The 144,179-nt window shown below is 39.9% G+C and overlaps 3 protein-coding genes across 5 annotated transcripts; 2 read left to right on the forward strand and 1 right to left on the reverse strand.

Annotated features, from left to right (window-relative positions):
- Positions 1 to 1,882: 1,882 nt before the first annotated feature.
- Positions 1,883 to 18,306, reverse strand: LOC117963078 (sushi domain-containing protein 2-like). 3 transcript variants are annotated; one of them, XM_058994122.1, is made up of 15 exons: positions 17,804 to 18,306; positions 16,069 to 16,273; positions 15,423 to 15,574; positions 15,092 to 15,244; positions 14,620 to 14,794; positions 13,911 to 14,112; positions 13,698 to 13,783; positions 13,319 to 13,587; positions 12,719 to 12,862; positions 12,069 to 12,227; positions 11,639 to 11,887; positions 11,286 to 11,558; positions 10,840 to 11,016; positions 6,556 to 6,646; positions 1,883 to 4,472 (listed from the first exon to the last, which is right to left on the reverse strand). In XM_058994122.1, the coding sequence occupies exons 1-15, from the start codon at positions 17,880 to 17,882 to the stop codon at positions 4,349 to 4,351; spliced, it is 2,538 nt and encodes an 845-aa protein (XP_058850105.1). In that variant the 5' UTR covers positions 17,883 to 18,306; the 3' UTR covers positions 1,883 to 4,348. The 3 variants fall into 3 exon arrangements, with proteins under 3 accessions (XP_058850105.1, XP_058850104.1, XP_058850106.1); XM_058994121.1 differs by having other exon boundaries at positions 15,092 to 15,259; XM_058994123.1 differs by lacking the exon at positions 6,556 to 6,646 and having other exon boundaries at positions 15,092 to 15,259.
- Positions 18,307 to 18,314: 8 nt separating this feature from the next.
- On the forward strand, positions 18,315 to 22,996 carry LOC117426235 (retinol dehydrogenase 14-like). The gene is made up of 4 exons (XM_034043629.3): positions 18,315 to 18,685; positions 19,566 to 19,808; positions 20,450 to 20,752; positions 21,041 to 22,996. Exons 1-4 carry the CDS (start codon positions 18,565 to 18,567, stop codon positions 21,298 to 21,300), a joined length of 927 nt encoding a protein of 308 aa, XP_033899520.3. The 5' UTR covers positions 18,315 to 18,564; the 3' UTR covers positions 21,301 to 22,996.
- Positions 22,997 to 58,490: 35,494 nt separating this feature from the next.
- Positions 58,491 to 107,891, forward strand: LOC117427614 (polypeptide N-acetylgalactosaminyltransferase 9-like). Its single transcript, XM_058994124.1, has 11 exons — positions 58,491 to 59,562; positions 67,000 to 67,180; positions 75,511 to 75,677; positions 77,863 to 78,037; positions 83,414 to 83,611; positions 87,385 to 87,502; positions 98,601 to 98,786; positions 100,305 to 100,442; positions 100,668 to 100,763; positions 105,455 to 105,622; positions 106,909 to 107,891. Exons 1-11 carry the CDS (start codon positions 59,322 to 59,324, stop codon positions 107,053 to 107,055), a joined length of 1,815 nt encoding a protein of 604 aa, XP_058850107.1. The 5' UTR covers positions 58,491 to 59,321; the 3' UTR covers positions 107,056 to 107,891.
- The last annotated feature ends 36,288 nt before the right edge of the window (positions 107,892 to 144,179 follow it).

Consider the following 144,179-nt stretch of genomic DNA (forward strand, 5'->3'; position numbering starts at 1 on the left):
CCAATGTTGTGGTCCAGACAGACTGGTGTCCCATAGAATTTCCAGTTCTTGACCTCACAAAGAAAATGCATTCCGGGAAATGTTCTCTAAATGATGGTATTCCATCCCCATTGGATTCTTCTCCCACGCCCCTCCTTCTAGTTTCCATGAAGACTACACGTTATACTGCTACAGTAGTTATCTGGATAGCACAAACATGGATGGATATTAATGATATACTGCAAGTGTAGAAAAACAGCTTATTGTTTCCCTCTGTGGCAGTTTGCAAAATAACTGTGTAATGCATTGCAGACATTGAGAAAGGATAAGGTAAATAAAAAGAAGACATAGCGCCGTGCATTCATCCAGCTGCAGGGAGGGATAAGGCAATATCTGGGTTAATGTTCCAAACGCATGGAAAAAGAGAAGAAAAAAAAACACAACTGTAGTTTTGTTCTGGTAGTGGACGGATGAATACCATACAAGTGTGACACTGTTCTCCCAGTTACTGGAAACAACATTCTTAGCAAGGTATTGCTTTAGAGAGAGCAGCTGGGAATGAGGGTTGCATTTATTTATTTGAATTTTATTGTTTTCTTTGAAATACCGAGCAATATGCAACTCGTGTTAAAATGCATCCCATTCCAAGACAAAAATAAAAAAGGAATATATCCCTATAGAATACTACCTTGCACCCTATTATAGTGTATCCACATAGACTCACACACTGTACACTCCTCTCATGACTGAAGGACTATATGCTTGGACAATTGTATGGCTGTTTTCAAAGCCTTTTAATAATAATAATGATAATAATGCTGCAACCTTTCAGTTACTCAAAACTGGAATTTCATAAAGCCATCAACACAGTATTAAACATCTCTACAGGTTTTATTGATATTGTAAATACTGATCAGGTTAGAAAACATTTTGCAAACACCATTCATTGACAGCTGCATTCAAACTTCTTCAGGTTTCAAAACTATTTGAATGAGCGTGTTTGAAATGAGAAGGGGCTGAACATGAATGCCAGGTAAAGCCAGCTTCACATGCCAGTGTGTCCTGTATGTATCATGAATGACAGGTAAAGCCAGCTTCTCATGCCAGTGTGTCCTGTATGTATCATGAATGACAGGTAAAGACAGCTTCACATGCCAGTGTGTCCTGTATGTATCATTAATGACAGGTAAAGACAGCTTCACATGCCAGTGTGTTCTGTATGTATCATGAATGACAGGTAAAGCCAGCTTCTCATGCCAGTGTGTCCTGTATGTATCATGAATGACAGGTAAATCCAGCTTCACATGGCAGTGTGTTCTGTATGTATCATGAATGACAGGTAAAGCCAGCTTCTCATGCCAGTGTGTCCTGTATGTATCATGAATGACAGGTAAAGACAGCTTCACATGCCAGTGTGTCCTGTATGTATCATTAATGACAGGTAAATCCAGCTTCACATGGCAGTGTGTTCTGTATGTATCATGAATGACAGGTAAAGCCAGCTTCTCATGCCAGTGTGTCCTGTATGTATCATGAATGACAGGTAAATCCAGCTTCACATGGCAGTGTGTTCTGTATGTATCATTAATGACAGGTAAAGCCAGCTTCTCATGCCAGTGTGTCCTGTATGTATCATGAATGACAGGTAAATCCAGCTTCACATGGCAGTGTGTTCTGTATGTATCATTAATGACAGGTAAAGACAGCTTCACATGCCAGTGTGTCCTGTATGTATCATGAATGACAGGTAAAGACAGCTTCACATGGCAGTGTGTTCTGTATGTATCATGAATGACAGGTAAAGACAGCTTCACATGCCAGTGTGTCCTGTATGTATCATGAATGACAGGTAAAGACAGCTTCACATGGCAGTGTGTTCTGTATGTATCATGCTTCGCTGCTTCTTATTAAGATATTTGCACACTATTCCTTATATCCATGTGCATAAAAAAGTTTAAAAAGTTCACAAAAAAGTTAAAGGCGGCAGTATTTATGAAAGCTGCCAGTTAGATCTTTAAAAAGATTTATTTGTACGGCTTCAAACAAAAGTGATTTCATTAGAAACAGCCTCATACTTCCACAATAAATCACCACTCATCACCCCATCTATTTATAAGAAACAACGAGTGACATGCAGTTAATGCCTCCTGTTGTTCACACGACTGGATTGATTCAGAATCCTCCTTTCACTTGCAGGGATTGGAGCAAGGGCCCTCAACCAGGTGGGTGTTCTGGATAGAGCAACCTAAATACGGTTTGTGTTATTTTAACATACAATGAACCAAAACACAATTACGAGCAATTAACCCATTTTCTCCAAACAGCTTCCAAATGGAAACAGGAGATGTGTGCAGCTGTATAATAGCAACGATCCATCAAGAGCCATTCATATTGTACCAGCTGCTGTGCTGTACTTTAAATCAACATTGATGTACAGCTTGCACACAGGCATCGTGATTAAGTTTCGTTGACATGTGAGGTTTCACATTGTGTCATACATGGACAATACCATTATTACAATTTCAGTCAAGTTCATAGTCTGGGCTGCAAATAATTTGACCATAATGTATTGCTTAGGCCAACTAGCCATTATTAGGCAAAGGCTACTACAGTAGTCTCAGCGTACAGGAACACCTCCTAAGAGAACACTTTGCCTAAGGGAACACCCTTGTGGTGTAATGGATTTTTCCCATTGTAAATGCTCCGGCTAAAGGAACAGGAACTTTGCTTAAAAGAACACCTTCTTGGCACCGATAGCGATTCATGCACAATGGATACAGTACGGTTTTGTAAAAAAGCGACTTGTCATAGCGAGAGTGTCTTGAGGGACACTGACTGGTTTATTCAATCTTTCCAGAACCGCTGTCATATCATTGAATTGTTTTGTATTCTGATTTCCACGAGAGCTCCTCATCGCTATAAAATGGCATGTAAACCAACGGCAAAATGCGCCGTTGTTTCTCTTGCTACACAAAGTTGGACATTTTTGGAGCTCTTGAAAAAAACCTGAATCAGGCACAAGTCTCCGAGCAAGTTGGTGTTTCCTGTTCTGGAGAGTTGCTTCTCCATTCTGTTAAATAATGTGCATGTCTTGTATATTGCTGCTGCATTTTATAATGTGTGTAGGGGGGCTGTGTTAATTTAGTTTGACAGTTTATTAAACACACCTGGCAGCTAATTTCATAGTACATGGCAACTGAAGCTTTTTGACCATGTTGTTTTGCTTTAGTTTTATTAATGTTAGCTTGTGTGTTACTTTATTATTAGTTTATTAACATATTATTATTATTATTATTATTATTATTATTATTATTATTTATTTCTTAGCAGACGCCCTTATCCAGGGCGACTTACAATCGTAAGCAAATACATTTCAAGTGTTACAATACAAGTAATATAATAAGAGCAAGAAATGCAATAACTTTTGTTCAAGCAAAGTACAAGTGTGACAAAACACAATTCAATAATACAGCAGATAATAGTGATAGTTACATCAGGATATGATTAAATAGTGATAGTTACATCAGGATATGATTAAATAGTGATAGTTACATCAGGATATGATTAAATACAAAATACTACAGGTTAAACACGTGGCAGATTACAGTATTCTGAAGTACAGGATTAAATGCAGTAAAATAGGGGGCAGGTAAGAGCAAAATAAAGAACATTTAAATGAAGGGTGATAGTGTCCCAGGATACAAACAGAGGAGTTCTACAGGTGCTGTTTGAAGAGGTGAGTCTTAAGGCGGTGCCGGAATGTGGTCAGGGACTGGGCAGTCCTGACATCTGTAGGAAGGTCATTCCACCACTGCGGAGCAAGGGTGGAGAAGGAGCGGGCTCTGGAGGCAGGGGAGAGTAGCGGAGGTAGAGCCAGTCTTCTAGTGCAGGCGGAGCGGAGAGGTCGAGTGGGGGTGTAGGGAGAGATGAGGGTCTGGAGGTAGCTGGGTGCAGTCTGGTCAAGGCATCTGTAGGCTAGTACAAGAGTCTTGAACTGGATGCGAGCGGTGATCGGGAGCCAGTGGAGCGAGCGGGGTAGTGGAGTAGTGGAGTAGCGTGGGTGAAGCGAGGCAGAGAGAACACCAGGCGGGCAGCAGAGTTCTGGATGAGCTGGAGCGGCAACATAAACTTGCCTATTTTGCTTTTACTTATTCAGTTCTTTTCCTATGTTGATGCACGTGCGTCACGACAAGTAATACATATGTATTTATTTATTGATTGATTCATATTGTGTCTGGTGCCTAACTCCATCTTAGAGAACACTTCGGCTATAAGAACACTTTGTTTGCTTCCTGAGGGGTGTTGTCTTAGCCGGAGACTGCTGTATATCATAGACAAAACCAAGTAATTGGGTTTTCTTTGTTTTTCATCAAGGTGTACCGCAGTCTTTCTTCGGACTGCATGGCTGCATGACGAAAGGGGTTTGACTTGATTCATTCAGCCAACTTTGAAAGTAAGCTTCTGGGGTGTATAAACCACTCTCTCTGGGATTCCTAAAAGAAAAAAAAACAAACAAACAGAGAAATAAATAGAAATTCCTCTAATCCCCTTTGCTGAAGAAACAGTATCCCTATCAATGGGAAACCGGCCCAGTCTTTCAGTTAGCAAGTTCTCTCTGTCTCCGGTGTTAGGACAGCAGACAGTTAAGGGGGATGTTTTTATCTGCATGTGTTAATGTAGAATCTATAGCCTCAGTGTGCAGAGCAATTCAAGCCAGGCATGAATCTGCACGCATTCTGGAAAGTCCCTTAGAACCATTATTTTACTGTGCAGTTTGTAGTGTCATGAAAAAGAGACACATTTACTGCTCTTTAGAACAAAATGGCTCCCTTACCCATTAATATTGCCTTTACTAGGGTTTTTTATTTTTTTGCTTTTGTCAACCAAGAAATATAATTTTATATGTATCCCTGGGGTGAAAGGTTGATAAATATATCTCAAATGGATCTCAGGCATTCCAAAACCAATGTAGTTTTAATATAATGATATACAGCAGCCAGACACTGCTCTCACATTCCTATGTTCTATGAACGACAAATAAAGCATTGCTATATTAAAAAAAATAATAATAATCTAATTAAAAAGAAACTGTAATTAGGGGCCCTAGAATACCGATGTTTAATATATATGCATGCTTTTAAATTGGAGACACACAGCACCAATTAAAGGGAACATTTAAACACGGGGACGTTCAGCAACTGTATGTTATATTTCTATATTTCATGTCTATTTTAAGAAGTATAATTGCAGATTGCTTCTAGAGGCCTGTTTTACATGGCATATGAAAAGGACACACGTGCAGGATGAGAGGATTGGGCAGTCTGGTCTCATGGTTAGAGATCCTGCTTTCGAATGCACCTGCAATGCACTGTAATTCTATCTGGGTTTTGGTGGTACACAGTGATGGGCACGTCACACTTAAGGGTAGGTTTGATTGTTTTTTTTCTTCAACCATGGATGCACCGCCAGTCAATCTGGTGTATCTGCACATACAATGCATGTGTCATTTCCACTATGCACTCAGGCATACATGCTGGTCCTATCTAGCATTGTTGCTACATAATACTAGATTGAAACAATACCATTTGTCAACTGCTGTAACCCATGAGGGCTCAGGTGAGTCTGGCTCCCTGTTTGATCTTCAATGCGCTTCCCCAGAGAGACACAATAACACCACACACAGTATAAAGGTAATGCCTTGCTCCCCTGTGGCAGGCAGCAGCAGTGTCTGCTTGTACAGGCAGGTACAGAAACCCAAGAGCTTCACAACACTGCTAGTATTAGGTACCCCAGAGTGATATCATCAGCATACAAAGAGAAACCCAATTTCCACTGGGGGTCTGTTCACCTGATCTGAACACTGAGATGGGTTTAAATACCACCATGATAGATACAAATCAGTGACATGTGTTCCATATCGTTAGAGACAGAGACACACTAAAAAGGACCCACATGCACAGTCTACTGAGTGGAAATAAAACGTCTGAAATCAAGGACTAAAAATCCACTGCAATGGAGCGCTGCATTGTTCACATCATGAGACTAATACAGGTGCTGCTTCTCTTCAGTCAGGTTTTAACCCCAAAGGGAGCCCTCAGGTAAGGTTAGTTTAGTAAAGCAGGGCTGTGCTGTAAAGCCCTCAGTCTGCACTGTACTGGTGTTTCCCAAGCTACTGATACACCTGCAGATTAACAGGATTTAGTCACTAGTTCTGTCAGTTCATCGCTATTGACAAGTGCTAAATACATGTCAAAACCAAAGATGAATACATCATAATGATGTGAATCTTTCAGTAGCAGAGTATTGTGCGATTACCCATAAACCAACTCCAACATTGTACAGCCGCGGCTGCTGTGCTGCACCTGAAACACAGTAAGGGCACATGGTGCAATGACAAGCTGCAGTGCTGCACCTGAAACACAGTAAGGGCACATGGTGCAATGACAAGCTGCAGTGCTGCACCTGAAACACAGTAAGGGCACAAGGTGCAATGACAAGCTGCAGTGCTGCACCTGAAACACAGTAAGGGCACAAGGTGCAATGACAAGCTGCAGTGCGATCGCTGTTCACACTCACCTCTTATTGCTGTGCCGGTAAATCACGAATACCATGGTGATCAGTGTAAGGGCCCCGCCCACACTTCCCAACACGATCCCAAGGATGTTCTCTAGGAAGTGATTGCATGAGAAAGACAAGAGTAAGAAACAGCATTGTGGCTGCAATATCTTCAGAAGGGATGTTCTACCAAAAAGTCATCTAGTTTTTGAGAAAACAAACAAACGTCAGCTAAGCAGTAAACAGGTGCCCCTACAGTGTAGGGATGCAGTCCAGGCACAGCAGTAAAAGGAGACACCTATCCATGTAACCAAACATGCCTTGTCAAAGTTTACTCTGGCCTGCCATTGTAAAACAGTTTGGTGGACACATAGACAAGCATGGCGAGACTATGGGAAATCCATGCGAAAAATGTACTACTTTTACATGGGGTGTGTCAATAACATAGGAGGCTGTGTGGTCCAGTGGTTAAAGAACAGGGCTTGTAACCAGGAGGTCCCCGGTTCAAATCCCACCTCATCCACTGACTCATTGTGTGACCCTGAGCAAGTCACTTAACCTCCTTGTGCTCCGTCTTTCGGGTGAGACATAATTGTATGTGACTCTGCAGCTGATGCATAGTTCACACACCCTAGTCTCTGTAAGTCGCCTTGGATAAAGGCGTCTGCTAAATAAACTAATAATAATAATAATAATGATAATAACATAGAGCAAACCTGTGGAACAATGCTTACTCTATAAAACAGCAGACAGTTAGGACATACACATGCACGCACGCACACTCACGCTTGTCTTCCGTCACCATGCATTATCAACCATTGGCCCACGTTCCAGTTTTTGCATTCAGCAGGGCAGTGTTCCGCTGCTGCTTGAAGGGTTCATTGACCTCTCACTGGCCCTTGTAATTGAAGTGCATTCTCTTATTCCACACTGTGTTTGACACGCCCATGCTGCATTCCTCCTGCAAGCTTCTAATGAAATCCACAGCGTGACACTGCTACTACACAGGCACTCCCCTGCCAAACCAGTGCAGCAGGACCTGATACAAGGGTACTGATGGTCCCTGCATTCTCTCCACATTCAACTCAATGTCATCTCTGTCTGCTATGTTACCTCAATTCAATGTATCGTGTAAATCCATACCTGAAAGGACATATGTTTTTTATGTTATGAAAATCTGTTTCATCTGCATGTCTGTCTTGGTACCTGCACTTCCCTTGTCTCGCACATGATGGCAACACTGTGCATTACCCTAGACAATATTTTAAACTCATCACAGAAACCAGGACCGGGGCACACAGTTGGAAATTAAGTGGTGACAGACTCAGGACGGAGGGCAGGAGATACTTTGTTTTATACAGACAGTGGCGAGAGTATGGATTGGGTTACCAAACCAGGTTGATTCTGAATCATGGCGACGTTTTGGGATCTATGAGCTACTAGGAACCATACAACTACTGACAGACTACTGTTTGTAAATCCTTCGCTCAAAGTCTAGTTTTCAAATCTTTCTGGACACTGCCTGCTCAACAAGGATCTCAAAGGGTTAAACTCGATTTAAAAGGATGCATTGTGGTTTGCATTCCTGTTTACAGGCTCCCTGGCAACGCTCTACAGTGCAGATAGGTCACAGGTCACTGACCTAGCGATGTGTGGAATGTCACGAGATTAGTTGACCTAGACATCAAACAGCAGACCACATTATGAGATGATGATTATTATTATTATTATTATAAAAGTTTAAATGAGGTGTTTAAACCTCAAACACCTGACCATCCAGGTGCTTTCTGTTAATGTCATTAAAAAAGGAAAATCTAAAATGTCAATCAAGACTCATGCCACGGTTTCTTCTATACAATGGGTCACTCCCTCTGTTTTTTTTGAGATAACGGGAGCTGCGATTCCACAAAGAGCTCTCTCTCGCCTCGGTGTGCAGTCTGTCTGTGCAAGTCCTCTCAGGTTGACATATTCATATTTACAGTTGACTCTAAGCCTTGAATTCAGCATGTTTTCTGGGTCCACACTTGACAGCAGGGTGTTGTGGTTTTCAGTGGCCATGCACTTTCTCTCTCTATAGGTCTATGGATTACATAGATCTTTGATGGCTGCAGTGACTATCAAACCTCAACTTGGGACGGGTTGCTCTCATCACAAAAGCCTTGTTTACTCAGAATTCCCAGGATACAGGAAGCTTCACAATCCCACAGGCAACAGGGCTTTTCTACACAAAAGCTGGATGCGAAGCTCAAAGGTATCACATAACCCTTTTAAATGCCTCGAACTTTTGAAGGAGTTTTTGTTGTAACCCGTCTTAACCGCAGTCAGTTTGCTGAAGGTAATTCCCCCAGGATATCACAAAGGCAACATGATTTCCTCCTCAATAAGCTCTTATAGAATATTGACTCTTTTATTTTTTATATATTGTTTTCTAGTTTTTTGGTGTAGTCTCAGTCATACTTTTATGATTTCAGTGTTTGAAATCATAGCTGAAATGATGTAAAGGTTTGGGAGCACTCCTAGATGTTTTCTTGTACGGATGGAGATTTCTTTGGATGTTTGTTTCAATGTAAGCTTGAATTCGCCTTGAAGGAGTAACAGAATTTGCACTGCAGTAACAAACGGTGTATGAGAATAATCATTGCCAGAGCACATTGGTGTGATGTGCTGCGGCAGGCAAACACCCATTGGGCATTGCTGCAATCATCTTAATCACTGACCGAAGAAATTAAACTGGGTGTGACTGCTGATTATGAAGCTGTGATGCTATGAAACTAATATACAGGTTCTGATATATTCTCATGAATCTGAGCCAACCTCGCCTGCTCGTGATACACATGTTCCTGCCTGAAAACATTCAAACTAATTAGACAGCAACAACTTGGGCATCGTAAAACTGAATTAGCATTCACAGACACGCAGAAGAAACATATGCCAACAATAATAAAGGGAATCGTGATTATCTATCTTCAATTGTAGTCATGACAACTAATATGCATTAAGAAGAAGATGGCTAAGGGTAAATTTATATATGTGTCAAACTTTACTTTCCCCAGAATCCCTAATGTACTGTAAGTTCAGAATAGAGGACATTCACTTTAAAAAAACAAACAAACTACAAACAGGCAGCTGGAACTGTACTTGGCAGTGCTTGGTCTCTAAAAACAGCCTGGTGTCTTAGAAGTGAGTTGTTTCTACCCACATTACAAAGACCCTTTAGAAGTCATTGTTCCTACTAATAAAAAGCATCTTTTTCAGGGTATCATGTGGAAAGATTTAACAAACCTTGCATAACTCCCACCACACTCCAGATTCACTTCCTGCGCAACAGGTATTAGAACCCCAAATGAAACACTGTGCACATTAGGTGGGATCCCAATACCTGCTGCACCGGGAGTGATTCTACACGTATCTGTCACCGGATAAAACAGGCCTCCCACAGTTCAATGGGAAAACTAAGTCAATTAAACTAAGCAACAAACAAAAAATGTAATAGGGAATACAAACAAGGACTGCCAATGAGAGTCAAGAAAGAAATGTACTTTAATGTAATCTGTGGAGGCCTGAGCCACTTTCTGCAGGACCTGGTTTGCCTTGGATGCCACCCATCCAAATACACTTCAGGTCCAATCTTAATCTTAATAGACTGCGTGATCTCACAAGAACAGGTTCCAAGGTGGTATGACTCCCAGTACTTAAACAAAAGAATGAACTCGCCGCCCATGTCTCCAACAGAGCAAATCAATGCAATGAAGAGTAAGACATCAGAAATCCAATGCCTTTGAGGACCAGGTCCTTCAGACACAGGAGGCTGAAGCTGACACAGCAGACAGGCAAGCTCTCGGGACTGCACTCAAGCTCGTGGAAACCACAGCACACAGCATGCTCTTATTCACCCAGCTGGATTGCAGAACCCTTTGTGAGCGGATGGATGAGATCTAAATCAGATAAACCACAGCATGCTCTTATTCACCCAGCTGGATTGCAGAACCCTTTGTGAGGGATGGATGAGATTTAAATCAGATAAGGCCTGAAATGCATCCAGTAGATTGATATCAAAAGGAAGTTTCTGGCTGAAAAGTACTAAAATATGATTAAAATACGAGCACTCGTCTGCAGCGCAAAGCAGATGGGGACATGAGCTGCAATCTTGTGCAGTGCGGTGAGCAGCTGGTTGAAACAAGTACAGCTCTTCAGCTCTCCGTTTCCACCCTGTCAAACAGCTCCATCTGCTGGCATAAGAGGTACAGCAGCTTGGCTTCAGTACATGCCATGAGCTACAAAGTCCCTTCACATGCTGAACTATACCTGAGACACATTGGGGGGTGTTGCCCGACCACATGCCAGTGGACAGGCAGGTTTGCTCGGCAGACCCGGTGAGGACGTAGCCTTTGTTGCAGGTAAAGTTCACGATTGATCCAGCCAGGTATGTCGTGCCCTCCTTCTTCCCCTTCGTAGGAGGAGCAAGCCAGCCACAGGACAACACTAAAGAAACAGCAGCCAGTGTAAAACTACAGAGCATGGCATACTTACATTTCTACAAGCATCTTGAAGTTATTCGAAATTCTGTAAATCAGGCATTTTGATATACTGTCCCATGACCCCTCATTTGAAATTATTTTGTAATTAATACCACTTATCCAACAATTGCACTGTTCATTGCCCTATCTTATCTGCAGCTGCCCAGCCTCCCACAGCGCAGTATAATCCGCGCTCCTCTTTCTGAAGGGCCAGACATTCCATCTGCTACTCACCTGGTTCTAGATCCTTTACCAAGGACATGTGGCTCTGGAAGGAGATTTTGGTTGCGTTCCCCATGGCGAGATTCTTCGTGGTCATTGTATCAAACTTGCAGAATGGGTCCTGACCACAGAGTTCAGACATCTCCCCATACAAGGGGTCGTCTGGGTTTTCAATCACAGAATAAACAGGAACAAAGGCAGGGTCGTGCTTTTCGGCATAGAAGTATGTATTCAGCAGGTCAGCGGTGTCGTAGGTGAAGAGGGATGTTTCATTAGAGATAGCCCCTAAACAAAAAAGCATAATTAAAACTACTCTGCAGTATACTGAGGTATACAACGCCCCACTATTCTTTCCAGTTACTTACAGTCTGCCCCAAAAATAAACAGATCCTCCGGGCTGGAATCCCTGAACAGGACACTTCCGTTTTTGAACACGAAATCATCTTGGGGATCGTTGTTCATAGAGCCGAGGAGGCCAGAGGTGTGATTCAGGAACTCCTCCGGGAGCAGAACGCTCACTGTCATCAGCCCTCCCCTCCCTCGCACTTCCACCCCCGCTCCTGACGGGAACATCACCGAGACGTTCCCCCGGACGGAGGAGTAAAGGAACACTCCTGCAGAACCACAATCAGGAGTGAGGGGACTGCAGTTACACAATTAGAAAATCTCTCATCTTAAAATAGACACAGCCACATTTGCTGGAAAATCAAAAGCACAAGCTTCTGTCGACATTTGAGGCTGATCTCATCGAATCTTACCTGATCTTATCTTATCTTTACAGCTGAAATGACGTACCTTTCAGGTCCATCCAGCTCTGCTCAGAGAAGCTGAGAACTTGCTGGTTTCTCAACACCTCCAAATGGTCAGGGAGACGGGTCGTGCGCACCTCTATCACGTCAGAGCCACTCTCTTGCATGGCCACTGCTGACAGCCTGGTGGCCTTGGCTAAACTCCCTGCAAGTTGAAAATATAAGCTTAACATTCCTGACAAGAATCCACTGCTGGGAATCAGAGTACCATTGGAAACGTGTAGAGATGCTACTACAGTTCCATTCAACAGGGATTCATTAGAGGGCACATCTAACACTTGAAGTAAGCAGTTTCTTCACTCTGGGAATACAGTAAGCAGTTTCTTCACTCTGGGAATACAATAAGCAGTTTCTTCACTCTGGGAATACATCTTCAAGGTAAATGACTGTGCAGTGATTTGGGTTTTTTTTGTTTTAAATTAAATGTTGCTTTTTATTTTTTTGGTGACGTTTTAATTTTTGTACTAAAGTTTACCGAAACCAAAAAGAAACTACTGACCTGTTTGGAGTTTCTTTGACTACAGAGTAGAAAAGAATGCTGACCAACTTAGAGAACAAAGCTGAATTCAAACCAAAGACCCCGGAGAATAAAAGTGAATTAGTCTACAATGGCTTCCCGATATAACAGGTACTCACCATTCTCCAATGACACAGGCTCAGTCCTCACTTGAACAGTCAGGGCTTTGTAGGTTGTATTCAGTAGGTAGTACTCGCCTTTCCCATTGAAGGTATAATTAGAGCCATCCAATGTTATGAAATGGGGGTCTCCGAATACCACGCCTGTAAACGGAAAAACACAATAGCACTGGAGATTCAGAAACAGATTCAATAATAATAATAATAATAATTTATTTCTTAGCAGACGCCCTTATCCAGGGCGACTTACAAGATATCACATTATTTTTACATACAATTACCCATTTATACAGTTGGGTTTTTACTGGAGCAATCTAGGTAAAGTACCTTGCTCAAGGGTACAGCAGCAGTGTCCCCACCGGGGATTGAACCCATGACCCTCCGGTCAAGAGTCCAGAGCCCTAACCACTACTCCACACTGCTGCCCAAACAGGATTGTGCACTGCTGTGGATGTGCCGAGACCAGTAGGATTTCAATACCAGTCACTCATTCTGCAATCATTCTTGCTGATCTCACACAACCCCTTACAGCATCAGCTGACAAGCCCTGGATCCGTTATCTGTGTCAAGAGATGACGCCACTTAGATCTACCAGCTCACCGACTTTGGGGGGCCTGTAGGTCCTGCAGTCGCTGGACGGACGGTGGGTGAAGTAGTAGTGACAGTTGTCAGACCAGAGGCAACAGTAGTAGAACGTGATGACGTCGTACAACCAGTGGGACACCCCAGGAACTCGGGGGGGCTTTCTGTACGGAGGGGAACCCCAGTCGTGCCCTCTGTCTGGAGTGCTTCCTCCAATGGAGTCTGCTGTCAATACCTGGGCCCCTGTGTGGTCATAGCAACACTGCTGCCCTGCTCCATACTTAGGACTAGAAACCACAAAAGAAATGCAAAGATGACATTCTGTGCAGTGACACCGGCAATCAATTTACTACAGGGGTAATGCTGCCCTCGGTCAGCCTCCGTTCCTGTGCCTCACCTGGCCTGGATTGCCCTCACGCAGTGCACAGATCCAGGATGGTAAGTACACACGCTTCCCTTCTCAATATCACACCCATAGTCCGTCTGGAATGGAAAACAAGACTTACATTAACTCTACCCAGGTAAAAAGAAGAGCAGAACGCAGAGTACAAATAAAAGCAGAGCCATGTAACCCTATCAGGCTTGATGGGTGTCTCGCAGATGGCCTTACATGAAACCTGCCAGTGTCAGCTCTGGACTGGGCTAGGGTACATGGGCAGTCGGCTATCTCGGACAGGAACTCCGGCAGCTTCTGCTCAGTTTCATGCCAGCTGATGCACTTGTCATACGCCCAGGCGGCCGAGTCATTCCTGAACTTCTCCTCCAGGTGCCAGGCCAGCGCATGTACTCCAGTCCAGAGAGCTACAACATCCCTGAGTAAAACAATCAAACAGTACAGAAAGCAGGTAGAAACAGAAAGCAGTATTATGCAAAGGAGCTGAACCACATCACATGTCACAAGAAGCACCGCGCAGCACCCAAGGCAGAGAGCACCTAGCTGTCTGTTAGCTGGTTGCTAAATAGTTAGAAGCAGAGACTTAGGGTATCAGTTTAAAAGAAGGAGAACAGTGGTCGCCCAACTACCCTGAGCGTCTGCAACTGCAGCTGTGAAACCAAGGACCCCAGTGTCAGGCTTCTTCGAGGAGTGTCAAACATTCAAGCACTGATCAGTACATGTGCGTCTGGAAGGTTGTCAGCAACGCGTAAGAACAACCAGAACATTGCTTTGTATTGGTTTTCAAATTGCCCTGCTAGTGTAGACAAACACGACAGCACCCGGTAGTAAAACAGCACCGCTAGTCATGTTTTTACTTTGAAATCATGAAAATGACGGCTCTTGAAAAGATCCCGAGGCTTACAGCAGAGTGAACATTGCTTACCGGGCCCCCTCGTCCTTCATACTGGGGCTAACTCTTAATGCTCCGATTTCCCAGTCCGAGAAGGATCCATTAGCACAGCTGGGGATGAAGGTAAAGGAGCCATTGTTGGGAACAGCTTTTTCCAGGGAGTATAAAAATCTCAGTTCTGGGTTCCAGGAGTCTGAATAGGCCTCACCTTAGGACAGAAGGAAGCACTCATGTTATTATTCTGGAATTTAGTTAAATCTTGGATAGGCTAAAGCTGATGGCTAATTCCACGCGCGCTACACTTCACTGTGTAAGAACACTTTACAAACTCAATACTCAGTATTTCACAATTCTGTGTTAGGTATAGCAGGAGGCAATGCATTTTAAGTGACATCAGAAGTCTGCACTGTTTGAAAGAAACTCTTGGAGGTTTGTTTGCTTCTCATTCTTGTAGATTCTCGCTCTCACTGTAAATATATGTGCTGCTCAGTTACAGTTAATGTACCTGTTTCTCTGTAACCCCAGAGCTCAACGTTGACAGCCGCAGCTGTCAGTAAGGAGGCGTTCCAGCTCATGGTCAGGGACCCTCCAGTATTGGGTGTCCCATAGTATTGCCACTTTGTTGCATTGTGAAGAGTGATTTTAAATTCGGCACTCACTTTGCTGTGATGGACTAATGAAAGAGAAGAGAGTTAAGAAAAACAGACATGGCTATTGAGTTTATATAACAAAGGAGTACATGTGTGTATATTGACATGTGCCATTTCAATTAAACAATACCTTCAGAAGCAATAATAAAAACAGTAAATAAAATGAATAAATAAATCAATGCATACCTGCGAGCCATGTGCCATGCCGGTTAAATGTTGCTCCATTATCTGTTGACACTTCAAAGGGAATCCAACCACTTTCATACAGTAACGGTGAAACACAATGACCTCTGTTTCCACTATCAACATATCCCTGTGTGTCGATCTCAGAATTAAACCTGACAAAGCAAGTATGTCAGTGCATGTTATCGTATAGTTTCACATCTTTATCTCAGAAAAACATCTTTAATATTGCAAATCTAGTGTTATTACTGTATTTAAAAATACACCGCTGCACCAGTCCTAGCATCTTACAGAGCAGCCAATAGTGTTTAAGTCATGTGACTTTCTAGAGTGAAGGTTTTTAACCCATTCAGTGCCATTGTCCTCATTTCAGGACAGGCTACTTTGTAATTGTTTGGAGCATTGTTAACTGGCATCTACCTGTCATTTTATTTTTCTCTTTAACTATATTGTTGTGATAACTTACTTTAATTGTGTTAAGTCTAAATGTAATGTAATATATCAAATTACATAAATGCAGCTTGTGTTGTAATTTTTTCAAAGAAAGAATAATTTGGTACTTAATGGGTTAAGTCAGCATAATAACATTTTAATAACATTGTCTCCTCATATCTCGGCACCGTCAGTCTACTCTTTACTGTGCACTAACCTGCAGACAAGTTTCGAGGCAGGATCAAAGGTTGTGTTCAAGATGACAAAATGAGCCCCGCCCAGGAGAGTTCCAGAGTGTGGAGAGATCTGCAGGCAGAACTGTCGATAATCTGCACAGCACTCCTTCAGAGACTCGCAGGTAGCCTGGCAAGAGCAATCCCCGGAGCGCTGGCCACAGCGACTTTCACAAGAGCTCTGAGCAGCTGCAAAGGGGTTTCACAATGCACTGAAATCTTAACAGCTCCACTTTATACAAAGCGTTTCTTCTTGTCATATTTGCTGCATGTTTTTTTTTTTTAATATACAGAAAACATTTACAAGCCTACTTGTGTTTCTTTGTGTGTGTAGGTGTTGTATTCAAGTAAACATGTGAGAGGTACAATTCATTTTCAACATAAAGAAAATATTTACAGGCATATCTGTGTTTCTTTGTGTGTAGGGGGTTGTATTTAAATAAACATGTGACAGATGTTAAGTAAACTTGCTGATATGCTATTCTGTTTTATTTCTCTACAGAACAGACCTTTATAATTCAGCAAGGACATACTGTTGTTATCTTATGATAAGAAAAAGCAATAAATCTTCAGGGCTGAAGCACGAGATCCTGTGTCTGGAACACACAGGCCCTCAGTGTGGCTGGCAAACAAGCACCTGACCCTTAAAGCATCTGTACCCAAGATTCATCACTGCCTATCAGCAGCAGCAATGTGAGCATGGTCACCTCTTCCTTCTGTTAAAAGATGTGTTGGCTCTTTGCTTGTTTTTGCAAAATGAATATATTTCAACAACAATGCTACACTTAAACTCCTTTTAGCAAATACAAAAGCCTTCTGCTTTTATCATGAAACTCAAACCACCCGAAGCCTGCACCCATTGGGAAGTCTTGGCATGGAAAGCCTCAACTTGACAGTTCAACGTCACTCAGAATCCATTAACACAGACACCTAGCTTTCTCTTCAGCTCAGAATGTGATGACCTCTTATACATTTCAACAATGTAAATTCAACTTTGTCTTGTGGTGTGTTATAATCAAACTGCCCTCATAAAACGCGATTGAACTGTAACGCAGATTGATCAGATTATCATTGCAGCGGTTTCAAATGTATCCTGGGGAAAGTGCACACACATACAGAGACTGCATGTAGTCTAAATATCTGTAAAATGTGTATTACATCAACATTATAAAAATGCAACCTGCAGGCTCAGTGTGAGGTTAGGAGGCTAGGATTACTGTGGCATGCGACAGACAGAGCACAAGGTGAGTCCACAATGTCAACGAGTCCCACAGGTGCAATCAGTACAGGGTTGCTAGTGGCTCATCCAGGGGAGACACAGAAGGCAATCAGGAAACCTGATACCAGACATTCAACAGGACACACCCACTGCCCCTTACTAGCTCTGCGCATCAACTAGTGTACAAGGTAGATTATTTTGTCAGCTTTAAAAGTTCTGTCTGGTAATATTTAAATGAAAGGTGCTTCAGTTTCTATGCATACCTGAATTGTGTGTGTGTGTGCGTGCGGGTACTTGGTAGTTTGGTGTACAACATAACACAGTTTGACACTTGAGCCTGAGCTGGTCTTGCAGCTGTACAGTTCTGGCTATCTATAGCATGCACAAGTTCACATACAGGTTACTGTCACTGGTTTGCAATATACCACTCGAACAATTTCTAAATAATCATACAGCAAAGCATAGCGACTTCTAATAAATAGACTGAATTATAAACGTACCTGATAGCTGCGAAAACCATACAATTAAGACGATCGTAATCATAGGTGAGAACCTCTCCCAAACCGTCTTCCCGTTCATAGCTACAACGGCAGCAGTATAACAACAACAAAAAACCCCCTCTAGCTGCAATCCAGGTAACTTTCTTATGTTGTATTAGTCAGGAGATCTTAAATCCATTGCTGTATGTAACTAACGTTTCCAATGTAAAGAACAGCCCAGCCCTGCGTCTGGGTTTATCAGCTAAGAATGGCTAATGATTGATGAAATATGATGTGAGATCTGCATTGACCCTGCGAGGATGAAGTGTGGCAATGGTATCAAAGGTCACACTGTGATGAACCAAACATATCACTTTACTTGCATTACTTATGATTGCTAAGCCATGTGGATACAATACTTTATGACATACATGTCATAAAAAATACACTCTAATAACCTTAAAATACTTGTGTGGCTCGTACGCGCTGATGAAATAGATGCATATTATTCTACAGCAGATGTCTCTTAGTTTGTATTCACGTTGTTTTTCTGGTCTCGCGTGCTTATCATTGTCAGTCAGGTCAGATTTATTTTTGCGCGTGCGTACTAGATTGAACTGTGCACAATAGACTTGTTGGTACTTAGTTAAAAAATAATACATTATGTATTGCCGGTGGTGGTAGTTTCATGACAAGTGCAAATCATACGGCTTGCACAATATAGCCTTAGCTTAGTATTCGTTTGAATTACTGTCGCCTGTGTTTAACAGCAGCATTGTGAAATGTATGTTCTGGGCACTGTGGTTGCATCCTTGGTTTGTTTTCTGCTTTTGAAATGGACAAAGAAGAGACGATTCTGCCTCGATACAAAAAGACTACATGGCAAGACAGTACTTATCACAGGTGGGCAACTGTTTTTTTTATTAAAATATATACGGGAAGACCGATTACTTTCAATTGCATGTTGAAAATAGGAGTTTAGGTACACGGGTACAGTGAGAAGGACGTGTCACGTGACGACTGTAAATAATAGTGTATATATTTATTACACAGATAAACGTCATTTCACTAAAGCTATCAAGTAGTTTACAGGGATGCTAAAAAAAAATCACTATGACGACAAGGTTATGTCTATAAGATCTTGACACAACACGATCTGTAGCTACAATATAATACGAGGCCTGCTACCCTTCCAAATGCAGTGCTGTTTGATTGCGTGCTGTGTGTTACTCCTCCTACATCCGGCTTGTTTAGACTAGTACATTGTATTTATCAGTCATGTGATGGAAAGCACAGATTTTAGGTTGACCAGACGTTTGGCGTTTAGCCGGGACTGTCCCGGTTTTCCATCAAAGGACCCGGTGTCCCGTCATTTTGCTCAAAATCTTTCAAAAGTCGCGGTTTTCAGCCACTTCCTGTAGCGGAACACACAATAACTTTTGTCAAAATAACGTAAACAACCGCTAGTTTTAGCTTATGGCACCTGCAGTGAAAACAACATTAAATAAAAATAAAACAAAACAACGCACTATGGTAATCAAGAACATTATTCTTATAAAGTGATTAACACAGTCGTACGTGCTTATTGTAGACTATATTTGAATGGTTTAATTAGTCTTATCAGTTATTTATTTTGTTATATCCCGGTTTTGACCCTACCAGATTTACATAAATCAGTCACCCCGATCCCGATACAGCCAGTATCCCTAACAGCAGTGCATCCCACAGCACTGCCTCACATTTAAATCAGGTGTTTTGTTTTTTTTCTCTTCTCCAACCCCAGGAGGACATTGTGGGATTGGGAAGGAGACCGCGATCGGTCTGGCTGTGAGAGGAGCCCGGGTGATTATTGCCTGTCGAGACGCTGGGAAAGCCGAAGAGGCTGTGAGGGAGATTAGGAGAGCGAGCTGCAGCATGAACGTGCAGCACATGGAGCTGGACCTGGCGAACCTGCAGTCCATCCGAGACTTCAGTGAGGCACTGCTGAAGAGAGAGAAGCGGCTGGATGTGTTGATCAATAACGCTGGTGAGAGACTGGCGCTCAGTGCATTGAATTTCACATCGCCCATAGCTACCATCTTATAGAACGTAGTGTAAGTAAATGAAAGTACAGTTAGGGCTCCGGCCATCTAAGGATGGCATGGCTTTCTGATGACTCTGGATTCCCATAGCTAACTTGGTGTTAAATTCGGAAAGATAGAAAAACAGAGAGAAAACAAAAGCAGCCTCCCTCTGTGAATTCTACATTGAATTGCTGTGTGTGTATGGAAACCTAACGAGTTGAGTAATAGCCTCAGTAAGTTAAAGCTTGATTTTGAGTGTTGCATTCTGAGTATATATTAGCAGTGACTGATCTGTTCAGACACATCACGGCCCATGTTCACAAATCATTGACCTCGGCCCTGATTCTTTCCACCCCTGTCCTTTTCTCAAAAGAAACAAAGCGTTTATGTTACAAAGCTTCCAACAAATGACTGGGTTAGTGGAATCAGGAGCTGCAACATTCACTTGTGTTGCTTCTTGCTAGCTTTGTATCCGTTTGATTTAATTTTGCTTCACAGATAAATGGTGCAAACTTGTTTTGTGAATATAGCCCATATGCTTTAGAGTAAATCTATTGATATGCGCACAGTAGAGACATGCTCTTCCCCCTGTCCCCTCGTCCAGGAATGCCATGTGTCCTGGACTGGACAGACGATGGCTTCAGCATGTGTTTTGGCTTCAACCACCTGGGTCACTTTCTGCTCACCAATCTCCTGTTGGGCCGCTTGAAGGAGTCGGCCCCGAGCCGTGTCATCAGCCTCACCTCCTCTATGTACAAGTACCAGAAACTGGACTTCCAGGACCTGAACTACAACATCGTGCCTTTCTTCACCTACTGCCGCAGCAAGCTGGCCAACATCTACTTCACTCAGGAACTGGCCAGGATGATGGAAGGGAAAGGAGTGACTGCATATTCTGTACACCCAGGTTCGTTTGTTTGTTAATTCCCATGTCCAGATTATAAAAAAAAAGTGTTGTACTTTCCATGACATCGTCATTGCAATGAAATGTATCGTTTTAACAGATGATAGTTCCTACTTCCTTCAAAACAATCTCTCAGTTAAAGAATTAAGATCAGGGAGAAAAAAAACTAATCAGATTTACAAATGTGCAGCCCTTAGAATAAGAATCTTAAAATAGTAACATCCTCTATGCTTAATGCCTGTTGATCAGAAAACATGCTTTTAATTGCAGCTCCTTCCTTTTGAATGGCAGGGTTTGTTCACAGTAACTGGACGTCCCACTTCTCCACAGTGTTCCGCATGCTCCTCTGGTTGGTCATGGTCTTGTTTTCCGTGCCCTGTGAAGCTGCTGCTCAGACTGTCATTCATTGTGCTGTAGCAGATGAAGTCCTACAGCACAACGGAAAGTTTTTTTTCGACTGCCAGCCCGCCAAACTCCACCCCTTCGCGGAGGATGAGGGGGCTGCTAAAAAACTGTGGGAAGCAAGTGAGAGGATGGTAAACCTCACCTGACAGAACCGCGGTTTGATTTGGTGACTGTGATGATTAAAGATTGGAGTTCAAACCACTGAAGTCAATGGGACATGGTCTTAAGTGAATAACTACCTGGGTTTCATTGCCATCAGTGGTTTACACTCACGGGAAACGCACAGGTTGAAACGCTTCATTCTGTTAAACTGCAGTTTAAATTTACTTGAATGTTCCTGTGTTGACGCAGATCAAAGTGAAAATGAATGCACTGGGTTTGCTAAAGCCTGGATGAATGTAGAGGAGTCCCGGCTCAGAGTCTGCATTTCTTATTGATTCTCAGCCTGGATGAATGTAGAGGAGTCCCGGCTCGGAGTCTGCATTTCTTATTGATTCTCAGCCTGGATGAATGTAGAGGAGTCCCGGCTCAGAGTCTGCATTTCTTATTGATTCTCAGCCTGGATGGATGTAGAGGAGTCCCGGCTCGGGGTCTGCATTTCTTATTGATTCTCAGCCTGGATGAATGTAGAGGAGTCCCGGCTCGGAGTCTGCATTTCTTATTGATTCTCAGCCTGGATGAATGTAGAGGAGTCCCGGCTCGGAGTCTGCATTTCTTATTGATTCTCAGCCTGGATGAATGTAGAGGAGTCCCGGCTCGGGGTCTGCATTTCTTATTGATTCTCAGCCTGGATGAATGTAGAGGAGTCCCGGCTCGGGGTCTGCATTTCTTATTGATTCTCAGCCTGGATGAATGTAGAGGAGTCCCGGCTCGGAGTCTGCATTTCTTATTGATTCTCAGCCTGGATGAATGTAGAGGAGTCCCGGCTCAGAGTCTGCATTTCTTATTGATTCTCAGCCTGGATGGATGTAGAGGAGTCCCGGCTCGGAGTCTGCATTTCTTATTGATTCTCAGCCTGGATGAATGTAGAGGAGTCCCGGCTCGGAGTCTGCATTTCTTATTGATTCTCAGCCTGGATGAATGTAGAGGAGTCCCGGCTCGGAGTCTGCATTTCTTATTGATTCTCAGCCTGGATGAATGTAGAGGAGTCCCGGCTCGGAGTCTGCATTTCTTATTGATTCTCAGCCTGGATGAATGTAGAGGAGTCCCGGCTCGGAGTCTGCATTTCTTATCGATTCTCAGGCTGTAAAGTTCTTGTTCTTTACACTAAAATGCAAAGGAACTATTCCAGCCTGTAGCAATACTGTTTAATGTATTTCTGGACTGTTCCTGCTGTATAACAATAGCAGAGTGAGTTCTTGGCGTGGGTACAGTATGATACATTACTGTAGGAGGGGGTCCTGCACCACAGTAAGACATTCTCAGGTTATTTCCAACCCACCAGAATGTACTGTAATTGAATCTATATTGCAGTATGACCTCTGTGCTCTTTATAATAGTGTCCGTGTCTCTTCTCCTATAGTATTCCTTACTTGAATGAGTGGCTGTTCTGCTACAGTATTCCTTGCTTGCAAATCCACAGTGTCTCAGATATAGCACCAACTTTGTATTTTGTTACAGAGAAACTACCAAAAAAGAAATTGCTAACTACAGCTGCAGTGGGATCCATATATAATGTACATTCGAATGCATGTGAAGTGAAAATGTTTTAAAATGCCAGTATATGTTGTGAGTTATGCATTTTTCTCTTTTTATTTTTGTTATTTTATATAATTCTATGTATAAGCGCACACAATATGACTTGTATGAAATAAAAAAATTATTTCTCAGGTTTAAAACTGATATTGTGCGTGGTCTGTTGTATATACAAGTAGAATGTGGGGCTTTAACCTAGTATTAGCAGCAGTTGTTTGTCACATCTATTTATACATACATATCCTTTACACTATTAAGTATGTATTTATTAAATTGGGACTAGAGTATCAAACTTTAAGAGGAACTATGTGTTGAGAGAGAGGATATTCTACCCACTCTACTTTGCTGCAACAGCAATCATTTGTTCATTAACAGCTCTGTCAAGTCAATCCGATCAGTTCAGAGAAAATGCTGAGTGTTTCCATGTCTAGTGCCAGCAGTGTGTGTGACAGATGGTGGTGAGTTGCGAATGAGTCTCCTTGTTCCAGGAGGCACCTGTGGATACCGTCTTGTCTGAATGTTTTCAGTAAACAGATCACGAGGATCACAGAGACAGACTATATGGCCTCAGCTTGTAGCTGAGCCGTAGAGAAAGTGATACCTGGGCGTGCCCACGCTGTATTGAAAAGGGCACTGGCAGCCCTCCAGTTGTGTCTGCAATGATTACTTGGCACAGACTCAGGGCTGTGTCATGTCATTTCACAACATGTTGTCTCAGAGTGTCTTTATGAAGCTTCTCAAGGTTTAAAGTGACTGGTTTTCTCTCCCCTTGTGAAACTGCTGTCTTGTGCTCTATGTAATTTTAAAGCTGTGTTGTTGTCTTCAGCTGCTGAATTCCAGTGCTCTGCTTGGAGTGCTGCTTCCACAACAGTGTTACAAAGTAGCATACTGGGGTGTGTTTGAGTGATCTAAACAGCAGTGGGGTCTAAATACAGCCACTCTTTAACTGGTATGATTTATCAACCCACTTATGAACATGACTACTATAATAAAAATAGAAGGAAACGTGGTCCTTGGAAAATCAGATTATAAATCCAATTTAGGACTGGCCACTGTTTAGATCATCACATGAGACTCCATGGACTTTGTACATGTGCTTGAGTCCTGCACAGCTTCCATTGTACACACTGCTTGAAGCTAGCTTTCAGTTGTAATTAAAGCTTGCCTGAACCATTAACTGAGTCCACTGGGGGGCACTCAAGCACTATGTTGATGTGACTGGAGGATTGAAGCACCCCAGGCTCTATTGTAATGAAAGAATGTGCATGCTGGTTGAGAAGTCGGTGATGTGCAACAGTGTTACCAGCCACAGTCTATATCTCGGAGCAGCTACAATTTTACAGGTCAAGGTTACACAAATGTGATTAAGATCCAAATAATGCACATGAAAGGTCTGATAAAAAGAAGTCATTTAAAACAGTGTGCAGACAAACCACCCGAGCGCCTCGGCTAAAGGGAGAAAGCGTTCCGTCAGGTCTGATACTGAGCCAGGTCCCTATTGAAAGACAGATTGCAGATTCCGTTTGGCCTTGCAGTTTTAGTAAAACAGCGCTGGGCCCTTCCTGGCTTGGGTTCCAAGTCAAAGGAAGATCGGAATAAACAGTGACTCCAGGCTCAGGCTCGTCCCAGTATTTGCTTTTCAATGAGGTTCAGTTTAAACAAGTGACTTCAGCATCCCTACATCACAGTCGTTTGAGGATCCTGTTCATCTGCTCGGGACATAAGAAGCCATGATGTGCGGAAAGTTTCTTCAGGACTTTTTTTTAGTTTTTTTGTACAATTTCAGTATTATAAAAAGGGTGCCAAGGCAAAAAGAAACCTAATATATCTTGTCCACACTTGAGAGATGACTCGGTGGCTAATCTTTAAAATGAACTTCAGATTGGTCACGTCTTTATACAGGTAACCTCCAAAGTCCAAGATTCAGTAATATATTTTTTTTTTTTTGTAGGAAAGGGATTAGCATTCTGGCTTCAGCTAGTTTGAACGGCACTGAAATTAAAGACGTTGGTATGCGTGCAGTTCCGATTGTGTTCTGATACAATGTAACTGCTATAGCTATCTAGTGAAGCAGACTCTCTGCCTCGGCGCCTCTCTGTGGGAATACAGATTAGAATCCTTTTAATCACACTGTATAAACCCAGAAGCTTCCTGGAGATGGATGTAAATCACTCCAAGCATTGTGTTTGATTGATTTTCATCAAATATTTGAGTTGCATGATGGGTTTTTCATTCAGACACAGACCTGCCTGCCAGATAATAGACTAACAACTTCACCTCTCTGGAAATCAATTGTATTACACATCTACGGAAGAAACCAAATTGGATTTCAGTTTATGTTTGCATACTGGGACGCTGTCGCTGCAGCACCACAGCAAATGGTTTGCAATTAAAGCAAGCTCAGTCCTTCCAACTGGCAAACCCTCTAGTGAGATTGTCGTGCTCTGAAATATATATAAGATTGTATGATAGCTGTAAATGGAAAATGCATTATAATTGTTAACAGGTGTGGTGCATTAAAACAGTTGTCATTTGTTTAACGTTACTCAGTACTGATGCCTTACTAAAGGAAATCCATTTATTCTTCCATTTATCTCTAAATGTTCTTTTATATTATATCCTGTCCTTGGGAATCAGTTGGATCTAATGAAAGCAGACAGGTAATACAAGAAATGTAATCTAGTGATAATAAACTAGTCTTGTTGCTGTCTGAGACTCATCAAGGCCACTCGTTTTCAAACTGCATTCCATGATGAGGTCATGCATTCCATGATGAGGTCATGCATTCCATACACGTTGTTTTTTGTTGTTGGTGCTGCTCATAGTTTGATGCTGAGTTGCCTGTTTAATAAGGAAATGGGTTTGGGTTTGGCCTACATTAGAGAAGAAAACAAAATGGACAGAATGTATTGAAATTGGTGCCTGTTAGTGCAAAGAACTGGCTAAAGTAACATTGGAAGCAGAGACTGTTGGGTCCCGTATCCTTGCAAGTGAGTGCTCTCCTGTCTACCCATTGGAAGCAGAGACTGTTGGGTCCCGTATCCTTGCAGGTGAGTGCTCTCCTGTCTACCCATTGGAAGCAGAGACTGTTGGGTCCCGTATCCTTGCAGGTGAGTGCTCTCCTGTCTACCCATTGGAAGCAGAGACTGTTGGGTCCCGTATCCTTGCAAGTGAGTGCTCTCCTGTCTACCCATTGGAAGCAGAGACTGTTGGGTCCCGTATCCTTGCAGGTGAGTGCTCTCCTGTCTACCCATTGGAAGCAGAGACTGTTGGGTCCCGTATCCTTGTAGGTGAGTGCTCTCCTGTCTACCCATTGGAAGCAGAGCCTGTTGGGTCGATTTGATTTAACGTGGGGGTTTTCAAACACATTCTTTTTCAATAAATGCTCGATTTTCACAGGGATTGTTGGAATGAGGATGCTGCAGCCCTTGCTATGATTAAACACCTGGAATTAGTGTGGATGCCACTTCTGAACACCAGAGGGCAGTATTGCACTTGATTCAATGTCAGAGCAAGTCATTTTTGTTAGCAATGAAAATATTGTATTTAAGATTACCTTATGTTCACCTATAATTCGTTTCTCCCTCCAAGCACAGTAAAATAATTAAAACATGTCACTGCTTATGCTTCTGCTCTTAGAAGTGACACAGTTTTTTTCTTCTTCTCTAAAATACATGTTATTACCCAGCATCCCTAGCCGCTTGCCTGCATTGGATGCTGTTGTGCTCTGGATGTCACATTGTTGCGTGCGCGTGTTTGCATTACAGTTCTTCGACTAATCATGGAATATAAAAAGTGGCAGGGAAATGGGATGTTGGAATGCAGCAAACCAACATGGGTACTGTATTGTGTCACGATTATTCACCCATTAAACATTTATTTTACATGCAACACAACTATAAGATTGTTACAGTATACAGACCACACATCTCCCAAGGTAATCGCCCATCTACATCACAGTAGTAGAATATCATTTCCATTTGGATTCCAGCACAATATAGACTTCATAAGAACTGGCAACTATTGGAAAGTTCCTACAGAGCTCTTTGTAGTGTGGCGAGGCTCCCTCTCTGTAAAGCTAATTTCTTAGGCTTATAACCAACACTGATTCTGAAGCAATGAGTTGTATCCAGTGCTAGCTCTCCAGGGGACAGGCTAAACTAAAATAGATTAGGGCTTCTGTATCCCAACAACAAATAAACTGGATACAAGCTAAGCCTCCATGCCTTGGTCGTTATCTACAACGCACCTGGAATGAAGCTCAAATGGAGACATCACAGGCTAGAGTAATAGCCAACAAACAGGTAAGTATAAATCGAGCAGTCAAACACATGTCTGAAAACCGGGGCCCGTTTCATAAAAGTCCTGTGATTGCCATGTAGTTGCGATGAGGTTGCAACATCACAGAGGTCTTCACCGCGTGAGTTTCATAAAGCACTTCACAAGTGCTGTTGCTTGAGATCACTCTTTTACGATAAGTGAAATCAATAACTCTGTAATCAATTTTAAGGTGCAGTGACCAATTAGGTAAATACACAGTGGCGGGGTTACAAACGAAAGCAATTGTTTTAAAAAGAAAGTCAGGAAGAAAAAAAAGTTGCAGATGATCACTGATGCAGTAAACACTGTAGCAAAGAACAGCAGACGAAATAAGAAAGAAATTGATAGATCTAGCGAGCAGGACAAAATTAAAATCTGAGGCTGTGTGGTCCAGTGGTTAAAGACTAGGGGCTTGTAACCAGGAGATATCTGGTTCAAATCCCACCTCAGGGTCATTGTGTGACCCTGAGCAAGTCACTTAACCTCCTTGTGCTCTGTCTTTCAGGTGAGACGTAATTGTGAATGACTCTGCAGCTGATGCATAGTTCACACACCCTAGTCTCTGTAAGTCACCTTGGATAAAGGCGTCTACTAAATTAAAAAAATTGAAATCTATATTGTCACAGTCTCAGATAACGCAATTTAAACACTGGGCCCTGAGGCAGAAAGAAAATATCCCTTTACATTTAAACAAGAATAATTCATAATTCCTATTTGTATATTCTGAAGGTTAGCTTAGTGTAATTAAAGAAGTTACTGTGCATTCTCAGTACAACAGGAGATTCCTGTTTCTATCAGTGTTCATAAGAGACTATCAATTTCAAAGCAGGAATGAGTTGCACCCGAGGGAAACGGATTGAAATCTAAATGCAAACTCCTTGCCCTTTTCAAATTGCAGTAACGTGAATGAATATTAATGAAATCATTTTGCCGCGCTGGAATGTGTTTTTTTCTTCTGATGGCTGTCCAAATAAAATGGGTTCATGGATGTTTGTTTATTTTAAACCAGTCTTTCAGCCTTTTTTTAAAACATTAATACATTCATTTTGTTTAAAAATGCAGTAAACTGTGCTGAATTTCAATTTCAACAGAAGGTGTAACACACTTAGGGTCTGATGTAAGGATACGTGCAAAGGGATTTGCAGCTGCAAAACACCCACACTGCTGCCAAAAACAGTGTGGAGCTAGCGGTCACTAAACACATGAAGTGCATTGTAACTATGCATAACAGCATTGTAATTATGTGTAAGTACACATGCACTTGCTAAGTAACTACTATGTAAATACACAGTCATTAGAGACACGTAGGGAATGGTTAACCTGTAATATCTGCTATCATACAGTGCAAGTGAAATTTACAATCCAAGTACTCCATATGCAGTGATTCAGATAAAGCTGAGACCTTGTGTTTTCTTTTGGAACTGCGTTCATTATGAATTTTCAGCATGTCATTTAATACTCCAAATGTTCCATTCTAATGGCATGTTAAAGATACTGTATTTCCTCGACGTCTTCCCAATATTTTATTTCTTACCTGATTCTGAAGGTGAGTTTCTGAACTGAGGTGGTTCAAGAAATGATCGTCAGAATCATTGTGTCTCCTTTACTGCAGAGCGTGTCCATTTAGGAGGCAGGAGCTGCTTCTACAGCTAGACAGTCTCCTCATTGTTCTGCTACAAGTGCAGTCATCAGCACTCCTGGTGCTAATCAGACTCTGGTGAGATCGCTGTCACAGCACAATGGCACAATCTACCCATACAATGGGTTTTTAATGGAATTCAGATTAACTACTGCTGCAATGGACATCTGAAACAAACCTTCTTCAAAACTTCAATCGAGAAATCAATTTTAGCTGAGAAACAAAATATATGAATAAATTAAATTTTAAAAAAAACTTTTGAAGCCCTTTAATGATTTTCCTCTGCTAATCAATCAGACAGGCATGCTGTCTTTGTGGGTGACAAGCTGTAAAAAAATTACGTCCGATGCAACGAGTTTCGACAGTTTATACAACAAAGACGCAGGGCTGATGAAATGTACACACGGTGACAAGAAAGTAACCAACCTTGTCCAGTAATCCCAAGATCGTTGTGCTGGTATATACATCAGGAGCAGAAGTGCTGTCACAGTCATTCTCGTGATTAACAGGAAAAACATTCTTCTTTTTCTGACTTTAGACAGTATACATTTTAAAAGGGTTTTGCATTTAGTTAGTGGATCTTCAGGGACTCTTTCTTTTTTTGGATTCCACGTGTCAGACTATTCACGTCACATTTAATGACTGGGACTGTCCTGTAAGAGACTTTTACTGTCACATCAAGTGCCTGTTCAGGTAATCAGCCTCAGCATACGTTATTTTGCCATTACGAGCAACCTGTAAGATGCTCTAGACTTCTGCTGCATCAAGCCTGAATGACAGGTGCTAATTCCATTTGATCCAAGAACTTATAAAGTTCCAGCCATTTCTCTGCAACAAAAATATTATTTATGAAAGCCTGTAAGTCCATACAACATGTGCTCCTGCTTTGTGATATTTAAATTGTTTATTTATAATAAATACAGATATATAGATAAGCATATGTTTGAATGATGGGACAGCTGTATTATATTCCAATAATTATTCAACCCCTTGGGACCTGACACATGAAAGACATAAGACTAGGCATTCTAATATCTGTCTGTTGGGAACTGGGTGTGGGATCAGCCTGGACGGTCTCTCTTTCTCACTTGCTAGCTTTCGAGGACTGGTTTCAATGCAGTGTTCATAGAAAAAGCTTTCATGCCTGATTCGGCATAGTTGGAAATTCAGGTTCAGGGTTCAGTTTCGTGCACAAGGTATATAGGAAGCACAGATGGCATTTTAGAAAGTACTACTTTAAAGCAAAAATGATATGTTCCTTTAAAAGTGTAACAAACCCCTTTTGAACAGAGCCTTGTACATTAGTAACAGTTGTAGAACACAAAATGAGTCAGTAAAAGGGTAATATTCATATTTGTACTGGGAGTTCATTCCTGTGGAGTCTCTGTATTCATCACAGAAATATCATTTCGTTTATCCTTTGAGCAACAGATTATTACAACTGAGTGGCATTTATTTAATTAAACGTCCCAAAGCTTTGCTTACGGCTTCTTAATTTCCATTTTTGTTCTTGTAAGGTTATTGAAAGTCGTGCTGTGTTGTCAGGGAAATCATTCTGATGCTGTAATGAAAAAGTTTGCCAAGTGAGCTTTGTGAGAAGAGTTTGTGTACAATCCAATCCTGTAGCATACAATCCAATCCTGGAGGACACAATCCAATCCTGGAGCATACAATCCAATCCTGGAGGACACAATCCAATCCTGGAGGATACAATCCAATCCTGGAGGACACAATCCAATCCTGGAGCATACAATCCAATCCTGGAGCATACAATCCAATCCTGGAGGACACAATCCAATCCTGGAGGACACAATCCAATCCTGGAGCATACAATCCAATCCTGGAGGACACAATCCAATCCTGGAGCATACAATCCAATCCTGGAGCATACAATCCAATCCTGGAGGACACAATCCAATCCTGGAGGACACAATCCAATCCTGGAGCATACCATCCAATCCTGGAGGACACCATCCAATCCTGGAGGACACAATCCAATCCTGGAGGACACAATCCAATCCTGGAGCATACCATCCAATCCTGGAGGACACCATCCAATCCTGGAGGACACAATCCAATCCTGGAGGACACAATCCAATCCTGGAGGACACAATCCAATCCTGGAGCATAAAATCCAATCCTGGATGATACAATCCAATCCTGGAGGACACAATCCAATCCTGGAGAACACCATCCAATCCTGGAGGATACAATCCAATCCTGGAGGACACAATCCAATCCTGGAGCATACAATCCAATCCTGGAGGACACAATCCAATCCTGGAGGATACTTTATATACATTACATCCCAGTCCCCAGTCCCTGTTCACATGCAATTTGTTAGGTGTAAAAAAGACCAAACAAACATTCTAGCACTTTACATTAAGCATCTCTAATTACTGTGTATTTACAGTAATTACTTGGTAAATACTTGTGTACTGACACATCATTATAATGTTATTATGCAGAGTTACAATGTGCTTAATGTGTACATTTGGTTGCATGATATTAACCCAAATCCTAACCCTAGCCCTTTTATTATACAATTGTGTACTTACATATATTGTGCAGAAATATGTACATGTTAAGTACATTATTAACTATGCATAATAACATTGTACTTATGTGTAGTTACACATGCATTTACTAAGTAGCTACTATGTAAATACACAGTAATTAAAGACACAAAAAGGATTGCATTTCAGAAGCAACCTCTAGAAACCACAACTCAGCCAGAGTGTATGAGAATTACATGAAGGGAAAAAAGAGTTCAATATTGAAAGATTGTTTTCAATTACTTTAAGATGAAGGTTTCAGTTTTTATGATTGTTTCCAGACGACTGTAACGAATACTTGTAAACACATTCGATGCAATGGCCTGTAAGATATGATATCAGTTATGGACTGATATTAAAGCAGTGATACATCTGAACACTTACAAAGCGAGGTGATCTTTAGACAAAAGCCAAACATGAACCACTGAGACAATTCAAAACACTTCTTTGTACAGATACGACATTGCTATGAAGACAGGTACTTTGTGGTATTTAGAAGTTAACATTAGATATTTGTGTCCTTGTAAATGAAGCACAAGACTTCATGTTCCCTAAGGCAGTGCAGGGATTAAGAGAAATAGATGTTATGCAGGGATTAAGAGAAATAGTTGTTAACTAAACTACATGAATGAAATGATATGTACTGTAACTAAAATTACATTGATTAATGTATTATACGGATGTTCTTGTGCCCATGAATAATGATGTACCCTACATGGTAATTACTAAATGTTAGTGATATTTCCACGTGTCAGGAATACATTCATCTTAATGGTAACAGAGATTCTGCCTCACATTGCTCTACATGCTGTTGATAAATGTGGTTCTTTGTAAGCTAATGTAACTCGTTTTTAAAGACACTAATTGCTTACAGTTGCTGTAAATTATAAACTTGTACAGAGGCAGAAATCTGGTACAAGTCACTTAAACAAAGAGATGGCTTCTTTTAAAGGGGTAGCTTTGTACATCTTGCCTTAAATATTACGCCAAACAGTCAGCAGTGATGACCACTGCAGTGTAGAAAGCCTACAGGAAATATGAACAGCTAGCATGTAAGTTGTGTTGTAAATTGTACAATAGAGGCATAAATGATTATAATAATACATAAGCACACATCTGTAAAGAAAGGTTCTTATCTCATATGCAAATGGAATTCGTGTATAACAGGAAGCAGACTTGCAAAGCCAGTCACATTATTTAAAACCCAAAACTGATGAGAAAGAAAATATGAACTGGAATATAATTACTTTGAAAATTTATGTTATGCAATTACAGATAATCTGCAGATTAATACAAGCACATCTGTGCATGAAAATGAGGCAAACCAAGTCGATTTTGAAATGGACTTTGAACGTAAATAATTACATTGATAAATTAGCACTGTATACAATGAGAATTGAACTGCTTGATAGCACTAACAACTGCAAAACCATAACTGAGTTCATCAAAATGCGTAAATGCAGCAGCTCATGAAGGTGATCAAAACCATTCATATCATTTGCATTTATAGAGGAGGTTAACAGAGGTCAAATAACTGCAGTCGTTGCAGATTAATGCATGCTATTATTTATTCATTAATATTTCATGTTCTGGTGTTTTACCACACAAGTCATTGTACAATCGTCTGAGGAGTAAATTATAGGGACACCACTTATTATAGTTTCAGGTCTGTGTCTGTTTATCAGCTGTGCACTGTTCAGTGTGTGTAAAAATCATTAGAAATATCAAATAAACAAGAAACATTTACAAGTCAGTCTTTTAAGGGATAGCTACGTTATTATGATCATGAAATCTGTAATCAATTGGCAGGCTTCAATAAGCATGGGGGTGATCAGTTGGACTTCAGGATTGGGTTTTGATGTAGCAGATATAACATGTGAAGTTACAGTGCATTAACATTAGGGTATCAACAGATCATTCCATTAATGGATTTGGACAGAAGAGGTAGAAGATGAGACTCAATGTCATTTTAGGAGTCTTTACATGAGCATTTACAGAGTATATAAGCAAACTACTTTCAGCTCTCTGTTGCATTTCACTACACACAGCATAAGCCACGTCTCCATTAGAGTGGATTAGTTGCAACTACACACACCAAGATTAATGTCTGGAAGCATTGTGCATATTAGGCCTTCTATAGAGACGGCTTAAAATATGCTAATTAGCTTTTTAAATTCAAAATCAGAAGAGAACTAATTAGATTTTGACTACATGGATCGAATAATGAAAACTGAACTATTTATATCATTTTGTCTACATACTGGAAGTCCAAAACCTTCCAAACTGACCGCCATCTTTTTGAGCTTGACCTTACTGGACTTGATTTTGATAGCAGAGGTTTCGCTGTACGTTTATAAACAGCTGTTTTTCTTCCATTGGCTCTGTCTTGACAATAGCATGTGAAGATTAGCTTTTGCTTATCTGTGTGTTATCTTTTTAACTTTTTCTTAGAGTTTAAAACAATATTTGCCAGTCCTCGATGGCAAGGTTAATGCAGTAGTGATGTCTGGTGGAGATGGGTGATTTTCCATTGCGTTTCACCTCTGAAGAGTTGTAGTGTTCCCAGTAAGCTGAGGATCAGCATGTTCAATCTCTGGTAGGGCTGAAAGGATTTCTTATGTTCTTATATTTGCTTGTATTAATCTTTACAAAGCTGTGGCATGTTTGTCTTGCAGTGCTTTTCATTCTGGTAAACAGCGTGGTCCAATATCAGCTGCCAAACACTTTGAGCGGTCTGGACTTAATCTAGTCAGAGCGGGCTGTGTGTTCTGCCTGGTAATGCTGCTTTAATAAAAGCTAGTACAATATAAAGTGTACGTTTCTAAATGATGTACGGCTGTTTGTATCCTGGTTAGCTTCCAAGGTAAGGTAAATCAGTGTCACTGAAGCATAATAAAATACGACTTCCAAAAAAAACAAACATTTGATTTGAATGTGTACAATGCCAATAATTTATTTTATCGTTAGCAAATATTATTAAGCTCTTGTAAATGTATAAATTACAGCCCCAGGAAATGCACAGCATTAATTCAGCCGGCTTCGATTATACAGTTCTCTTGGGGATTAAAATTACACATTCTAATGCCGGTGTACCTGCTTTCCTGAGCATAAATCTAGCGAGGATTAATTATCCTCTAATTCTCCCAGCAAGTGGTGATATACCTGCTAGACAACTGATCGTCTGAGTGAAGCTGCATTATTTATTCTCTCGCTCCCAAGAGAAAGATAGACATACAGAATTTATTTGAAAAAATCAGATTTAATTAGATCTTCAAATTCTTTAGCCTGCAGTTTTATAGCTACACCTCCTGGCACACATTTCACCTATTAATGCTGAAAGTAATATGCAGGACTATAAAATGTTTAGTCCTCAATAGAGATGGGCGGATAGTAAAACACTCTAAATGCTACCCACTGGTATCTCAATAATACCCTGAAATTCCTTCAAACCATGTAGCACTGCCCTTATTATGGCTTCCACTGTTTTGCCTTGAGTCTATTTTATCTACAAACTTAATGGGAAGATGCTAACTTTAAGTAATGCAGTTGAGAAGCGAAGGGGTTCCATATGTAGTTTAATTAGTTATGATCTTACCCATGTTTTATTTCAGCAGTCACGAATTCATGAGATGCACTCCACTGTGTATGAAGCCGTAAGCCGTATCCTTGTTCCAGACCGGATTCACTTGTCATGCATTTACTGTGTTTTGCTCTCTTTGATCCATAAACAAATGCTCATGTCCTCAAATGCCTCTTCTGCATTAAACTCCTCTGTCTTTCTTAAACACCTTGACGTTGTTGTGCTGCTACTTGGGGGAAGCTGGAACGCGGTCTTGTTTTTGGATCATTATCCCTTCGACAGAGCGTGCCTTTCCCAGTCCGAGCTACCTGGTATTGCAGTGCTGCTTGCGGCCATGTGGAGCAAACATGGGATGCCCACCTAGAGAGAACGGAAGACCATCCGAGAGGAGGCTTGCTCAGACAATGATTGCCACAAGACACATCGATCGGTCAGCTGTCTGGGAGTTTTGAAGGCTGTAGTGAAATCTATACACTATAATGGGCGGCCATTCCATTTTAGAGATCCTGAACGTGAATGGAAATCACTTGGTTTCAATGCTTGCTGATGACGTAATGTGTAGGTAGTGTGAACAGGGTGTTAAAGAGGTTCACAATGAAACGGTGCTGTATAAGGAACAGAGGAGCAACCTGGCAAGACTGCTGAGTGCTTCTGCATGTCTGAAGGCGAGATTCATGTTGGGACCCCCCTGATCTAATTAGCTGCTACAGGAATCAATCCAGGCTTTCACCTTCCTCCTTTCCCCCCCTCTGAATAATACACTGACAACACGTGCTGGGAATGTGATTGTTCAGAGAGAAGAAGGGTAAGGCAGTGTAAAAAGTTGGTTGCAAAAGAAAACATGAAGACAAATAGCACTCAAGGTGTTATGGATTCTGTTGAAACTGAGGTCAACACTTTGTCGATATGTGTGGCTGACTGTTGACACACAAACCCTCAGTTTAAATCAGTTCGCTTTGTACACCAAGTCGAATGGATTGATTTTTCAATACACCAAGTCGAATGGATTGATTTTTTTTTCAAAATCAATCTTGGCTCCTTTTCTTCATTAAGAATATTCGAGCATTACAGAACTATCTTCATATGTATGTTGCCTCTCTACTAGCAATAGCTGCAAAGAAAATGTGTTTCTAACATGCAGGAACCGGATCCTCTCAGGTATACGCAGTGCACACATGCAGGAACCGGATCCTCTCAGGTATACGCAGTGCACACGTGCAGGAACCGGATCCTCTCAGGTATACGCAGTGCACACGTGCAGGAACCGGATCCTCTCAGGTATACGCAGTGCACACGTGCAGGAACCGGATCCTCTCAGGTATACGCAGTGCACACGTGCAGGAACCAGATCCTCTCAGGTATACGCAGTGCACACGTGCAGGAACCGGATCCTCTCAGGTATATGCAGTGCACACGTGCAGGAACCGGATCCTCTCAGGTATACACAGTGCACACGTGCAGGAAATGGGTCCTCTCAGGTATACGCAGTGCACACGTGCAGGAAATGGGTCCTCTCAGGTATACGCAGTGCACACGTGCAGGAACCGGATCCTCTCAGGTAGACGCAGTGCACACATGCAGGAACTGGATCCTCTCAGGTATACGCAGTGCACACATGCAGGAAATGGATCTTCTCAGGTATACGCAGTGCACACATGCAGGAACCGGATCCTCTCAGGTAGACGCAGTGCACACATGCAGGAAATTGATCCTCTTCTGACCACAGACCATCTCTGTACCAGGTCAACAGCTACACTTTAATAGCCACAAGCATCTGAAAATGCATTTGCAGACCATCAATACTCACTCAGTGCTCCCAGCTTAATACACTTATTACAATGATACCCCAATGTTTTCTTGGGACTTTTCTGTAAGGTTTTTGCTTTTAGGTTCTGAAAGATTGTCCCTTTGTGCCTTCCATTGGTATAAATTACTTATAGAGTATATACAGATTACACCCCTACAGTACGTGTCTCTTAATTACAATGTAGTAACACAGTAATTACACAGAGGCTTGTCTACCTGAGTCCAAATGCAACTGATCACAGGGTGGAGATTTTCAGCAGTTTATGCATTTACACATGCGGCTGTGTATTTCTTTACAATGTAATTACCAAGTAACCGTGTGTGTAATTGCAGTGTACTGGCTGTGTGTTTAGAGACACTTGTGCTTCTGACATTCATGAGAGCAAGGTTGGTGTAGGTTTGCATGGGTCTCAATATAATATTCCATCCACACACATTGTTTGAGATGTCTCAGGCCTCTAGATAATCTGACTTCTCGCTCACTGTTAGGGGCCATGCTCACTGAGCCGCACTGTCACTCTCCAGCACTCTAATTCAGACAGGCACATCTACCTCTATTTCAGGAGGGGAATAAAGAATGAGGGACAGAGTGCTGATAGAAAAGAGCCCTTTCAGATAGCCAAGGATATAGTGGAACACAGACAGTTTACTGTCTTACACACACGCACACGCACAGCCCTGGTCTAGTTGGCATGAAACCCAATTTCCCAGAATAATCCCTACAGTATATAGCATGATTTATTGTATCGATATCACAGCAGTGCCCTGACATCCCGAGCCTTGCATTGATTTCCCTGGTGCCGTGGCTCAAGAGGATCTCAGGATGCCACCAGGAGTGCTTGTAAATATGTTGCTCAAGTGAGAACTTACTGAAGTATGAAGGTGCTTGGCCTATTCTCTTAGTTGATGGGAGCCTCCCATTCATCACAGTGACAGCTGACCTCGAGGAAGGCGGCTCACAGATTATTTGGAGCTAATAACTTGATCTGGGTGCGGAGCCGAGAAGGACCAATAAGAGGTGAGAGGAATTGCAATGACAGCACGGTAAAGTCCAGTGCAGTATGATTCTCTCTGAACAGATTGAGTGTCTTCCATCATCTGTGATGCTTTACCAGGACAGTCCAGCTTTTCCATTCCCATTTTTACTGTATTTATAACAAATGCAGATTACTCAAACAATCTTGACAAGATCAGTGTGAAGGTATTAAAACAGATCCATGTGAAGGTAATGAAAACAGATCCATGTGAATTAATTAAAATAGATCCATGTGAAGGTAATTAAAACAGATCCATGTGAAGGTAATTAAAACAGATCCATATGAATTAATTAAAACATATCCATGTGAATTAATTAAAACAGATCCATGTGAAGGTAATTAAAACAGAACTGTGTGAATTAATTAAAACAGATCTATGTGAATTAATTAAAACAGATCCATGTGAAGGTAATTAAAACAGATCCATGTGAATTAATTAAAACAGATCCATGTGAAGGTAATGAAAACAGATCCATGTGAAGGTAATTAAAACAGATCCATGTGAAGTTAATTAAAACAGATCCATGTGAATTAATTAAAACAGATTCATGTGAAGGTAATTAAAACAGATCCATGTGAAGGTAATTAAAACAGATCCGTGTGAAGGTAATTAAAACAGATCCGTGTGAAGGTAATTAAAACAGATCCATGTGAATGTAATTAAACTCAGGTTCATTGGACCAAGAAATGGAATGCAAATTTTTCGGTTTCTGTGCGTTAGCTAATTTGTTAGATCTCTTCATTTGGCCAGAGAGAAACTGATTTATTGCCGTGGTTAAAATGAAATTCATCATTTCTGTTTTTTTATAGCATGTGTTCAATGGCAGTCGGGATTTCTATTTGGTTAAACAAAAATGAAATTAAAAAGCAGAATGCTTTTATTTCTCGTTCTAGTGTCACAGCTGGGTGGATATCAATTAGATCCTTACAATGGACTGTAATGAAACCAGGAAATCAGAAACAACGTGATACAAGATATCAAACCCCTCTGATTTATTGCAGCACAGCTAGAATACAAAGACAGGGCTCCCAGCAGTGTGAATTAATGACAGCAACAGCGGTCTGTCTTATTACTGCCATAGCACCCATACCTGATCGAGGGTGGACTTCCTTCCACTGCGTGCTTGAAAGTGGTCCTTGAAAGCTTGAAAGCAGTTCTACAGAACAGCTGAACTCAATCCACTGAAGAAGGCATTGCAGCTGGAAGTCAGGATGTTCCAGAGACTGTGCGCTTCAATTCCCTTCCAGGACTGTAACGAACACATCTCGTTTACACAGCCTGAACAGGGAGAAGAATGGTTCTCCCTTAATAAACAGAGGGGCACCATTTGTTCAAATTGCATGTCTTAGCAGAGAGCTGGTGTAGGGTTCTTCCCCCGTGCCTGGTGAGACTCTGTCATCAAGGCCTCAGGAAGGGCAGCCTGGCAGGCGAGGGGCTTGGAGCTCACATTGTGTGTAATGTCTGTTTTAAAGAAGAGGCTGTGATCTCTGTGCTCAGTTAAACAGCTCCTGATCTCTTCACTCAGTGCTGTAACAGCGGTACAGTCAGTTCAGTTTTACAGCACCCATAAAAAAAAAGAAATCTCTACAGATAAGGTTATGTGACCTTCCACAATATTTAACTGGCCATTAAAGGTTATCCTTCAAGGGTTATTATAGAATAATAATTGAAAGCACATGGCGATGGCTACGGATGAGATTTAACTGTGGATACTGGATGAGGTCTTTTTTTTTTATTTAAGAAGGAGCGTTCTAGAGATTTTCTTTTTTTTAACATAGTGAGAGTGATACAATGTTTTTTTTTTTTTTAGTTGCTGTTTTTAGAAATGTCTCACTATAGTAAACTATGTTCATTTTACAAATTAGGTGGGCACCAAATGATGGGCAATGTAGCATGACTGCTGTTGTAGGTCATAGAGGGTCCAGAAGCTGGCATTGAGATGTAATCGACTTAACATTGGTCACCAGAGATTCCATCATCAGGAAAGCATGCTTTTCTTACATGGAGGACGTCTGTCTTACTGGCTCAGTAAATCCCCGGGAATTCTGCTAGAATCCCATACATTTTTTTTTTTTTGCAGAATCATTTTATGCTGACAGTACGGGGAAATGTTCAGCTTTTTAAAAATAATTTATTTCACCTTTGAAACAGTTTTAAAAGAGCCGAGATGAGATGAGTTAAAAAAAAACTGTCACCTGTCAAAACAGTTCCATGTCAATTTGGGTACCCTGTCAGTTTGGAGTTCGTCAAACCTTCTGAGATTCTGGAGAGCCATCAAGGTCCTGAGTTCTTTATGTAACACACAGCACATGAGCTGGCAGCTGAAATGATTTCTCCAGGCTCCCTGTTGTACCATGAAATGCATGAGCACTAGTCTGCCAGGCTTACAGGACTGACCCTTCACATGATGTTCTCTAAAGTACGCTCCCCACTCTTGAGCACATAGACAGCATTTCCACAAGGAAATAGCTCAGGCTCTCAGAATGTGCCTGAATGTGGGGTAGTTTTGTGATGTGGGTTCATATCCGCAGTATTCATCTCATTTTAACCAGGAGGGTCTTTAATCAATTGTTCTTGTGGACAAAAGGATTTGGAAAGATCCTTAAAACACATGTTTCATGTTTATCCTGTAAGAAAACATCTTTACATGAATATGTTTCTTCACTAACATGTGTATATATGTATATGTATATGTATATGTATGTATCAATATTTATATCCATAGATATATTGATAGATATGTATTCATATGGGGAATACACCCAACCTTGTTCCTATATAAACCTTGTCTATTTTAGATTTTCTTTATGATTTACTGTTGCTAGATTTAGAAAGGAGATTGCTAGTGTAACTCATGCAATATCGAGCTCATCATTAAATGCAGGTAGAGTCTGGAAAGGACAGTGAGCACGAGAGCATTGAAAGGTAATCCCTCGGACCTAAAAACAAACAAACACAAAGTGTCAAAAGAAATCAGGTCCAATCTGGCACCTTATTCATTTCTTAATTAAAGTGATTTCATGTCGGGAATGTTAAGATAATTGTTCAGTAGGATGCAAGGAGGCAATCTGGTAAGGGCTCAATTCACGTAATCCCTTCGCTAAAACAGGAATCTGTTTACCCAATGAAGTCACGACGGCGCTGCAGATTAAATAATGCTCTCGTAAATGAAAAGTCAATAGCACTTACGTGTTCACTTCTAATACCCTAAGTCTAATCACTTGTATAAGTGCCAATTACCTTTAATGAATGGACTGTGTTTACAAGCAAGGCTGTCAAGAAATATTGCATTTAAAATAACATGATATTTGTACCCAGTGGTTTGCACACAGGCCTCAATTACTGTGTGTGAATATACAGTATATTCAACACAAAGATAGTCATGTCTAATGTTCATGTTGCATGAGCTTCACAGGGATTGGATTGCAAACAACAAGGTTATCAAAAAGTGCTTTTCAAGCCTATTTTTAATGTGTTACCTACACATCCTACATGAGGTGGAAGAATTCACAGAACACACATTAGGGTTCAGTTTATCACATTTAGTTTATTTGTTACAGAAAATGTTTTGTGAATAGGGCCACTAAAGGAGACTTATGTAAATAAAATTGTGTTCTTGTTTTCTACTGTGTTAAATACATTTTTAACGAGCAATAATCATGTTTCCGAGGGGCTGTGGGAATAATAATATTTGCTAACTATCCTACAGCTGTGAGTGAATTGAATCAATGAAACTTGTATTTCAGTTACCCATTTGCATATCTGTTTCTCTGGGGAACAGGCAAGGGAGCAGATTCTGTGCCTCCAAATAAAATCACAACAGTATACGCTGTGAGGAAGGAGATGGGGGGCAGTTTACATGTAGTAAAAACCTTTTTTCAGACTCGTTAGTGTACTATACCCAATACTTTTTTTTTGTTAGCCCAAGGGAAACAACACGCATTTGTACAAAGTGATAACAAAAGAGGAGTCTGTTCAGTGCTTAAGTAATATCCTGATCCTCTGACACATATTTAAAAGAGTTTCTTGTCTATCTCAGTCTTGTCTAACTGCACTTTGCCTTGCTTTTTTGTTTGGGCACATTTCAGATGTTTCTTTTTTCACTGCAGCATCCTGCCCTTGCCTGACTCAGGTGCCTTGAGTATTAAAAGCCTAATATTGGTCTCCCTTCCCTGCATCGTCCTGGTTTGGCTTGAGGTCAGTTTTACAGAAGCAGTTCTGGACTGTTTAGTAGTGGAATGCTGGCAGTGTTCCAGGGCAATGTATTTAATGGCACAAACAGAGTGCAGCACATTCAAGTAACTCCTCCAATAAGGCATTTGTAGAACGTGCTAGTGTCAGTCAAGGGAACACATCCCTTCTTGAATAGCTGTAAGGAACAGGTGCCATAATATAAATTACACTCATGTTCCCCTTAAAATCTTTTAGTTGCACTTACAGTACGCTTATAAATCTTGTAGATGGGTCGCCTTTTCACAGAGACATAAATTTAATTTGCAGCAAACTGAGTTAAAAAGGTGTTTTTATTGGCTTGTGAGATGTTCTTTGTTCTCTTTATGAGGCCCCCCGCTGCCAGACGGATTCTGTGTATTTGCACAGAGCTGCCTCTTATCAATTGAAGGTGTGTCAAGCCTTCCACACATAAAACACACAAGGCATACCTGACCATCTGTAAGAGGTGAGTCCTTCAGCGTGTCTAATGACACAGCAGTGAAACAGAATGGGGTAAAGCAATGGGGCTTGGAAACAGAGCACATAATTCCAGCTAACTGAGTGCCTCAGCTTTGTGTTGCTGTGCATTGCAATGATATGCAACACAAGCAGTGTGACTGCTTATTAATACAGTGCCCTATACTGTACAGCTAGACTCATCCCACTATAACATGACACTGTCTGCTGAGTTCTGAGGTCTGGTCCTGACTGACTGCTTATTAATACAGTGCCCTATACTGTACAGCTAGACTCATCCCACTATAACATGACACTATCTGCTGAGTTCTGAGGTCTGGTCCTGATTGACTGCTTATTAATACAGTGCCCTGTACTGTACAGCTGGAGTGAGATTGTTACAAAGACACCAATCTGTGGAAACATATTATTTCCCCCTCAGAAACCAGTTTAAACCCTGTTTAGTTCCTTGTATTGCTTATGTGCAGGAGAGTTATACAAACACAACTCAGAAGCAGTCCATGTCTATAGTCTCCAGACAGCCCTTACATAGCGTGATATTGTTGATGTTATTAAATCATTTCACAGTACATTACTCAATGATACCTCCATCTCACACTTTCACACAGTTCTGAAAGCTTCCGACCTCTTTGTACTAAATAAATAACTCCTCATATTCTGCTTCAAAAAGCGTATTTTATAGAAAAGCAATACCCTGCAGAGATTTTGGAATTTCAAAGCATCAGAGAACAAACATATTTCAAGTTTGTATATTTTTTATATATATAATGTGTGTTTTTTTCATTCATGGCATTGAAAGTATATTTGAAGTACTGGCATGTTTTCTTTCTTAAAGTAAGGGTTTAAAATATCATTGAATTTGAACCTCAATGGCAGTGAAATCTCACTTGAAAGGACTGCTATTTGACAGCCTTTCCCGTGCGTAGTTGATATTGACTCATGTAACCTCATCACCAAAAGGCAAAGTTCCCTTCCATTGAGCTTGTAAGAATCAAACAAACACCAGACTATGCATGCGTTGTATGAAACGCAGAACAATGCTTTGACTTCATCTGTTTAGGATTTGATTTGGTATCTGCCACTTCCCAGCTCCAGTAACTCTTTTCTTACCTCCTTCTTCTATATTTCAGTTTAGTTTCTCTGGCTGCTGGTTATTGATGAACCAGTTGCCATTTGCCTTTAGATTGAACGCTGTAGCCTGTAGTTATATGCATGACTGATACTGCTGCATTGAAACATTATTAAAAAACTGTTTATATTTTCACCAGCAGGTGGAGACCTCAACCCTTTGTAGATAAAAAAAAACATAGAAAAATAAAACACAGTTTTATATTTTGATGGGAATCCTAACCCTGACCCTGACCCTGACCCTGACCCCCCTAACCCTAACCCCAACCCCCCTAACCCTAACACTAACCCTAACCCCAACCCCCCTAACCCTAACCCCAACCCCCCTAACCCTAACTCCCTAACCCTCTAACCCTAACTCTAAAACTAACCCTAACCATCTTCTGATACAACTGTGTACTTACATAAATCGTGCAAAAATATTCACACGTTAGTACATTGACCCTTTGCATAATGACATTGTAATGATGTGTAAGTGCACATGCATTCACGATGTAACTACACTGTAAATACACAGTAATTACAGACACAATGTAATGTGTTACCTTTAAACATGCAATAAGAGATATAGGGTTAAGTTAATCAGGACAGCATTTTTTTAAAGCGAATCTGCAACATGTTAAATATTCTCGATTAAGAGGGCTGCCTGCAAAATGCCTTGTTTCTGCATAGTGATTTACAGCATAATTATTGAGAATTTATATTAATGAATGATAGGCGGGGATTAAGAAACTACATTTATCAAATAATGTGTCTAATCTCTGCAAGCAATTATAAAGTAAACAACAGGGAACTAACAAAAGCAATGTAAAACACTTTGCTCAGGGATTAGGATTTATTCTTCAGGGAAGTGCTGTCTGCAGTTCAGAAATCTCATTACTAAACCAGAGATGTTAAAATAAAGGTCTGTTTGGAAATTGTAATCTTTTTGTTAAGTTCCCTTGGTACCACTGCAGCAACAGAGCTTGTCAGTCTAAATACAATACAATAAAACATCTGTGCAGCAAATATTAGGTTACAGCATCTTATAAAAGGGTTGGTTCTGTGGGGAAGAAAGCGTCTTCAAAAAACACAGCACTTTCCATTTTCCATGATGCTATTTACACAGAAACTGCTTCCACGTGTCTTTAAGTTTAATTTGAACAAAACAGAGGAAAAAACAAGGAAGAATCTATTGGCTTGTGTTAAGTGGAAAGAATACAACTTTCCTCTTACTGTGGTATAAATCTGTGGAAACTGGAGACAAAGTAATTACTATGTAAAGACACAGTAATTAGAGACACTTCATGTAAAGTGGTACCATTAAATGAATCACTGTCACCAAACAATTGACAGAAGCTACTACAATACTGCCCTTGCAATGTCAGTGCTATAATTGACCTATGAAACAAAGTGTATTCAGACTTAAGCAAATACATGTTTGAAAGCACACACACACGCTATTGCTTGCTTGTTGGTAACACATTTGTCATTTACTGACATGTGTTGTTCTTGCGTTAGATGAAGGATGTTTTTCTCAAGGGAAACGTGTGTTCTGGCTGCTGAAAGAAGCTCTGCCTTCTGGCCATGTGAGAGTATGAGAGAGAGAGAGAGAGAGAGAGAGAGAGAGAGAGAGAGAGAGAGAGAGAGAGAGAGAGAGAGAGAGAGAGAGAGCAAAATAACAAAGCTACTGCTTTCACTGGCAACATCAATCTTGTAAACTACCTGTCTGAACCACTGAGACTGGCAAAGATAACTTTTGATTTCAGATATTCACGTTATGGAACTATTGGAGAGATAAAGCATGTGCAGAAATGCATGTGAAAGGAAAACCTGGCAAACTATTAACCACGGTAACCTTGTAAAAGAAAGTAGTTTGTGGTTGGTTGCACCTGAGTGGAGTAACATCTGAATACAGCAGACCCCCGTTAATCCATGCAGATCAGGACCAATTTGAGCCCGAATTAGTAAAAAACACGGATTATCCAAACTGTTTGGGAAATCACTGCGTTATTAATTGAAAACTCGAAAAATGTAATAATACAAATAAAATATAATGTCCCATACAATACGATTTCCGCACTAATAAAGAGTGTGAATACCCGCTTCCTCATAGATCAGGTGATTTCTGCACTAATACATTTTGATAATGTACTGTATTAAAAAACACGGATTGTCGAAACATCGAATTATTGAAACACAGATTAACAGGACTCTACTGTAACTCATTTCTATTGATAATTAGTAAGATAACGAAAGCCAACTGTAGTCACATATGTTCTGACCTTGCTATATTATAAATACCAGGCATGGAGGCGACACAGACAGAGAACCCTCTAATACCTCCAGGATCATCGTGGACCATCAGTGTATCAGTCTGAGGGCTCTTTCCAGGGGTTCAGGTAATCTGATCAATTGCCTATCTCTGTTAATACTAGTGGCACGTATTGTATCTAAACAATAGCGTTCAGTGTAGAATGTAATGTGGGTATTTGGGACTAATTAATGATTAGAATTTGAAACATGGTCTGGTCTCATCCTTATATCATAATTGACTAGTTAATTCTGTTTACCTCAATCCATACATCTGACAATGTAAATGCATCCCTTTGTGAATCATTGCAGACTCATTGCAGCCCATCAATCACATCCAGACAGGATCCAAGTACAGTAATTGAAAGACGTTCAGCATTTCCAGATGAACATTGATCTCCTTGAATACTCATTTCCACAGACCGCAGAAATGAGTTTATATTTCCATCAAACCCAATACTGAGAGTCTGAGGCTTGTTGCAAAGTGGCATTAAGTAAACAGGATTGTGTTTCACACTGTGTATCAGATCCATGAAACATTCCAGTTGAGCTAAAGCACATACCGTACGCTGGCATGGTAACCTTCCCAGGATGGGAAGACATGAGCCATAGCAATCGCTGAAGTATTCATTTCATTGTTGCTTTCACTAGTGTTGGCCACTATATTGTGGATTCAAATGGACCCCTTTGGAGTTCTGCGAACTGCTGCTTCCTATTTATAATATATTATTTTGGCTGGAGTGCAGGATTGCTTTAAATACCACACGATTGCTTTTATTCTTGTCATGTTGTAACCAGCAGTACACTGGAAATACTGCTACACAACATCCCTCGATGGTTACCAATGGAAACTCATTTTCCGAGCCCCTATATACAGTGCACAATGATTTCATTTTTTCCAGTCTAATCAAAGGGTTGTTTTTGAAACACAAACAGGAAGCTGGGATTGTGCCACAGAAGTGCTTGCAGTAAATCAATACAGAACCATGGAGCTTCATTAAATGTACACAGGGAATAATACTTAACAAGAACAGAATCAATCAGTAAGCAGCTGTCATCTTTGACCCAGCTTCCAAATAGAGGCAATCATTTTCTGTGCCCACTGCTTTCTGTTATGTGCCAACACCTTCCACAGAAAGGTTGTTTTTTCATGTGTAGTTTCTGGGTTCTCAGTCAGCACTCACAGACAGAGATGCCTCTGGCTGCTGCTTCTGCTTTCTTTTATGTTTTTCAGATGCAGAAATATACAGGGTGCTGTAAACTCTTGCTATTCTGAACCTGCTGAGGGCTGGAAATGTTCCCAATATTGAATTGTTCAGGGTTTGTAAGGTTAGATTTTTTTAAGGCTTTATCTTTTTAATATTCTTTTTAATATAATTTTAAATATTCTTTCTTATATTCAAATATCAGTTTAATACACAGAGGTCAGTGTAATACAACCACATGGTTAATCTGATCCAGTTTAATACACAGAGGTCAGGGTAATACAACCGCATGGTTAATCTGATCCAGTTTAACACACAGAGGTCAGGGTAATACAACCGCATGGTTAATCTGATCCAGTTTAACACACAGAGGTCAGGGTAATACAACCGCATGGTTAATCTGATCCAGTTTAACACACAGAGGTCAGGGTAATACAACCACGTGGTTAATCTGATCCAGTTTAAAACACAGAGGTCAGGGTAATACAACCGCGTGGCTAATCTGATCCAGTTTAACACACAGAGGTCAGTGTAATACAACCGCATGGTTAATCTGATCCAGTTTAATACACAGAGGTCATGGTAATACAACCGCATGGTTAATCTGATCCAGTTTAACACACAGAGGTCAGGGTAATACAACCGCATGGTTAATCTGACCCAGTTTAACACACAGAGGTCAGGGTAATACAACCGCGTGGTTAATCTGATCCAGTTTAACACACAGAGGTCAGGGTAATACAACCGCATGGTTAATCTGGAAGTTTAAAAGCAGAGGCAATGCTTGTTTGCCTCCTCATTGCCGTCTCAGACTTTCTGATTTTCTTCTGCATTCTTGGTATGGCGTGTCAAACTGAGCAGCACTGCTTGTCTAGTTAAAGTAAAAAAGCCCCTGGTCTATCATGTAAAACTATTAATCTCATTCATCTTTCATAGACATTATAAAAGCTACTGTACTAGTGCTATGTTCAAGTGATACTTTTCCTTCTCTAGTCAGTCCCAGGAGGTAAAACATGCATCTGCAGGGGTCTCAAGAGGAGCATCCTCAGCTAGCTGAAGCAAGGGTTGGCGCGCTCACAGCTAGTGTACTAATTACCAGACTGATTGTGAAAAAAATCTAAAGTGCAGCAATTGTGGTAGCTGGAAAACAGAGGCCAACAGGGAGTGTAGCTCTCAGATTCTCTTCTCGTACAAAAGGGAGTTTGTTTTGACCTGCTATCTTTTGGTAAATGCTGCATCAGTCATCCAAACTCCTATCTCCCTTTTCAGTCTTACAGCATTTAGCCTGACATAAACTATATATATATATACATACACACATTGTGAAATATGCTGATGATTATTATTAACAAGAAATAGAAGTTTATTACATTTAATGACAGATTTCTAATGTAAAGATTTGTCAGGGTATATATCATGTATAAGGTTTCTTATAAGTTATTATTAGTAACATTAATACGGTTCATAACACCCTTTATAACACAGATGCATCCTTAAAGTGTTGCTTGGTTTTTGGAGACTAGACCTGCACTCAACATTGGCCCTAGAGGAGTTAATGTAGAGATCGGGATGCACGTTGCTGTAAACTATGGCTATAGATGGAGACACGAACCATGTCCTGGAAAAATACAGCAGTATCAGTCAAGAATAAATATTTCATGGTTCATCTTTAAATATTAAAATATTGATTCCAGAATGTGCTGGAAAAGGTTCTATAGTCAGATGGCTTGGTTCAAGAAGTTAGGCTGTCAAATTGCTTAGCTGGATTATTTATACCAGCACTGAAATTTAAAGATGTACTTTTCAGACCATAATGAATGTAAGGGTCACCCACCAGTAAACGAATGCCATTTAAGATGGGGTTTTTAGTTTTTTTAAAGGATTGTGATATAATGTTGGTGGTTGAATTTACAATGAATAAAGTGGACATAACAGCCATTACAAAACCAGTGAACTCGTGACAAATAGCCATTCCTCTTAATAAAAGACCGGTCTGCATGAGATTAATGAATGGAACAATTTCAAATGTTAAAGCTGAACATAATAATTAACCCAACAGTGGCATTTGTTATTCAGCATTTAAGGAATCTGGTGCTGTTGTTCATTATTCATTCCTTACAGTTCCTTTCTCTCTGCTCTATCTGGTTGGATAAAAGGCTATTTAAATACAATTAAAGTACAGTTCTGTAAGCGTGTTATTAAAAAGAACTGACGTCTGTACAATTTAACCAAATGACACTCCATTCTACTCTGCAGCCCGTGCATTGCCTCTAAGGAAGCCTGTCTTTACTGTCACTGATCCTGAGATAACAGCACCTCTCAAATAGCACATAGAACAGCCTAATTATAATTCCTACATAGAACTTCAACACAGATCAATAAAAATCTGCTTTTAGAATCACGTAGATAAAAAGGCCCTTTTCTGTTAAAAAAAAAGAGAGAGGTTCAGAGGAACAATTGACTGAAAACTGAAACACAAATATGTTATGCAATGTACTGGAAAGAAAACTCCAGACAAGACTATGAAACCTACACACACTTCCCATGAGTGTGGTACAGCACATTGGACATGCAGTATCCCGGTAGAGAGAATGGATCGTTCCTGTGGGCATCAGAAATATCTGGGAAGCGTAGGCAGTAAATAAAAGGATCGTGTTGTTCTTTTCTTTTAAAGCGCTGCATTGTCATAGTGGAGAGTGTTTGCTCGTGTGTCTCTCGGTTGTGTTCAGTGTAACGCAGTGTATTCTGGGATGTTAGAGCAGGAACTGAAAAATGACAGCTTTCATGACATTGTTAAGTTAATCTGCCTAAGAAAATGTCTGACTTCAAGGCTGACAGTGATAAATAGCCAGATCAATTCAAGTGGATGGAATGAGTTGAGACAGTTAATATGGAAAGCTGGTGAGCAGATTTAGTTTATGTCTTGTGATGGGTTAAGATAACAAGTATTCTTCAATAAGCTATTTAAAAAATGAGTTGAGTTCAAGGTCCTTACAGGGAAATAAAAATAAAATAAAATAAAATAAAAACATGTGTAGGTACCCCTTTGTTTAAGCAGAGGCTCATTTGAAAGATAATCATCTCTTCTGTTTCTAAGACTCACTAGATCATGAAGGCAGACTTTTGGACAGTCAGGGACTCCAATTGCAATAATTATTGGGTAACACTTTACAGTGTGTCTCTAATTACTATGTATTTCCATAGTAGTTATTTAGTAAATAGCTGTGTACTTACATGTAACTACAAAGTTATTATGCACAGTTACAATGTACTTCAAGTGCACATCTTTTTGCACAATCTAACCCTATCTCTTTTCTGATACAATTATATACTTACATACTGTATATCCTGCAAACATATTTCCACATTGAGCCAGCATTGTAATTGTGTGTAAGTACACATGTAGTTACTAAGTAACTACTGTGTAAACACACAGTAATTAGAGACACTTGATGTTAAATGTTACCAATTATTGCAAGAGATGTCATGCATGTAAACACATTTCAGAATCCATATTCTAGTCCTAACATTCACATTCCATTTTAGAATCCCCCTGCCAAACAAACCCAAGCTATCTTTCAAGATAGGGTGGAGGGGAAGCGACTTCCATAGCTCTTCAAACTGTCCCAAAGAACCCCCAAAGAATTGCTTCAGATTCATTCCATGCTTCCCAACTGATACTGGTGCCCCTGAACCCGTGCTCGCACATTGCACAAGAAGACTAAATGAACACTATCTGCATTGATCTGTGAAACATTTTAAATGCTATCCTAGTCTCAAAGGGAAAAGGCAAATACACAAACTAAATGTCATTACACCTTCTGCACCTCCCTCTCGAAGTAAATTCATTTAATGGACTGGCTAAAGTCCTTTGTTGATTTTCCTGTCGCTTCAGTGCATAGTTGAGAGAATGAATGAAAGTTTGTATTTTTAATAGTTTATTTTGCTTTAGAAATTGTATTTGTTTATCAATTCTGACTGCCTGCTATCTCTGTCACTCTACAAAGTGTTATGTTGTAATGTTCTTGCACTGTGGTTCAGTCAGTAATATCTTTTTCTTTCCCCTTCTGTTCCTTGTGCTTCACGCTCTGTTGAGTGGTACTGGGATTGCTTGTCTAGTACATTACATACAGTACAGCCTTGGTTTGAAAAGAAAAAAAAGACCTTGCTGGAAATCAGGCTGATACGTCAATACCATTTTTATGTGAATATGTGTGATTGCAATACTGTGGCATGGCACTTAGTTTTAATATTATAAATCAAGATTCGATTCACTGCCCGTAAACCACAACATGTAAATATAACCTGAATAGCGTGATAGAATGTTGGCCGGTGGAATCTAATTTAAAAAATCAAGCCAGCAAAAACACACTGTATTTATGAAGGATAGATTGAAAACAGAGATCTGTCAAGTGTATACAAATTACTTTCATAAATCTTTTCCAATTAAAATTCACAAGCACATTTTTCAGGGCGGAATTTATTTAGGCAACCAAGCCGACGCTGATTCTGAAAAAGGGAATCATTTCACAAAGGGTTTATTTCTCTGGTTTCCTCAGCGATATCTTCTCAAGCAGCACATTGGAGGACAGCATTGTATCTCATTTCTGTCTAGAAATGTGCCAGTGTCGTGACGTTATCAGAAACTAACAGGTGAAGTTTATATTTGAAAAGGCAATAACTGATTATGCTGTCTTGTCAGGTAGTAAAATGATAGCGCCTGTAAAATCAACAGCAATGTGCAGCTTAAATCACTTTGAGTGCAATTGAAATAAACCCCTTACAATGGCACCGCCTGAGACTGAAATCAAGGTTGCAAATGACAGATATTGAGTGTGCATTCCCTATTGCTCAGAAGTATGGCTAGTTAGATCATGCAGACCTCTAATGGGAAAAAATAAAACAGAACCTGCTACTGGTCTAGTCAACCTTGCCCCAAACCTTACATCCCAAGGTGAAACAATCACTTAACATTGCAGCTGCAGTATGCAACGAATCTGACTGCTCCCTTAAGGAACCTAGTTGTTTGGAGTAATGAGCAGAGTGGCTACTTTTTGAGTCACCCATTAATTGTCTGGTAAACAATTATGCATGTAAAATATGGGCAGTCCTTGCTACAAGTGAAGTAGAAACCAAAATCTTATTAATTTACTATCAATGCTGAATGATTGACAGGGACATCAGTCCTTGCTTTCACTCCTCTTTCCACACTGCTGACTGGCAAGACTGGTGCAAAATTCATTAAGAAATGATTAATAAACTTGATTCTTATTGCATTTCACAGCAGTGTGCATCGCTGCCATTAGTCACTGTTTATAAGTTGAGAAGTTTGCATGTATAATTTGACCATCTAATGCAAGTCGTACGGTGCTACAAGGAATTGAAATGAAGTGTATTTGCATATTAGAGTGTCAGGAGGCTGAGGGAAATATAATTGCATTTGAAGAGCACTGATCATAGTTCTTTTAGCCCCAGTTAGTCTCTTTGAACTCTCTACTCCCTGATCAAGCCCAGGCAGCCTGGAAGTGCTCTGAATGGTGTCCTGAGACTGCTCTGCATTGCTTCTGCTAAGCGACCGATGCTTATTTCACTGGGGCTAACTGTGTTGTTTGTTGGATGTGCATGTTAATATCAAGGTCCTATATTGTAATCATCTTAAGGATTTCGGTTCACGCAGCACAAGCCACCTGGACGGAAATCATTTAGAGAAAGCTGCAAAAGATAATCGAGATGTGCCGTTTGGCTGACAGAAGACTAAGGGTGAGTTTCAATTTAATGAAATAAGGTATAGTGCTATTCAATGAAACTTCAAGAGACTGGGAGGCAACTGGAAAAAAAATGTGTGTTCATATTTTATAAGTCTAATGTGTTTAGACTTAATGTGTTTTTAAGAATGCTATATAATTATTATTACATAAATGGTAGTTATCTCTATATTAAAATCTTACTGACTTCACTCAGATGATACAGCTCTATAGACTAGTCAGACATGTAGGCATATTTTTTTGACAACTTCCTTGAAGAAATAAAAGGCTTTAATCATTTCGGAATGGAATCATGTATAGTGCATGTGAGTGGGTGGACTGGTCACAATTGAGAGCCGGCCCTCATTCTGCATTTAGAATATCTTAAAAGCCAAGTCGATTCCCTGGCGTGAAAGACATCTTTTAATTTGTGAGAGACCAGGGGGAGATTTCCAATTTCTGCTAAGGCAATACAAATTCCTTTTCCTATTCTATCGCCGATCTTGATAAAGGGCAAACAGCTTTATAAATCTTATTTTAGATTTCTTTCTGAATGAAGTGCACATACACATCAAGACACAGAGGTATAGGATGACAAAGAGGCACAAAGCTATTATCCTGGGAAACAAACCTAGAATAATTAGCTGCTGTTAGTTTTACGTGAGACAATTGAAACTGTCCAGATTTAAGGACTCCGTCCCCAAGCCGCCATTAATCAAATAGAGTGGAATTCACTTCAATTGACTTTCCCAACCCTGTGTAAAAAGGGTGCCATTTTGAGAAATGGAGCTGCTCTGCAAACTGAAATTCAAACATGTTCCTCCAAAAACAGATAGAGGGCATTACGGGACATCTGGTCCCTGAAGACACTACAGGTGGATAGTCAAGAAGCACTTGGGAAAGAGAGATGCATATGGATCACAGAGATCAAGGCTTTGATTGTGAAAGAAAGACTTACAGTTCTGCATAGTCCAAATGTCATTTCGTCCACCACTGATGACACTGGGACAGTCGAAAGGTTTGTTATTTCCACTAAATGGCATCAATGTGTAATACATTTGATATTTACAGTACATTGAAAGGGAAGAACAAAATGAGCCTGCCCATAAAGCGTCCCTCCTGTGTTCCCAGCACCACTGTGATTATTGAACCAGTGTGGTAAAAAGCCCCACAGCGATACCTGGGAACTTTCATCTCGTACAGCATTTATTAAACTGCCTCTGCTGTTTGCAGCAAGATCAATTGGGATGCCTATAGGTGTTTAGTACCATTAATCATTAACCGTAATTAATGACAAATAATAATGACTGTCCATTGTCCTCTTTGTCTTTTATTAGTTTCTCTGATGTGATGATTTATTCCTATAGTTAGCACTTTCATTATTTTTCCTAATTACCTGCACCACTTCTCCCATCAAAGTACCGTCCACTTGTAACACATAATTGCTTCTGCCATGAATCCGGTTTTGTCAGTAATGCTCATGCCCTCTCAACAGTTTTCACTCCATTAATATAAACACCTTGTAATTCAGGGTGTTATGTTGCTGTTGATACATTTCCTCATTAATTCTGATTTCATAGCTGGCTTGTTTTTGTGATGTCTATGTCCCCAGTTATTACTCACAGCTTTTCGTAGTTAAACTGCAGCGGTTAACATTCTTTCTGTTTTTGTAGTCTTCTGTTAAAAGCTGTCCCGTTGCTCTTGGTTTCCAGAGCCCACGGCTCAGTGTTTTAAAATGCAAGCTCTGATTTATGGTGGCAGCGTGCAGAGAAATCAAACATTGCATTCTGAAGTCCTGCAGAGCGGAACTCACAAAAGCTACAATTCAACAAGCGCAGACCAAGCTCAAAACCAGCCTGAGTTTCAAAATCAAAAAACTTCTTGTATGTGAGTTGCAGTGTGCAGTGTTCCCCTAATAGGTGCAGCAGATCCATTACGCATCGGTTCAGCTCTGGAGCAGAATATCAAGGGATACACGTTCCAATGGTAAATATTACATACAGTGTGACCCCCGGGGAATTGAACCAAACCATTTTTATGTATTTATTTTTTTCACAGAAAAACAATTTTCTAGTTATGTGCGTCGTAAGGTACAATAAGCTGAAAGCAGGATTCTTCTGTCACTTAAGTTCCTTTTCTATCATGTTTCTGTTTAAATGTTTTTTGGATTTTAAATTGAAAAATCCCAAGCCTAAGTGGTCTCTGCAAATGGGGAGCAAAAACAAAATGAGACAAATGTTGCTTTCATGAAAAGTCGATTTATATATTTTTGGATTTAAAATGGAAAACTCCTTGGTTTAAATCCTCAAAGTGATCATTCCAAATGGGGTGCAAAATACAATCTGACACATTGCTTTGGGGAAGGGGGGTCTTCATGATGCTTCCTCAGAAGACATTGTCAGCCAAATTCCTACTACTGTATTACTAACACAGAGACATGCTCCGGAGACCACTGACACAAACACGCTGAAACACTGGAAACCAGCACATGGGTAATTATACACCTACCAACAAAATAATGTTGTTTTTTGACGTCAGGTCCAAGAACAATGAAAGAGGATGAGAAGTGATGTCAGAGTTCAGTCTATAACAGTGATGACCTGCTGTTGGGGGGGGGGGGGGGTCTATGCTTTGGAAACAAAGACATTTCATGAAGCCTTCATTGTCTTATCTCTTGTGCCTTTCCATTTCAATATATTGAGCTCCGCTCTTTCCTACGACAGCCTAATAACCGTTTCTGATTCTAGATAGTGACAAGCATAATTGGAGGTCACAGGTGCTGCTGACTTGAGGTCATTTTGTATGTTAACAAGATCATTTAACAAGGCTTTCAGGAAAGATGCATGCTGGGAAAAAACAAACAAGTGAGTTATTGCAGATGGAAATGGAAGGATAAGTGGATACATGTGGCACTCAGTTGAGAACACACCAATCATCATGCACACTGTATCACTATCTCAACACATACTCACATTGAGAAAGAGGGTTTTCCTCCTCTGCAATAATTTATAACAAAATGCATGGACTCGCAGTAAAACTAAATATGACCTTAGCTGAGGATGCTGAAATGTGCATTTGGTCATGGAAGTTTTTCAAAAACCACCACAATATTATTTTACAACAGCAACATGTTTTTTATTATTTGTAATCGTCCATAACAGTAAACACACAACCATGACATATTCAGAAGCTTTAAAAAGACAGTTACTGTTTATTTTTAGTACATCTGCTTCGTTTTCGTTACTTTTGCATTGTGTTCTATGCTGTTTGCTGTGGTGTTGTGAGCCTCTTGCCAGGTCGTCATTGTAAATGAGCATTTGTTCTCAATTGACGAATCTGAATAAATAAAGGTTTTAATTGATGGATAATACTCACACGCTTGACCTTTCTTATCAGCTCAACCTTAGAATATGAATTTACATTTGATATTCTAAGTGAATGGGCAAACCAATTCATTTTTTTTTTATTATTGATCTCGCTGCCCTTGGACCTAGTGTTATTTTTCTTCTTTTTTTGTATCCAAGGTTAAGTTAATAGCTTGTGGGTGTAGAAACACATTGGGAAGTCTTCAGGCTAGAAGAAGGTGTGATAATCTAAACAAATCAGATCAGGAATCCAAGGACATTGTTTAATGAAGGGGTAAACTCAAATACCCAACAGGGGAGAGGGCAGTCCTTGCTCTGCCACTGGATAGCTAAGATTACCGAGACAAGAATTGGAATTCTGGTAATCCAAATCAACTCCCTGGGTAACTCACTCGATCCTTTCCTGTAAAACTTTCAACATTTTAGAAGAAGACAGCATGTGTTCTAACCAAACAGTAATTATTAGTCATCATTCATGTAGGATTTGAGTATATTTGATCCTGCTCACATGGAATTGTATTTAAAGTTACAGGTTCAGTAATATTTAATGATATCAATTTTTCAGTAAGTTAATTGATATTAATAGCGTGTGTTATTTGTATGTTTCCAATGACTTCCCCAAATTGAGCCTGGGTCTCCTGGTTTAGGATGTTATCAGAATGCCTTGAGTGAAATATGTCATTGCATTCAGTTTTATTCAACCTCCCATCCTACCAGGAATCCTGTTAGAAGTCTGTCTCTGATAAGAAAGCTGTTTCCAATGTTATTCAAGTCTCCTGATGTCATATCTGCTCCCCAGTGGCATGGTAGTGGAGGCCCAGAGGCAGCCAATGTAATGTTTATCAACAGATGTTTGCATCTCTAAAACCATTGTGGAACAAAAAAACCCAAATCTCTTTCTGGAGGGATGCCATATTAATCCCAGGCAGGTGGAAACACTTTTATAAGTCACTTATGGGGTAATTGAGGTTTTCTTCCATTTCAAGCCATTAGCAATCCTCTGTGGCTCATCACCATCGATGTACATGAGAAAATAACAATCGCTCAAATACTATAGCAATGGTGCCCACTATACCAAGTGAAGCAATTAGTAATCTGTAATGTTGTTGAAGCTGACACACCGGGATCCTTCAAGAAGTTGCTTGATGAGATTCTGGGATCATAAGCTACTAACAATCAAACAAGCAAGATGGGACGAATGGCCTCCTCTCGTTTGTAAACTTTCTTATGTTCTTATGTTCTTATATAACTATAAAATAGGAAGTGACTGAGAAAAAACAGTCAAGAGTGACTGGGTGGAAATATGAAAGAAAGAAACAACACATAACTGGATGTGCATACTGGATTTGAACATGTGTGTCATTGCTTTGTAGCAAGATCTATTTTTGAAGCAAGTGCAAATGCAAAAGGTATATACTTTATTTATAGCATTTGAGTGTATTATTATTATTATTATTATTATTATTATTATTATTATCATTATTATTATTATTATTATGTGTACTATTATGTACTGTCTCTGCATGTAAGTAGTATCTGCATGTAAGTATGATCCAGGTAGTGCACACCATTTTCCAGTATTGTACTGTATATCAATGTATTCCATATAAGGGCTGCGAGAAAATGGCCATCAGTCTACAAACCAAACCATACATCACACGACAACCTCCAGCAAACCTAACTAGACGCAGCTGACCGGCAGTCCATGCAATGCATGTTACCCCTGTCTGCTTAATGAGCATGCGTGCCTGCTGCATTGTGTGGATTGGGTCAGCCTACTGTACCAATAGAGTGTTTAGTACCAGGGGGGAAAGGCGCAGTTATAATGAAGCCCATGCAACTTAGTATTAGCTGATATCAAGTTCAATCAATGTGTCTGCTCTTTGTGCTGTGTACAAAATAAGAATTGTATTATTATTATTATTATTATTATTAGTAGTAGTAGTAGTAGTAGTAGTAGTAGTAGTAGTAGTGAGCGGACATTTAGCAGTAGGTGTACAGTATCTAGTTGTAGTTGTATATCACCGTTAGGATGTTTTCCTATTTAGAATCCCTACGAGCACGGTAAATGGACTCAGAAAAAGGTCCTTGAATATTTATGAATGTGCTTCTGTAAACGTCACTGTGCAGTAGTGCTTTGGATGCTAGTGACTGGAAGAGGCAGAGAGAGAGAGAGAGAGAGAGAGAGAGAGAGAGAGAGAGAGAGAGAGAGAGAGAGAGAGAGAGAGAGAGAGAGAGAGAGAGAGAGAGAGAGAGAGAGAGGGCAGGCAGCGGTTGAAGCGTCATGCAGAAAGCAATCAGCAGCAGCACCAACACATCACAGCATCCAAACACAGACCTGCTTCAACTTTCTGCAAAAATGAACAAACCAACTGCTTCTGTTGACGCCCAGTTGCATACCCTGTGTGCTAGGAGTTAGAGGCAAAAAAAAACACAAAGCAAAAAAAAAAAAAAAAGGATTGTGTTGAAATCGTAAGCAGTTTGCAAAGGATCGTGTGATTAAAACGCCTCTCTGAGCCATAGGACTGACAGTCTTTGATTGCAATGCAACTGATGTTTTTTTTTTAAAAGCTGGATATGAAAACATTTGTGCGTTATTTTTTGCTCCGTGGGTCCAACTGTTCTCTCTGAGATTTGTGCATCGCAATACGGACAGCGGGACCCTTTGTCACAGTGTAAACCCATACTGCGTGCAGGCGAGGGTGTGTTGGCGATACGGAATTTGACATGCTGGGAAAGAAAAGTGTTTCAATAAGCAACCTCATTCACCTTGAAGTTGTGTTTTAATTAGACAACACGCTGTTTTGCTACAGTCGGAGAAATACGATATTTTGATGACACCCTTTTTCACAACCTTTAGCCTTTAAGCGTGCAGCGTGGAACCTCCGGAACGGCGTGGTGCTGAAAGGATAGCGCTCGCTGTGTGCAGACAACCGGACAGGCTGCTGTTGTTGCTTCTCAAGCCTTACCTGGCATAGCAGCTGTACATTAGTTATACATTATTCATCTGAATTGATCGGATTCATCTTCGTTAGTTTGTTTGCGTGTTTGTTTTCTTCCTTCTGCTTCTTAGGCTGTGTACGCCCTTTGGTTGAATGTTTGCCGGGTTTCATGGCGGTGGCACGGAAGATCAAAACTTTGCTGACTGTTAACATTTTGGTTTTCGTGGGGATTATATTGTTTTCGGTGTACTGCAGGATCCAGGACCGCTCAGAGGAGCTCGTTCAGGTCGGAAGGAGCTCCGATCAAAGGATCCGAAGCAGGAACGCCAAGGTCGGCAACTTAGTGGACAAACAGTCCATCCTTCAAAGACTGGAGCACCTGGAGGACGTGGTCTACAACCAACTAAATGGTACGGGATTCAAGATTATTATAATGAAATAGTATCATTTAAATATCGAGGTTAGTTATAACAACGTTAATTATAACAAGCTACTGCACTGTACCAGGCAGACTTGTACACCTTTTGTTTCTCCAGGTTAAGGATTCTGTGGTACTTTGAGGAGACTGGTGTATAAAAAATAGTAATAAAATAAATAAATACAAAAAATGCAAATAATTTAAAGAAATTAAAAAATCTGTAGACTGACACATGTTTCCCGTCAGTGATATTAGTATGCCCATACCAAATCCATGCTTTTGAAATGTGTAGTTTGACACATAAACACATTAAATAACTACAATAAGAGTATGTCTTTGCTACTGTAGTTTTGTGTTAGAGCTCTGGTGGATTCAGGCTGAAGAACATGTTGTGTAGTGTATAGTGCCACACTGTTTAACAAGTATATTTATCTAACTGCACTTACAGTCAAATATTAAGTATAACATATATAAAATGGAATGTAATTTAGTGCCACAGGATCGTGAATGTCTCCAGAATAGAGAGGACCTTGGTTTAACATGCCTACAACTGAGTGCCCCTTCTATACCACTACACCACCACACCACACCCCACTAACAGGGTACTGTACAAGTTTGGTTAGGGCAACATTGACGTTTCATCCTTAGAGGGTGACATTGTGATCAGTCTTGTGTTGGGATGGAGCCAGTCATCATAATGCTTTGCCGTTTCCGTAAAATACATTTACTGGAAAGCTATAAAACTGCTCAAGATCTAGTGATTGAATGAATGTGAACATTACAGATACACTAGGGGAACGATGTGATGATGTGTGCATCCAATCAAATGAGCCTGCGGCTTATCACTGCTGCTCCCATTAAACTGACCCTGAGCTTAATGTAAAACCTTGCTCTCTCTCTCTCTCTCTCCTCTCTCTCTCTCTCTCTCTCTCTCCTCTCTCTCTCTCTCTCTCTCTCTCTCTCTCTCTCTCTCTCTCTCTCTCTCTCCTCTCTCTCTTCTCTCTCTCTCTCTCTCTCTCTCTCTCTCTCCTCTCCTCTCTCTCTCTCTCTCTCTTCTCTCTCTCTCTCTCTCTCTCTCTCTCTCCACCCACTACCCCTGTATATAGATGCTGTCACATGACCATCTGTATGGTTAATCAATGACCTAATTCATGAACTCATTCCTGAACTCATTTCTGAAAGGTGAAAGCTTGATTCATCTGACTGCATGGTTTTTGCACAGTGTTCAAGAACCCTTTGCGAATGCTCAGAGCTCCGTAGAAGATGTTTGCACTGCTGGTCTCTGTTCAGAAATAGCTTTTTCAAAGCTGATCTGGCATGAAACCCTCTTCCATGTGTGTAATAGAGAATCAGAGTATCTGTATAACAGGAACGCTCTGACTTTTTTATTATTGCGTAATGTATCGACTCATAATACCGACGCAGGTTAAAGAAGATGCTTTATGTTCAGTCCTTGACATCCTATGCTTGGCTGGTCCATTCATTTCCTCTCTTTGTCTTCCATATAAATTCACTTAACTGTTTTCTCTGTCAAAGCAGATGGATTCATTTTATCTCTCCTCATAAATTCTCCACTGTATAATGCTAGCTAGATAACCATTGTCACAGCTAGAGTAAATCAGAATTGATGACATTACAATTATGACCAAGTAATGAAACGAACCAGTTATGATACAAGCTTGTGTGTCAACTTACATATATTACCCAGTGCCAGTCAAAGTGTGTGTCAACTCACATATATTACCCAGTGCCAGTCAAAGTGTGTGTCAACTCACATATATTACCCAGTGCCAGTCAAAGTGTGTGTCAACTCACATATATTACCCAGTGCCAGTCAAAGTGTGTGTCAACTCACATATATTACCCAGTGCCAGTCAAAGTGTGTGTCAACTCACATATATTACCCAGTGCCAGTCAAAGTGTGTGTCAACTCACATATATTACCCAGTGCAAAGTCCATTGCTTTTTGCTTCCATGTTGTTACTGACATACTTGCATATTGTACACGACACAAAGGGGTAGATGTACTAAGATGGGAAAATAGGTATTTGGGTGTTCGCCTCAGAAATGCATTCAGCACCAATGGCAACCCACAAGAAAAAGCAGACTGGGAAATGCAGCAACAATTTTGACTGTTTAAAACATGCTTTCAAAAGTTCTTAACAAATTAATGCAATTGTAAGTGTTGCAATTGCCAGCAGCTTTAGTACATCTCATTATAATATTTGAGAACCCTCATTTGCACTATCCCCAACCCTTTTTGTGAATTTATACAAGAACACCCATAATTACATATTCATCTAAGGTTGAACCACAAAGAAAAACTGCTGCCGCAAAGCATTCCCTAAAATGTTGCTAACAGCATTGCGCTTGTTTAGTACATTTCATCCTAGACTTCCGACTCGCTTGCAACTTGTTTGCGACTCTAGCGACAGCTGCAACACTTTAGTACATCTACCCCAGAATCCTTTCTGTTATTCCATTTCATTTGGATTCCAAATTATGCTATCCTGCAATAACAGGACACAGTGCAGTTTGGATAAGCACAAAAATGTCACAAAAGCTCCCATTGATTCACAGCATAGCCTGCTGTCTAACAGCTGATTCAGTTGAAGACACATAAAGGCTGTAACTTGGTGTACTTGGTGACCACCCTTATATTCTTGACAAGGGAAGCATTCAGGGTCTGGGTGAGTGGGACTGGAGGATGCTGTCTTATAAACAGGTTTCAACAGGGTGGTACGCCCGGATCTCCGCTTTCTAAATCGGGACTGCAGACAAAGAAACGCTAGAGACGTTCATTATTAACAGGTGGCTATTAACCAGAATTGAACTGCAGGTGGAGAATCGTTAGCCTGGTGACCTGTTCTCATGGGTTATTGCTCTGCTGAGCAATAAAACCATTCTTTATTAAGCCATTTTACTGCCATGAATGCTATATGGATTGGTCACATTTTAGCCACTAAAGAATTCTTAAGGGAATCATAATTTACCGTTCTTAAACAACAAGATCGCCTTGAGCACATCCGTTTCATAAATATTTATCATCTCAGAGAGTCAGGTTTGCATGCACAGATTTATTCTAGCATTGAACAGCGAGGTATATTCTACAGGGCTCATCTAGAGTACAGCGTGTCCTACAAATAGCGAATGCATCCCTCATTGTATCCCCTCGGGGGAAGCTAGTCTTTTTTAATATTGCCAACACCTTGATAGTTGGATTCTGTACAGAATATGAATGCACAAGCCTTGCTGTTGATAATACAGTGCTGTCACAATCCCAACTTCACAGAGCTCCCTGCATGCAGGAGCTTGTGTTCCTTATCCAATGGTCACACTTGTAAGTAAACTTAACAAGAGTCAGCAATGCAAATTTAATTGCATATGCACTACTTTGTCTTTGTCAAGCAAGTTTGCGATACAGAGTAGTACAGGATGTGAGCAAAGCATTCTAACTTTCTGGATCATATTTCAAAGCAGAGCAGAGCAAAAGCAAAGGCACATCGAGCTCAGGTGTGTTCTGTTGTTTCTGTACTTTTATACTGTAAAATTATTGGATCCAGTTTGTCATTGACTGTGCACTTGCTTCAAGAATATGTCTATGATTATTAAACCTGCTTAGTAATTCTAATTATTACTGGGTTAAGGGTGGGTGGATGAACTACGACTCAGAGCTCTGAACTCAAATCTCAGCTCTAACCAATAAAACTCTGATTAACTGATTCAATCAGAGCCAGGCAGCGGGCACATTGAAAGCAGCAATAAATCCTGTTATCTAATTTGAAGCACCACATAATCCTGCAGTACTGCTTGGCATCACAGAAGGAGCAGGCATGATCACATCATTGCAAGCCTGCACCCTGTGCCTCTTCTTATGTATGATTAAATTCAACGTTTTGTTCTAACCTGAAACACCACATTAGAGAGCATGCAACACCAATGCATTTGAAATAATGACCCGTATGTTTCACATAAAGAAGTACTTACTGTAAAGTGGCAGCAGTCTTTCAAATCCCAACCTGTGTCTTTGTTTCCCCCCTTGATTGTGACTGAGTGTGTTAAACACCCTAAAGAACAGAAGAATGATCTCTATCGCTCAGTTTATTGAAGCTTCAGGAAGTTTTACTGTACATGTTTTAATATCTTTCCCAAATCAATCATAGTTTACAAAGTATAATCATGAGCAGAAGCTCTGTAGAGCAGTGAGCTACGCTAGCATGCCCTTCAGCCTGTGGAAAGCCTGCATGTCTGCTTAGGCTGATACAGAGCCACCTACTGAGGCAGTAACTTTGCAGAACTCAATCATGCACAGTGAGAGGGTCACTCTTCTTGATACAAACTGTGGTGTTTGCCTTCCAGTATCTGGGAGCAATGTGGTATCTATTTTTCACTGTCAGCTGTATGGCTTAGGCCTTACTACTGACGAGGCAATTGAAAGACAAGGGCAGAGGTATAAATGACCTTTTCATAGCTGAGATAGCCCTTCGAGCAGTTACCCCTTGATTGAGAGCTGGAGATCTACCAAAGCTTCGTCAGGGGAAAGAATTTACATTATGGGCAATTGTCAGGCAGTGATTGCCATACTTCATTTGCCATAAAAAAATGATGACGAACAACGTGTGTTCTTGTATTCCTTATTGTAAACCTAGTTAACTGACTGACTTGCCAATAACACCAGTTCTTTCCTATCTAATTAGTGCAGAGCTGTGTTAAAACTAAGTGAACCTCCAGAGGGTAAATTATAGGCAATATATTTCAAAGAACTGAATTGTCTTTAACCATGCAAAAAAGACCAAAGATTGACATTGACAGACTGCAGACTAAAGCTCAATTTTGGAACTATTTTAAATATAAAAAAGGACTATACCTGTATGTTAATTGCTGTACCCAACCATACATCTTTATGATTTTTTTTGACTGTAGAAATTCCTACAAATGTAATGATCAACGCATTTCACTGCCGTTGACATTGCCTGTGGAATGCTTTGACATTCAACTTGTGTGCTCTAACACCGCTGTGTTCATTGAAGCGGGGATGCTCTGCTGGGATACAGCACTGCAGCGAGTCATTGATTTACAGTGTCATGAAGCATCAAGGGAGACACATGGTGCCGTGGTAACGGACCGTGTTGTGGGATTCTGAACCCTGCAGGTCAGATGAGGTAATAAAGCTCTATAGCTGTACAGTGGTTAAGACGCTTTTCAAGCAGGTGGGATCCATGTGACAGATCAATGTGTACAAGAACAGGGAGTCAGATCAATTCATTGTTGGACGAAGTCTCTCTGGTTTGTTTGTTTTTTCAAAAAAAAGCCAAGTGCACCATGTTCGTAAACATTGCACCTCAAAGGCTGTCTAAACTCGTACCATCTAAAGCAAACATTACTCAATCAAACTGTCACACTCAGCTGAGGAGAGCCCTTGTTGTCAAGAGGCAGTTGGTCAGGATAGGGACCGAGTCAAACAACAGCACTTTGCTGGGACGGATGTGCGGTCAAAACCAAGGACTACAGAGCAGAACCCCTCTCCGGGGCCAGGCCAGTGTGCAGGAGTGAGCAGCAGCACTCTGTGATGACACAGATTAATAAAGAGCTGCTGCACTAATGACCTGATTAACAATGAATTGGAGAGTTTGGAAAACGCCCTTCAAATCCAGGAGTTGTTAAGGCCATTGTCTGCTATTGTCTTATGTTAACGGCATTTTTGAAGAGTACAAACTACTCATTTTTATATATATTGTAAAAGACTTGACCCACTCGGGTTCGTTGCCCCTTTAAAAACACGACCCAGGACATTGAAATGGATTTTCTTGCGCGGTTGCGCTATTTTTAATAAACACAAAAATAAAATAAAATACAAAATAAACACCTAGATCCTCTTGGAGCGCTAACTATACAGGTTATTCCCTGACTAACTTGCAGGACGGCTAAGCCGTTTACCTGACACTACAAACACAAACAAACTTCGCAAGTCTCCAGCACTTACTTTTCAATGACTGCTCGGAAGTAGAGCACCTCTCTTCTGCTTCCTTCTACTCAGCAGCCTCGTGCAGCCTGGCTGCACGTCTTAAATACCCTGCACCTGGTTCTAATTTTTAATCACCCCCGGGTGCAGGGGATAATACCTAGCAATACAATTAAACAATACAAAAAGGTGCCATTTTTTCTTCAGGGAGGTTTTTAACCCCCTCCCTGCTGTCTCACACAACCCTCTATCTTACAATATATAAAAATTATAATAATGTCCGTTGGGTCATTTATAAAGACATGCTGTTGATACAGTGTACAACTTACTCTCTAATGTCTTATTAATAAATATATTGGGATCTGAATGAAATCAAAGTTTCTGGGAATGTCATAGATTTACCTACCGCAGTAACTGATTTAGTATCACATCTAGAATCAAAGGTAGCAGTGATTGGTTGATCTCATCTGTTTAGGGATTCATTAATCATGTTTATTTTGCCTCCAGTAAATCTGCTTATCATCTGTTGCTGCTAAATCAACATATTGTGTATTCATTGATGCGTTCATTAATATGCTGAGATATTTATTTCATATGAGTGTTTGATGAGCGAGACTAAAGTAACAGCTCACAATGCATTCAGTCAATAGAAACCTGTCCTCCTCTAACAATCTTGGTACAGTTCGTAATGTTATTCATGCTTTTTAATATATTTAATATCATTGCAATTTGAAAAACAAAGATGAGGAAGCTACTTTGATGAATACCTAATGGAACTGAACCTCAGATATAAAGACACTGATGTCAGTAAGTTACTTATTGTGATTGATTTGTTAAAGTAAAATTCAGTTCATACATTATACATTCATATATTACTCATCCCATGTGATTTGTAAATCATTGTATGTCTTATTGTGGGTATCGGCGGTAATTGTATTCAGGTTGTGTTCAGCTATTGTCAAGAATAATAATTGTCACAGACTTCTGCCATGTTGGCAGGACCCATCTTGAAGACCCAATGTGAGAGTCTCAATCTGCTTAAGTCAAGCTCTAATTAGGACACATCCTTAAAATATCTTCCATTTTAAATACTCAGAGAATAGAAACACATGCAAGGTCACTGTCACTTGAAAGAAGACCCACATGGCAAGCTCCACTCTGACCCAAATATCATATCATGTCTAGATTTCTATAAACAAGTTCAATCCTGGTTTAGCAATCATGTACCACGGTGAACTATTTCCAGACCATACTTGGTGCACAGTGTGGCAGCACAGGCAAGCCTTGATCAAAATGCATTTTCATTATCAGACCATGGACTTTCAGAACATGGTCATACAGTACAATACAGAAGATCACAAACAATGACTGCCAACAATGGTGCCATGGTTAACGCTGGGTAACGTAAGGCAGAGAACGCACTCTGGCTTCAGGTAGATTTCACGATGCATCTTTTCTCTCCTAAAGGTCTTGCCAAACCAATGGGATTAGTGGAAGGACCTGGTGGTTTGGGGCAAGGAGGAGTCGCTGCCACCCTGAGGGATGACAGCCATGAATCAGAGAGCAAGTATGAAGAATACGGCTACAACGCCCAACTGAGCGACAGGATATCTCTGGACAGATCCATTCCGGACTACAGACCAAAGAAGTAAGTCAATCAATCAGCCATAGGCACACTATTGCTTATCCAAATACTAATACACTTTTAGACCTTTTTAGGAATTTGTCTAACTTAAGCTTGGCATTTGGTTAATGGCAGATGACATCACCAGTGCTATAAATACTGTGCTCCACTCACGATCAGATTCTGTTGTCAAATACTGCCCGGGGGAGGAGGGGTATTTAACAACCGGAGACTGACAATATGCAAAGTAACCTATTCTTAGACATGTGCATTTTTACACTGACCATGTGCATTTTAACACTGAGCAGAACACATATAAGCTAATTTTCATTCATTTCAGTTTGTGAAACCGATAGCACGTTACAGACCTTGCGCGCTGGTGCTTAATTAGAAGTTAATTGCACAGGAGCTATCAAGCGGTGCTCTTCGATGACTAGGGTGTTTAATAGATGCTCTCCACATGTTGCCCATCAGATATGATATTGATTTCTCTTTTGTACAGATGCTGGGGGCCTTTCCTAACTAGCTATGCTCTTGAGTTAAAGTCTCTATCAGCTGATGGCAAGGCTGGCTGGTGCAGGAGCTCCTACACTGGAGCACAGAGGCGTCCGAACCATGTATCATGTCATTACCAAAAGCCATCCAGCGTGGATACATGTTTCTAAGAAGATAACATAACTTAATAACAATAATTAAATAGCAATACAGTTTTTATAGACGTTATTCAAGGAGCAGATTGTATTATCCAATCTATAACAATCTAATATCCAACTTGGGGTCCAAGCTTGCGTTTGTGTGTAGAATGTGGTTTACAGTCTGAAGCACAGAATCACCACAGTATTTTTATATTGTTTTCAAAATGGATGGCACTCAACAATTTTATTATGTTATTTTTTATAATACACAACAGCAACACGGAAAAATAGTATCTCAGTGTCTAATATCTTATATATATATATATATATATATATATATATATATATATATATATATCAAAATACCATTTCTACTTCATTTTCCTGACATCATACAAAACCCTATAATAGGAGTTCCATTCCAAATATTAATGTTACATCGCCAGTGTTGACAGGACCAGATGAAAATGAGTCTTTAAACACAGTTTTCACATCTCATGCAATTCAGCTTAAGAGTTTTCGATTCAGCTTGCGTCTGTCTCCGTGACAGTGAGTAACAGCAGAGTGTTTTTCTGTATTTGTAAGCAATATATTTTAAGATTCATTTTTCTTACAGCTTTACAGAAAAGTACCATTCTGAGTGAAATCCCATTAGAGTCCCATTAACAGACCTGCATTGCATCTTCATTTCATCACGATACCACTGGTGTGTCAACAAAACAAGACAAAACAAAACAAAAAAAACAATGTTGTGCCTTTCCACAAGCCTCATTCCATTGCAGATGAGCCACGGCGTACTATAAAGGTTTTGTAAAGGGGGCGGGGAAACTTTGCAAAGAATCTGTGAAAATCTCATTCAAAATAATACAGTCCCTTTTCAATGTAATTATACAGAATCGGAGGGCTGGCTAGTGCATTTATTATTATTATTATTATTTATTTCTTAGCAGACGCCCTTATCCAGGGCGACTTACAATCGCAAGCAAATACAAATACATTCAAGTGTTACAACAGTGTTAGTGCATGTAATGTAATGATCAGAATCGGAGGGCTGGCTAGTTCATGTGATGTAATTATACAGAATCGGAGGGCTGACTAGTGCATGTGATGTAATTATACAGAATCGGAGGGCTGGCTAGTGCATGTAATGTAATTTTCAGAATCGGGGGGCTGGCTAGTGCATGTAATGTAATTATACAGAATCGGAGGGCTGGCTAGTGCATGTAATGTAATGATCAGAATCGGAGGGCTGGCTAGTGCATGTAATGTAATGATCAGAATCGGAGGGCTGGCTAGTGCATGTAATGTAATGATCAGAATCGGAGGGCTGACTAGTGCATGTAATGTAATGATCAGAATCGGAGGGCTGGCTAGTGCATGTAATGTAATGATCAGAATCGGAGGGCTGGCTAGTGCATGTAATGTAATGATCAGAATCGGAGGGCTGGCTAGTGCATGTAATGTAATGATCAGAATCGGAGGGCTGGCTAGTGCATGTAATGTAATTATACAGAATCGGGGGGCTGGCTAGTGCATGTAATGTAATGATCAGAATCGGAGGGCTGGCTAGTGCATGTAATGTAATGATCAGAATCGGGGGGCTGGCTAGTGCATGTGATGTAATGATCAGAATCGGAGGGCTGGCTAGTGCATGTAATGTAATGATCAGAATCGGAGGGCTGACTAGTGCATGTAATGTAATGATCAGAATCGGAGGGCTGGCTAGTGCATGTAATGTAATTTTCAGAATCGGGGGGCTGGCTAGTGCATGTAATGTAATGATCAGAATCGGGGGGCTGGCTAGTGCATGTAATGTAATGATCAGAATCGGAGGGCTGGCTAGTGCATGTAATGTAATGATCAGAATCGGAGGGCTGGCTAGTGCATGTAATGTAATGATCAGAATCGGAGGGCTGACTAGTGCATGTAATGTAATTATACAGAATCGGATGGCTGGCTAGTGCATGGTCTGTGATAACAATGTGGGTTAGGCTGTTTGTACAATCAAACTTCAAATAGTCTGAACATTTTTCATTAGTTTTCATTATTATTATTATTATTATTAGTAGTAGTAGTAGTAGTAGTAGTAGTAGTAGTACCAATAATATATGTAGTAAATGTTTACCTCTGTATAAATGACTGGATTTTACTACCTTATTTTTTACAGTTATCCTGTGAACACTAATAATATTTTGATTTGTAAAGATAAAAGTAAAATCGCAAATAGAGAAAATATATATTCAGTCACAAGAAACACGTCGTGCAACGCTAGCAACCTTGTTTATGGTAGATTTTGAAAATGTAACAAAATAAAATCCGTAGGAGAGACAGGTACAGCATTACACAGAAGAATACAGAACCACCTCTCACCTAGAAATGAACTTTAATAAACATGAACACCACATGGATAACCTACAATTTGTAGTTTTAGAAGAAATTAAATTAGATCAATTACAATTGAAATAAATGGATAAATAGACTCAATACCATGATGCCTGAAGGTTTAATAGAAAGGAATATTAGATCATTACATCATTAACTGTGTAGTAAATGACATCACAAACAAATCAGTAGATTTAAATAGAAACAAGTGAGTGCCGTTACCATGGCATCAAAAGCCCACAAGCACCTCCACTGTTTGTTTACAAACACACTATCCCTTGACAAAGGCATGTTAAACATACTGAACATTGGGAAATTGTCTCTTTTGAGCAAAAAGTATGTATATAAAAAAGGATAGCATCAGAATGATATTCGACAATATGTTTTCTTGGCAATGTGGTCTTGACTTGGAACAGTTTTCAAAACATCAGCAGATCAAAATATCATCCGGTTTTCAAATTATTGATTTATGAAGAGGTGTAATTAAATATATATATATATATATATATATATATATATATATATATATATATATATATATATATACACGCACAAGCACCTGCCCAGGATATGTGGGTGGAGTGTACAGCATATCATGCTGCATGACAGGTAGTGTTCAGAATGTAAGTTGCCCTATTGCTCTGCCTACAGCCCTCCCTGCTGAGCGAGTCTGGTGGGAATTTGATTATGATTGCTTGTTGCTGCACAGATTCAGTTCCATCATCACAGAGACGAGCCACTCTCTAGTTCTCTTCACATTCTTTAAATGTACAAACCCTAAAACCCCTCCAGGACTGGTATGGTTTGCTTTTTAAAGTCTGCTCAATGTGGTTAACCGTGTTTATTTGCAAGATGAAGGGATGCTCTTTAGTTAACGTTGTGCAGCTTTGGCTTCTGCTATGTGACTCATCAAGCTTCTGCATATCTTAACTGGTTTGCTGGGTTCAGCACCTACATGTGCCTGAGGGCAGTTTCATATTATAATGCTATCTGCATACTGTGAATGCAAATACAATGTGATGCACCCAGGGGGTCCATTTTAATGATCTTATTATTGAAATGTCTCGTTGTTTGTATTGTATAATGTTAATTAGTGGGTCAATAGATCACCTTATAGGAAATCCCCAGTAGTATTGAGAACCACCACGGCATAGATATTAAAATAGACCTCCTTATGTAATAAAATAATAATAAAAAAAAAAACATTCCAGCTGCTTGACATGGCAAGGTGAGCGGTAACGCACAGAAACTGCAGAGGAGTGAGTGAATGTAACTTTATATAACAGAGGACAATATTCATAGGGACTATGAGAATACAGTATTACAATGGCACAGTGGTGTAATCCTAAACTATTGATTTTATCAAACAACAATTATTATACAAACTCCCATTTTATTGGTATACTGAAACACATATAATAGGCAATGCATTGATCTAATTTCTACAAGGATTTCCACAAAGTGTCTTTCTCCATCTTTGTCAGCATGCTTTACTTTACGTGTGTGTGTGTGTGTGTGTGAGTGGCTTCACATGTGTTTGTGTTGGGTATAGAAGAAGCTCCTATTGACTGAATCAGACAGCCATGCAGGAGATGCGACTTCGCCTACATCACAGCTGCCTATAGAATATATAGTACCAGAACAAGGCTCTGTTCTCTTTCCGGCTTGACTTCACCACTGAAATATCCATGCGGGATGCTGCAGGCCACATATACATTTTGAATGCTCAGTGCAGTAAATCAATTTGTTCATTTGATTTTTAATAAGACCCTGAGATTATTTCACAAACAGACAAAACACTTGTTAAAGAATCGCTCTTTGAAAAGAAGAGAATTAAAAATAATAGGATTTTCAAGTACTCAGCTGGCAGGCAACCTTTCAAGAGTATATGAAATGCAATGATTACAAAAAACAGTATATGAAAGAGAAGGTGAATTGCCACTTATTTCCCCTCTGTTCACCGTCGATTTAACAAAACAAGCAGAGTCTGAATTACCCAGCTCCGAACGATCCATAATTATATGTATTTATTTATAGACCCTCAAATCCACCCCCACCTGCTTTAATCTGACAAGCAGGGGTATTCCATAAGACATCCAAAACTCAATGCATGTGCTGGCTAAACTGCTACTGTATTGGGTAAACCTTAACTCTAACCCTAATACAACAGAACTATAAAACTCTAAAGCCTCACCCCAACCCCAGCCCCAACCCCAACCCCAACCCTAAACCCAACCCCAACCCCAACCCTAAACCCAACCCCAACCCCATGCCCAACCCCAGCCCCAACCCCAACCCTAAACCCAACCCCAACCCCAACCCTAAACCCAACCCCAACCCCATGCCCAACCCCAGCCCCAACCCCAACCCCATGCCCAACCCCAACCCTAAACCCAACCACAATTTGAGAACCTCTTCAAACACTGAAACGTGACGATCCTGCCCGGGTCCCGTGTGGTTCTGGCTCATATTTTGACAGGCTGTGTCCGCTGAATGTTGTGGTAGATCTGTGTTATTGTCATGAACTGTGTGTATGTTAAAGATGAACACCTTTGACACATGACAGGTGTTCTATTGCAGTGCAATCCTCACACAACACTAGCAAAGCGATAAGCGATTAGGATATACCTAATGAAGGCACTTCCGATTATAATTACAATACAATCACAGCGCTGTATTGTAAACACCAGAAATAGAAAGAATGCAGAGCAGAAATGCACACAGGCAGACTACCGGGGGCTGATAAAACAACAGCAGTGTTCATCAAATGGAAGCTTGAACTATGGAGGTTTTACTCTAATATGGATTTTTAGCAAACATGTCGATATGCATTGTGTAACCCAGTCTAGTCAGCCACACAAATGTGTTGTAAGTTTTATTTTGTTTAAAATCATGTCCAATTTGTCCTTTCCTTACTCCGAGGGCATAACATGTTATCCAGTTTAAACGCAGCCATCATAGCAGGCTGCTGCAAGGTCAAATCCTAACAGGCTGTTTTGCTTGCTGTAAATTACTTCTAAAAGCAATTACTTAGACCAGCAACAAAGCCACCCTACAGTGTGAAATATGAATAGACCTGACATATATCAATGCTGCAGCATTAATATGCCTTATCACTTAAGCACCAGCGGAGTCATGCATTGGCTCAGAAAGGACTAGTGAGAAAACAAGGTGGCATTTTCCCATTCTGTGAACAAGCTGTTGATAAATGGTTAGCCCACGGAAAAGTAAGGAGCTGTTGGTAGTAGAAAAACATTAAAAAAAAATCTTAAATCTTATTTCAGTATCAAGGATATTCGGTAGACAGCAACTCGAATGAACAAGTGCCACTTGTTTCACGTTATATTGCTCATAAAACAAGAATTTCAGAAGCAAACAAAAATGTGAGAGTGCAATTTTATTTCTTCAGCGCTTAGCAGCATCAGCAACATCTAACATGCACTGGAAGAGGACCTTGGAGAGGATTGATTTACTTTTTCTAAAGCTTTTAGAGAAGGAATGCTGCCATTTCTCATAATGCCTTTAAACAATGGCTGAGACCACTGGACCACTGTGCAATCTCTAATGGGAACAATTTGAGACAAAGTATACATGGCAGTGGTGGGGACAGTAGTCACAATATAGTCTAATTGGTTCACACCGCTAAGCTGAGGGCTACAGTAATGCTTTCTTTTTTGGCACCAAGTGAAATATTGTATAGACTGCTTGAATATTGTATTATTTGCTTTTGTATTGCATTGCTGATGTGCTGTTCACATCTATTTCACTGTTAAGATGGGACATGTTTATTTTTCTGGGAGCTGAGCTGAGCAATGATGAAGGAAAAAAACACAGTCGTGTGACACAGATATACTCAGCTGGGCTGAAATAAGCTGCCCAAATGTTGTCAAAGTAACTGAACATGCAGCCGTGTCTTTTGTTAGCACTGAGTGTTTCTGTTCACACAATCCAAAGAGGTGTGCAATTATACTGAGAGCTGTGCAAAGAACATGTGTTTGCAAGTCCTCTTTCAATATTACCGACGGTTTAGTTCTTTTTTTTTTCTGTGTATTTTTTTGGGGGAACATGTTTCCATTCCTCATACTGCAGCACACACACCCTGTTCTACTCGACACAGCCACATTGATTGAGCTAACGACACAAACACACAACCCACACTGCAATGCAGCCCAACAACATAGCAACCATCTTTACTGGGGTAGGCAGCTTGTGTCCAGCATTAACATCAGCAATTGTGCTACAAATCTTAAAGGAAGCACGCCCTAATTTTTCATTCATATCTCCCACTCTCCCCTCTTCACATACAGTTTACTTAAAATCTCTAGTTAGTTAGTTAGTTAGTTAGTTACAGACTTTATCAGTTATTGCAGATCATATAGTAAATTACTAAAAATCTAAAAATATTAAATGTGCTTTCTTGTTGGTAATACACACACACACACACAACCTAACTGTATTGAAACCCATTCTGAATCAATACAGAGTAAATGTTGCTTGTAGGTAAAGTGTTTTTCAATAACCGAATGATGTAACTTCATTATTCGGTTCAGTAGAAAGCAGCAAAAAAAAAAAAAATCTCTCGGTGGTCTTGTTTTTGTGTGTTACTCCAAGGACAACATAATTACCAAGTGAAATAAACTGGCTATGTGACCTCGAAAAAGGAGCACTCTTTGGTTTGTAATGGACTGACCCTGTGCCTTGTGTTTTTACATGGATCAAAAACAACAATCAAGCAGGATTGATTTCTCTGCAAAGACTCTTTACTTGCAAGTTTTCATTTGTGACCTCATTAGCAGTTTCTATTTTCTTATTACAGGTAATCAGACAAAACACAGCCCACAAAACTTTCAACCACTACAGTGTATGGATCATGAATACAACCAATCCTGTGTTAATACTCAGCGACATAATTAACAGCTACAGTGGGCTGCTTATATAACCCAACAGCTGGTCAGGGTTGCTATTTCAGTGGAACAGCATGGAAGCAGACCCAGCCAGGAAGCCCACTACATAGTGTGATCTTCCTTTGCATGGTGTGTGCACCTGGACCTGACCAATTAGCAAGTGTGGGTTTTGCTCCCATTTTACCCTTGACCCAGTGGAGGGACTTAGAGTTTGCTCTGTGTTTCTTTCACATCAATGCGGCACACCCACGCATCTACTGCATGCAAAGCTTATATTATTCCATTTAAAAGTGATTGAGGTTCTTGGAATCCACTGTGTGTTTGTCAAATGGAATTCATTCATTTAGCCATCCGTTTATTAGTTTATTCGTTTGTCGATGTATTTATGTATGTATTTCATTGGTTAGTTATTTGTGTTCTTCTGTCCTCGCAGGTGCAAGCAGATGACCTACCCAAGTGCTCTCCCTCAGATGGCTGTGGTCTTCATCTTTGTGAACGAGGCTCTATCAGTGATCCTGCGGTCTGTGCACAGCGTTGTCAACCACACTCCACCACAGCTCCTCAAGGAGATCATTCTGGTGGATGACAACAGTGACAGCGGTAAGACCAGCTCACCATCGGGTCAAACCCCAATTCATCCCCAGCTCCTCAGTCAGCACCGGCATTAGTATTGATCAATCTTAGCACCCTTAGTGTCTGTTTGATATTCCCTGATTTAGTCTTTTCGTCATCTGTGTCCAACAGTGACAAGGGTCTTTATTGATATCTGTTAGGGTTGAAATCAATGGTGAATCATTCCTCAGGTTCATCAAGGTCTTTCCTCCAAAGTGCAGTACACATTTCTGAAAGCAGACCTAAGCAGCTTTGATAGAGGGGGTGCTATAAATGTGATCACTATAATCAAACTGGCAACAGGATCTGAACATAACCGAGCCCACGAGGGCTACAATTAGACACACTTTAGGGCTTATGAAAAAATGATGGCTGAAGTGCGCCGAAGAAGCTCTGCTGAGTCAAAGTGTTACAAACTGTTTTTTTCTTTCAGTCTCAGGCAGAACCCAAAGGAGCTGGCATAGTAAACGCAGTCCCTAACTCCCCGAGACTGCTCTGATTTTATAACTGGGAAGCGGTGAGGGGAGGCTTGGCAATCAATTAGTTAGTATGTACTATTTGTGGTAATCCATGCTTGCTGGAAGGCATTATTATAAATAATGTGTTTAAAGAGGGAATACGCTGAGTCTGTGTTGGTTCATTAAAGCGTTCCCAATACAGGAGCTGTTGTAAATGAGTTGCCTTTCGTCTTATTAAATATTGATTAAATACAGAAGTACTAGTTGCCAGCTTTTACTGTAAACTCATGGAGTTTTTTCAAGATGTATATATTTATTTATTGGTAAGATTTAAAATGGTCTCTATCTACACTGCAATTACGGTATGAATTACACATCAGTTATATAATAATTGCATTGTAATAAACAAAAGACATTTGCCAACATTTGCCATTTAGTTGTTTCATAATTACACAATTACGAGAATTAAAGACACTTAATTTAAAATAAAACGTGTCCTTTATTTTAAAACAAACCAGGGGAAATCTTCCTGTATTCAAGTCTTTGCATGTATTTAATTAAACTGTAATAATTAAAGTCAAGATTTTTGGCAGACTGCCAAGATAAATTCCTATTGAACTCCTGAATTAGTATTATTATTATATTTCCCTTACTTTGTTATGCATTTTTCTGTGTTCTGTTGCTCCAGTGTTTATTATTATTATGCTATATTTGTTCCTCTATTTGTCTTTTCCTGAATGTAAACCTGGGCATTGATCAAACATCCCATTGAAATAATGAACTCATTTTACCTTTGACACTGCTGCCCTCTGACCTCCCCTACACATGCTTATACAGAGAGAAGCACCCTTCGTGATGACAGGCATGTAACTGTCTGGGAGTCTCTCTGGGTTATTTAGAGGCTCTTTAAATAAACTCTTGTGTGCCTGGGTTGTTCAGATTTTTATTCACCAGCGTTTCAATGGACTCGCCCCCCTCATCTTGAAACATAATGCCACACGTTAATAAATGATTGTAGACTTTGAAACTGGCAGCTACACTATATGGCAGGGAAGCAAAGTGACAGAAACTCACTTCCCTACCTTGGATTATATTACTGAGCTGAACGGAGACGATTTCAGGGACCTGCTGGGAATATTTCGAGTATTGATCAGTGTTTTACATCCATGCAGTTTGTTTCAAGCAGGTAACAGCTGTATAAGTTAATTCTCCTACTACTTAGAGACTACCTTTACAAATAAGAAAGATAGACAATGTATACGACCAGTTAATGTTATTATGATGTAGTGCAGGCATTCAAATGTATTGGTTTGTCAGCGATACAGTTTGTTGGAAACTGCTCATCCAACTGTGATCATACAGCAGCGTCATTTTTTATGTGATTATAACGAAAAAAAATTAAACTGAATTCAATAATCCAAGGCTTATTAAAGCTCATTGAAAAATGCAGTATGGCACTTAATAGTTGAGAGTTGTAGCATTGAATAACCTTGCATCTTAACTGTTATAAGGCAGCAAATTGGTCCCACAAGGGTTGTGTTATAATATTGGAACAATCTGTACAATGTAACTGATAAAGCTTTTAATCAGCCTGACAAGCTTAAGTCACAAACAGTTGGCCACATGATTGATTTTGAACTTGTTTCTCAGAGAGTCAAGTCGCCAGGATGATTCATTTTACATCTGCAGTTTCTTTGTCACTGTCTCTGCTGCAGTGGAGCTGAAATTCAACCTGGACCAGTATGTGAACAAGAGGTACCCGGGGCTCGTGAAAATCGTGCGCAACAGCAAGAGGGAAGGACTGATCCGAGCCAGGATCCATGGGTGGAAGGCAGCCACGGCTCCTGTCGTGGGCTTCTTTGATGCCCACGTGGAGTTCAACATCGGCTGGTAAGTCAAGCTTTCTTAATGTGGTGCAAATCTACTGTGGGTCTATGAAAGGCGGGCAGTGGGGTTTTACAGTTAAAAATAAAGGTCCGTTTGGCAGTAAAAAAGAAGAAGAAGATACGGTTATGGGGGGTTGTAACAGGTAGTGTTATGGAATGCACAAGAAAGAAAGAAAGAAAGAAAGAAAGAAAGAAAGAAAGAAAGAAAGAAAGAAAGAGTTCAGCTGTCAAGGGCACTGCTTGGTTTTGTGTGCCTCTGGGGCCCAGCATAAGGAGCTTAATGAAATAACTTCAGAGGGTCTCAACCCAATTTCCAGTTGACATCCACGCTTATCACAAAACAAGCAACACAACTGGCCTTAATTGGCACCTAGTTTGAGACTGTCAGCTCAGAGAGCCCTGAAGACAGTGTGTGGTTGAGGCTGGACAGTGAAGAAATCCAGCATTTAACCTACACGAGATGCTATGCCTGACCTTGAGGGAAGTTCATTTTCGTGCTGCCAGTACTGACACATTTAAAGAGCCCTCAAATGCCTTTCTGTGTAAACAACACAGGAAAAAACAAAGACACTTATTGTGCTAGCATAGAATTAGCACCATAGTCCTGCCCTTGCCTGGTTCCCCATCTATCCTATAAGAATCCATGCAATACCAAGGAAATACCAATATAAATTCCAATCATCATTAAACACCATACATTCTAATCATCATTCATGTGTTGTTTCAGCAGATCGGAAAACAGTGCTCATGCCAGAGCTCCCTGGAACGAGCTATCTTATATTGCATTTATTGTTTTGCATTTCTATTTACTAACATGTGTGATGCAGGCAGAGAGCAAACCAAAGAAGTCAGCAGCAATAATAAATACCTCATATCCTAACAGATGTATTAGAGCATAAGAAAGATTACAAACCAGAGGAGGCCATTCGGCCCATCTTGCTCGTTTGGTTGTTAGTAGCTTATTGATCCCAGAATCTCACCAAGCAGCTTCTTGAAGGATCCCAGGGTGTCAGCTTCAACAACATTACTGGGGAGTTGGTTCCAGATTTCCACAATTCTCTGTGTAAAAAAGTGTCTCCTATTTTCTGTTCAACTCGTATTTCTTGTTTAATAAAAGATGGTGCTGGCTTTCTCATATTCTTTAATGCATTGTTCTGAGCTCCATTGGCAGGTGTCTGTTTTTTTCCTAGGCTCTGGCAATTTGTTGAGAGACCTACAGTACTGCATCGTTTCTCTGGATAAACTGAGCTTCCACTGAGCTTCCAGGTGCAGTCGAGCAGCACAAGAAAATAAAACCCTTCCTGAGTCCTGCAGTCCTTGCTGGGAGTGAGCGTTTCATATTGCAACATGTGTCAGGCTAATGGGAGCAAATTGCGCCTTAAAGCATGAGAGAGGCAAGCAGAAATACACTCCCAGCTGGATTACAGCTGTCAGGATGTCTGGGGGGTTTGCTGTTGTAGAAGGTGGGCTTAGTCAGGACAATTGCTACATAAAAGGCTCTGCGTGATATAACCCTAAACATAACTTTAACCCTAACTCTAAACCTAACCCTAACCCTAACCCTATTACATTGTAACTATGCATAATAACATTGCAAGTATGTGTAAGTACACATGTATTTACTAAGTAACTACTATGTAAATATTCAGTAATTAGAGACACGATGTAAAGTGTTACCAAATTTGAATTCACGGGCCACCCAACTTTGATACCGTAGGATATTCTTCATTTTTACTTGCTTCTTACTTCTAAAGCCCTTCATTAATCTGGGCCTTTGTATCTGCAGGATCTGATTGTACTTTATACTCCCAGTGACACTCTGCGGTCAGCAGGTGCTGATCTTGTGCTGATTCCTCGCAGTCTCTTACAATCAGGAGGAGGAAGAGCTTTTAGTTGTTGCGCGCCTCGTCTCTGGAACTCTATTCCAATGTAATCTTTTAAGTCAGGTTTAAAGACGTATCTGTTTTCACGTGCTTACTGTTAGGCTGGGCTGTTAGCCGTTTGTTTATGAGTCTTGTTGTAAAGCACCTTGGGATGCTTCGCATGAAGAGCGCTATATAAGAGCAAATTGTATTGTATTGTATTCTGCCTATCATGCAAGGCATGTTCCTCAAATAAAGAGTTGTAAAACCTTCTGCTTTAATGTCTATGAAAGTAGTTTATTATCTATAACGTTTATTTTTAGCTGAAGGCTGTATTTGTGATTTTACGTGTACTGTATCCATTCAGGATTCGGCTCAATGAGCTAGATTCTCAAAGCTTGTTACCAAACCATGTTTGAATTTTAAAACAGGACTTTTCACAAAGCCCCCTTTGTATTTAGATATCTGACTGTTAGTTGAATAAACGCAACTATGGGATGTATTCTCAATGCTCTTTACTCCAAATCATCAGTACACATGCAACCCCCCCAAAAAATTACCTAACCAGAAAAAAACGAAACCAAAAAATGGAGCCATTTGATTTAGGGGAGCAATGCAAACAGTGTTGAGCAATGTGCTCTTCGGCTTAGAATTGTAATTGGTGTTTGGAGTAAAACGCAGGCCCTACACTGCTCGTTGACCTACTGAACAATGACTAGCATTCAGTGCAGTAAATTGTGTACACAAGCTCCCAAGGACAGTGTAGGAGAGATGGAGGATTACATTAAACAAGCTGATTTGAAGGAGACTGCAATCCAGCGTCCGCTCCCAGCCTGGGCACTGCTCATGATAGATCTGCATCCTTCCCCATAGGGTAGTTCTATTGAGCAGCTTTGTTCTATGCATACTGATTCGTCATTTCATCTGCACTCACAGATGTGTATTGAATGTGTCGTATAGGTTATTGCTTTCACTGGGACTGGCAATGTGAGTTCACCTGTCTCCTTCCTTAAGATTGATGTCACTGAAATCATCTCCTGAAATCATGGGAAGAGCTGCAACAGCAAGCAGCAGAATGACATTGGCAGCAATTAATAGGAAATAAACACAGTGTATTATTATTATTATTATTATTATTATTATTATTATTATTATTATTATTATTATTATTATTGAATTGCAACCACAGTCTTTATAGTTTGTTTCGGTCACAGAATAAAATGTCAACATTATTAATGGTACCAGTCATTGGGTCTGTAAAGCCAAGTTAAAAAGGAAATCCTAGACCTGCTCTGGAGCTTCGGCTGCATCCTCACGCCCGAAACCGGATTTTCAGACTCTTGGGTTCCACTGAAACAGCATCTCTGTTACTTTACTGAGACCAGCCGTATACAGTAAGAATTCTACCATGATGAATGTCCCAATGGCAAAAATGCTTTCGGCTGTGAAGTAAACTGCTCTGACTCCTGTATGATTTTTCTTATTTCCTTCAAGCACTACAGCGTTGCACCTTGTTTCCATAGAAACCAGCTGACAGGGAAGATAATGGTGCATCCCAAATGTAAATATGCCATAATATTCATAGAATTCCCTCCATGTAAATGTCTCAGGATAGACTTTTAATATGACTTTGAGGGCCTGAGTGAGATCTCCAAATGCTAAGGAGCTTAATAAGGAGCTTAATGTATTCCCTGTTAGTAAAGGCATGATGAGGTCATACTGGGGACTGAAGTCAGAAGCCTGTATAGTACAGTACAGCTGGGTGAGCGATATACAGAAAACAACCAAGAAAGTAGCAAACATGGGCAACTGTCTTTTATATCAATGTCATTGTTATTCAGCATCAATTCAACATGCCTGTGCTGCATGGCTAATGCAGTACGGTGTTTCAAAGGTAGCGGTGCCACTGATGAAGCATGGTAATAATGAGATGAAAACGAGACATGCGTTTAGCCTACCTGGCACTCAGCAGCAGTGTTCTGTGAGATCGGAGCCTGCAAACCCCTGAGAAATCTCCCTGACAACTTTAATACTGGATTGCAGGATGTTCCACAGTGCAGTGCAGTTTATCTAGAGAAAGGTGATGTCTGTTCACGAATGACTGCGTTGACATGCTGCTATTTTTGCGCTGCAGGGGTTTTGCTAATAAAGTCAATCTTGCATCCCATATGTAATGAGGGAGAAGGTGTTAAGATTACAGAACCAGTGTTGCAGATCCATTATTGATCCACCACCTGTGGTTTTTTGACCAGCCTTTTTGGATTTGTTTTTATTATTTTCGTCCCCATCAATATTGTCACTGCCTTGAGGCACAGCATTGACCTTTACAGTCATTAGGATTCAGCGGAAAGACAGTGTTGTGGATAATTCCAGCAACCTCTGAATTTTAAAATGCAGACAGTTTCTTTAAAGTTAAGTTGATTGTGTGTAAGTACACATGTAATCACTCAGTAACTGTCATGTAAATACACAGTAATACAAGACGCTTAATGTAAAGCGTTACCATTTTCAGAAACGATTGCAGTTACATACTTGCAATAACAACCAATGCGAGCCTGGCTGACAGTAAACTACACTGTGCAGAGCTTCCTACAGAACTCCACATGGACTCTTCTGTCAGCAGTTCCGCTCCCCTCCCCTTCTCCTCCGTCCCGCACACATCTGTAACGCTACGCTCAGTTTTTAAGAGCCTAGACCATTGGGCCCAATAGTGGCAGTGGGGAAAAATAAAACATTGAGAGCGCGCCAGAGGCAGTTATTCTGCACGCTGTCTCGGGAGCTGCCTTTGCTGAGGTCGTAAAATGAATTTGTATACCTCCAGATCCTCTCGGGCCGCATTTGTAATGGCCTGGTGACTAGTGTTTAATCCCTTTTCCTGTAGATTACTAGGATGCTTTATAGAGGGATGCTCTGGTGATGATTGGTGATGTCACACCTGAGAGGTTGACTTTGTGTGCAACCCTCTTGTTCATACTTTTAATCACAGGCACAAAGACAATCCAAGCCAGTCTTTGTTTAAGTAAAAAGCACACATTATGCATTGACTTGTGAAATGGTAGCACTTCAGATAGGATATACCCGAGCGGCACATTCCCTCAATGCAGCTCGAAATCTCCTGCATGACTGCACAGTAATAGCTTGATACTAAATGGAAATGAGTTCTGGTTTCTCTGTCTCACAGTCTCGTTTACACAGCATTATATAGCTTTATTAAAGTTAGATGTGACAGCAGGGATGTGTTCTGAAATCAGTGCAACAGCGCCAGTAATTATATTAGCAACTGGCTTGGGTATCTGTAGGATTCATGTAGCATCCTCATTAATCGTAAAACCATAAATGGGTTTTGAATGTTAATTCAGAGGGTAACTGCACAGTTCTCTTAATTCTATTGACACAGCTGGTAAACCATTGTCTAGAGCCTCACTGAATAAAAACACATTTCTGCATGAAGCAGGGATTGCAAGGAGTGTTGCCTCCCCTCTTGACAAGCTGCAATGTTCTTTGTCCTTTCTTTCCAGGGCTGAACCGATTCTGAGCAGAGTTAGGGAGGACCGCACCCGCATCCTCCTCCCAGCCATCGACAACATCAAGTACAACACGTTCGAGGTGCAGCAGTACGCCAATGCAGCCCACGGCTATAACTGGGGGCTGTGGTGCATGTACATCATCCCGCCCCAGGACTGGCTGGACAAGGGAGACGAGACAGCTCCCATTAGGTAAGGAGAATGAGCAAGGCTGAGGCTGAGTCCCTTTACAAAAACATACCGCTCCTAAAAACAATGAGCTTGCTAAAGCTTTGCAAGCAAAGGCTGTTCAAAAACCATTACATTATATCATGTGATTTATTATTATTATTATTATTATTATTATTATTATTATTATTATTATTATTATTATTATTATTATTATCTCAAAATATCCAACTTCCCAATGTTTCGGTTTGTTTGACACCTTTGTCAAGGGAAAGTGTGTTTGGAAACAAACATGGAGGTGCTTTTAGGCTTTTGATGTCAAGGTAGTTACACTCATGTATTTATCTTTCTATATATTTATAACAGTGGGGTATGTAAAGGGATTTACATCAGCAGTCTGGTTGTGATCTCCATCCAGGTCTAGTCTGCTGGCTCTCAAGTCATAATAGATGGGTTTGAAGTGGCCCGTCCACAGTCCACAGCACTGAGTGCTCTCCAAAGCACAGCTACCACATGCTTATGCAAAGGAGACGGTGCCTTATACCTGGCCTTGTTTGAATCGCCATGGCAACAGAACAGCTCTCTTAAAGTCAGACAGTCCTTCATACTGGTCAAGGTTGCAGTGCAGGAAGCCATCAATTCTGTCCGTTTGCGACTTCATGTCTAATTGGATTGGCTGAGAGTTCTGCAAGTTAATAAATGATGTCACATCTCAGGGGTTACCCTTAGTGTAACATGGCAGAGAAGGCTTCACTTCCTGTTCCTGTAACCCTGTGTTGATCTGCCAGTGATATGCCAGCGCTAGGTTGTGTGATTTCTGATTGAACTGGTTAATCACAAAACAGGTGCACCGTGTTCAAATTCACAGGGGTTTGGAGCCTCCCCCCCATAAAACTATAGAAAAACCTATAGAGTTTATCAAAAAACACTGTGTCTCTAATTACTATATATATAGTGTAAGAAGATTTGCACATGAAGTACATTGTAACTATGCATAATACATTGTCATTGTGTGTCAGTACACAGGTATTTACTAGGTAACTACTATGTAAAATCATAGCAACTAGAAATACAATGTAAAGTGTTAAAACAACATTTATTGACATTATACTGTTCCCTCGTTACAGTATTTTAATGACTTTTTTTACACAATATATTTATGGCGATGCATTATCGAGTGGTCCTTACACAGTAAAAGTGTACTAATTACTGCAAACTGTGGCACATTTGTAAATGATTGAATCATAATAGGCGGGCATGTAGAATAATAGGTCCATTAATAAATAATATTAAACTGCAATACCAGTAAAGTGGACACAGAGTACCCACAGTACTAAGCTGTGTGGCTGAATTGTTCTGCATTAAGCAATGGGAAGCATTCTTTCAGAAACAAGCACCTCAGACCTGATATTTAGGCATCTACAAGCTGCTTAAAAACATTTTCTAAAATAGCTGTTCATGTAAATGTGAAATGTCCTCGAAATAGCTTCACCTACAGCTTGTTCCAGCTTTTCCCGGATTCAAATGATCAACCATTTGCACAAACAAGAATCATAGCAATTCACAGAGACCCCCAGAATGCGCCACACTCAATCTCCATAATGAATTTGTGTTGATTTTTTCTTTTTCCATTCATCTTGCGATGCAGATCCTGCACATTGTCGTTTCGGTGGATGTATTGACTAGGGGGTCCTAGTCTAGTGCCAGTCAGATCTGTTTTTGAAATGTATTATTTTATTTCATGGGACTGTGCATTTCACCAGCGCATATGTTTTGTCGATTGCCTAATGCAGTTGTGATTGCTACTAGAGGCACGCTGTCAGTGTAAATAAATGAGATTCGTGCAATTAGTGTGCTGTCAAAGCACCGTCCTTTCAAGCTCAGAGTACTTTGTGGTCCGAGATTGGGTTCAACAAGCACCATGGAATCAGTTTATGATTCCCTTCATGTTTTCTGCCATGGGCTTTAAAAGGCATTTTTCGCAATGCAGTTGATATTTTCCAGTTCTGCTTGAGCAGTCGCATTAATATGGATTTTTAATTAAATCAGTGTTTTCCACAGGTGCAGCTTGTCTCCCATCAGAAGCCATTAAACAATAACAGTTGCTTCCGTGCTATTGAGCAAGAATTGCACGTTGTTTTGAGCTTCAGTGACTGTGAAGAGTTATTGACTTCATAGTGCAAAGAAGAGAACTGCTTTCAGGGTGCATGTGGGCTGTAGGGGTTTGTCTAGAAAACGGAAACCGTAACAGCAGGAAAATATGGCAGTCAGATTTTACAAATACGTTTTTTTTCCCCCCTCGGCTCTGTTAAAGTTATTTGTCAGCCTGTCAAATAAAAGTCCCAGTTGTTATAAACAGCACTTTAGATCACAAATGGAGAATTCAGCTTTCCAATTTCTTACACCTATCTTATGCACTATATAGCTGAGAGTAACTGCCCCAAAAGTATTATGAATTCACAAAGGAAAGTCAATGCTGTAAGCGATTTCTTTAAAGAGTAATTCGATTGAAAGAGAGTCTCCAAAGCAAGAGCCCCTACTCTTCATACGTGGCATCCATTTGAATTGTGTATTCGTCAGCGACAGCAATCCCTCATTGGACAACGCTTAAGTGTATTGACAATGCTTGGCTTCAACCATTCCACATTTTGAAAGATCCATTTTTGATTCAGTTCCATTAATGATAATAATAATAAAAATAATAATAATAATATCTTTATATAGCGCCTTTCCTAGTGGACTACCACCACACAGCGCTTTACAGAGGCAGGTTGTGAACTGTGCATTATATGCAGAGTCACTTACAACAGGACATAGATTTAACATCTCATCTGTAGGATGGAGGTTAAGTGACTTGCTCAGGGTCACACAGTCAGTCAGTCCGTGGCAGAGGTGGGATTTGAACCAGTGACTTGCTGTTTACGAGCCCTGGACTTCAACCAATGGACCACACAGCCTCCTTAGGCCAATGGGTTTCCCTTATTCTGGAGATACAGTGGCCCACTTTGAATTGAACCTCTTCAGATATTATACTCGTTATACAGCCCATTATACTAGTCAGTAACACTTTACATGAAGTGTCTCTAATTACTGTGTATTTACATAGTAGTTACTTAGTAAAATGCATGTGCACTTACATATCATAACAATGTTATTGTGCATAGTTACAATGTACAAATGAATTAACAGTGTGCTTATTACATATAAACCAGATCCACCATTTGCGCTGAAGCCTACCCCTAAAACATACCAAATTTGGGTATATTCAGCTGTTCTTTTATGACACATATAGCACATAATAAACCTACAGTCACAAGCTTTTACTAGGGCACTGCTAATAGAATTAATACAGTACAACATTCTAGAATTTGCAAAGTGGGTGTCTGATTGGAATGTAACAAAGAAGGGAAAACAGAATTAGAATTAGTTGGATGGAACCAGGGACAGCCTTGTACTCTTTAAGCTGCTGCTCGTGTCCCACGAGGGAGAGCAAGGCAATAGAGCATGTGAGGCGGCACTGCAGGTCAGCACTGCCGACACAAGCACTGTGTAGAGCTGGACTGGAGCACACTGGAAAATGCTTAACCTCACGTCTCAACACCAAATACAAATGCTTAGAATTTAACAAGAAATAAAGCAATACAATATCTGTTCTGTACCACTTCTTCTTCTTCTTCTTCTTCTTCTTCTTCTTCTTCTTCTTCTTCTTCTTCTTCTTTAAAACCATGTCTGTCAGCCTACAGAGAAAGTACATATTTGGCATTATAAATTCATAAATGTCAGCCTTTTTTTTCCAGGACACCAGCAATGATTGGCTGTTCGTTTGTGGTGGACCGCAACTACTTTGGAGAAATTGGTCTTCTGGATCCAGGAATGGAGGTTTACGGAGGGGAAAACATAGAACTAGGCATGAGGGTAAGTGACAGGAAGAAAATCCATTTCCATATAAGACAGGTAGAGTAGAGTATCATGGGGTGATTGCAGTTAGGGTTAGGGTTAGGGTTTGAAATACAATGCTACAGAGATGCACTGTACCTTTGCTGTAGGTAGAGTATCATGGGGTGATTGCAGTTAGATCATAGGAGAGGGATTAGGGTTAGGGTTAGGGTTTGAAATACAATGCTACAGAGATGCACTGTACCTTTGCTGTAGGTAGAGTATCATGGGGTGATTGCAGTTAGATCATAGGAGAGGGATTAGGGTTAGGGTTAGGGTTTGAAATACAATGCTACAGAGATGCACTGTACCTTTGCTGTAGGTAGAGTATCATGGGGTGATTGCAGTTAGATCATAGGAGAGGGATTAGGGTTAGGGTTAGGGTTTGAAATACAATGCTACAGAGATGCACTGTACCTTTGCTGTAGGTAGAGTATCATGGGGTGATTGCAGTTAGATCATAGGAGAGGGATTAGGGTTAGGGTTAGGGTTAGAAATACAATGCTACAGAGATGCACTGTACCTTTGCTGTAGGTAGAGTATCATGGGGTGATTGCAGTTAGATCATAGGAGAGGGATTAGGGTTAGGGTTAGGGTTAGAAATACAATGCTACAGAGATGCACTGTACCTTTGCTGTAGGTAGAGTATCATGGGGTGATTGCAGTTAGATCATAGGAGAGGGATTAGGGTTAGGGTTAGGGTTAGAAATACAATGCTACAGAGATGCACTGTACCTTTGCTGTAGGTAGAGTATCATGGGGTGATTGCAGTTAGATCATAGGAGAGGGATTAGGGTTAGGGTTAGGGTTAGAAATACAATGCTACAGAGATGCACTGTCCTTTGCTGTAGGTAGAGTATCATGGGGTGATTGCAGTTAGATCATAGGAGAGGGATTAGGGTTAGGGTTAGGGTTTGAAATACAATGCTACAGAGATGCACTGTACCTTTGCTGTAGGTAGAGTATCATGGGGTGATTGCAGTTAGATCATAGGAGAGGTCCCAGCAAGCAGCTTTGAATGTACGATGCTGTCTTTGAAATAGCTGCATATTCTTAAATGATGGTCCAGTGATAGTATTGCTAACACTTACAGAAGGCAGGAGAATGGCTTTTCAAACCCTGGTTAGAACTCCTTCAGCAGTGTCCCGCCGACACTATCGTCCCTGCAGTTGTATTGCGTCTCATCACACACTATCGTCCTTGCAGTTGTATTGTGTCTCATCACACACTATTATCCTTGCAGTTGTATTGCGTCTCAACACACACTATCGACCTTGCAGTTGCATTGCTTCTACACATCACACACTATCGTCCTTGCAGTTGTATTGTGTCTCATCACACACTATCGTCCTTGCAGTTGTATTGTGTCTCATCACACACTATCATCCTTGCAGTTGTATTGTGTCTCATCACACACTATCGCCCTTGCAGTTGCATTGTGTCTCATCACACACTATCGTCCTTGCAGTTGTATTGTGTCTCATCACACACTATCGCCCTTGCAGTTGCATTGCTTCTACTCAACACACACACACTGCAGCCCCTAGCAGGTCATTGTCTATTATATTCTGCTGCTTTCTTGCGATGTTTCAAACACAGCACTCAAAATCAAGACAAGCTGTGCTCCACATACTTTAAGTTGATACGTAACCTTGACTCTCTAGGAGAGGGCAGTTTTAAGGGTATTGCTTTATTAAAATGTCTACTCCAAAAAAAAACATGAAGGCTAAGGCTGTTGTTAGATTTGCTGTAAAAATAACATTTTGTAGGTAATTTTGAACAGAATTATTGACGCTGACATAAAACTACTTAACTGACCCTTTTTGGAACATCACAGTGACATGACATTTAGTTGATTGCTTTTTCCCAGCACCAGCATTTTTTTTAGGAGCGGAATGTGTTTTTATCAGTTAATGGGACTAAGAACATATTTTCTAAAAGCTGTAACCTTTTTCATTTAAGGAAAAACCGTGTGTACCATCCTTACAGGAACATTGTAATTACACATGCAATAAAAGATTGACATGAACAAATATATAGAAATGCTGCTACAATTCCTAGCTGAATTGTAAAGTTCTGCACTGTATACGTGACAAGAACAAATTGCTTTATCAGTACAATACAGAAACATCCAGTACTCACACATGAATAGATTAATCAGCCACGATGAAGCACTTTGAGAACATGCAGTCTGAGCATGCAGTTTTGTTTTTTACAGTATTCATTAAAAGAACATCTGGTATGGATCCACCATTTCTCTTTCTCAATTCATGAATGATTTGGAAAGCAGGAATCCATTTCTTCACTTGATCGTTTACTTCTTGCTTTATTAAGGTATTAAAGTAAACGACCTCTCTAATCTGCGTAGCTGGGCTCTTACATGTTGTAACCATTGTATTTACACATGCCGTGTTGTGTAATGAAATGACGTATGCAATTACGATAATTACAATCTTAATGTAAAGTGTTACCAACTAACAAGTGTATTACTTTTATATATGAATTGAAAGCAAATGCTGCATAGTCTGTTTAAATCTTTGCATTACAGCATGTGTTACACACCCGATGTACCTCTTGTGGTTTAACAAACTAGTTTTGCTATCAGAAGACCCTGTGCACTTGGTCGGCCTATTTATAACTGTACAAACCTTAATGAGACATACCAAACATTGTCTGAAATAACAGCATTGAATGGATGGTTGGTGGGACTTGGCTAATATGGGCACAGATGCACTGCCATACATCACAGTGCTGTTAAGCCTTTCTAAAAAATATATTACCTTTCATTTAACATTAACATTGGGAAATGTCAAATGACTAATTGCTTCTGTTTCAAGCGTATTTTAAAATGAAATTGACAAGTCTCCAAGAAAAATCTGTGGGAGGAAAACAGGTCATTTTAAAGTCCTTGAGCTCTCTTCAAGGGATGCAGACCTTCATTTCTCTTGCCTTGTACCTTTTTATAATTAGGTTTTACACTTGGATTGTGGTGGAACCTATTACTTTTATTTTAAATATTACATTTTAATTTAAATAAATCTTAATTTCCTAAAGAGCCTCCTGTTCTAAATAGAACGTCATGTGTTAGTTAAATGTCTAGCTTGAAAACACTTTTAATACAATGCTGAACATTGAAAACACTGAATTCATTCATAAGAATTGAATGCACTTCAGAAAGACCGTCATATAAACTGTCTGTCACTTTTAGAGATCCACTGACAATTCATTGTGCTCCACAGTCTAATACATTTCTATTCACATCTTGATGGCTTTTAAAAAAAAAAAAAACTGTTGGCAAAAAAAATGTGTGCATTATGAAAAGCTTTCGTGCCAAAGAGTGAAAAGAGCTAATTCTGAGAACTTGTAGCAGAGAAAAACAAGAACATACAGTCCTTGTTAGCTGATGTACTGATTTTGTGTGTAAAAATATCTTTCTAACCCACACCATGCCCCCTGGAGACTGTAAACAGCTTTTTGCTCTCACACATTCAGATGTTTATGTTTTTGAATGCTCCTCATTGGATTCGAATGGGTTGTTAATGAACACAGTTCATTCATTTAAGTGGTTTATTTATGGAGTGTATGTTCGGTATTATAAAGTTAGGTGCAAACCTCAAGAACAACATACCGGCATACAATATCAAATAAAATACAATAGTATGCAGGACAGAGGAATAAGCACACAATGCAGTACAAGTACAGTACAAATCAATTGATACAGAACTGCATTCTTCTTGGTAATGAGTTTCCTCATTGACAGATACAGAACGGGTTCAGCCCTCCGTGCTGATTGTGAAACAAGGCCAGCAGCTTGCTTTATTGGAAATGTGTTGATAATTTATTTCCATCCTGTCCCAGCCTAAGGTAACTGATGGTGCGCAGTGAACAGTCCCAGTTGTTGGGGGTCAGAGCGTCAGAAAAAAGTACAAGAAATGTTGACATTTTTGAAAAGTAAGGGTTCCCGAGTCGCTGGTTAGCACTTTGTTGAAAGCTTCGCTTTCAGTAATTTTTTTTTTTTAAATCTCCGGGGTCACTGACAGGTCAACACACTGTTAGTTTTTATGTGGAACTGTCTTCTCTGTCCCGACTCATTACATTATGTGTTGAGCGAGGGAGAGGGGGATGTGAATTGAGTGCTGACGTTCACTCAGCCAGGGAGAGGGGGATGTGAATTGAATATATATATATATATATATATATATATATATATATATATATATATATATATATATATATATATATATATATTATTTATTTCTTAGCAGGCGCCCTTATCCAGGGCGACTTACAATTGTTACAAGATATCACATTATACATTATTTCACATACAATTACCCATTTATACAGTTGGGTTTTTACTGGAGCAATCTAGGTAAAGTACCTTGCTCAAGGGTACAACAGCAGTGTCCCCCACTGGGGATTGAACCCACAACCCTCCGGTCAAGAGTCCAGAGCCCTAACCACTACTCCACACTGCTGCCCCTATATACACACACACACATATCTCTGAAAAAGGCAATAGAGTAGGTGAGATTGCAGAATGGGAGACAGGAGACAAGGCACATTGAAAGTCTTTGCACATGCACTGTATGAGGTGACCCTGTGCACCACAAGCGGCCGTCTAAACCAATTGGGCTCGTCTGCATCCGTGGTGTTAGAGCTTTTAACCTCATCTCATCTCACCGACAGGAGACTGGACAGAATCTGTAACACCAGTATATCTCACAACACTGCCCGTTACACTGACTATCTGAAGAAAATCCAATATTTTAATCTGAGTGTTTTTCGTGTTACAATTTGCTGTGTGATGTCTTTCGGAGCCCCTGGGGTGTTGCTCCTATTTATTCATACACTCAATGTCATTCCGAGTTTGTTAAGTAAATCCGCAAGGGAACTGAGAAGCTGGATTCAAACAAAGAGACAAATTATCCTCAGCAGGGTACATTTATCGGAGAATAACCATGAAGGATGTATTTTGTTGAGAAGCTGCTCTGAGGTTGTTTTTTGTTTGCTTGTTTGCTTGTTTTTAGATTATGAATAATCCTTTTTTTCCCCCCTTTAATTAAAAGTACATGGACGGGGGTGATTTTAACATTTTGTTTATTCCCAAAACCATTCGTACTTGGAATTAAAGATTGAACCCTTCCACCGTGCTCATAGAAGGTCTTGCCGTGGTAAACAGACACGCCTGTGTGTTCACCTGGCTGTGCAGGGGTGTTAATCCAATCCCTTTAATGCCTCATTATTCTTGAGAATCTTATAATGCTTCGGAACGTAATCCTTTGCTGACTGTTTGTTTTTTTTTTAAACACATTTGTTTATTGTTCCTAGTTTACAGCCAACATCATTGTAGCCCTAAAGCTGCTGGTTTGAATTGCTTTGGAGTATTCTTTGCGGTTTTGGTGTTGTGGCATGCAGCATCCTGTAGGATTGAATTGCTGTTAGGGGATCGGTCTGCTGCAGTGACTACAGGCAATATAAATTGGGTGTGTATCTGCTATCTTTACCGGCTCTGTGTTATTTATCATTTTCACATTGTTGCTTGACTTCAAACACCTTTTGTTCTTAAGCTTAATTTTCAATTTAAAAGCAATAAACAGCAGCTCTTGGAACAACTCTTAACAGATGGGCCAGTGTGAGCAATGTATATAACCATTATTTTAAATCGTCCAGTATTTGCACTGTAAATGTAATTTTAAAAGCTATAACACGTTTGAACTAATTATTGGAGATGGTATAAAAGGGTTGGTTCATTCTGTGCTCACACAGGAATTTCAAGTGCCTGCAGATCAGCACCAGTTGTGCCTCGTTTAACTCTTTGTTATCAACACCACCTTGCTAATAGCAAAAAGAAACAGTTGATTGGTTATTGACACTGAAGTCATTGCTGCTGCTAAGCAGCTATTGTATCATGGATGTACTGAGAACCGGATCACACTAATTGAGATAGGAGTACGACCCATCCACACGGGAGCTACTTGAAACGCTTGCTTTGTTATTAAAAAAAATCAAACGAATGGCAGATTGAACGTTACCTTTCCATCAGTAACAGTGCTGAGATGTGTGTGAATATCATACGGTTTGCTAAGCTGGCAAAGCTATCAATGCAATTCAGATACAGCCATCTTTCAGTCTCTGCACTAAACAGAGTAGACTTCAATACCATAAGGAATGCTGTTTATAAAACCCCCAGAGTAGAGACTTTGTATACTTGGATTCATTTATCAAATGGATTGTAATATGAAAGGTCATGCATGAGAGGCACAGACCCTTTCTCTTGTGTCTTGTCCATCTCCATTAGATCACAGGTGCTCTGCCATTCAGTGTGAATTTCTTTCCAATATACAGTGGCATGCTAATTTCCTTTTAAAATCTCGAAACCATGCTGTACCCTTTTGATTTTGATCTAATTTGATTTGACCTCTTTTCTTTTATTGCATGCCAGTGACCTTTCCCTGAGTGGGAAACTGCAATTCCCTACCAAAAATGTAACCCTTGACCCTAGCGGTCTGGCAGTAAAGTACATCTCTTGCTTGAACATGTATGTTAGCACTATACATCCCCTGACAAATAAAGAGAAGCCTGTACCTTACAATGTTGCTTATTGTTTTGCCTTTGCGCTGTTCAAGCATGTCAGTGAATTGAATGTGAGTCTGTGCTACATTGCCATTACATAGTTGTGTTTCATGTCATTCCCATACAAGTAAGCCCCAATATGCACACATAAACCTTTTCAGTCAGGACAATCTTGCATTAATTAACCACCTTTATTAGAATACAAATCTCACAGGTATCCAAAAACATTGACCCAACAATAGGTGAAGAATAATGCGTAGAATATAAATAGTTGGAGCACAACCTCATCCTTCAGAGAATCCCGGTGCCGCCTTCTAAAAAAAACAAACAATAAAATAATAAACGTGTTCATCCTGGTGAACAAAAATATTAGGCAGAGGAGCATCGTATACAACCCCCTCCCCCCGAGTGAGGCTAGAAGTGAGCTGGTGGTGGTTGGGGAGTGAGGTGGTAATTCGAAAGCATGGCAAGACTGAGTTTGCGAAATAGGTTAATATACCTTGTAGGTTAATGGGAACTTGCCGGTAATACGCTTGTAGATTAACCAATGAATGTACTAGGTGTTTGTACTATAGATTTGCTGCCTGGAAATCTTGCAAGCTTTATATTAGCCCCTTGCTTAAAGCTGGAGCCGACGGTGCCCCGCTGCTGCTCTTCACTTCATCTCCTCAGATGAAATAACTCTGAATGTGACAAGCCTGCCGTAATGGAAACATGGAAGGAGCGTACTCAGAGGCACAGGAACCGACAAGTGGATTGAGCTCCATGCTACTCACAGCGGGGTTATGAAATGCACTGCCTGGTGCAGAAGAAGGCCTCTCGGTAATCACGGAAAGAATAAAGACAAACAGGTTCAGCTTCCAGATTGTTTTGTTTTGTTTCTATTGTCCTCTTTTCTTTTTTTTGTACACAGGGCATAACGAATGCATGGCAGTGTATGTTCCTAGGAATATATAGTGCTGTGGATTAATATGGGGTGTTTTCTACAGTATCGCCAGTCATCACAGACAAATGCATAGCTGATGTTTGTTTTTTCTGTCTTTTGTTTTCCAAGTACTCACTCACACAAACATGAAGCACACTCAGAAACGGTACGCTTGATGCATCGTGGTCCATTCTAAACAGCAGCACAATCCCATTGCAAACAGGCAGTGCTGGGGCTTGGCCTCATGTCAAGGCCATTGTAGCGCAGTGAAGCAGCATTGTAAACCACGCTGTTGCTATATCTTTATTTGAACTACCTAATACAGCATATAGCTAGCAACCAGTTCTCTGGAAAGCACACATATGCAATGCTCATATGCTATGATACATGCCAGGAAGGAATCGTGCACCTCACAAATTCCCAAATCACAGCCGAGGAAATCACAGCGCTGTGCTCTAACCAGCCTGAGGGCGAGAGCAGCTTGAGAGATAAAACATGCATTAGGTAGAGAGAATAGAACAGACCCGATTTAGCATCAAGACCCCCTACTTACAGCTGTCTATTACACACACCTGCCCTACAGAGAGACCCCCAGCTCCCACACATACACAGTGTTCAGCCGGAAATGGAAATCACAGGCATCTTGCATTTTGCTAAGGCACTTGGTCCCTCACTTTGAGCTCATTCAGTCCCTTGTGTGGTTCTGAAATTACAGAATAACTCCATTGTTACTCAGTCATCAAAACGAGGTCCCTGAACAAACTTTGGAAGGTTGGCAAATAAAGGAGCAATGAAATGATTTGTTTAAGAAATACTTTTTTTAAACCAGTGTGCACACACTGTATATATTTAACTACAGATCTCATATTTGATATATTTAAGCTCAGCATTAAAAAGATGCATAATGCTTGTAACCACATTATAGACGACATGTGATTATGCACCAGCATGCATTGTTTTCTTTTTCAGCCGTGAATTTGTTCAGAATTTTACAGTAAAGAAATAAAGCTGTTGGCCTTGGCCAGGTCAAATGGAAAGCAGCACCTCGCTTAATATGGTCTTGAATGTACCAGCAGCCAGGCTGGCAAAACTGGCAATTAACTGAAAGAGGCATTTCAATTGCTCATCACCTACTTGAGAAATTCAGTTTGCTATTGAATGACTCAGATTTTTTTTTTTTTTCAAGCATTTAGAATTTCAACTAGTGAATAAATTTCCTTTCCCTTTCTTTTCTCTCTCTCTCTCTCTCTCTCTCTCTCTCTCTCTCTCTCTCTCTCTCTCTCTTCTTTCTCTCTCTCTCTCTCTCTCTCTCTCTCTCTCTCTCTCTCTCTCTCTCTCTCTCTCTCTCTCTCTCTCTCTCTCTCTCTCTCTCTCTGAATCTACTCTCAGCCATTGTGCTGCCAGTCTCTAGTAAATGGCCTGAGACAACAAGCCAACTGTTCACACACACACACACACACACGCACACACACGCACACACGCACACACACACACACACACACACAAAGCGTGTTTAATATACATATCGCAGCAAGATGGGTTGCAATAATATTTGTGTGGCTTTAAAATTGTAAACAAACTTACAATGGAAGCTGTAATTTATTATTATTATTATTATTATTATTATTATTATTATTATTATTATTATTATTATTATTATTATTATTATTATTATTATTATTGTTATTTTAATTAAGGCACTTTCATAGCACAAATGCATCAGCAACATTGACTTCATTATAGGCTTAGCTCAAGTAAGAACCTGCTGCTAACGCTGGAATTATAGCGAGCTGTCTGTCCTTATGATGCATATGGTATGGATAGCAGTGAAGGTATTTCTGACAACAGTACAAACAAAAAGTAATGTTCCTGCATATTCTCTATTACTATATAAATGCAACTCATTCTATATGTCCTTGAAAAAGCATGGCAGTGATTTCTTCTCTCTTTAGCACACAAATCCACGTATGAATTCTCCTGGATGCAATGCCTGAGTGCATTGGATACAACACCTGAGGATCTGGTGCCCTTGTTAGAGCCCTGCATGAGGGCTTGCTGTTAATCATCCTCACAGATTCATGACATCCATCACATATGGATGACAACAAGAGTCCGAATATGTGCAAAATAGCTTGAATGCACACCGATGGGCTCCTCTCACTACTGTGTCAATGTACACTGAGACACGGTGGCCCGCAAAGCGTCCTTTGGCATTGTTAACAGAGCTGAAAACCTTGCAGAATCATGAATGGTCTTGGACGGGTTTTTTGTGTTTTGCAATTTCTTTTTCTTTTTTTCTTTTTTTTTTTTGCTGCACTGCAGTCAAACAGTTCCAACGTGACAGCTGGAACACTCATATTCTGTTAATTTGTGAATTTCTGAACTTCAGCAATAAAAACTGCAAACTAATTGCTGCAACAGCAGTTTCTTTGTAACAACTCTGCAAGTAATACTCTGCCAAAACAAACAAGAGGGTGCTTAAAAGAGCAGCATCCAATAAATAACAACAGACATACAAGGAAGCTGTATGTGAACATGTACGCCATCCACGCCCATTTACTGTATTATATTACATAATGTGGACCAAAGATTAGCATCTGTGCACAAAAGCTCAATTTCTGGGTTTTTATTCTGAAATAACAGTAGTTATTGAATCTGCACATGTATGTCACACAGAAAACAACTATGTTTCAATAATAACATGTAATTGAAAGTCTAGAAGAAAACTTCATTGGATTCCTGCCTTTTAAGCTGAGTTGGGGTTTTGAATCCCTGCTGGAAAGATAACAGTATTTGTATATTTGTTTTCCACTGAAGCGCAGGTCTATTAATTCTTTGTTCCATTGATTTCCTGGGTTGGGCTGATTCTACAGAACTCGGACCAGGGATCCAATCTGATTGCCTCTTTCTCATATAACTGGTCTCACATACCCTGATTAGCACAGATCATGGACTAGAGGTTGAACATAAAGCACTCAAAACTTTTACCAACTTTTAAGTGTTCTGCAACTCCTTGAAATGTTAAAAAAATGTTCGTGTTAGGACTGCTGAAAACACTTTGTGGCGTGACATCTGCTGAGATTGCTGAGTCAAGCAAATTAGCAGAAAGGCAGGCTTTTGTAAAACACGTTTCTTGTTTTAAACAAGGCAACGCATGGAGACTCGTATACAGTCTATTTTCAATACCTCCTTATAGTAAAACAACGCCGCACGGAGACACTTGTATACAGTCTATTACTGTCCCACCTGTTGCCTATTTTAAACAAACGCTCCTGATCCGAAGCAGTGTGCTCAGATATCGGCATTCCAAACACAGAGCCCAGTTTCCTTGACATGCATCAATGTTAGAAGTGGGCACTCGTCTCTCTTTGCATCACGCAGTGTCGGTTCACACACATGAAGCGCACAGTCAGCTCTGCAAGTTGCACATGATGCCTCTGGACCTCAAGCCATCTGCTGTTCTTTGTCTCTTTTGTTTTTGATATAATTGGCATCTTTTAACTCTAGGAATTTACTAGCAATCTGTGCATGAAAATAGTCTTTGCACCCAATTGACAGTGTTGTGTTTCTGTGTAGGTGTGGCAGTGTGGAGGCAGTATGGAGGTCCTGCCTTGCTCCAGAGTGGCTCACATCGAGCGCACTAAGAAGCCGTACAATAACGACATTGATTACTATGCAAAGCGCAACGCTCTCAGAGCCGCCGAGGTGTGGATGGACGAATTTAAGTCACATGTTTACATGGCATGGAACATACCAATGAACGTGAGTATAGGGGGGGTCCCAGTCCTTTTGTACAGTCAAAACAAGTATGAATAATTCTGCTCCGTTCCCCCCCCCCCTGTTTTTTTGTTTTCCCTTTCCCACATCGCTGGACCCATCACACATCACTGCTAAGTAGTGACACCTGAATGTGACACTAAAGCAGCCGCCAGCTCGCATTCAGGGGCTGTGTGTCAGGCCCTGATTCCAGCTCACTGACTTTCACAGGCTTAATCAGGTCAGGATATCTCATATCCCAGGCAGCTCTGAAGGAGCTCTGCACTGAAATGGCGTGTCTTTAAACCGCATCCATGTGACATTAGGATGCTGTCTGTATAAAAAAAGGTCAGAGAGAAATTTAAAATATTTTTAAACAGACACGTACTGTACCTGCATGGAATATCTAACATTCAAGTAAACAATACATCTTTTATATGGTTTATTTTTATATCTTGTTAGGATGTGGCAGATGTAATTTTTGCTAACACATTATAAAAGCATTGGTTAAAGATGTGAAAATGATATACCTTTACTAATTTGTTTAGATGTTAGTAAGTTTCCACAATAATTAAAAAGGTCAGATCATTATATCATTGGAGGGACAATACAAATCAATTACTGCCATTAAAATCCACAACTCTTCGTGAATCCATTGATCTTCTCAGGGCAAATCCAATTTTAGTTACCAGGTATAAATCTTGGAAGTTCATACAGCACTATATCCTTATAATGAAGCTCTTTATTCAAATCTGCAAAGCACAGCATTGGAACTGATAGACGAACAATAAGATTACCATATTGAACCTGATTTTTTATAAATAATGAACAATCTGAAATCTCTTTATCAGTCAGTGATATGAACACAAAGTCACTTTTTCAGGACAGTAGCTGAAACCTCGTTCCAAGAGACTGGGAGACCTAGTCTGAGGCAAAAAATGTTTGCATGATATAACCCTAACCCTAACCCTGAACCTAATTCTAAACCTACCCCCCCTAACCCTAACTTTAAACCTAACCCTAACCCTAACCCTGAACCTAATTCTAAACCTAACCACCTAATCCTAACTCTAAACCAAAACCTAACCCTAACCCTGAACCTAATTCTAAACCTACCCCCCCCAACCCTAACTTTAAACCTAACCCTAACCCTAACCCTAAACCTAATTCTAAACCTAACCACCTAACCCTAACTCTAACCCTAACCCTAACCCTGAACCTAATTCTAAACCTACCCCCCCTAACCCTAACTTTAAACCTAACCCTAACCCTAACCCTAAACCTAATTCTAAACCTAACCACCTAACCCTAACTCTAAACCAAAACCTAACCCTTTGCTGATACAATTGTGCACTTACATATATCGTGCAATAAGATTTACACCCAAACTACATTGTTACTGTGAATAATAACATTGTAATGATGTGTAAGTACACATGTATTTACTAAGTAACTGCTATGTAAATACACAGTCACTAGAGATACTTCATGCAAAGTGGTACCTTGATTTCTTTCCTGTAACAGAACCCTGGGGTGGATTTTGGGGATGTGTCCGAACGGATCTCACTACGGAAAAGGCTGCAGTGCCATAGCTTCCGATGGTACCTGGAGAATGTCTACTCCGAGATGCGGATTTATAACAATACCATCACCTATGGGGAGGTAAGGGATAAAACGGAAGTGTAGACCCTCTTACAGTATCATTAGTACCTTTATTGTCTTGACTTAAGATCCTGCCTGGAAAATATATTGTCTTAAAATGGCACTGATGAATCACAGAACAAACCTTATGTTAAGCAGCTAACAGTGTTTTTTTTTCATGTAAAAAAAAGTGGAAAAGATTTTATAAACAACTTCCTCATGTCAATATTGTCTGCTGGTTGCTAGGTGAGGAACAGCAAGGCCAGTGGATACTGCTTAGACCAAGGAGCTGAAGATGATGATAAAGCCATTCTCTACCCATGTCATGGGATGTCTTCTCAGGTGGGTGCTCTTGTTACGATCACTCAACTATGACTGGCTGTGGCAGTCGCCTGTGAGCCACCGATGTAGAAATCCAATTCAATTTCAGTCTTCGGCGGGTCATTTTCTAGTAACATGTTCAAAAGTGGTTTAATTTGAAAAGCCATAGATTGGTGACCCTACCCAGGACGGTCTGATATTTGGAATGTGGTTTGGTTAAGTTTGGACTTTAGATTTGTGCTATGCAGATTCGTATAGAGAAGGGAATGTTCTTTCTCATCAGCCCTTCTGGGAATGAGTTCCAATACCGCGAAAGGACAATGAGAGTCTTTCTCAGAATGCTGTGCTGTGTTTGGAGGGCGACTGTATTTATTCCGATGTGAATGGAAGTTAGAATCCTCTTGGTGTATGATACTGTATGTAAACCCAGTTATCTCAAAGTGAACTCTCTGACACTATCCAATGGGACGCTGATTATGATTTTACAAAGCTATGCTACACTTATTTTGCACCTCGGGTTACAAATTAATAGGCATGAAGAACAGGCAAAATGAAACTGCTGTGATAAATTATAGGTGGCACAGTGGAGCTGATAAAGTCATTCAGGGACAGACTCTGAGGACAAGGTTTTAACTCTTTATGTAGAGAAACCAGCATAAACCTACAAGTGTAAAGACATTTCAGCAGGGAATGACACAAATCTGAAACCAGCATAAACCTACAAGTGTAAAGACATCGCAGTAGGGCATGACACAAATCTGAAACCAGCATAAACCTACAAGTGTAAAGACATCGCAGCAGGGCATGACACAAATCTGAAACCAGCATAAACCTACAAGTGTAAAGGCATTGCAGCAGGGAATGACACAAGTCTGCCATTTCGAATCTTAATCCTGAGATCTTGTGCTTTTCTTTCCTGGGTGGTTGGCTGTAATCCCCTGCATTGTGGCATGCTTCGTAATCTTAGTATAGATGGGCCTCTGAAAGGCTGAAAGCCAGGGATGAAAGCTCACGGGTTCTGCCTGTTCCTGCAGAATTACTGAGGAATCCACAGACAGAAAGCTTAAGCCCTGTAGTAGGAGCAACACAATCAGAAGCGCAAGGGGAATACAGGAAAGGTCAACCAAGTGCACTGGAACTTTTCAATTAGCTTTCTTTGCAGTACATTATTTTAAATTGTGTTTAAGGGAAGAGTATTATTTTTTTGTTGCTACAATAGGCTACTAATTGCGTTATTCTTTTGAAGAGAACCCTGAGTGTACCGTACTGCTTTAACCAATCAGTTGATGACTGAAATACAATTCTAAGGCACTTGTACAAAGGGTGGATGACTCATCCCCACAGACAGAATCTATTTTTATATTTGTATTTAAACATACAGATTCACCCATGAGACATGTACTGTATTAGACTTCTAATCAAAACAATCATAACGTTTTATAGAGATTTTAATGCTCCCTTTCATATGGAAACAATTACTGCAGCTTGTACTTTTGTTGCTGTGTGGGTAATTCAATAGATTTGTTTTACATCTCACTTACATTTCTATGCTGTTTGCAATCAGTGGTTCTTATTGGAATTACTCATACACTGGGATTTCTTCATTCTGTTCTAGTTGCCTGCAGTAAACAAACAGGCTAAATCAGCCAAACTTTCTGTGCCAGCACCATCTAGTGCTTAGCAGTGTATTGGCTGCCAAACCAAAGTAAACTTGAAAAGATCACTATAATGGGCTGGCTTGTATTTCTGTATGTACCTGATAGGCAACTAGAAGAGAGAAGCAGCTCCTGAATTCAGGTGGACCTGAACACAGAACCACTCAGATTAATTGCCAACATCATACAGGGGGGCAGTCATTGTGAAAAATATAAAAGACATAGAAAACAATCAAATCATTTGGAAGCAGCTTACTCTTTAAGCCTGCTAATGTTAAAGTGAATGTGAATATGAGGCAGAGGAGAGAGATCCTTCTGCTAGAACAGAATCTGATGGCTTGTCAAGTCGCATCAGCGTTTCTGTTTCACCAGCTCCAAGAATCAGAGGTGCTCCGAGGTGCTCCGAGCAGCAGCAGGGGGATTGTTAATATTATTGACTGCTATAAGGCTTTAGGTAAAAAAAAAAAAAAAAAAAAAAAAAAAAAACAGAGATTTGGGAATTTGGAGTTTGAATATGTAAATAAATAAACTCATTGTGGATGTCTATCTTCTATGATCTATCAATCTATACATCTAATTCTCTCTCTCTCTCCCTCTCTCTCTCTCTCTCTCTCTCTCTCTCTCTCTCTCTCTCTCTCTCTCTCTCTCTCTCTCTCTCTCTCTCTCTATATATATATATATATATATACTGTATATATAGTTTATAGTGTATGGACATTGGTAAGCTATTACTAAACATATACTCCACCTGAAATTAAGATAAATTCATTAAACGTTCACAAGCCTGACAGAGCAATCCAGCATTAGTGCAGCTGCCTTTCCCGCAGTGTAATGCTTGTGCTTTCACTGCTTCGGAATGTACACAGCGTGAAGGAAAAGCAGTGAACATGCGTGTGGATTACAAGGCCACTGCACTGCTACATCACTGCTTGCCTGTTTACTGCCAAATGAGCTTAGCCCCCCTCCCGGGCTGGAGAAGGACATGTGCACTGCACTTGATGTGTATTGTTGGTGTTAAAACACAAAACCCAGCCCTGCTTTATAAAACCCAGCCCACATCACTCTCTCTGACCTTCTTTCTAACACAGCAGTGTGGAATAGTGGTTAGGGCTCTGGACTCTTGACCAGAGGGTTGTGTGTTCAATCCCTGGTGGGGACACTGCTGCTGTACCCTTGAGCAAGGTACTTTACCTAGATTGCTCCAGTAAAAACCCAACTGTATAAATGGGTAATTGTATGTTCAAAAAAAAAAATAATAATAATAATGTAATTGTATGTAAAAAATAATGTGATATCTTGTAACAATTGTAAGTCGCCCTGGATAAGGATGTCTGCTAAGAAATAAATAATAATAATTCTGCACGTACATTTTTTTTTTTTTTTTGCGCTATAACTTATTCTGAGGTCGAGCTAAACCTTAATGAAGCTTGGGGCCATAGTCATGCAACACCCACTGCCTGCCAGTGACCAGTTAGAGCACAGACCTGATATGCATTTAACAGAGAGCAGGCATGATCCTGAACTTGAGGGGGTTTAGCCTTGGGTTAAGTCTGCAGCACCTGATATTCCCAGGGTCCCCAGAATCAACCAGGTCTTGCCCTGTTTAGGCAATCTCAGAAGGTATTGAAGCCAAAGGCTTTCAATAGGGCACTAGAGCATTATGAATAATGAGATGTTTTATACCATGCAATTTACATACTATAGCTACAGTGCTTATTATACACTAATGTAATTAGCAGATTTCCAAAGTAAACAAATCAGCCTCTAAGCAATAACATTCTACAGTGTAATTATTATTGTGGGAGCTGCAAACAGTGAGAAATAAATGCTTTTAATGAAAAAACTAAATCAGGGAAACAAAACAAAATGAGCAGCAGTGCACAGTGCATCTCTCCATCGGAAACACCCTCTGATAAATGCATGGCACCTTGTTTCTTGTGGAGTCTTATGCTTTTGAATAATTAAATCCTTACTCCCCCTAGCATATCTCTTTTGATGAGTGCTGGGATGTGGAGACACACATCCTTTATTGTTCAAAATGAAATTCTGAAATGAAAAAAAAGAATACTATGGATTTAAACAGCCACATGTTTCAGTGCTGGTGCCTGTAGTATTTAACCTTCTTATAACTAAATATCAGTAAACACCCATCTCTTTATTGATTAGCTGTCCTTTCTTCCGTCCTTCTTACCCATAAACCCGCTGCTTAATCTCTACATAGCTAGCACTGTAGCTCCACCTAGTGGCTTTGCCTTGTACTCTACCGCGATACTACAGCACCCACAGGCTTTCCAGGGTGTAATGGGTTAAGCTTCTTTAAACAAGAAGAAACTGTGCAGTGAAACTGATAAAGTGGCTGGGAGGCTTGTGCCATTTTAATTTCCTTCATAACAAAATCAGAGAATGGAAATTACACTAACTTTGATACTCCCCCACATGTGTCACTGTTCATTACTGGATTGTTACACTACAACCCTGACATGAAGACGTGTGAGTGAGTGAAAATGTCTTAAGCTGTTGATTTAAATGTTATGCAGAACAGAACTAATTAACATCAAATAATAAAAAAGACAAACAAATATGGCAGTTATCTATAACCTAGTTATGGGAGCCTTGTCTCTTCTTCTTCTTCTTCTTCTTCTTCTTCTTCTTCTTCTTCTTCTTCTTCTTCTTCTTCTTCTTTTTTTACAGCCAGAAATGAACCCCAAAGAGACTAACCTCACTTTTGGGTGTCTGACTTGAATCTTGGACCCTTTATTTAATTGTTTCAAACGGTGTAGATCAATTGAATATACCACCATGCATAACTTTAGTCTGCTTTATACAAAATATGAACAATTATTCATTTACAAATGCATTCTCTGCATTAAACTTGGAATAAACCCGTAAGTTATGCCTGTCCTTTTTGATTCACACAGAGAGAAGCAGACTTGTGCACCAAAGCGACAGTTCAACTGTTCCAGTTGTAGGAGGATGTTACAAAGTCCCCCCTTTTTCAATATAATTGTGCGTTGTTGGCATGTGTCCGCTGAAGCTTCTAAGTTGTGTGTTTTTCAGCTTGCCCGCTACACCACAGAGGGGCTTCTACAGCTGGGGCCCTTGGGCTCCACTACGTTCCTGCCTGACACCAAATGTCTGGTAGATGATGGCAGGGGCCGATCTCCAAGCCTACAGAAATGTAAAGGCGTCTCAAGATTGTCTCAGAGACTCTGGGATTTTACACAGGTATGTGCTGGGAATGATCAGACTGTGTGCAAGCCTGATGGGCATGGTGCTGGGAATGATCACACTGTGTGCAAGCCTGATGGGCATGGTGCTGGGAATGATCAGACTGTGTGCAAGCCTGATGGGCATGGTGCTGGGAACGATCACACTGTGTGCAAGCCTGATGGGCATGGTGCTGGGAATGATCACACTGTGTGCAAGCCTGATGGGCATGGTGCTGGGAATGATCAGACTGTGTGCAAGCCTGATGGGCATGGTGCTGGGAACGATCACACTGTGTGCAAGCCTGATGGGCATGGTGCTGGGAACGATCACACTGTGTGCAAGCCTGGTGGGCATGGTGCTGGAGAAAATCGAACTGGGTTAAGAGGACAGAGCTACTGTTGTTTTCTCTATTGTTGGTAAGGAGTGGTTTCTAAAAATGAACAGGTTCATATATGGCTTTCCACGCAATTAACAGTGGATGATTATAGAGTACAATCTGTCAGTGTACATTGGTTCTCTGTTGCACTGTAGAGACTTAAAGCAGTGCACATAAATCCACTAGTAATTATGGGACCCATTTGAAATTGATTGTGTTGTTCTCTTGTCACTTCTTTGCAATGGAAGGCTTATACAGGTGGCACTAATTGACATGTGTACCTCAGCGGTGTCCAAGGCTAAAAGAGGAGTGTGACACGATAACAAAACATTATAGAAACTGCAGTAATTGCAATCCATTCAAATCAAACCAAAAGTGTTCTATACAATTACTTCATTTCATTGTACCTGTCCTTGAAGTTAGAGCATTAGCAGCCTTATAACACTGTCATTCTGCTTGTAAAGAAGCTCTGAGAACAGCTAAACCACCACAGATTTATACCAGCCATTAATTATCCCCAGAGCCATACAATGTGTTGTCTTTAAACACAATGTTAGAGGCCATCGTTTGGAAAGAGATCAGTAATCAGACTATTATGGTCTGTAATAACCCTTCGAAATCTCATTAAATAAATCACCAAATTCACCAGTTTGCTGATTAATTAAGAACATAACAAGTTTGAACTCTTTCCTGATGTTTGTTTTGCAAGGCTGCCACTGCCACAGTACCAAAGCCTTGTATCTCAGGATCCATGGAGATAGTGACTTCATATATATATTTGGCAAGTATGTGATTAATGCCTGATTCATACAGAGGCATCTATTAGCCCCCAGCTTCATGCAGAGTCATTTGAAACAAGGACATAAAAAATCTGCACTTTATATTTGACACATGTAAAGACTTATTTATTTATTGTTTTCCACAGAATGGTCCTATCATCAGCAGGGATACTGGCCGGTGTTTGGAAGTTGAAATGTCCAAAGATGCCAACTTTGGGTTGCGCTTAGTAGTCCAGAGATGTTCTGGACAGAAGTGGATGATCAGAAATTGGATAAAGCATCCCAAACACTAACATTCATCTGAGGATCCTCCAGGTGTCCTCCTTGTATTCAGGGAAACATGGAACCCAAACAGGAGGCATGACTGGGAAAACCAAAGGATAACATGGATGTGTTCATTCCAATTTCGAGGCCATATTTAGCTCGCTGTGGGGAAGTGCTGAAAGAAGTGCTGGAATCCCAACGGGACCCCGTTATTAAAATGCCAAGATAAAAGCCGCTGTGAAGCAGGCCATTCTTCCAATGCCACCTGCTTGTCTTAACGACAGAGGGCTGAATGTGTCAATATGTCATGTGTTGAATGGTTTCTTTAAAGAACACACAAAAAGTACAAAGTACCCCTCCTCATCTAGAAGCTAAGACAAAACTTGATGCAACATGGATATTTTTACAAAATATTATTACAAAAACTTTGCATTCTAGAAAATAAATATCAGAGCTGCATTCATATCAACTTTTGCATTGGAAACGGGGAGAACATCGGGCATCGATTCCATTTTAATGTCTACGGCAGTCACTATGGCTGTAAACAAAGGCAGTCATGGGCTATTAACCACCCTGGATAATGATTGTGGGCTTACTCAGATGGGGTGGAGCCTTCCCGTAAAGACAAGCTGACAGGAAGATGCCAAGCTTTTCTTAGTTTTAACTTATTGACTGACGCACACATTTTATTAAGATTTATTATGTGCCTTTTTCATTAATATATGCTATGTCTAAACGGGGAACATCAATCCCAAAAGCATGTCTGATTACATTTATTGAAGAAAATATGTAAATGTTACATGTAATAGTAATATATTGTACAACTGAACCAGGCAGCTGCCTTAAAATAAACATGTTTTTATGATCTGCTGTGAAACTGTATTTTTAAGAGATCAGGTGCTGCAGATTCTGTTGCAGATTTTGCTGATGGGTTCGGTTTAAAGATGAATTTGAATGTACCATTTCTTTATAATCTTTGGAAGAAAGGGGGTAGTTGAGGATTTCCAGAGAAGCCAAACTAATAAATATGAAGCCCTCTTCATACAGCACTGGAATGTTGGCTGGACACATCATTGACATGGCGTTGAATAGAAGTTATATGAGAAGCTTTCAGTTTGTACAGCTGTCATGGATCGCTTCCTAGCAGCTGGTGAGTTAATAATACTGAGGGGAAAACTGCAAAATTACTGTGTAAATTTACAAGGGTACACTTTTATAAGGGGCTGTGCAAGTGGAGGTACTGTTCCTTCCTCAGGAAGAATCACTAAATATCCCATGGCTATCCTTCCAATATCATGGTAACCTGTTAAGATTTTGAAATCTTGTATAATGATGTAGTACTGTCAATACCTTTCTTAATGGTAAACATACTTTTATTGTTGCAATTTTCATTTAAAGCAAACCTAGAGAGTATCCATATGTGCCAGGCGAAGAAAAATGGATTTTGAAAGTGTATACATTTTTATTGACTTAAAACAAAATCCATACTCATACCCTTTACACAAAATGTTCATTATTCAAGAGAATCCAATATACGTCTCTTGAGGTCTCTGCGCTGCACTGCTGCATTGACCATTATGAAACTACTTTATTAGTATTTCTAGTGTGCTGTGTGACAGGATAAAGGTGCTTCATAAAAAAAGTAAGAAAAAGAAAGCAATGAGAGACTTTGGGCTAGATACTAAAAGCTATTTATTCCAAAGGAGTCATGAGCACTTCAGCCTATTCAGCACTTCAGTCTGTTTACAAGCCCCTCGATTAAATGTCTGGATTATTTCTAGTTCAGTAACTTTGTTTGGTGTGCTTTTCCTTGTGTAAATGTTCAAATGACTATGTGGAGTATGTATCTGAAACTGTCCTGCCCTTTGTGAGAATGTTGTTACACCAATGAGATGAAATGCGCTTAGCAGACTCTAGGTAATGCACACGTGTGTGTTTTGGTTAGTTAGGAAAGAAGAATGCAGAAGAAAAACCTGACTTGATATATAAATGCAAAGGCTCCGGTGCAACTGTGTCTGCAGCAGGTGTGAAGGGTTTGAAGTCAATAGGCTTTTAAAAGAAATCTCCTACCATGCAGGTATTTGGACTCTTTTAGCCTTGCGATAGAAAGCAAGCTTTGCTGGTACATCTTGTGTTTACTTGGGTTATTACAAAGACTTTGCAACTGCCTGACAGAGAAACTAGAAGATAATCGTCTCTCTTTGTGAAGCTCCTAACAGTATGGTTGCTATCAGCAGACCTTCTATTTCTAAAACTGTACAAGTCCATCGCTAGATAACTGCTCTGCTGCTGGGAGAAAGAGATGTGATTTATAAAGCTCAGCAGCTGCAGTCCCACCTTTGCCACTATATTCAGTGGCTTGGTATAGATCTGCTGCTGATCATATGGCTCTAACAGCCCCATGCTGTAAGTGTCAGTAACTACTTCACAACAGCACCCCAAACTCTTTTCTATTTAATCACATGCAATGGGGTGCTGTTATTATGACTTGGGTGTCAAACAGAAAAAGCTATTAGCTTTATCGTAAGGTCGACTTCCCGGCTCCGGTTTCATTGATGTTATTGGTTATTTTCTCATCTTCTACTCACTGTTATACTCTTAAAGTGCAGAGAAACACAAAAAGTCTACCGGTGGGACCAAGGAACAAGTGCTGCTTTGTGATAGATTACCTTTATATCCAAGGCAAGAATAATGTTTCTTGCAAGCCATTTAGTTTTCTTTTTACTCGCAATGATGAATTATAGTGTGGTTTACCAAGCTCTCACTATTGCATTTTCCCAGTCATGTTTTTTCAGCCCTGTTCTATATGAGGGGGCACGCTTATGTGTACAGTGATTAATGTGATACTTTGTTTCATACATATTCTTAGCCTTTACATCTCTGGCTGGTTTGAGGCACAAAGGGCAAAATAAGATGGTTTGCAGGGAGAATGGCTGCTGTAATAAGCATGGTCGTTGTGTCTACCAGTGCACTCCTGAAGGCAATCTCTCATTTGTGTCCAGCTGGTTTAGCAGAAGACATAGCAGGCATCTCTATCAAGGCACAGCTGTTCATCTCTAATCATTTCATAAGAGCCATGTATCATTTCTGTCTGCTCGTCTCAAATACATTGGTGTGTATGCTGTAATATCTTATTTAAGACAAGAAGGGTATTTTAAAAATACTGGTACAGAGTTTTCATAAATCCTTAGTAATGCAGTATATAAAGTAAACTGGTTATAGGGGAAATAGAAATACCATATTAGAGCGTGATACAGCCCGTTACTTTTCAAGAGATATGGACATTTCCTAAACATTATGAAACATTACAGATGAGATCTCCTCTAGGAGTTTGATCCCCGATGTGTTTTCATGACATTTTTTTTTTCATTTGTATGTGGTAATGCAGTTTCCCAAAAGAGGACGCACAGTATATCACAGACTCAGTGTTAGTGTTGTGTCACTTGTGTATTACTTTGGGGTTTATGGCAGCATACCCAGATCTATAGCAGAGAGTTTCTGTTTGTAATAATCTTAACAGTGGCAGATCTTAATACCGCCACAGCTTCACATATTAATTCAACTGGGGTGATTTATTGACCCACTTATTAGCATTACTATATGAATATAGTGAAAGAAGGTTCCCGAACAATCAGGTTTAGAAAACGTAGGGACTTGGTATTATGACCAGTCGCTGTTTAGATCATTAAAATAGGAGCCGTCAGACTTTTTCAGGCAAGTTAGCAATGTGGTGTGCTGCTCTGTTGCACACACACCATTAACCAACCCGCTCTCCACAGCAGAGTCGAACGCAGTGACAGGATTGACTTTGAGACGAGGAGCGTGTTTACTGTGTGAGTTCATCAGCTGTCAAGGACAGCCAAGCCTGGATACAAAGCAGGGTCAGTAATGTGGTGGAAGGTGTGTTGACTACTCTTTCTTATCATAGTGTTGTGTTCAATCAATCTATTCAGGAACATGTAATTAGCACTGGGACAGCGAGGTAGGGTTCATTCATACACACCAGGACATTGTGATGAAGACAAAAGAATGCCACTGGCTGCCATTTCCCCGTCTGCAGGCTTTCAGAAATCTGTATGAAAAGAACAGTGACCTTGCAGCTTGTAGAACATGCTGTATCTGAAAGTAAAACTAGGCTGCACTTAGCTTCAGGACTGAGAAGATACTCAAGACACTAAAATCCCTTTAAATGTATCTGATGGTTTCATCAATTCTGAGCTTTGTCATTTTTTTAATTTTTTTTTTTTTTTTTTTTTTTTGCACAGCGAGAAACAGCTAAATAACCAGAGAATACATATGTTCTATTCTCGAGTGGTATTTGTGAAGGAAAACGTTTAGCAAGCAAATTATTAAGACATCTTGTTATGGTGTCAGAAAAAAAAAATACAAAAATCAGATTGTAATATTCTTAGTTCAGCAAATGTTTAAACTGTAATCCAATTCCCATTGTTTTTTCAGTCTGAAAATATCTGTACTGCTTAATAAGCCCTCTGTCACAGTCATTGATCAAAGTAAGTTATCTGTATTTCAGAGCGTTCCTTTGCATATCAATCGCTTTCTCTATTAATATGTAAGGATAAATGTCTCAATCATGCCTAGTGCCAATTTCTGTCATTTTTATCCTGCTGAGTTTAATGAAAGATAAAGGGATATGAAGAAAATGAACATGGCGAGCCATGGCACTGTGCTGCCTGTCTTCATTGGTAAGAAGCATTGCCACGGGCATAAAACAAAGCACCACAAGCTGCCATCAACTCACAGAGAATGTTCCCAGAAAATGTGTTCATATTTACCAACGGTCTTCTATTGCAATGAATGATAAACATGTATTGTGAGGGTTATTGTAAGAGATATTTCTGGATACACATGCACTAAAATCCCTGCAAATTGGACTGTAATTAAACTACGTGATTACAGGAACTATAGCGTAATAAGTCATGGTTTATATTTCCAGGGTTTGAACCAGAACGCTCGGCACTTGAAAAAGCAAGGTTTTGGGTGGTTATCAATCGTCATGAGCAAAAGCTCAAATCACATATACTATATTCAAAATGCTAAAGGCAGGGTTCATCGTACATTTAAGCAGAAATGATCTTGCAGATAAGTGGAGAGGCTGACTGTAGGGAAGCCATGGGTAGCGGCCCTCCCCATTAAACAAAGCCAAAAAGCAGGGGCAGGCTGGGGAGGAGGAGGCGAACTCTGATACACAGCAGGGACATAATGGATTAAGATAAGATATAAATCCCTTCCTTGACGATCATTGGATGTATTGTTTATAGAAAGTCAAATAAGATACTAGCTATTCGACTGATCGATTTGTTCTGGTATTGGAAGCGGCTAAAATATTCTTGATGTTTACGTGATTTGATCTAAGGTTAAAAGTGAGTTCCCTGCCTGAACCGCCTCTTTGCTTAATTGATTACAGATCAATCAGTTAAGCAATGGGCAGCCCGTTTGCACAATACGTCTGGGCTACATATTGTGGGAGTTTCTATTTTTATTTGTTCTTGTCAAACTCCTACAAGGTACACATTTTGCATACATAAAAAATGCTGTACAGAACATCTGCAATAAATAATATGCAATAATAGTACTGCACATCATGTTTATAACAGTCACATGAAGATTTGGAAGAAAGCACAGTGGCCCCTGGGAGAATGTATATTCTGCCTCTCTGTGTAAGATGGATAATGGAATCTCAGATTCCATGATTTGTTCTCTATTGCAAAAGCAATTCTTTCATTTTTGATTGTATCTCTCAGGATATTAAAACATTCCTCTGCACAAGGCGTAGATATATTAATCCTATCTTTTCTGTTGTATTGATTTTAACATTACGGATGGCATTAAATGTCCAAATAATCGCAGTGAATGAAATTAATCTGAATGTAAAACTGACTATACTGTGTAAAATTGCACTCTCCTCTTAGAATCATCCTTCATTACTAAGGGATTTTTTTGCATGGCACACAGTGCCTCCTTGTGTCTTAATTATGTAATTGTGACAATATCGTGTTTAAGGAACTCTTTTAAAAATTAAAAATACATTTTCAACCTATGTTATAATATTAGCTTTTCACACCAATACAATGTAAAAGTACAGAATACAGGTGCATTTTGCAAGGACACCCTCTCCTACACTGAGCTGAAGCATGTTTCTCTGTAACTTGATATCTCCGCTACACTTCAAAGTCCAACAAAGAGGCTCTTGCTGAAAAATGTGAAAGTGAATTTGATAGAACAAGCGTTTGTAAGATAAATGGTGGGCTGATTCTCAGTTGAAGCACTCAGAGAGAATGTGCTTGTCGTTGTTGTCAGGCAGCTTTGTTTACTGATAAACACATCTCTCAGAATGACAGCTTGCACCTTCATCTGTTTTCTGCAAAGTTTCCTCAGAGAAATGTGTCAAGGCTGGTCCTCAGAGGCAGGTTCAGTGAATGTTCACGTGTGCGACCCAACTGGGTATTAGATTTGAAATGGCTTTGAAGGGCATTCACTGTTATTTTTTCTAATCATAATCTGTTATACAACACAATACAAATGTATTATATAGCACTCTGCATGCCAAGGCTTCCCAGGACGCCTCACAATTACAAGCACACTCAAACAGTTAGGTCGCAGAGAGTACTGGTAAGAGAAAACACCTCTAACTGAGATAGTGTACTCAGTGAGGTGCTGCAGGGCTCTGTCCTTGACCTGTGGTGTTTCTTATTTACACCAACAACTTAGATTGGGGATAATTAACAACTTTTCAAATTTCAAGTTGACAAAAAGCTTTGGGGAGTGGCCAACACGCCTACAGCCACGCAGAAAATCCAAAAAGATTGGTTACATTTTACATGAAGTGCCTCTAATCACTGTGTGTGTACATAGCAGTTACTTAGTAAATACATATGTACTGATACATAATTACAATGTTAGTATGCATAGCTACAATGTACTTCATGTGTAAATCTTTTTGCACATTAATATTTGCAGGGTTACGGTTATGGAATGGGGGTTATATTATGCAAAAAACAGCATGTGTCAAATATGAATAGCTTCCCAAACACCAACATATGTATAAATAAATTAAATATATTGTAATCAATAATAAGATAACATACTATTGAATGGTCCAAATGTTATCATGCTTTAATAATAATAATAATAATAATAATAATAATAATAATAATAATAATAATAATAATAATAATAATAATAATAATAATAAAAATAATAATAATAAATCTGCATTCAGCATGAGAAGCATCATCACATTAGGCTTTTGGTCAGAGACATGTCTTTGAACAACCTTATATATTAATGAAGCCCTGATGTGAAGAGAAATTGTGAAGAGCGAGTCCAGCAGAACAGCTTGTGGAAGCCATAATGAGATCCCGAGGGAGAGGCACAATTAGGCCCAGTATATGAGCATCTCAGATAGGCAAGGCTGCGGATGCACTTGAGAAATGAGCCTTTCAACTTCATTCAAGGCTGCTTGGAGTGTGTTGTCTTAATATACAAGTCATTACATGTGCTTAATAACCTTTTGATCAGTTCTAATTTGGCAATGCTGAATTCTTGGATAGCAGCTGTACAAAAAAGAGGCCCTTTAATAAAGTGAAATTGTGTAATGCGTGCTCCTGCCGAAATAGTACTGAGAACTCAGTGGGGACATATTTGTTTATGTGCAACCATTACTAAATGAATGCCAGTGTAAGTGTTCATTAATTATAGTCTGGAGTGTTTTTGTTTTCAGATGGTGGTTGTCACTGTCATTAGGTCTATTGTCATTATGGTAACACTTTACATTAAGTGCTTGTGTAATTACAGTGCAGTTACATTGTTATTAGACACACTTAATTATTACCATCATGTTTTTAAATAATTTATTAAGATAGCCTTGTTTAGTGGACAAGCACAAGCTGATGAGGTAGCTAGGAGGGAAAATGCCATGGCAACAGTAGCACACACACGAACTTGACATGACCTGTAATTAGGAATGCCTACATCACAAAGGTTTGGGTGACATAAAGGCATCTGTCTATTTAGAGTTGAAAAAATAATCTTAAATATTAGTCTTAGAAGTAGCTGAGTATAGAGCAAACATTCACCAAGTTTGATCAAGTTTAGCATTTTGAACAATGTCTACACAATCAGATTCATAGATGCCTGTAAGTATGTTTCTTTAACAAATTATATTTTACATTGATTCATTACACAATAAGTACTAAGTACTGATTTCTAAAAGATGTTTAAGTAAGATATATATATATATCAGTCAGCGCCGCTTTCTCGGGACGTAAAAATATCCCGAACAAGCGGCTGTCCCAATTAAACGAGAGGACCTGAGTCGCACTTATATTCATGATTTACAACATGTGAAAGACAGAAGTATTTTTACTTTTTTAGTTATAAATGAAAAGAAACAGAATTAAATCACATCACATTGTGAATAAATGTTAAATAAATCATGTAAAATACGAGTCAGTTTAAAAAAAAAAAAATATTCTTAAATGAAATGAATTGCTGTATTTTTATTTCAAAATTAAATAAAAAATAATTAAATCGCATCTTATCACAAGGCGAGGCCCCTGTGATGTTGACACAACAACTTTATTTGCAACAGCAGCCTGAGAAACCACAGGAAAGTCCAGTTCAATGTGGTTTACTCAATATACGCAAGTCACAGCGAAATCATGTACTCACGTGATTACTGCACTGCGCTACGCAAACCTGTCATGCTCTGAAAAGCGATCTCCGTTCATCATTTGAAAATACTCTATCCCAATTAAACAGTGACGTCCCGATTAAACAACATAAATAGCATTGGGAAGAACCGTCTCCCAGAGTTCTGTCCCAGTTAAGCAGAAATCCTGATTATCAGTATCTCGATTAGGCGGCACTGACTGGGTGTATGTATATATATATATATATATATCTTTCTCTTTTAATGCCAAGTGTGTTTTTGTTGACACTGAAGATTGAGTTTAGGTATGGTGAAGACATTGAGAAGCTAATAGTGTGATATCTGTGTGATACACATCTGGGCATTCATCTGCATTCCTGACAATATTCTTCCCCATTGGAAAGACAAGAGTTACACCAAATAAATATATAAATAAATACAGTAAAAAAAAAAAGTGTGAAGAATTAAAGCGGTTTTATTTCTATGATTTTTCTCTTTCTATCTACTGTTACTGTTACGTATTGGGACTCTTAGTAGCGTTGCATATTGAGCCTAATTAATAATGGTTAATTACATTTATTGTATAAGCAGTAAGACCCAATAGAGCAATCTTTAAGACCCTGGGAAGTAACATCCTCGGGCTATCCACTTCCCAGTGGGCTGCAGTGCCTGCTTCTTCCACTTCCACTGCTTACATTTGTGAATTCTTTGTAAAGCGTCTTGTTTCCCTTGTATTTACTTGTCTTGTTTTATTTAGATTCTAGGCCCAGGCAGCCATGTCATATCCTTCATCAGATCACCGTTCTTGTAAGTTATCCGTTGCTAAGCAGTTGTAAGTTTGCTATACAGTGTAATGCCAGGACCCTGAGAACACAGCGTCCACACATTATGATAACCACTCTCCCTTAACGCTGTTATTTTAGTTACAGTCACTTCTAATGCTTTTTGAATTTTTGGTAGAACTTCCACTGGCATCTTTGGCCAGCTGTAGACATGCCAGTGTATTTAATTAACTTACAAAGAAGTACCATCAAGAAAATTAAAAATTAAAAAAGGACTCGCGTTCCAGTTATAACACGGAACAGTCAGAGGACCAAATGCCTTCATTACAACTTTTCTAAAAGAGAAAGTCAAATGCCAATTTCCTACACATTCCCAGCGCCCATAGGAAGTAAAGTGTAGCATCATAGCCACTGCCCTATATCCACATGCACAGTTTCCCTGAGATTACAGGCTGAAAGAACTTGCTTTATTCAGGTGTGAAGACACAGTTACACTTGGCCACAGAGCCTCATATTTTGCTGATGGGATGTCATGTCATGTCATGTCACAGCAACGTGAACTCGTTCTTATAAACGTAAACAACGTATTTTATTTTCTGCAGTTACCCACTTCCCTCGAGGGGTGCTAAGTGAACGGGACAAGCATTTATTGGTGCTTGCTCACATCCTGAAACAGGAGTTGACTGTCGAGCAACAAAATGAAATTGTGCTTGCAATGGACTCAGCGTTGATTGAGAACCCACGGCATCTAAAAGCACTGTACACTAAAGGAAGGGTGAGAGAAGTAATTCAATCCATGCGTCTGATTGAATTCTATATAATGTTTACACCATCAAAATATCCAGAGCAAACTATAGAAGAACCAGAGACTTCTTTATAGTGCTTTATACAATCTGTCTGTGTTTTTGTCATGGCAGTATGCTATTTGAAAGGGTTTCAAATACCAATTCTTCCATATCATAAAGTCTCTGTTAAAGTCTATCATCTACTGGAATAAAAAAAAAATGTACATACAGCATTAATTGCTTCCAATCAACATTTATTGTCTAGATCACAATACATGTTATTCATTGGCCAAGAGAAATACATCTCCCTAAGAATATATTCCACCCAGCTCCAGTGCTTTGTGATTGTTAACAAACATTCGATAGTTCCCCTTTATTCAGCATTTCAAGTCAATTTGAAAATAACTCAATCGAATGTGTAGTCAAAGGGATTAAGGGGTAAATGTGGACAGTGCTTCTGCTTACTGGTACTGGAAGCCTGCAGATCTGTCGTGAATAAAGAAGGTTCATTGGCATATCTGCTGAAGGCACAAGCTGTACAGTAGTTGGCAAGGTGAGTAAAGTAAGAAATCTGATCCAAACCCCCCACGAAACCCTCCCCAGCTGGAATCCACCAGGCACTGCTGTTGTGAAGAATATAAAGAAGAAAAGTAACTGCCTTCTCTCGTGACATTTTGAAGCATTGCAATTCTAATTACCAGCAACTGTTCAAATACACAGATCTTTATGATGCAAGGGAACCTGAACGAAGCTGAAAATGCATTAAGAGCAGCCTTGAGTCTGGCTGCAAACAGCAAGGTATGTAAACATATTGTTTGGGTTCATAAGAATAATTAAACACACTGCCTGTATTGTGCATGTCTAGTGTATATTGTATAATATAAAGCAACATGAACACTGATGCTGAAGAAAAAGCAGAAGAAAATGCTAATCTTTTAAGTAGTTTCTTCGGTAACACTTTACATGACGTGTCTTTAATTATTGTGTATTAACATCGTAGTTACTTAGTAAACACACGTGTACTTACACATAATTACAATGCTATTATACATAGTTACAATGTTCTTAATGTGTGACTGTAAACCTAAACCTAACCCCACTAACCCTAACCCTAACCCCACTAACACCTAACCCTAACCCCAACCCCACTAACCCTGACCCTAACCCTAACCCTTTTCTGATACAATTGTCTACTTACATACATCATGCAAAAAGATTGCATAACAACATTGCAGTTATGTGTAAGTACACATGTATTTACTATGTAAGTTCAATATAAATACACAGCAATTAGAGAGGCTTCATGTGAAGTGTTCCTGCCTCTTCATTCACTTCTGATTATAGATAATCAAGGAAGACTTGGAGACAGTGAGACTGTCACTTCTGCACCCAGCTAAATGCAAACCTAAAACAATGGTGCAAAGCATGTCTCTTGCAGTGGCAAAAATAACCACCGCAGTCGCACAGGTGATCCAGGTCAGTCATGAGTCCCATGCCATATATATATATATATATATACAGTATATACATATCTAATTGCTGATAACGTATTTCGCTTCCTTGTTCTTCTAGTGTAATGGGATATCCTTTGGGATTGGTAAGAAGGCCGCTGTGCTTGCTGTATTTCTGGCCCTTGGGATATTCATCTATAAAATACAAAGAGTCCATCTTCATGAAGCACATGCAGCCCAGTGAGGGGAGGAGTCACCGTGGGGAGGAGTCGTCATGATGGACAACAGGCTGCACCAATCAAACCTCAGTTCTTGCATTGGCAAACCCATTCAGCCATTTATTCAAATTATTCTTCAAACTCGCGTGTGGGAAATTGGACATATTGATCCCTGACATTGTTCTAGCCATCACAGTGAGCATTAGAATTGGAAAATCGATTCATACAATTATTCAGAAGTACTGTTCTTATTAAAAAAAAAGCTAATGAAGCTTATTTGAAGCTAATTAAAGTGATTTTAATTTCTCGCTGAATATTTCTAAATGAAAAGCAGTTATTTGGGATATTAAATACATTCCCTTTTAGTTTGTACCGCTGTTCCAAACATAGTAATTGGAGCAATTTGAAAAGGAGACCCGCTTTTACTTATGAGATGCATGCTATTGGTTTGGCTTGTGTCAGATAGGCCGAGAAGGGCCTGCTAATGACATTTTTGGTTTAATTGCTGCTAAGTGCTACCAGAACAATATTACACCGGTACACAGAAGGTGTGAAAATAGCATAGTGTTTCCTATAGGGGCTCTCCAGCTCCTACTGCTAATAAACTATTCCTCTTCAGTTGAAAGTCAAGCCATCCTTTAAACGAGGCCATGTTATTATAGGCAGGCTGCTCCCTTATGTTCTGCATTCAGGTTCCTGAATCAACATTGAGGGTAGGGGTAGCAGTACCTGTATCTTGATTGCATCCATGTTCCAACTAAGATGCATATTTGCTCATTTTTATTGAAATGAACGAAAGCGACTGGGGACAGTTTTAATATTTAATAGCCATATAAGATAGCATGTCATATAAGACCATAAAAACACAAAGCTAAATTCAGAGTCTATTTATATGCAAAGGAGTATGCTGGTGCACAACAATGTGTTATCTGCAAGGCTTCAAGCTATTTATATGGCAGTAGAAATGACTAAGTAGAAATATGGATTTCCCTGTAAAATAATTGGAAAGAATGTTAAAAGTTCAGGCTACTCTATTGCTAGCTGGGCACTTACATAAGCATATACAGTATATCTATAGATAGATAGATAGATAGATAGAGATCTAGATATAGATATAGATATCAGACCTGGTGTGGTGACTGAAGGGGCAATATGAAAGAATATTTCACTTTTTGCAGTATCACATGTAGTTACATTTTACAACAGGTTAAGGGATGTAAAGCACATCAGCAAAACCTTTTACTTTGGCATTGATTAGAGATCCCACAAGCATCTATAACCCTTGCCACATGTTTAATTATAGCAGAGAAAGTTAATTTGCCAGTCACCATTTAGAAAGTTAAATTGCCACTTTGGGTCATCGATATCAGGGAAAGTCAAGTTGACAATGCAGTTGGTTATCTAGGGACCTGCCTTACTGTTTAATTGCAGTGGATGAGAGAAGTTCATTAAAAGAATACTGCTGGAAAGATCAGGCGTTCTGCATCAGCACAGCAGGATCTCATCCGGAAGAACTCCAACAGATCTACTTGTATTTATTTACTAATGTATTTTATTCTGTGGGTATGGAAAGTGCATTTGCTGGTCACATGAAAATGGTGGATTACAGTGTAGGAGAAACACAACATCTCTGTTGTTACTGTATTAAAATATAATTCTGAACCTTGATACCAAATATGGTAGCACTTTACATTACGTGTCTCCGATGAGTATTTACATAAGAGTTACATGGTAAATACATGTATACTGACACATCATTACAATGTTATTATGCAGAGTTACAGTGTACTTAACGTGTCCATCTTGTTGTATGATATAACCCTAACCTTGTAACTATGCTTTGTTATTAACCAGCAAGCTGATCTACCTTCATTTGAGATAATTAAACAGTATGCAAGAGGATAGAAAGTTTTGCTTCTGCTGTAAAAAGTGAAAAGTTATTTAAAAATATCAATATCTTTTTCAATATCTTTTTGTCAGCAGACTATATTTCAATATTGATTCTTATTTGTATTCCTTTTTTGCTAGTCAGTCAGCACTATAATGTTTTAGAGTTATATATTTTGTTATATATTGTTTCAAGTAGAAGATTGCAATTTAAACTCTCCTGTCGATTCCGCCCATCATTAGGAAGAAGGGACATATCAATTTGTATTCAAAGGTGAAGTCAAAATGTGCCCTATTGGGCCATGAAATAATTTAATTTGCGAACTTGTTCGTTCTTGTTAACATGATTAATAGATCTGGCCGAGGCTTAAATGGAAGTGCACTTTGCAATCAAGAAGTAAATGATGCCATCAGTTCCCTTGGAGTTTAGTGATGCATTCTCAGAGCAGCTGGCTGTGAAACATTTTAATTCAATGGTCGCTGATGGACCACTGTGTATTTGTTGGCTGTCCTTTTCTGTTACTACCGCTACACGCCTGTAAATATGTGCAGCTATTGCATAGCATTTGGTTTATGCAAACATTAATCTTGCAAGCGGTGAACATCAGTATCTAATGTCCTATGAACCCAACTTGTGTGTGTATGTGTGAGATGACCTTTATTTGAAACAGGGTTCATTGATAAATCAGTGGACAGCTACAATGCCTGACTCTGCCTTGCAGTTTATCCTGTTTAAGCTAATTGACTATTTACAGGATGTCACCATCTTTGCGTGTTATTGGTATATCTGGGTCATTTCTTATTGGCATTTCTCCCCATGCATTTTCCCCATTTCACACCCTCTTGTATGTGCTATTGAAGTGACAATGTCTTCTTATTGTATCTGGTAATGTTCCTGCTATGCTGTTTAAACACTGTAATGTTAGCTAACATGTTAGCTCTGCTGAAGGAAGGCTGTGACTCGTCACCTTGCTACGAGAGACTGCTGTGCAGACTGCAACGCTGCTGAAGGAAGGCTGTGACTCGTCACCTTGCTACGAGAGACTGCTGTGCAGACTGCAACGCTGCTGAAGGAAGGCTGTGACTCGTCACCTTGCTACGAGAGACTGCTGTGCAGACTGCAACGCTGCTGAAGGAAGGCTGTGACTCGTCACCTTGCTGCGAGAGACTGCTGTGCAGACTGCAGCGCTGCTGAAGGAAGGCTGTGACTCGTCACCTTGCTGCGAGAGACTGCTGTGCAGACTGCAGCGCTGCTGAAGGAAGGCTGTGACTCGTCACCTTGCTGCGAGAGACTGCTGTGCAGACTGCAGTGCTGCTGAAGGAAGGCTGTGACTCGTCACCTTGCTGCGAGAGACTGCTGTGCAGACTGCAGTGCTGCTGAAGGAAGGCTGTGACTCGTCACCTTGCTGCGAGAGACTGCTGTGCAGACTGCAGTGCTGCTGAAGGAAGGCTGTGACTGGAGTGCAGCTGGCCTGCTTGAGTTCCATTTCAGATAAGTTACACAGGCAAGGTGATTTTCCCATAAAGTTTACATTGGCTTTATTTTCACAATGAAAGTAAAATGCATACCCAAACTCCCCCCTCCAAAGATTTACAGTTACTGCTAGACAAAAACCTGTGTTCATTATATGCTGCATCCCACTGTTTCCTCTCTTCAGTTGCTTATTGACCTTCCTGAGGTGTACCAGTAGGTGCAATGCTGAGGTTATCGATGCATTTAAAGGGTCCCGTTCATTATAGTGTCACACATCACATCTCCCAGCTGTGTAAAAGGTTAACACAGTCCTGGCTGCTATACGGAAGTGGTAACTGTGCTTTATAACAGCAAACTGGTGGATTACAGCAATGCACTCTAAAAACTACTGGAGTTCAAGAGGCAGACAGAAATGAAGGGGTGGAAAACAATACATAATGAACAATCTGCTATCATCTTGCCAAGAATAGGACCTCCAAGAACAATGCAACTAACAGACTCACAGAGCAGCTCTCTCAGATTACCAACATATTCTCTGGGGACAGTGGGCAGCATTGAGCTCCTCACTATACAGCTTTTGGCTCTGTTCATTTAGAGATGCACAGAGTGTGTTTTGGCTCTGTTCATTTAGAGATGAACAGAGTGTGTTTTGGCTCTGTTCATTTAGAGATGCACAGAGTGTGTTTTGGCTCTGTTCATTTGGAGATGCACAGCCTGTGTTTTGGCTTAGAGTGGGCAAACATTAGCAGCAACGTGGAACAGACATTCAAATTCTCCTTTTTTGTAATATTGTTCTTATATATATATATATATATATATATATATACATATATGTGTGTGTGTGTGTGTGTATATATATATATATATATATATATATAGATATATAGATAGATATATAGATAGATAGATAGATAGATAGATAGATAGATAGATAGATAGATAGATAGATAGATAGAATCAGCATTTTATCATACATTGCTCCACTGTTGCCTGACATAACTCTAGGATTCCCAACTGGAGGTCATGAATGAGCCTGCAGCTGGAATTATAAAGTGGTCTTTCTGTTCCATTCCATGAGGAAGATCCATGTGTTAGAAATATATTATAGGTCTGTTGAAAAGTAACATTTTACACTGTCTAATTTATTCCAGCATATAATCTACACCATCCAGCATCAACCCAATACTTCAGACAGAATGCATTTTATTCAGTTTCCTCCTGAACTTCAGAATGCAGAACCGTTTGTCTGCTTGACCTAGTTTCTCATAAGTTTCCACTGATATAGTGTGTTTCAAAACAATTGATGAAGCATCGATTCTGTGTATGAGAAAAATAAGTGGAAGTCCACTAGCTTTATGTTTCACTGGTTTGTGCAAAACCGTCGTTTCTCTGTGAAGACATAATTGATAATTAAAATATGCCAGCTGAGCCGAGTTATTTTCAATTAAATGACTGATTAAAGCTTGTATAATACATGTGCTTGCTGTTCATGGGAGCCGTATTGCTTCCTAACTTGATTTCAAATGCAAATGTGCACTTAGCTGTTTAATATATATAATCTTAATTACATTTTTTTCTGCGGTACAAATGAGTAATCAGGAGTCAGGAAAGCAGAATGCTTGCTTTGTGCGTCAGTGTGTTGAGCAAAAGAATCTAAATTAAGTGAACTCTGCATTTTAAGTGTGGTAAATGAATGCTGAAGTGTCATTGTAACTTGGTGTTTTTAAAGAAGGAATGCTAATTCCTGTGTTTGCACATGTCTGCATATTGGTGGTTACAGTTTAGAATGGTATGCCGGCAGGGTTATAATTTCTCTCTCTTTGTTCAGTAAATATCTTGATGCATGAATAATATTAAAATATAAACAGTGTGGTATGCTTGGATGGGTGACCTGGGTCCTTGACAGGGTGGCATTGGTTGATAATGATAATTGCCACAGGAGTGGACCAATACACCTCCACTTGATCATTGGAATAATGGGATGTGACAGGCTGTGTATTATAATAAAGCTTTAAACATATTGGACTCAGAAAATATACTGTTATCGATTTGCATATGAATTTAAATGCATATTTTAGCTTACTGGCTAACATGTTAAGACAGCTAGTGTTTTACCTTTAGGGTAGTAATTCTGAAAGATGTCTTTGACGTTGTTTCTCTTATGCTGGAAGTGCAGTTATATAAAAGAAAGCCAGTTAGAGGTTGCTTTAGTTAGCTGTCATTTTCTTCCCTTTCTGGTATAGTTCTTCTGCCTACACCTTTACCCAATTCTGTATTGAATCTGCATCCAAACTTCAATCACTTACTCATTCTGTAACCTCCCAGGCTCTTTAATTAAGCACATTACATTAAATCTCTCTAACTACACTGTAACTGCATGTGTGGCCACATTGTAGTTACATTGTAAATACACAACCACTTGTGAAAATACAGTGTAGTTACAAAAAGACGTTACCAACCACCAACAAGCTTCATGTGGCAGAGTAACTACACTACCATGTGCACAAGTGCTGTCTTATTAATCAATAAGGGACACTGAAGAAAGTGTTACTGGTTCACAGTCCATTGTGTGTCAGTTGAGTTACCTTCTGTCTCCCAGCTGAACATAGATGGAACCCCAGATATTTAGAACCCTTTGGGTTTCACATTGGCTCCATTATACTGACAGCATACAATGTTTTTATAGAGCAGAAAGGGTTCCAGAGTAGCCTCATGTATCTATATACTAAATGCACAGCTACTATATTTCCTGTGCTGTACTGTAAAAAAAAAAGGATGCTTATTTAAGACGTGTTTTAGGCTAACTGCTCAGCAGTCTAGAGACTGCGAGCTGGAAAATTAATGTCTGATGGATGGACACACTTCAGAAACTTAATTTTAGAAGCTCAGAGCTTTAAAAGGGTCTGCTGCATTTTTTAAATTGCTTTTAAAGTATAAGACTAATGAACCACACAGTGCAGCCTTAAGTGTTCATATGTGATATTCTATATTCATAAAAATAGCTTTTTATATTTGCATATATGAATGATGAAATATCATAATATTATGTTCTCAGACACCGGTAATGCCTCTGAGGTGTACAGGAAACAATCTGAACCTGAGAGATACTCTGAATACCTTGAAAGCAGATTACATCTACTGTGATCGTGAAGCCCCTTTAATTTAAAGATAATGAAACAGTTACAAAGTCTAAACGCAATAACATTTTGTTGATGGTATTTACATTTCAAATGAAATACTATTAAGATAATTACATCTGAACATGAAATGAAGGATGCTGGGATGGTCAAATGACAAAACCAGGACCAAGGAGTGATACAGCTGACTTGATTCAGTGTGAAGCTTTCATTTTATTCAAGTCTGAGGTTATGCAAGCAGGGTGTACCTGGGCTGAACCAGACTGTGCTGAGCTCACAAGATCAGATTATACCTAAAACCACACAGATAGAAGAACTGAACTTTTTAATATCCAAAGAGCTGCAGATATTACATGATTGAGCAACATCTGATGTTACTCTTGGAAAGATTACAAACAGCCACACCTTCGGTCTGTGCTTCTGAGGAGAATGCAACAAAGCTGGGAAGATTACAAACAGCCACTCTCCTTTGGTTTGTGTTTCTAATGAGTTGCCTCCTTCTTGATGTCCGTCCATAAGACTAATCTGAATGGTTGGAATGGTTGAAAACTTTCAGTGCTTTAAGGTTCTGTGTCATGAAAGTATCAGACAGTTCATAGTCCATCACGCTTCAACCAAGTGCCACTGATTTAACTTGACCTTCAGTCGCCCACCTGAGCATTTGATCCAGCACTGATGTTCGTGATGACAATGCGTATGTCCTGTGTACACATTCCTCTCCTCTCTAATCAGGCGCAGCTACTTGATGTAATTACTTTTTCAAACCATGATCAGTTCCATATGCCCTTTCACACTGTGGGGTTCTGTTCCCAATAAACTGCACCTATGCTAGTTTGCTGACTTGTCATATCCACTTGAAAGAGTTACTCATTTTAATGAATCGCTTGTCAAAGCTTAAGCGGAGAAATATCTAACACATTCATCTTTGATAAAAGAACAATCTGATGACTAATTCATATGTCATTTTTTTTATAATCACAGAAGATGAATAAATGTCATGCAGAACAAAAAAAAAACATAGGGTGCAATTCTCAAAAGAGAAGAATTACTGTCTCAGAATAGATGCTCTGTAATCTGTTTGTAAAATGCCTCTCAAAAATAATCTTTGTGACAAAGCGCATCAAAGATAAATCCTGTATCAGTAAACACATATTTACAGTGCTATTATGCATAGTTACAATGTACTTAATGTGTAGTGTTACCACATGGCAACCCACTAGACGTACTGTAGTGTAACTGCTAATTTTAGGGAGGTTTGTCTCTCTGGATGCAGACTGATGGAAGCTCCCTACTGTGAGAAAGACGGTTGGATTTCTCCAGCCATTATTACTCCGATTGGAAAATCCTTCTTTTGTAGAGTACATGTAAGATTCTCCAACGGCCTCCATGTAGCCCACAGCGTGTGTTTATTTGTTGGTATTAAACACAACAAGAGCATCTCAATGTACATGATTGCATTTCACCTGACAGCACACACGGCTATTAGGGTTAATATAGCTTTGAATGTGTTTGTGATCCACATATTCATAATCAATCCAGTCGGACAGCAGAGAATTAACAGCTAATTCTTTGGAGAGATTTTGTTCTGTTTTGTAGTGTTCCTCAGTTTACCATGAATGCTGTTATCAAAGAATCTCACTGCTCTAAGACAAAAGACAAATGTTTTTGTGGTTCTGTTCAGGATCTCTCTGGGGGTGGGTATCACTTTTATCACTTTTGTCTTTCTCAGCTTCATCTTCTGGCAATGTGTGAAACCACACAGACATTCATGGCATGTGGTGGGTTCTCTGTCCCAATCAAGGACCGTGGTCGAATGCACAAGCCCTGATGACTTCCCACGAGTTTATAATCTAAGAATAACCCCAACAGTTTTATATAAAAGTACCCCAGGATTAGTGCAACTGCATCAAATGAATACTGAAACCAAGTCGTGGATCCTCAGTTTAGGATCAGACAGGGCAGGGTGGTAACAATGTACTTCTTATAACCAAACTGGTTTACAATCTAAAAGATCTCCCATACGTTATCTATAGATACCAATCGGCTGTACCCCAATAAACAGGCAGCACGATACTGTGCAGAGGATTTAAAGCTAATGCTCGCCAGCAGTCATTGAGTGGAGCTGTGTTAAGTGCCCACTAGCTTGGTTAATTACCAGACACAACAAGAGCCCACTTGGTTGTATTATTATAATACAGATAAACTAAGCTTTTGCATGGCACAACATTTTAGTAAATCAGGCCCATTGCGTCTGGTACATGAATGCATGCATTATTTGTACTATGCAAGGAGGTGGAGATAGATGTTCTAATTAATATTCTTGTAATTTTTTATTGTATTGTAGCATTTCTTGTAATCGACTGTACATTTCCAACGCACTTGGGCACTGAACAGCGTATCTGAGTTTCCTCTTTATAGCATTCTGTCATCCTCAAGGGATCTGAATTCAAAGAAGCCATGTCTGGCATCATTCAGATAAGGAATCCGATGAGAATTCTTATCACTGGGACCACATGCATCATAAGATACAGTCTAAAAGCATGTCCCCCTAGGCTGCTTCTAAGGAAATGTTCATGTCCTTTAATGGCAGTGTTCTCAAGCAAGCACTAAGCCAGTGAGAATCCAAACAGATACAAAGGTGGCTATACGGTGAAGAGAGGGTGGATTTCACCTCCATACAGTCCAGTGCACACACACACACAAAGAGAGCAAGACTGCAATATTGCTCCACAATAAATATGATCATTTCTGCTCTTTACCGCAGTCCACATTGCTGTAAAGACAAGAGACACATCAATTAGGTTTTCATTGACTAGTTAGGCGATCTGATTCAAACATTCAAAATCCTAAAAGGTATAGACAATGTCGACCCAGGGGACTTCTTTGACCTGAAAAAAGGAACAAGGACCAGGGGTCACAAATGGAGATCAGATAAAGGGGCATTCAGAACAGAAAATAGGAGGCACTTTTTTACGCAGAGAATTGTGAGGGTCTGGAACCAACTCCCCAGTAATGTTGTTGAAGCTGACACCCTGGGATCCTTCAAGAAGCTGCTTGATGAGATTCTGGGATCAATAAGCTACTAACAACCAAACGAGCAAGATGGGCTGAATGGCCTCCTCTCGTTTGTAAACTTTCTTATGTTCTTATGTTCTTATGTTTTTAGATAAGGATCGCTCTGGGGTTTACAAGTAGGATCACAATTAAAATCTCATCTCCTATTCCGGATTACTCTTTAATGTAGGGGCTGAGTAACAAACAGAAGAAGGGATTGGAAGCAGTAAACCCCATAAATAAACCTGACACCACCGAGTGAATTGCTTTCATTACCGATTGCATGCACTTGTTGTGTTGTTTTTCAGCCAGGATAATCGACTGCAGATCCGACACGTGTGACAGGGTGAGTAACATACAGCTTATTTCATGCAGAGTGTGTGAATAATACATCCAGCAAAGATACTGCAAGCATTGTGCATTCAGCAGTAATATAGCTGTGAAGAGGTGTGTTTCTTTCAGTTCGGTCCTATTTATTCAGCTATGTATTGACCTACAGGATCATTGTCATAGTGCTATGATTAATTTAGCCCCCAAACACGATTCAAACCAGATAGCTGTGGCTGGAAATTACAAACAGATAAACAGGGATTTATCTTCAAACAAGCAAACGAAATGTTCCTCATTCCCTGCTGCGCATGTACGGAACTCTGCCTTGCTTTCATGCCCTTTTTGGAAGCATTGTTGCATCTTTTCCTCTTTTCTCCTTTGATTGTTACAAAATGAGACTTTGATTTACACAAAGCGAAGATTCCCCACAGAGAACTCCCACCAGCTGCAGTCTTCTCTGAAATCATTAGCGTGTCTCAGAAGATTACCTTGATTGGCAGGTAGAAGGGCTCTGGTTAATGTAACCCGACAGTGGCATTTTCTCCTAGTATGAACTGTCTGAATGTTGCCTTTCAAAACTCTTGCTGTCACACCCCTGAGACCAATCTAACAAAGAAATGGTCTTCTGAACAGCAACACATATTACTGGTGTGAGCCTGGGATGCAGTGTATATAGTCCCTTTAATTAAATACGCTTACGTTGCTTAACTATACTCTTTCAGATTTCAGTGGCTACTCAAAGTCTGACGTTTTTCGTACTGGAAACAGCTGGCTTTTTAAATCTAGAATGCAGCACATACATAATGCATATGTTCTTGAAAGCTGTAACATGATACAGTACCAATGATGACAGTTAAGAAGATGCTCGTGCTGTAAGGGTCTTTATGCTGGTAAAGTTGGCTCTACATATCTATTTCAACACTTTATTTTGTTTTATTTTAAATTTTACATTTTTGGATATAACAACAGAACACTTGAATATAATGAATTTTTTAATGAGCAATCTGATCGTGTTATCAATCTCCTTCTTCACTGAGGGGTAGTCCAATCAGTTAAATCAAAGTGAGAAGCTGTTCCAGCTGAAGGGAAAGAGAAGAGACCAGCTGAATCATCTCAGGAGCTCCGCTGCCCTGCTTCATAAATACATAGATACAAAGTGAGAAGCTGTTCTAGCTGCGGGAAAGAGAAGAGACCAGCTGAATCATCTCAGGAGCTTAGTAAGCAGTTTTTATGATGCTGTGATCCCACAGGAGTGTTGTAAGCTCCAGGTGGAGGTAATTGGTTCTGTTTCTGATGCAGCTCTTCTGGCTTATTGGACTGCTGTAAATGGTAACCTTTCAGGCTCCTGTTGGTAAGGGACCTTAAAATATCATATTACTGAAAAAAGAGAAGTTAGATTTATCATCTAAAAATATGTTCTAGCTAAATATTATTGAATTTGAATGAGGTGGAAAAACTATGAAGATATGCAGTGAGCGCTGCCTCAATAAGAGAGAGAGCAAAATCCATTGAGAAAGCTCTTCCATCAGGAACAGATGATAATGTTTACGCTGTAGGGTATACAATACGATGACCTTTAGATATGGAATGGAAGAGAGGTAAGGGTAAAGTCCAGGCTGCTCCGAGATTGCACTGACCTTTTCAAATACAAAGCTGCACTCCCCTGCTTCGTGACTGGCAGTAGGGGTGGCATTAATGGGAATTCTGTAATCTAAAAATATAATCACATTTTCTCTTCTGTAGCCTTCATTCCCAGAAAAAAATTGCGATTGCAAACTAAAAAGTAATTGTAACTTTGTGAAAGTACGCGTGGCTCTTACCAAACTTCATGGACTGTTTGAAGCATGCTCATTTTATAAACAGTGTTTATAAACTTTCTCTTAGTTTAAACAGCTCTCTGGAAAATGAGAACAAACTAACGAACCCTCGCTGAAACAGCTGAATAAGGTTGCATGGACTGCATGGACTGTGTTGATAAACAGTCCTTAACAACACATTCCTTCAAACAGTCCTAAAGGGAATGAATACTCTCAGTAGGATGGGTTCTACCCTATTGCTAACTATCTATAGTAAATAAAATAGTTGTATAGTGAATGTGAAAGTTATAAAAACTGCACATGTCAGTTAAAGAGATGTTTGCTCACTGTGCAATAACCTTGAGCCTGGCAATCTAAAAAGGGACGTAAATAATGAGCCCCCTTTTAGAGGCACTGTGTATACACAGCTTTCCTTTTGAAGCCAGGAAACCCGTACAGTCTGTGAAAGGCTTTGGCTCAATCTTGTAAATGTTTGTCACCGTTTACTGATCATAGATGGCAATCTGTGTTTAGCTAAGGTCAAATGATAGTCACCCCCTTCACAAACAATGCTTCGCCAGTGGAGCCTCCCTTGGCTTTGTCACTTCATTCTAATTACGCAGATGGTGTGTGCTTTAGATACTGAAAATCCCAAGAGAGATGGAACAAAGATTGACAAATTCAATATCAAATGCCAACAGACAGTACTTTTCACTGCACAATGTTGGTGGTCTATATAACACTTTACATTACATTACACAATATTATCTTTTTGCACACTATAACTCTAAGCCTTTTCTGATACAATGATGTACTTACATAGATCATGCAAAACGATTTCCACATTAGGTACGATGCATAATAACATTGTAATGAATTGTAAGTACACATGTATTTATTAAGTAACTAACATGTAAATGCACAGTAATTAGAGACATTTTATGTAAAGTGATACCCTATATTCATAAACTGCAAACTTCCATGTATTTAATTTAATTGAAATTCTATTAATCTACCAACAAGCTAAAGCTTTATGCAAGCAGAAACAGAATGCTCAATAGAACAATGGAGGCACTACTTGACAGCTTATCATAGCGACAAGGTCCTCTTCCTTCTAATCAAAGTTGCATTGCGATTGGGAATCTGTAAACAGTGCCATTATGGCTATTTTAAAGTTATCTAGTATGACAGGCATATGACAGGTTTATTGTACTCAACTGCTAACTATGCAGACTGGAACTCAGTTTGAGTTTTTCCTGCATGTATAGCTGACACCCTGGGATCCTTCAAGAAGCTGCTTGATGAGATTCTGGGATCAATAAGCTACTCTCGTTTGTAAACTTTCTTATGTTCATATGTATTCAAACATTGTGTTCTTCTATGGTGTGCCAACCCATAGGTAGACTCAATCAAAATGATGACTCTGGATCAAAAGAGATTTCATAATGGCTGTGAATTTAGCATTGGTCTTCTCTAAGTGGCTTTGCTTTGTGTTTTATTTTTTTACTAATTATAATAAAAGAAATGACTCATTCCCTTCCAGTGATGCAGGAGCTGTCTGTTTAGCACCATTAATGTTTCAGCCATGATTAATAAAAAAAATACGACCCAACTTTTTACTTCCCACAATGTTCCAGCAAGCACCCAGCTCTAATTACAGCCATCTATCTACAGGAGCCACCCCTGCTACAGGCTTCTACTCTGTCATAACAGGACTTGAACACAGATAATATCTTTCTGTGGGGGCAAACAAAAGAAATGCCTGTAAGGGCTTTGCAAGCTTAATGATTTTAAAAGGTCAGGAAGCGTGTCATAAAAAAGGAAATTGCCTGTTCTATAAAACTATAATAACTATAACTATCAAGGATATACTGTGGTTGCATTTGCCACACTGGAAAAGTAAAGTGCATTTGTTCAATTTGATATAAAAGAAATGTAATGTTAATGACAGCTCCGCGATTCCATCTGAACTGCCTCCTCCCCCACTTCAGAGTATTTTCCAGTTGATCAGCTCTCCTCCTATGCAGAACACCCAGTCCTCACACTGCAGGTTCTTTATGTAATGTGCAGGAGACATCATTCATCATTCATTAGCTTGTTTGTGTGGTATGTGCTAGCAGGCGTTTCCCTGCAGCTCTTCATTCCCAGCTAATACCTATCAGGTACATTTGTTGATTCAGTGCACCAGTAAACTTACTGTCCTGATGTGTTCACGTCAAACCACCTTAACAGTACTTAGATGACTAATACATTCAAGCTTTAGGCTGCAGTTTCACTGCTGCTGAAAGCCTGCAGATTGCACAGGTAGTCAGCTCCTGTGAAATTGAAGTGTTTCCATTATGAGCGACTGTGCCTTTTTCTTGCATATCCACCTATTCCCAGAACATGTTGTCCCAAAGCAGGTCACCCCTCTTCCTATTTGTATATACCTGTTATTGGTACTGTAGATAAACTCTTAAGCCACTGTTTGGAAGAGAGCCAGCTTCTGCAATGCAAAGAAGGAACCGTCATTCCCTTGGGTTTACCTAAGAGTATCAAGTGGAACTCATTGCAGTCTCTATTGCTGAGAGACTCCATTTTTCACAACGGCATCCTTTTTAATGCTTAGGGCAGGGGAAGAAAATTGAAATTGAATTTGCTTGCAGTGATTAATGTTAGCTTTGGGGTAGAGTTTCATAATGTGGACGGAGGAAATTGTGTTCTTTAAAATTAACACTGTTATGAATTCAGGGAACGTTACAGCGGCACACATGTTAGTTATACATATTAAAAAGGATCTAACTCAGTCTCAGTTGCTGTAAGAAAAAGATTGAGAACATTTATCCACTGACTTAGCAGAAGGTCTTTAAGTATTTCCAGCTAAATGATTCATGGTTTTTTTTCTGTTTTTTTTTTTTTTACCAATGCTGTGATATTATTAAACAGCCACTTTTACCATATGATTCAAACATTATATAAGCGTTTACGATTTTGTACCGCATCTGCCTGCCAAATACTAAATAAAAACCAAAGAAAAACCATTTCTGATTCACTGTTTCAATATGCGCACAATGTTGAAGAGTGTGGGTGTCACCGAAGAGGTGTGTCAATTTGCATTTAATCAGAACCTTGCAGAACACAGCATTCTAACACTGCTTTATACATTGTCAGAACCTTGCAGAAAACAGCATTCTAACACTGCTTAACACCGTTACATTAAATTGAAAGCTTTAAATGAGAAAAGCAACAAATAAATAAATTAAGTGTAATATCTCTTTAAGAGGAGCCATTGGGCTCCAGTACCTTTCCGTCCCGCCTCCATGTCTATCTACAGGTGGCCAAAGTATTAGGAACACCTGCTTTTCCAAATTTATTTCCTTTATTAAGGTCAGGTGGTGATCGGGGGAGGGGGTGTGTTTGGTAACAGAGTCAGGTTTCTGGCTGCCCTGATTTTAACCAAACCCATCTAAAAAAAAAAATGGTTATAAGGTCCTTTTAGGAAAAAGAAAGTATTAAAAGTACTAAAAACACGTTTTAAAGAGAAGTTTGCTGACAATCCTCCTCCTTTTTTCTGTTGGATGACAAATACTTTTGTTGGAGTTTTCCTGGTTTTGTTTTGGATGGGCAGCAACCCCAAGGAGTTTCTACACTAACAGCTTCATCAGACCTGGTGAGATCAAACCGATCTTTATTTTTGTTTTTTCTTGTTTTTCCATTTGAGGAGCTACAGCAACTTGACTATTCTGTTTCGGGACTGTGTGTATATTTGTGGGGTGTTGGTTTGGGGTTGTTTTTGGTCTCTTGTAAATGTTCTATCTACACCATTAGTGTTTCTGTACAATACACTTGTTTGTTGGTTAACAGAACTGGGTCCAGAATCTATTTATTTTTCTGACAGTATTCCATAAATTTTGGGAAACTGTTACAGCATCACTAAGTAAATTACTTCATAGAAATAGCAAATAGATGGGGGCTTGTGGGCACAGCGCTGTAGTGCCAGTGTCAGTGAGTTGGAGGGTGTGTGCGTTGGAAGAGTAAAATGATAATTCAGTTAACAAAACATATTGTGCTCACCAGGCAGGAAATGACAGAGACCTTGCTAACCCTCTAGCTGTTGAGCGTTTTTTTTTTTTTTTTTTTTTAAAGTCTCATGTTTGCATCTCCTCTTCATGGCTTTTTAAATGAATAATTTTGCATTGACTGCAGAAACTGAAATCCACAATCATTGTTGTGTTGTATTGTATTGTGTTGTTTGGTTGTAACTGGTATCAGTAATCAAAATGCAATTATACATGTTCACTGATCAGTCTTTAGTTTGATATCTGAAAGGATTCCAGTGAATACAGGACTTCTAGATTGAGATTGAGCAGCTTCAGTTCTTGCCTTGAGTCACTTTATATGCAAGCCTCATCTTCATTTCAGAAACTCAGATTTCATTCTAGTTACATTTTAAAAACATGGAGCATTGGGGCTTTCCTTGAATAGGTTAATCCTGCCTTCCTTAGGGTCTCATCAGGTTCACTGTGCTTATCTCCTCAATTACTGTAGAGCCTGGGATGCCTCGTGGATCCGGTGATAAACTGCAGGCGTGTGCTTTAAATGCAGATTAGTCTGGGCTGGCAGGTAATGACTTTGAGGTTACAGCAGAGGCAGCATTATAAAAAGACATTCCATTCCACTGCAGGTCCCACCCAGCTTCATGAACACATTGCAGGTTGTTCTGCTCTGCTCTGTGCTGTGTCTCTGTGTCTCTGTGTCTCTGTGTGTGCCTGCAAGTGCCCTGACACTGTCTGCAAGCCCACCCTATTAATTATAGGCCAACAGCCTTTGGAACTGCAGGTAAAATAATGAGGTCCCCAGGTGAAGCTGAGGTTATTCAAATGTAAAGTAGAAATGGCTGCATGTATGATTTATTGTTTCTACGATGTGCGCTAATAAACATGTTGCTTCTTTATTGTAACAGGTAAGAACAAGGAATCAGAGGAAATAAAACAATTTTGAAACCTTATCACTCACAAGAAACTGGGTTGCAGGCAGGATCAGTTGAATTGCGGTGTTGTAGTTAGTTTTAGTCCATAAGAAAATAAAATTGTAAGACCAAAGAAATACCTGACAGCAACCCGAGTTTTATTCATTTTCAATATGGATTTGTTGAGGTGCTGCATTTTCATTGCATGCTACTGTAGTCACAGCACAGCACAACACCGCAAAGGTTTTAGCATATCTAATGGGAAGTATACCAGGAATGTAAAATATAGCACCTACTGTGATGTTAATGATTTTCTTTTACATATAATCTCTCCTATTTTTGCACTTTGTGAAAGAGAATTCTCATGAGAGGAAGGTAGCACATTATTTCTGTTGCTTACACATGCATCATCACACATGCAAAGGTAGTGGAAAAAACATGCTCTAAAAATAAATAGTGATACATTGGGGTCATATCATGGATTAGAAATGAATAAAAAAATGAAATAGAAAACTTCATCTGGCAGAATATGTCTAGAAGTAAAATATCTAATGAGATCCAGAACACAAATTGGGTAACAAATCATTTATTCTAGAATCTGAGAGAATGAGTCACAGTGCAAGTCATTTCATTCATTTGAACAATATCCACACTTCATATTTTCTCATCTAAAACAATGGGTCCTGGATACAAAACAAAAGCACAGTGCTGAAGGTACAGCACTAGCAGCAAGGAGCACCTGCCAAGGACACAGAGGGCGATTTACTGCTCTGGGCATGAGAGGAGACCACTGTTTGCAGAGCTAGAGGAGCACAAAGAAGCACACAGGAGGGGTGAGAGCCAACTGAAGCGAATCCAAATGAAATGGTCCTGAAAAGTACAGAATATATTCAGCACATAAACAACCCTCAAGGTACTAACAATGTAGTCTATCTCCAGCCTGTACTTCTTTTAAACAGCTGCTTGCTGTGCCAGTGAGTGCAGCGTACCCGTACTGAGGCACAGAGCACATGGTAGAGATCCCAGTGGAAGGACATCAGGAGCACTCAAGGGTGTAGATATGTGAATGGAATACGCAGTGAGGCACGGCACACTATGCTATATGAACGTTTGGGGTCAAGCAACAATTGCTCCAGTTTTGGCAGGACAGTTTTGATTTGCATTTAGCTGCAGCAAGCTGTGACTCATGTGGATTATGAATGTCATCCATGCAGTTCAAGAGTTTGGCATGAACTCAGCTGTTTTTAGATTAAGAAACAGTGATGCCAAGGATACACATGTCACCAATACAGTAACATAACATTGTTGTAATACTAAACCATCTAAGGGGTGAATATCATATCCTAAATCTTTTTCAGGAGTATGAGATATGTGTTGTTTCCAAACAATATGATACAGTAAAAGGTTAATTATTGTGTTGACAGCCAGCAAACCAAACCCAAAACACACACACACCGACCACCGATTTGAACGAGATCATTTTAAGCATTTCAGACTTGCAGTACAAAAGAGATGACGTGGTTATAATTAATTATGCAATGATTTCAAATCTCGTAATTTCTGTAATAGGTTGATTTCTTACCTTGCGCTTTGGCAGCGCAGTCAGCTCTAGCATCTAACCCCCACACTAATCCAATTCATAGCAAGCATACCTCACTAATTAATTCCCTGACAGTGTAAGTGTGCTCAGATGTCCTCCTCAACTGGTATTCCTGGTTATCATCAGTATAACTTGACAGGGCTGCTCACTTACTGTTCTGTGTTTTAATTCCATTGGAAGCCTCTGTATCTCTGGTGTCAAGTGCTTTCTTGAGAGCTTTTCTGACTTGTTAGGCCAAAGATATACAAGCAGATCAAATGTCAAATTTTTTGATTAGATAAGGGAGATGGTGGGATTAGCTGTAAAAAGTCAATTGAGGTAATAATCCTTTAATGTTTTACTTCAGTTCGATTTTTGCATTACACATGGCTATTAAGACCTACCACAGATTTATTGGTAAAACTTTAGTTTTGGGATCCATTATATATTTGAATCGTGTAATAATATATATTATAACATTCTTATAACTTGTAGCAAAGAAATGTATGAGCACAACATGTCCGAACACATGCCGCACATTTGGATACTGGACCTTATTGGACCATATTAGATCATATTGGAGTTTCTAAAGTTTAGTATTTGTAGATTCAGCAAGGAAACCTCTAGAAACCAAGGTGGCACCTTGGGGAGGGTCTGTCTTGTTGCCCTTGAAAAATGTAGAGTACAAAAAAAAAATGCAGTCCAGGGAAATAGTTGAAGAATCAGACCGATACACTTAAAAAGTGAGTAGCGGGGTTCTGAAATATAGTGTTATACATCCCCACGTGTTGCTACAACTGTTTAAACAATGTGCCTGTCATTTTTCTTTCCATTGTTAACATCCTGACAACTTCTTACACTTTAAAGCTCCTTTTCTCCCTCTCTTTTCCTATTAGGGGCAGAGTCCAATGAAGTATCTTAATGAGCAGTGCTATCTGCACTTCAGACCAAATAAAGCAGAAGTGTTAAATGAAGAGGGCAGCATGAGGGAGACCGCAGTGCTTCTGAACACGGCTTAACCTCCGGAAAGGGGACGCTGTTTCTGCACTGCAGCACTCTCTCATTATAACATGACATTTCATAAAAGCCTGGTGAGAGACATTTACAGCACCCTGTGCTCCAGCCTCTCAGCCCTGCGAATGGCTTGCGAGTTTAATAAATATGATCAAGAGAGGCTTTTGTGACAAGAGTGCAATAGCTATGGAAAATCTAAACGGAAAATTGAGTTCCAGTGGTTTCACACGACAGGATTTCTGGAAAGTAATGCTTCAATGCAGTATACATTAAAAGTTACCTTAAGCATAATTTTCAACTTCGTTCTGTCATTTGTGTAATATTAATTAAACATTGATTTATGATGGAAACACAGGTGACCAGTTCAATATAAGCCACATCGATATAAGCTGGAAAGGTGGGTCATTAATGGATAGTTACTTAATGGGATGTATGTTGTAATTTGTAAGTAGCTCATATGTAATTGCATTGTGATTAATTAAACGAAATATTGCTCCAATAAAATATTTTCATTAAGCTGCCAAATAAACTGGAAAATCGTGCTGCATGAATAGTCCACTTGCACTTCATGCATTCAGCATTTTAGTCTGGTTTGCACAACTAACTATGCTTTGAAAGCCACGTGCATCAAAACAGAAAGACAAGCGTGTTTTCTTTGATTGGGATTGCATTATGAAACACAAAATAAATCCTGATCCTGATTGACACGAATATGCAAGTCAAATAAATGATGCACACCAATGTCTTACAAAGCAATTAATGCACCCAAATCCAAATAGTTTTACTGCCAATCGTGTGACTGCGCAGCCGCTGGAAAATCAGTGATTAGCCCTGGCTGTGTTCGGGTAACATATGCATTAACAGTGTTTATTTAAGTGGTCATTTTATGTAGACAAGGCATGCAAGGCAGGGAGTCTGTGTATACTGCTGAGTTGAAGCACACTAAAAACATTGAGTTAACAGAATCCGAGGTGAGCGCCGGAGTAAAGATTTCTTCAGGATGGATTTAATGATCTCATTATAAACACTAGCGTTAAAGCAAGGGAAAGTTGTTTACTCTATTGAATAAATACCTATACACTATAACAGTGTCACGCTAGCTGTTTCATACTGAGGGCTTACAAAAACAGGTCTTTAACATAGTATGTGAAACACGTTTCCTTAGCAGCAGTATACAACTCCACCATCTCCTATATCAACTGGAACAGGGAATGAGTTACCACCTGCAACCAACAGGGGGAGCACTAGAGGTTTCCTTTCACTAAATCTATTGGATTTTACTCTGCTCGTCATATTCTGTCTTTGATTTATTGCCACTGTTTGGATCACATTACTCATAAAGCATGAAATACCACGAAGTGCATTTAATGGAATGTTTGCTCAGCGAGAGATTTATTTTCTATCAGCAGATTTTAAAATGGTTAGGTGTTTGGAGTACTGGCAGGAATAATTCAGCACTTTTGATCCTAAATCTTTGTAGTACGTTAGTGCCAGCGTGCTTGTAATACCCTGAGTGTTTGATTGTGTCGGTGGATTTGCAAACGTTTTGCTTACTTGTAATGATTACCTGCAGTTTTAACCTTCCGTGCCCTTCGATTGAGATGCATTTCAAAGAAAGCGATACGGTGGTGACCCTAGTTAAGAAGGGTAGCCTTGCATTCTAATTGCAAAGTGCTCTGAGGAGTGAATGATCCTGGTGGTAACAAGCACACAGGGTGTACTAGAACTGCGATCTTTAATACTTCAAATACTGATGCAATCGCTCTTAATTGGCTTAATAAACAGGAGCCTGGTTTGCACTGTTTTGTAGGTTACGCATCCTGCACAGTACCATACATATTCAACTGACTTGCACAATGATAGCGCTCGGTAATACAGCGATGCATGAGCAATGTTGTTTGGTAAATGTTTGTTTTGTTTTGTTTTATTATCCAGTCCATTTCATGCATTGAAAACAATAATAATGTTGACTCGAGGGATGTGCTTATACTGGTTTACAAAACAAAATAGTTTAATGGACAGGAAACTCCTGGGTCCTGAAGCGACTGCAGGCAGGAAAAACATCCATCTTCTATATAAGTTCATGACAACTAAAAGCACATCACACAGTCAACTCAAAAATCCCCAGCTCATCTGCCACACACCCGACTGTGAGGACACAGTTCTGTGTGTTAAAACACTCATACTGGAGTGGCTGGGGCTTGCACTCTTAACAGTGTATTATTATTAAGGACACGATCCTAACTGAAAAGTTGGCTGTTCTTGCAAACCTCTAAAAACAGGCTGTTCTGCTAGGATATTAGGACTGCTATCGGTGTCACTGGAGGGACGGAGGATGTAATGAATTACCCTTCAGTAAGCGCTTACCGGAGTATGAAAACAATCAGTGGCCCTGATAACGAACCCCCTGTCCGGAGACAGTCGTGCCGGATTAGTCTGTATCACTAAATTATTATTATTATTATTATTATTATTATTATTATTATTATTATTATTATTATTATTATTATTATTATTATTATTATTTATTTATTTATTTCTTAGCAGACGCCCTTATCCAGGGCAACTTACAATCGTAAGTAAATAAATTCAATTCCCCATATTACCTGTCAGCCTTCATTAGGGCTTTTTAAACCTTAATGCCAGGCTTCTTCGTTGCAGCTCGTAAATCAGGATACAATGCCCTAACATCAGAGACTCGGGGGTCACGTGGCCTTGGCTATCTGCAAATGCACTAACATCAGAGACTCGGGGGTCACGTGGCCTTGGCTATCTGCAAATGCACTAACATCAGAGACTCGGGGGTCACGTGGCCATGGCTATCTGCAAATGCACTAACATCAGAGACTCGGGGGTCACGTGGCCTTGGCTATCTGCAAATGCACTAACATCAGAGACTCGGGGGTCACGTGGCCTTGGCTATCTGCAAATGCACTAACATCAGAGACTCGGGGGTCACGTGGCCTTGGCTATCTGCAAATGCACTAACATCAGAGACTCGGGGGTCACGTGGCCATGGCTATCTGCAAATGCACTAACATCAGGGACTCTGAGGTCACGTGGCCTTGGCTATCTGCAAATGCACTAACATCAGAGACTCGGGGGTCACGTGGCCATGGCTATCTGCAAATGCACTAACATCAGGGACTCGGGGGTCACGTGGCCTTGGCTATCTGCAAATGCACTAACATCAGGGACTCTGAGGTCACGTGGCCTTGGCTATCTGCAAATGCACTAACATCAGGGACTCTGAGGTCACGTGGCCTTGGCTATCTGCAAATGCACTAACATCAGAGACTCGGGGGTCACGTGGCCATGGCTATCTGCAAATGCACTAACATCAGGGACTCTGAGGTCACGTGGCCTTGGCTATCTGTCACACCCCAACAGTGTCCTTGTGCACAACTCTGGAGTGTTAGGGCCGTTCACACCAGGCCTTGGAACTTCTCATTGAAGGATTTAACAGATTAATACCTCAATCGAGGTTGAAGGTGTTCAATTCAGTAATTAAGGATACAGATGAAACAAATACCAGTGCTAGAATGACTCTCGCTGCACACCGCGTGTTACTAAAACGCAATAGTTTCCTGCAGAGCATTTTGAATTGACAATGTTAAGGTTTTTATAAAGACTCTCTCTGTGTCGTTTAACGGTACCTACAGTTTCACGTGTTTCATGAGTGTGGCAGGGAGGGGCGCATCACATCACAGCCAGGAATGGCTTTTATTTTTAGACACCCTGCAGGAAAGCTGTAAAGGAGTAAAGGAAAGCTGCTTCAGAGCCCTGCTGCTTGCGATAATGCTGTTGCTTCTCAGGAGACACAAACAATACTATTTTTTCATCTAGTTAGAAAAAAATCAATACTGATTGAAAAGCCCCATGCTGAGTTACTAGACCACTCTCCAGCTTTATAAAAGTTGATCTTTGCTGTTTTCCCATAATTCTAGCATGCCATGCTTTTTAATACCTCTCTGGACTTTACAATGCTTACCTACCGTATGCTTTACCATGCTTTCACTGTGCTTTGTTGCTCTTTGCTCTGCTTATACTGTGGTAACATTAATCAGGGCTCAGCTCAGGAGTTTCCATCCTAACTGCTGTCTCAGTATAGAACTGGAAGCACTCTGTTGCAGGGCTTATTAACAGGAACAGTGTACATTCCCAACTTACATTACAGAGCTTGACTTGAAATGATAAGGAAATAACACCAGGTGGCTAACACGAGTATACTTTATATCTGAATGATCACAACACATTTCTCCAGCTGTATCTGCAATCTATTGACTACAGTCAGTGTGGGGAGCTGTAATTATTCCAGGTTAATGAGAAGCAAGGTGAAAAGCAGGGAAGGTGGTGGCTCTTATTAAGAAGCTTCCTGCAGCTTCCCTGTCTGTTTCCTTGCTAGCATGTGTTCTGAAGCTCGTATCTGCCAGTAACTCCTCAGAATAAATCCTGCAGATGCACTTTTGTATTGGCAGCGTACAAATAGTTTTCTACACTTGATTGATGACGAGACAAAAGCCAATCAGCCACACAATGTGGGGAAGAAGGCGTCTTTACTGTACAAAGACTATCGGGAACACAAAGCCTCCGTTTAGAAACACCATGAGTTATCGTAGGCCTGTTCGTTTTTGTATTCCTTAGTTTTCGTATTGATTTTCTCATATTAGTATGTCTTTGGTATTGCTTGAGGGCCGCACTGCATTAGGGAGAGTTTTTAGATAAGGTTTCTACAACCTATTTGTATAGAAAGAAAATACTAACTTGTTCCACATTGACAGAATTACCTGCAGAAATAATAAGGTAAGAAAGTAAGAAATAACTACATAATCCAAGACACATTACTCTCGCATGCTGGAAATACATTGGAAAACAGCTCCGAATCAATCACCGCGCTGCAGACATGAACAATGCAGAGCTATTAGTCTTTTTAATGAAATGTATCACTCTGGAAAAGCAATGCACATACATCTTATTGAACATGATTTATGGTAAGAGTCAAAGGAAAACCGTCACACAACAACTTTATATACACAAGCAAAGAACGAGGACAGCGAAAGGAAACAGACCTAAGGCCTAAAGGTGCTTCACACACCCCACTGCAGAAATATACTGTGTGACTGTTTCACTGTCTTCCGAGTAGACAGTACTGCATTCTACAATACAATACAATACAGATTCATGTTTACATAGCACCCTTCACACCATGGGATCCCAGAGCGCTGTAAAAACAAAACAAGAGAGCTCATATGTACAGTACACTGCAGCTACAACTAAGTATATGAAAGCACATTACAAAAAGCATGTTTTCAATTTAGACTTAAAAGAATTCAATGTTTCAACCTGCCTAACGTCAACCGGAATAGAGTTCCACAAACGAGGAGCGCGACAGCAATAAGAACTGGCTCCAGCTGATTTAAGAACATTTAAAAAAAAAAGAAAAAAAAACTTGGAGATAGGATGGTCCTAATCCATGAAGGATCTTATACATTATTACAGCAACTTTAAAATACTACCGTTCAAACAAGTTACAACATGTTAACTAACATTAACAAATAGAGCGATTGGGCTTGAGCAGCCTGGTTAAAATGTTCAACGTCTCTCCTCCACGGTGCCACAATATCACAGCTAATGTTTCAGATTCGTCTTAAAACTTTTATATTAATTATGTGAACGTGTCGCAAAACACACCAAAGCACTTTGTCACTATGGGAATAAAACAGCACACAGACACCCTGCTGTGATATTGAATATGCACTACTTCCCTCTAGAGTGCTATATTGCAGAAGTGTACTTCAGTTAGAATCATTTACTATAGAAGTTACACGAGAATCTGGAATTCAAGGAATTCTTTTTATCCCCCAAAAGCATTTGGTGTACTAATGAAAGCTAAGTACAGACATGTCCAATATGTGCTTTCCAGATAACGACTCATGAATATGTAAAATATGAGTGCATTGAAGAGGACTTTAAAAGGGGAGATTTTCCATGGCAAAGACAGGCTTGGTAACCAATTCCCTCCTGCTG

The sequence above is a fragment of the Acipenser ruthenus genome, chromosome 21 (assembly GCF_902713425.1).
Source record: "Acipenser ruthenus chromosome 21, fAciRut3.2 maternal haplotype, whole genome shotgun sequence".
Taxonomy (NCBI): domain Eukaryota; kingdom Metazoa; phylum Chordata; class Actinopteri; order Acipenseriformes; family Acipenseridae; genus Acipenser; species Acipenser ruthenus.

Coding starts and splice junctions, on each gene's coding strand:
- LOC117963078 (XM_058994121.1), bottom strand. CDS start 17,882: ATGAACGGGAAGACGGTTTGGGAGAGGTTCTCACCTATGATTACGATC. Junction 15,575..16,068: donor GCCTCGAAACTTGTCTGCAG/GTTAGTGCACAG, acceptor TTGCTTTGTCAG/GTTTAATTCTGAGATCGACA. Junction 6,647..10,839: donor CACCCCCCAATGTGTCTCAG/GTATAGTTCAGC, acceptor ATCACTTCCTAG/AGAACATCCTTGGGATCGTG.
- LOC117426235 (XM_034043629.3), top strand. CDS start 18,565: ATGTATGTTCTGGGCACTGTGGTTGCATCCTTGGTTTGTTTTCTGCTT. Junction 18,686..19,565: donor CAAGACAGTACTTATCACAG/GTGGGCAACTGT, acceptor CTCCAACCCCAG/GAGGACATTGTGGGATTGGG. Junction 19,809..20,449: donor TGTGTTGATCAATAACGCTG/GTGAGAGACTGG, acceptor CCCCTCGTCCAG/GAATGCCATGTGTCCTGGAC.
- LOC117427614 (XM_058994124.1), top strand. CDS start 59,322: ATGGCGGTGGCACGGAAGATCAAAACTTTGCTGACTGTTAACATTTTG. Junction 100,764..105,454: donor GTCATGGGATGTCTTCTCAG/GTGGGTGCTCTT, acceptor TGTGTTTTTCAG/CTTGCCCGCTACACCACAGA. Junction 105,623..106,908: donor GACTCTGGGATTTTACACAG/GTATGTGCTGGG, acceptor TGTTTTCCACAG/AATGGTCCTATCATCAGCAG.